The sequence below is a fragment of the Arachis stenosperma genome, chromosome 3 (assembly GCF_014773155.1).
Source record: "Arachis stenosperma cultivar V10309 chromosome 3, arast.V10309.gnm1.PFL2, whole genome shotgun sequence".
Taxonomy (NCBI): Eukaryota; Viridiplantae; Streptophyta; class Magnoliopsida; order Fabales; family Fabaceae; genus Arachis; species Arachis stenosperma.
This window is the reverse complement of record NC_080379.1, coordinates 9100711-9216930: the sequence shown is the minus strand read 5'-3', so window position 1 is coordinate 9216930 and position 116220 is coordinate 9100711. Positions and strand designations below refer to the sequence as shown.

At 35.0% G+C, this 116220-nt stretch overlaps 7 protein-coding genes across 7 annotated transcripts; 3 read left to right on the top strand and 4 right to left on the bottom strand.

Annotated features, from left to right (window-relative positions):
• Positions 1-19864: 19864 nt before the first annotated feature.
• LOC130965460 (uncharacterized) lies at positions 19865-21136 on the bottom strand. Its single transcript, XM_057890220.1, has 2 exons — positions 20651-21136; positions 19865-20545 (listed from the first exon to the last, which is right to left on the bottom strand). The coding sequence occupies exons 1-2, from the start codon at positions 21134-21136 to the stop codon at positions 19865-19867; spliced, it is 1167 nt and encodes a 388-aa protein (XP_057746203.1).
• A 10339-nt stretch (positions 21137-31475) lies between these two features.
• LOC130965459 (uncharacterized) lies at positions 31476-33587 on the top strand. The gene has a single exon (XM_057890219.1). It carries the CDS (start codon positions 31476-31478, stop codon positions 33585-33587), a length of 2112 nt encoding a protein of 703 aa, XP_057746202.1.
• An 18200-nt stretch (positions 33588-51787) lies between these two features.
• LOC130965940 (SCARECROW-LIKE protein 7-like) lies at positions 51788-54614 on the top strand. Its single transcript, XM_057890696.1, has one exon. It carries the CDS (start codon positions 52041-52043, stop codon positions 53946-53948), a length of 1908 nt encoding a protein of 635 aa, XP_057746679.1. The 5' UTR covers positions 51788-52040; the 3' UTR covers positions 53949-54614.
• Positions 54615-60551: 5937 nt separating this feature from the next.
• On the bottom strand, positions 60552-66480 carry LOC130970204 (D-xylose-proton symporter-like 2). Its single transcript, XM_057896200.1, has 14 exons — positions 66383-66480; positions 65661-65758; positions 64980-65058; positions 64553-64612; positions 64338-64404; positions 64137-64261; positions 63361-63462; positions 62873-63241; positions 62736-62783; positions 62586-62648; positions 61841-61921; positions 61512-61610; positions 61260-61397; positions 60552-60851 (listed from the first exon to the last, which is right to left on the bottom strand). The coding sequence occupies exons 1-14, from the start codon at positions 66425-66427 to the stop codon at positions 60720-60722; spliced, it is 1506 nt and encodes a 501-aa protein (XP_057752183.1). The 5' UTR covers positions 66428-66480; the 3' UTR covers positions 60552-60719.
• Positions 66481-89319: 22839 nt separating this feature from the next.
• Positions 89320-90564, bottom strand: LOC130965458 (uncharacterized). The gene has a single exon (XM_057890218.1). It carries the CDS (start codon positions 90562-90564, stop codon positions 89320-89322), a length of 1245 nt encoding a protein of 414 aa, XP_057746201.1.
• Positions 90565-92190: 1626 nt separating this feature from the next.
• Positions 92191-94721, top strand: LOC130968090 (chalcone synthase). The gene is made up of 3 exons (XM_057893173.1): positions 92191-92678; positions 92967-93287; positions 93881-94721. The coding sequence occupies exons 1-3, from the start codon at positions 92501-92503 to the stop codon at positions 94549-94551; spliced, it is 1170 nt and encodes a 389-aa protein (XP_057749156.1). The 5' UTR covers positions 92191-92500; the 3' UTR covers positions 94552-94721.
• Positions 94722-100276: 5555 nt separating this feature from the next.
• Positions 100277-101271, bottom strand: LOC130965457 (uncharacterized). The gene is made up of 2 exons (XM_057890217.1): positions 100963-101271; positions 100277-100915 (listed from the first exon to the last, which is right to left on the bottom strand). The coding sequence occupies exons 1-2, from the start codon at positions 101269-101271 to the stop codon at positions 100277-100279; spliced, it is 948 nt and encodes a 315-aa protein (XP_057746200.1).
• Positions 101272-116220: the final 14949 nt, after the last annotated feature.

Sequence of the window (116220 nt, the reverse complement as noted above, 5' to 3'; positions counted from 1 at the left end):
CGTAGTGATTTTGCTGCTTTAGTTGAGTTAGGTATTCTTCAAGTATAATTTATAAACTTTCAGAGGATTTTTAGGTTATTGAAGGGTGCAGTGCTTTTTGGATTCATGGCATTTGGTACTTTTTAAGTTTTAATTGATCGATAACAGAGATTGCCTTCATCAGAGTCTGCATTTTGGAAAATGATATACTGCTCTTTTATGCTGATGAGATTTATTTACTAAGTAAAAAATAAAAAAAAGCGGCCTGGTTCACAAGCATCCCGCGTTCACGCAGGGTCCCGAGAAGGGCTGCACCCAACGGGTGTAATTTATTTGCTAAGTACTATATTGCTAATTTGTTTCAATGATTTCTCAGAAATTCAATGGGTTCATGAGGATAGAATTACATTGTTCACCGCTGATGGACTGGTGCAAATTGGAGGCTCCATCACCCCTCGCCATGTTAGCTCTTCAGATGTATGATTTTATTATGCAATTTCATTAATTTTTTCTATAATAATTTATTTAGGTAAAAAAGGTGACCCTATCAGTGCCGTTTCGGTTCTGTTAACCATGCTTGTTGGTGTTGGGGTTTTAACTTTTTAGGATTTATCTTGGATTTATCTTGGCTTTAAAGAGAGAAGACCTAATACAAAATTTACAAAATCGCTTAGGAGTTATTTGATTTGGTTATGACTTATGAAAACACTTTGTTGTTGAATAGCTTAATATAAACTGGTTTTCTTTTGTGGTATAGGTAGTACCGAAGACTATTGGAAAAGATAGGATGCTACTCAAGTAATGGCTCAGGTTGAGGACTTGTGTTTTCTTCACTTTGCATCGATCTGTAGAATTTTTCTTCTACAAAATTCCTCAGCTAATTAAGAATATATAGTTATTTTGTTTACTGACATGATGGTGTTTGTGTTGTTGTAGTTAGTATGGGAAGGACTTGGACTCGGAGGAGGGACAGATGTCTGAAACTGGGGCAGGTAGAATGATAAAACCGATTGTGCTCTTTTGTGTCTAATGAATTTCCATATGAACTGCTTCTTTCCTTGTTTTGCAGCCTGGTTTATCAGGCTATTTCAATAGCAAATAATGCATGCTGGGCTATTGGAGAACTTGCAGTTAAGGTATGTTAATGTTATGTGCTACATTCTGATTAAATTTTGTAGAATTGTATTGTGGCTAGAATCTAATTGGCTTAGTCAGAGTTATGTGCATAATGTAGTTTTAAACTGTTAGTTTCAAAAGCCAATTAGGACAAATGGTTCTGCTCTTTGTGATTGCTATTTGACTGTTATCTTTTAATTTTCCACTTATATATTTTTGTCTTATGAAATTTTTTTGTCTAAAACAACACTTGTTGGCACAATTGACAATAAATGTATGAATTTAACTAAATTTAACTAAATGTACCCACCGTATATTCACCTGTTGGCACAATTGACAATAAATGTATAAATTTAACTAAATTTCATAAACAGAAAGTTTAACTTGTTTCTTAAAAATACTTATTTGTAAATGTTTTACTATTCTATTCTATTTGTGTTTTGAGGGAACTTTTTTAAGTTGGGATTGGGTTTTGGAGTGTGGACGGGAATTTCCAAAGGAGGAAAAGAAAAGGCTGAAAAAGCAAAACCTTAGCTTATGAGCATGTGAGGGAGAGGACGACTTTCTCACTTGATAACTCAAAACCGATCATATAATCTTAATCATGAATCACACAACATGGCACTTGGCAAAGAGATGCTCATTCACCACATGTGACACCTTTTCTTGTTTATTGCTTCTGTCCCACGAATGGTTTCTGATTCATTCAAATATGTATTACATAAGGATAACCAAGAAAAAAAAAGGGAATTTCACTTACCATGAAAAAAAAAGATAGAATTAAAGCTCAATCTATTAATTCTGGAAGAAAGCTCACTTGATTTAATGCTTGTTGCTTCTTTCCCTCAGATTATGTTATGCTAGTGTATAAGAGAGAATATTAATTTCTCAAAGTATGACAAATTAGTTGGCAATGCTTGACTTTTTTGCAGATGAATATCATGAGATTTCTGAGCACAAGGAATGTGTAGCAGCTGTAATTTTTGTGTGTAGAAGTAGAACCCACTACACTAGCCACTAATATCAGATTGCCAAGAAGCTCTAAAGAACAATCGTAATTAGGAATGTGCCTTAATAATACTATTATGAAAATCTCACTTCCTGTTATTAATTAGTCACAGGTACAGTATAGTACTTAATTACTTATTTCACATTTCCAATGGATATATATGTGTGTATATATATTAATGTAAAGTTGAGCGTACATATTAGGAGGTTAATAAAAAGAGTAGTAGGTTTGGTAAGCTTTCACTGCTATATCTTTATGCCTTTTAGGATGGTTGTGAATGCTATAAACAATGCTTGTAAGAGATATTGGCATTTGAGATTTGATGAGTTATAGGTTATTCTTTTATTGATGGGGTGATTCTTTTGTTGTTGCCTGTCAAAGTTGCTGCCTTTAGGCTTTATAAGTTAAAAAAGAATTCACTTGGTTGCTGGAATTGATTGCATATTTGAGTTATCTTCTGTGGTCACCACATTTTAAAGCAACAGCTCAAAGAAAAAAGCGACAACTTTAAAAGATGAACTTGGAGACATGAAGGCCAAACAGTAGCAACAAGAGGAAGAGATTCATGGATTGTGGAATATGGTTTAGTTATTAGAAAATACTTATGTAAGATATAATATTTTAGTTTTTCGTAGAGTATTAGTAGTAAATTTTAAGTGGTCTCTTGCTTATTTTGATATGACTATGTTTAATTTGGTGTGAGATGTATGAATATTCAAAATTAATTTTATTTTAATACTTTTGGTTCTTTATAAATATATTTTGTTTACAGATAATTTTTATTATTTAAATAAATTTAGTATAATTTTATATTTATATTTATTTTATTTTATTTAATTCATTTAATTAAAAATACAAAATTATATATGTAATTATATTATTAAATATTATATTGTACAAAAAATTATTGGAATATTAATTTTATATATATATAAAAAATTAAAAAAAATAATGAGGGACCTAAGGCTACACTTATATAAAGTAGCTATAAGTATACTATTTGTTATGTTTATAAAGTGATGCAGTAGCCTTGAAAAGTGTAGCCTATTCTTTTGAATTCTAGTAACCATTAGTGCTGAAAAGCGTAGCCTTTGGTCCTGGACATCATCACTTGAAAAGCATAGCCTATTTCCAAACGCCAAAAGCGTAGCCCTTGGTGCAGAAAAGCGTAGCCTTTGAGAATAGGCAACGGCTGAATAGGAATCACCCCAAAAAGCGTAGCCGTAGCCCAAAAAGCGTAGCCATAGCCTAAGGCATCATTTTTTTCACTTTTGGCTACACTTTTCAAGTGTACCTGAATGGGTATTTTTCTTGTAGTACCTTTTAATTTTTCAAGTTCAGATTTTAGAAATCTGTTTTCTTCAATGATGTCCAAAGCACATTCAGTTTCCTTCACTTTTTCTTTTAAAAATTCATTTTCAGCTCTTAACACATCTCTTTCAGATCTGCATTCATTGTATTTGTCAAGCAGTTTTGAGGTGTTTAAGGTAAGATCATCAATAATAGCATGCAAGTCCTCAATGGTCAAATCATAATAATTTACCTCATCAAGATTGTTGTTTCCAGCCATGAAGCAGTCTTTGTTGTCTCCTTCGGATTCTTCTTCTTCATTTGAGTCATTCTCGAGATCCTCCCAAGCTGCCATGAGTACTCTCTTCCTTTCCTTCTTTCCTTTGTCCTCCTTTTTGAGCTTTGGACAGTTTGACTTGAAGTGTCCAGCCTCCTTGCAATGATGACACGTTACCTTACTAAAGTCTATCTTGTGCTCCTTTGAACTTGAACCCTTGTATTTGCCCTTGTTCTTCATCATCCTTTTAAATCTCCTAGCAAAAAACAAAAGCTCGTCATCTGAAATACCATCACTAGACTCACTCTCTTTTGATTCCATTTGTGACTTGAGGGCTATTCCATTTTTCTTTGAGTCTGTGTTTGTGTGTGTGGCTTCATAGGGAAGGAGTTTTCCTCTCAGCTCATCGTAGGTTATGGGACTTATGTTGTTACTCTCGGTTAGGACAGTGGCAGTGTTTTTCCACTCTTTTGTGAGGCTTCTAAGGAGTTTTCTCACCAAGGTTTGTTCTGCATAGTTTGTACCCATAGCATCAAGGTTGTTGATTATGATTAAGAATCTCTCAAATGCTTCATCAATGCTTTCTCCATCCTTCATGCTAAACATCTCATACTCTTTTCTCAGCATATCAATCCTTGTTTCTTTGACTTGTTTAGTGCCTTCGTGTGTAACCTGGAGTTTTTCCTAGATTTCTTTGACTGTCTTGCATCTAGACACCTTCCGATACTCTTCAAAGCTGATAGCACAGTGAAAAAGGTTGATTGCTTTAGCATTCAGCTCTATCTTCTTCTTATCATCTTCATTCCATTCAGCTTCTTCTTTTGGAGTTACCACTCTATCAGCACTTATTTTTGTTGGGATCTTTGGACCATTTACAACGATCTTCCATATGTTGTAGTCAATGGATTGAATGAAAATCCTTATCCTTTCTTTCCAATAGGAGTAGTTCTTTCCGTTGAAGAAAGGTGGCCGGTTGTTTGACTGGCCTTCAGTGAGGGTGTAGGCAACTGTGGTTGTGCCTAAGTTGTTCGCCATTGGATCTTTGCTCCAAGCGGTTAAGCTTGATTCTTGAGACCTTAGCTCCTGATACCAATTGAAGGTTGTGGTAGGCTTAGAGAAAGGGGGGTTGAATCTATGCCTTCCTTTTTGTTACAGTTATTACCCTTTTTAAACAAACTTTCAATTCAGGTTCTGTTTGAACACAGCAGCGAAAATTTATGAGACAATTTATTTTTGTCTTATGAATATCAGAAAACAGAACTCAACAGAGAAGAAAAACTAACACCAGCATGAATCCTGGTTCGGTTGCCTTGTGCTATGCAACCTACATCCAGTCTCCTCCACAACTATGGAAGAATTTCACTATAGTTATCAGTATTACATACACCAATTTCACTCTCAAGTTCTAACCTAACTTGACATTGGCTATGCTAACACCTAACTATTCATTCTTAGTGCTAACCTAACTAAGAAAGGGATACCAAACTAGTACAAGATACAAGACACTTAATTAACCTAAAGAAATCAAAAAATAACTCTAGGCTTTTTCTTCAAATGTTTCACTCAGCCTTTTTCCACTCATGGCTTTTACTTGAGTTTTCTCACAATGCCTTTTCTCACAAAAATTACAGAAAGATAAACATAGAAAAGTACATTACAATCAGTAAAACATGAAGGAGATTGACTTCATCAGCAGCCTCTTTGCTATGTGCATAACTAGATTCACAAACCTCAGATACAGTTCTTCAGTATTGGCCGAATGCTTCTTTGAAAGTAAGCATTATCCAAGTAGAGGAACTTCAGAACACTATTCTCACACTCTGGTTTTCTCTCCTTGGTTCTGAATGAGCAAGAAGTCTTCTTTTATTTTCCTTGCATGTTGCTGGGATCTTCTCCCAAGGTCAACACCTTGAGCCTTAAGTTTCACCAACCACAGATTCACTTTTTCTCAATAATCCTCAGAATAGAAACTCTCCTTCTGACTTCCTCATCTTGGCCGAAAGCCATAAAATAGCAACCATAAAAATCCTCCAAAGGTCAACTTAATCTGAGCCCTTGAAAACCAACTTGGTCCCCAAGTCTTGTTTAAGACCGTAGATACACAGCAGGGAAGAACAGAAATCCTCTTTCCCATGTATCCCATTTCAGATAGAGCAGAGAGTTGGGAAGAAGAGATGTAACCGAGTTGCATGTATGAGGAAAAGATTTACCTATAGCCTAAGCTTGATTTGGTTTGGATTTGTTGAGATGACTTCTGCCTTTCAAGCTTAATTTCTCTTTCTTGCTTCTTCGGTGACTATCTTGGTGAAGAAGCTCTTTCTCTCTTTCTCTTTCTTACTTTTCTAAAACTAATTTGACTTGGTCAGAGAGAGATGAATGTTGCTTTTGGTTAAGCAAAAGAGAGGGATTTGCATTTCTAAAATCATATCGAGCTTGGATCGGGTATTGGTATGCTTGGTCCGATTTAATTTCTTAGGCTTCTTTCTTTGCTTTTGCTTGGGCTCTTAATTTTGCTTTCAGCCCAATATTCTTACTGATTGCTTTTTATTCCATTTGGGCTATTAACATTTGGCCTACAACAATAAACAATTAGTTAATATGTAGATATAAATAATCAACACTTAATTATTTATTTTGCCCAAAAATAATGTTTGTCATCACTAATTAATTTAGTTAATTTCTTAACTCAACAAAACCCCCTTAGTACGCTTAGTTGAATTAATTATGTATATACTGAGCATTTTGTTGTATTTATATAAAAGGTATTTAGGATGTCTGAAGCAATATGTTCGTAATAGGGCACAACCAGTAGGCTCAATTGCAGAAGGCTATTTATCCGAGGAAATCATGACTTTCTGTTCTAGATATTTAGATAATATTAAGACTATAATCAACCGACCAAGGCGAGTTGATGATGAGCCCGTTGATGTTAGACAGAATTCAGGAAAAACTATGTTCCCAGCTATTGGAAGGACATTAAGGGTTGTTTCGCATTTCGAACTCACTCTAATGGAAAAACGTCAAGCACATCGTCATGTGCTAGTCAACTGCGATGTCGTGGTTCCTTTTGTTGAGTAAGTATACATATGTATTTTTAAAACACCAATATAACTCTTTTCTCCCAGTGACTAGTTGAACTAATTTTCTTTTTTCACATCAAGTACATTTAGGAAATAGACAAAGCGAAGCTTACGGGCTCAAACAAGGTCACAATCTAAGATAGACAGCGTTGTGCATGCGAAATTTTCTCGGTGGTTCAAGCATGAGGTTGATAGAACATTAACCTGACTAATGTGTTTTTAGCCTAGGATTCATACTTTATGAAATCTAATTTTAACAATAAAAGATGAATGTTATGTTGTTCTAGATTTCAATGGAAAGTACACTTCATTAGAAAGAAATGAAGTTGCTTGCGTGCGGTCCCATGATTCAGGCAAGACGTTTTGGGGCGTATAACATTAACGGGTACAAGTTTAGAACTATCACAAAGGAAGACGGGCTGAAAATCTAAAATAGTGGAGTATATATATCATCTAATACAAGAAGTTATGCAAGCATGCGTGATAATAAAGTCGCTGTTGGCAGTGTTCCGTATTACGAAAAAATTGTGGACATAATTGAGTTGAATTATAGCTGTCATTTCACAGTGGTATTGTTCAAATGTGTTTGGGCTTATACCACTACTAGTAGAGGCATCAAACAAGACCATTTGGGACTTACCAGTGTTAATTTCTCTCATCCGATACACACTGGTGATCGAGAAGAAGATGAACCGTACATATTGGCCTCAGAAGCTCAACTTGTATACTATATGGATGATGAAGTAGCTAATGAATGGAGTGTTGTGGTTCATGTGAAACCACGAGATTTGTATGACATATGAGAAGAGAATGAAGAAGCTGAAGTTGGTTTTTCTCCATAGCCATGGTTGAACATGTCAGCGGAATGTGACATTGGAGACTTACAATTGACAAGAGAGGATGATATAAAAGACCCCACAGAAAATGCTTCAGAGAATATCGATGATGTTGCGTAATGCTTATATGAAGAATTTTAACATAATTTAAAAAGGATCTTTGTGTCATGAACTAGTTAAACAAATTCAACGTTGTACGTTATTTTCTTTGGTTACAAAAAACTTTGTGTATTTTTTATTTGTAGTTAAGTATTCATTGTATTGTGAATTTTCATGAATAAAAGCAGATTTTCCATTTATTTGAACGATTTTTTCGTGCAAAGTTAGTTTACGTTAAATATATAATGCTACGTCAGTTGTTGTTTTTCTTAGTGTTGCAATTTTGATAATCTTGATATCTATTATTCAATATCAATTTCAGTGGTGTTACGTTTTTTAAACATTAATGAACATTACATGAGGGTGGAACAGGACAAAGGAAAACTGAGGACTTTTCGTCATCCTCTGCAAGCACAACATACGCTACAGAGCTTCTATCTAAGAAATTTGCCCAAACTACCAACAAGAGAGATGGTAATTGTCGAAAATTTTTGTTTAATTTTTAAATTGTCTTAGTGTGTTGTCGTCCGTTTTTTTTTTCTAAGTCAGTATCTAATGACTTTGGAGTTATCAGTTTCTTCTAGGTATACTTATTTTGTTGTATGCATGTTGATATTTTCAGTATTACCTGAATATTCTGGAGAATTAGTCCCTGACAGTCTAGATGGGGAAGAGTGTGATTCAGAAGACAATTTAGATGATATATCCTCTATTCGAATTGACAGATCCATGCAGTTTGATCTCAATAAGGTTTTGGAAGAAGACAATGAAACTTTAAAAGACCAACAAAGAGAAGATGATATGCATGTTAAGAAAAGATGCTTTGATCTGAACAAAAAGCCATGGTATGGAGATAAAATATCAAATCCTGTAAAACGTGAAGCCCATAGATTATTGATTGAGTATTTTTCGCCAGGTCAATACGATGTTGAAGAGAAATTTTAATCTTTTATTATAAGAGTTACGTTGATTCCTTAATTTAATGATTTGGGTCGCAATTTTACATGTTTATCTACTTTTAGAGTTTCTTAATTTAGGTATAGTAAGGCATAACTTCAAAGATGAGTAACTTTGATTTATGCTCGTTATAACTTTATTTTAACTTTATAAATTCAGAGCATGACTTTATTTCTTCTTTTACATTTATATTTGAATGCAAATTTAAATGCCAATAAATTAATTAAACAAGGAAATCTTATTCGTGAATTTGTTCACATGAGTTAACATATATAGTTTATTTTACTTGTGAATTTTTTTTATGTAAAACGAATCTAGAAAAAGTGTTACGAGTTTAAGTAACAATGATTTGAATATATGTAGTTTAAAATAGTAGTGTTTACTTAACTAGATTATACCCAGATGGTTATTAGTAAAGAAAACATTGTAATATGTGGTAATACGCATCCGCCGCAAAATGTTAAACAATAATTCACTCGACGGTACATTTAGCGGCAGTTCTAGAGAAACCGTCGCTAAATGCACGGTTGATTGCACCCCCAATCCCTAACCACTGCTATATGTGCCGGAGATGGTCATTTTGCGACGATTTTATAAAACCGCCGCAAAATTTCTGCTGCTATATGCCGGAATTTGTGTAGTGTCAATGGAGCTCACAACACCGTATCCAATCTTAGAAAAATCATTAAATGTGTTTTATCGAATGTTTAGAGTGGTTTTATAAAATTATTTATGATTAAAATTGAATATTTTAAGAATAGTAATTTATTCTTAAGATCATACTTAGTTATAACAAAAAGTGTTCTTGAGACAATTTTTTTTCCAAAATTTAAAGTATAAATATATTCTAATTCCTAGGACATATATTAGCAATTAGCAAACAATCTCCAAATATGAAGTGTTCATATATGCACCGACTTTCTTCACAAACTTTTGTGTGCTCTTAAGAGCTGAGTTTTTTATTTAATTTATTGGCTTATAGATTGCTTTTACCTTTTAATGACATTATAGCATGAAAATTCTTTTTGCGTTTTTTTAAGCAGTATTATATTGATCCACTAGATATCTTTTACAACCTTTTTCTTTGTTCCCTTCGGTTTGTTGTGCAGTTTCTTCGATTAATTCTTTATTGCTAAAAGTTGTTTTTTTTATAAGGGTTAGCTACGACCAGCTCCTTGACGAGGGAATAATCCAAATTAAGTAAATCATTGTTCTCTTCTCTCTTTCATCCTACATTATATTATTATTAAATAATAATTCTAACTAGGCAATCCCCATAATAACAACTTAACCAAACAACTAATATATATCTATTTAAAAATATTATTTATATACTAAAATTAATTATTAATATATTTTTGTATAAATATATATAATTTAAAAATTTATTTTTAATATATTTTTATATTTTAACATATATTTTATACTAATAATAAATTTTAGTAGTTAATTTTAATATATATATATATATAATATAATTGATATCTATTTGTAATAAAAAAAAGTGTAATTAAATACAACAATCTAATTGTCTCTGGCTATAAATACATCAACCCAAATAAACTACTTGTTTTGTAGTTATTATTTAGGGTTAGTTGTCAAATTAGTATTGTTCGTTTTGAGTTCAAGATTTAGCGGCATGCATTTGGTTTTTTTCACTTTGTTTATCGTCTAATGTCCCTTTCTTTTGGGGCAGCTAGCTTATGCGATGCTTATTTTTATGAATGCCACATGTATCATAGAAAGAGAAGGGACCGAGACAGAGAAAAGAAAGAAAAGAAAGAGGAGTGGTTGTGCTTTATGTGTGCTTATTAGTTTTTTTTTTTAAACAAAAACCTCAACAAAGTAAGGTAGAGTATTTAAAAAAAATCTAAAATTACAGTATAAATACTAAAAAAAAAATTATAGTTATCTTCAGCATTACCATCAACAACTAGATACAATAAAGTCAATCCATTCTTTGTAATTTTTAATTGACTTGGTAATAATTTCCGCAACGCCTGTTTCTTGATTTCTGAAAATCTTGACATTCATTTCCAACTACGTATTCCAAATGATAACAAAAAAGCCAATCAACTATATGTTACATTCGTCTTTTTTTACAAAAGTTCATGTCCAACTCTCAAAATATTGCTTAATGATTATTGAAATAGACAAAAATTTATTATAAACGTATAACCAAGTATACCATACGTGCCACGTAAACTCATAGCCAATGAATAAGTGTGCTTATTAGTTATTACAACTTGTAAACCGTCACATTAAGTTGGGGTTAATTTTTTTTAATATAAAAAAATATTTGTATTTTGTTGAAAATAGAATTATTTGGCATAATTATAGGTGAGTGAATTTTGAAAGTAAAGAGTCAACATGTAAAGTACGCATTAGACACGTGCCAATATTTTGGCAGCATAAAAAATACGTGTTAGATACGTGCAGCAACATATCCCCTGTGTGTTATATCGACATTTTTTGCGTATTCATAAAAATATAATACAATTCAATTATCAATATTCAACTAAATATTATTATCTTTATCTCCATATTAAAAATAATTTTTATTAAATTGGCAATTGAAAGAGTATATATATATCAACCCTAAATCTCAAATATTTGGATTTAATTCTTAACCTTGTCTCTTTTGGGTTTATTCCTGATTAGAAAAAATGAAGACAAGAATATATAATGATAAAAGAACGAGTTTAATGTCTTAATAATGTAAAATGTTTTACTTTAATTACATTCATTTTTTAAAAGATTATTCATATAATTAATGTAAAAATAATTATTTTTATTGGTATGACATTACGATATTGAATATAAATATAAAATTATTTTATACTAATAATATATCAAAATTAAATTCTAATAGAACATATAATTTAATGTACATGTATATGACTAAAATAGTAAAATGAATATATAAATAAGAATAATTAACCATAAAAAAATCCAGAAAGATTTTAGTATCAACAAAAATGACTTTTACTTAAAATATAAACAATAAAAAAAATATAAACAATATAATATGTTTACCAAAGTGTTTATATCTTTTGGAGGCTAATTTCTTTGTTGTTTATTTTTTCTGAGTTCTAAATTTTTTTGGAGTCCTTTATTCTCTTTATAATTAACCCTATAAGTAATACATCTTAATTATTGTAGGCTGTTCAACTGTTCACTGAGCAGGAACTACGTTTTCTTGTGCATATTCATTACTTATTTTTGTTTATATTTAGTGTATACAAAACTATTCACTAACAAATATGTTCTCTCAAATATTAAGAGAAATGTTATTTTAACATTTTTAATTACTTAAGTTGTTTTTACTGTTTAGTTATAAAATGAAAAGTAAAATTGTTTTTTACTTAAAAAAAATTCTCTTAAGAACCCTAAAAAATTATTAAATTTGTCAAAATAGCATTACTTAATATTAAAGAAGATAAATGATTTTCTCAAATATTATAGAGAATTCACTAACATATATTATAGCTATCAATTATCAAATTAAAGATACTCTGTATATGAAAGTGATCACTACTGAATCTCTGTCACTGCCACAATTCAATATCATAGATAGTACAGAGAAAGATAAGTATTAATTAATTTCTTTCCCTTGTTAATAATTCAAATTTATTTTTCTCATGATGCATGAGTAGTAGCAAGCACAAAGTCAAACATTCTTTGATTATGTTTCATTATTTTGGTGTATAATGTATGAGTCTGTTATTCTATATATAGTGGTATATAAGACAGATCACATGAAATTGAAGGCAAAAAAACAAATAAGAGGGAAAGTATTTCATTCAATATTTGAATATTAAAAAGGGAGTTATTAGAATTTTGAAAGAAATTAAACTTGTAATGAGTATCTCATGGAATAATGTCAAAAATCACAGTACCTTCCACCATCGTATATACAACAATATAATGTCTTTCTCCTCCTCAAAGTCCAACTTATAAACAAATAATGTCTCCTACTTGTTTCCACTATTGTGTGCAATTATAATATTTTTTCAACAAACTACTTCATTGCAAGTTTGACCAAAGCTTAGCTTGTATTTATTAATCTTATACAACGAGAAACCATTTAGCTGTACATTTAACTGTTTTTAGGTCCACTGCTCTGTGTGTCTCTGTATATATTATTAGTTTTTTTTTGTAATATTTCTATTCATATCCTATCCCAAAAATATATAGCCAAAATTAATAAAGATAAAAGACCTACTCCAAAAAAAAAATGGCCTCTTTTACTTGTCTAAATAAGTAATTATCTCTCTAAATATTATTTCATATTATCTCTACCTCATCAAAAAAGCAAATCTCAATAAATTCTTAAAATAAAAGAACGGTTATCCACTAATAAAGGTAGTATTACTCCAAAATATGGTTATTTATTTTATTATAAATACACTGATACTTCTCAAGTATATTCAAGTTCCAATCTATTAAAAAATCTGTTCAAAATCCTTGTTAAATTATATATTGGAGTCTCTTGTAGATACCACCCCCACCTCTTCACGAGGAACTCGGACAGCAGCACCTCAACACCAACACAAATTGAACGTTGCCTCAAAAAAAATCTAAACCTCACGTTTAAGCCCAAATCACTGTTTTAGATAACCCTCAAAACAATCTTCATCTAATAAATTAACGACTAATCCATCATTCTAGAAGTTAAGTCTCATATACGTAAAAAGAGACAATGGCCTCCCCCTAATTTAAAATTTTTATCTAGAAAGTTCATTAGTTTATAATTTAACCCCCTCCTAATTTTATTTTATTTTCTCTTTTTAACTTATAATTTTTATATTGGTCTCTTCCAATTTAAAATTTTAGTTTTGTTTTTTATCATTATTAAAAATATAATTATTCATGTTATTCTTTTATCAATTTAAACTTTTAAAATAATACTTAACTTATTATTTAAATTTGATACTTACTTAAACAAACAAATACAAATTAATTAATTAAAACATAGAACGTCGTTTTCCTTTGTCATTTCTTGTGCGCTTCCTCTAATTTGTACAAAGGCATCAAATACATGGTGTTTAGTGCATGCACATGATATGATATATGATATAGATACAGAGATCGATAAAATAGAAAAGGGGAAATTTTGAACCAAAATTACACACTTGTATATATAGTTTGTCTATCTTTTTATTTACATCTTATTATCTCAATTACCATAAGCCATCATTATTATACAAATCAAATAAGCCAATAATGGGTCCTTAAACTAATTAGAGTGGAACAGAAATTTTCTCATTCTCTACCTAGCTGCCTCTAATGAATATTTTTCATTTTTTTTTGGATTATATCCATTAAATTTAACGTGTATGTCCTACATATATATCATGATCCTATTGATGACCCTCTAACACAAAACTTTCTAGCATTTAAGATGTAGGGACTAGCTAGGGAGGTTATTAATTTATTAAACTTGTGTTACAAAAAACACAAATCTTGTCCCATCTTCAATAATTGATCTTGCAAAGTTTTGAAAGTGATATTGATGTCCACATCTAGCTATATACACATCCTTGGCTTCATATCGCTGAAATTATTGATTTGTATCATATACTAAAAATTTATATTTGTACTATTTTTTCTGACACACCTCTTTCATACGTAATTTTTTTTATGATATAAATAAATAAATATTTTATCTTTTTTTATTTTTTTATTAATCACTTTTAATATTAAAAATAAAAATATACCAAAAAAAGTGTATACGTAGTTACGTACAAAAATGGTGCATATAACATTACTCATTATATCCTTATTCTTTTCTTATTTAGTCATCTATCTATATCATCTGAATTTCTATTTATCCGTTCCCGTAATTTAAAAAAAAACAAAACAAAACTTAACTATGATCAATATTCAGATATGATACATTTATTAATTAAGCATAGCATTGTTAAAAAAATATTTAATTTTTTAATTTGTTTGTAGACTATACGTATATTAATTATTATCATAAATTAAATTATTTTAAATTAAATAATTTATATAATGATGATCTTATATATTATTATAAATGTTAAATTGAATAAGTCATAATTATTTTTTATTTAGAATTAAATGGAAATATATAAAATCAGATACTATCTTTTGAATTCTAGATATTATTTTTATTTGAATTTTAGGATTTAGTGAGTGTCATACTTAAATATATAGTTTAATGACTTCAAGTTTCGGTCTCCAACTTATACCGAAACCGCTTTCATAATTCTTTTCCATCTTAAGAGTTGCAATACAGAATATTTTAGTTGAAGAAGACTGAAGAAGATGGAGATAATTCTTCTATTAATTTCTATAAATAAAAATACACTTTCATATTGTAACATATATTTTTTATGATTTAATATGGATGATTTGAATATAAAACAATTCATTCTAACAACAATATGGAATTAAATACAAAATAAAAATTCTTCTAAGTCATTCTAAGATCAAACTATTTCAAATATGTAAAATTATTCATGTATATATTGTCAATCACACTTCTCTAGTTATATTATTGTTGAGATCACACATTAACAAAATAAGTTGTGAAATGTTATTTGTACATTAAAATTAGTCATTAAAATTAGTTACTAATATATTTGTGTATAAATATATATGTGGTTTAATTTATTTTCAATATATATTTGTATTTTAACATGTATTTTATACTGATGACTGATTTTAATGACTGATTTTGGTGTAGACATACCATAACTAAATAAATAATAACTAGAATTCTAATTTTTGATTTAAAATAAAGGGTCACGATGAACGGCATGAAGTGAGGATCAGACATCTTTCTCCAATCCCTTCATGTTTATTCAAGGGGAGATTCATATGATTCGATTTCGTGTTTTCGTCTCCATGACAAATAAATTTTGTGGATATTCACTTCCATAGACTTCTTTTATAATTTTTAACAAGATATATACTAGCATAAATAAAAACAGATGATGATTAAATCAAGAATAATTAAACAAATAAATAAGATTGAAAGTGAGTCAAGCTAGCTCATGAGCCAGCTCAAGTTTAATTTGTTAATAGTTCGGTAAGCTGAACTTATGAGCTGGTGAGTCGAGCTTGAGCCTAGAATTAAGCTCATAATAAATTAAATGACCCGAACTTAAGATTGGATAAGCTCAGTTCATTACCTCGTAAGCTAGTTCGATTATATATATAATATTAAAAATATAGATTAAATGTATATAAGATATTCGTATTAATAATTTAATATATATATATATATATATATATATATATATATATATATAATAGTAATATATCATTTTACATATATATTAATGTTCTTAATTATTTAAAATTTTATAGTCATTTTTTATATATAATTTTGATGTAGGACATAAATAAAAAATCTATAATTAATAGATAGACAATATATAAAATTTATCTTTTTTAATATATATAAGTTATAATTTATTGATATAGAATTGTAAATTATATTTCTATTACTTGAGTCAGCTCGTGAGCTCGACTCAGATTGTGAGTTTTCGTTGAGTCGAGTTTGAGTTTACAATATAAACTCGATTGTTAATGAGTCGAGTTCTGAGCCAAGCTTAATTTTCATGAGTCGAGCTTGAGCTTGGTTTAGCTCGACTCAACTCGGCTCACTTCTAGTCCTACAAACAAGGATATTTTAAAAATGGATGAATAAAAAGTTTGAAAAAAATACTAACAATAACTTAACTTTAACCTAATTAATTAAGTGGCCTTCCCCCAAAAATTCATTTTGATAAATGATAATAATATTTCAATCTGTTCGTTCGTCGGCTTCCGAACAGGTCGGGTGAACAGAAGATGCGAAGGTGGATAGATGAGGATGTCTTAGTCCTGGTCGCACTGATTGTGGGTCTGCCGAGCTAACGAGCACTTGGGCTGGTGAACGGACGAGGGGGGGTGCCACCTGCAAAGACACTCCGACGCTCAAGTCAGTAATGTGCAGGCGGGCAGAATAATGGGGTGAGAGAATGTGACGTACCTCGGGGGAAGAGCCAATCTTCCCCTTATATACATGTCAGTAGTGGGCCCCTCATGGGACAGGCCCATATTCCCAAGGACGCTGCCCTGCAGCCGTGTGTGAGCTGTACAGGACGCGTGTCCGGGTCGGTTGGGGGGCGCGTGTCCGGGTCGGGTATTGCTCGGGTCGGGTCGGCCCGTGTTGATTTTGGGCCGGGCCATAACAGTGCCCCCACGCGCCAATGGTAGTCGTGAGAGCTACCAACGGCGTGTCGTCTCGCATCTCGTCTGGTCGGCCGCTCGTGGAAAGGATGTGCCCCCTACGCGCGTCTCTTGGTTGTTCAAACAACCGTTTCTTCGCTTCGTTTCCTGTGCCGAGCATTGAATGCTCATAATGGGGTAAAAACCCCGTTTGAAAAGACCATTTTGCCCCCAGGCGTTTCGCGCTCTGGAGGCAGTTTTTAAACGAGTGGTTTTGATACTTCTGCACTTTACGCACTTTTTTCGCACTCCCTATTCTCCCTTCTTCCTCCTTATTGCAAGGCTCTGCTGTGGTGCCTCCGTTCGTGTTTCTTGCATTTTCCCAGATTCAACTTCATCTTCCTTTCGTCAATTCAGGTAACTTTTGGATCATCCCCTTTTTATGCATTATTTCTGTATGCTTGTTGTTTGGTTCTTTGAAGTTATCGTGTAGCCTCTTAGTTGCGAGTAGACGTGTTAGGGGGAAAAGTACCATTCCAGGGTAGGTTTTTTCTCGCTCTTTTAGCCATTTTAGTCTTGTTTGGCCTTAGTCGGGAAATCGTGAGGGTGGTGTGTGTGTTCGGCTTGAGCAACCGATCTCTTAGACTAACTGGATGGTACCCCCATGTAGGTATGGCTCGCACGGTTTCCCGGGCATCCGTTAACCCCGCGGCGTACGACCAATATGCTTGGGTCGTCTCTGATATAAGGGATTCACCCAACCAAATGGGCGAAGAGGAGCTCACCGAGTTCCGACAAGCCGGGTATTTGTGCGGCGGGACTGACGAGGAGGCCAACTACGACGTCTTCGTCCCGGCTCCTCACGAGCGTTTGTACGAAATCAACTTCCAACCCCGCCAGGTCGCCGACTGGATTTGGTTCTATAAAGCCATGTTCACTCAGGTCGGGGTCCGCATTCCGTTCTCCGCCTTTCAGATGGCACTCTTAAACCGAATCTCCGTGTCACCGTCGCAGTTGCATCCGAACAGTTGGGCTTCTATCCGCTGTTTCGAGATGGTCTGTGAATATCTCGAACTGCCGGTGTCCGTGGACGTTTTTCTCTTTTTCTTCACCCTTACAAACCCTACCAAGGAGGGAAAACATAGAAAAGGGTTCATGTCCTTCCGAGCTGCCCAGGGTCGGAAGATCTTCGGTTTGTTTGAAGATTCCTATCATGGGTTTAAGGACAAGTATTTTAAGGTCCGCCCTGCCAAAGGTCGTCACCCCTTTTGGTTGTCTTTGGAGGGGGTACGGCTCATCCCGACTTATTGGAGCTTCGGGGCAGGGTCCAATAGTTTTATTAAGGTAAATTATAAAAGCATGTCGGCAGTAGATAAGCAGATTGCCGAGGTGCTAAACGCAGTTTTTGGGAAGAACCCGGTAAATCCCCATCTCCTCATGGGTGACAGGGAGTCCGGCCGTAATTATATTTGTGAGGAGCTTTTCTCTTTGCCCTTTGTCTTTTTTCCTTTTATTGATATTGTGTGGCGACTAACCAACCTTCTTTGTTTTCCTGCAGTGGATATGTCTGCGTCGGTGACGGGCCTTGCCGACTTGTTTCAGACTTTCCTTGGCGGCGGTGATAATGAAAAGGAAAATGACCAATCTGCCGCTGATACGTCCGCAGCTCCCCCAGAGGACAAAACTTCTTCAGGGCAAGAGGCCGTTGTTGGGGGGACCGGGACCTCGACTCAGGCCGCCCAGGTCGAGATCGGGAAAACGGTTCATGACTCTCCCCCTCGCGAAGTGGTAGGCCGAGGAGGTTCGACGTCTGCTCCTGACGATGACGTGGAGGTGGTCGTCCCCACCCCTAAAAGGAAGAGGACGGCGTCTTCTAGTCCCGAGGGGGTCCTCACCGTCATGGAGAGGAATTTTGATGCTAGTAACTTTATAGATACCCAACTCATTCCTGGCACTGAGGAATACTTCCATGAGTCTTCCCTTGCTGGGCAGGCGAGGTGGATGTACCGAACTCTTCTGCGGGGCGCCGTGATAGCCCGGAAAGCCGAGTTTGAGCTATCCGGGATGGAGTCTCTCCGTCGGAAGTTGGACTCCGCTGGGAAGGCCAACAATGAATTGAAAAGTGAAGTGGAAACTCTCCGGGAGCAGTTGACTCAAACTTCGGAGAAGTTGGATGCCGCCGAGAAGAAAACCACCACCGCTGAGCAGAAAGCTACCTCCGCCGAACAAAAGTTAACAGCTGCCGAGAAGAAACAGAAAGAGTCGGACGCGACGATTGAACGTCTGGTCGAGCGTGAGATGGCTCTGGAGAAACAGGTCGGCGAGGCGCAGAAGCGTACGGCCGAGATCGAGAAGGAGAAGCAGGTCGTGGAGGCCGAACTGGCAACATGGAAGGCCAAGTACAAAGACGTCGTCAAACAGGGTAAAGGCGCGATTTTGGGCACCGAGGAAGCCCTGAAGGCTCAAATTAAAATTGTTGCCCCTGAGTTCGACACGTCGGCAATTGGCGTTTTTAAGATTATTAAGGATGGCCAGGTTGTTGATGTTCCGAAGAAATGAACTCTTTGTTTCATCGTTTTTGTTTAGCCGTTTTGTTTTGGCTTGTAGACAGTTGTTTTTAGCCGTTATGGCTTACGAACAGTTTAATCTTAGCCGTTTTAATTTTGGCTTGTGAATAATGACTCTTTGGTCGCTTGCTCGTGTTGTCACAATGAAATTTTTCTTACTTGTCCGATTGTTATCGTTTTTAGTAACCGCTTTTGGTTTATAGTTGTTGATATCGGCGGCCCGTGGGCTCTCGTGTAGTTGCTCGTTACAACGGTAGTTGATGACCTCCTGGGGTGATCAGTCCCGGGTTAGGTGTCGTTGCTAGTCACGACAAGATGATTTATCTGAAAAACGGAGGTAAAATAGAATGGAGAATTTGCACAAGTGTATCTTATTCGGTATCCACATAAAAGACTTGAAAGTTACTATGAAGTTCAAATGACAAATTAACTACTTAGCTAGATTAGCCGGCAGGTCGCTCCGTCCTCTAGGAGTAGAATCTTCTAAGGTTGTCCGCGTTCCATGTTCTCGGGACCTCCTTGCCATCGAGCCTTTCTAACTTAAAGGCCCCTTTTCCCATCACCTCTTTGACTCTGTAAGGACCTTCCCAGTTTGCCGCTAGCTTGCCCTCTCCGGGGGTCGGTGGGCCGATATCATTTCGCCTTAGGACGAGGTCGTCAGGCTCAAATTCCCTCTTGAGCACTTTGGTGTTGTATCGCAGAGCTATTCTTTGTTTTAGCGCTGTTTCCGTCAAATGGGCCCTCTCTCGGGTTTCATCTATCAGGTCCTTTTCTACAGTTTCCTCTACTCCTTTCAAAAGCAATCGCGGGCTTGGTTCACCGATCTCCACGGGTATTACTGCATCCACCCCGTACGTTAGTCGGAAAGGGGTTTCCTTGGTGGAGGATTGCTCGGTTGTTCGATAAGACCAGAGGACCGATGCCAGCTCGTCGGCCCAAGCACCCTTTTTGTTGTCCAACCTCTTCTTCAGCCCTGAAAGGATAACCTTGTTGGCGGACTCCACTTGTCCGTTCGTCCGAGGGTGTTCTACCGAAGAGAACCTTTGCCTTATACCTAGGCCGTTGAGAAATTCTGTGAACTTTTTGTCAGCAAATTGTGTGCCGTTGTCCGAGATGACGACTTCTGGTATCCCGAACCGTGTTATCACCTGCCTCCACATGAATTTTCTGCAATTGGCTGAGGATATGCTAGCCAATGGTTCGGCTTCTATCCATTTGGTATAGTAATCAATTGCCACTATGAGATATTTGACCTGCCCAGGGCCGACAGGGAAGGGCCCTAAGAGGTCGATTCCCCACTGAGCGAATGGCCAGGAGGTCGTCAGCAAGCTCAACTCGTTTGCCGGTGCCTTGGCAAAGTTGGCGTTCTGTTGGCACTTTATGCACTTTTTGACAAACTCTTTGGAATCTGCCATCATCGACGGCCAGTAGTACCCAGCTCGGATCAACTTCCTTGCTAGGGCTTTTCCTCCGATGTGGTGCCCACAGCAGCCCTCGTGGACTTCCCTGAGGACGTAGTCCGTTTGATCGGGGTGTAGGCACTTCAATAGGGGCTGGCTGAGCCCTTTTCTGAACAACTGTCCTTGGATGACGGCGTATTTGGCCGCTTCTCTCCTTAATTTCACCGCATCCTTTCCGTCACCAGGGACTTGGCCGTGTTCTAGGTAGTTGGTGATGGGGTCTAGCCATGAAGAACTTAGGGTTGTTATGTGTAGTGCAATTGCAGGTTCCCTCGTCATGCCTTGGATGAGAGACCGGTTTCCCTCCCCTGGCTTCGTGCTGGCTAATTTTGATAGGAGGTCTGCTCGTGTGTTCCTTTCTCTGGGTACATGCTGGACCGTGACCTCGTCGAACTTTTGGCTCAAGCTTTTGACCTTTTCCAAGTACTTCTGCAACAAGGGGTCCTTGGCTTGATAGCTGCCGTTTACTTGGGAAGTGACGACTTGGGAATCGCTGCATACTTCCAGCCTTTTTGCGCCGACCTCTGTTGCTAGGGTCAAGCCTCCTATGAGGGCTTCGTATTCTCCTTGGTTGTTCGAGATGGGAAACTCGAATCTGACCGATTGTTCGTATACGACCCCGTTTGGACTTTCTAGGATGATCCCGGCTCCTCCGAAGGTCTGGTTGGAGGCTCCGTCCACATGGAGCTTCCACCGTGTACCCATGTCTTCGCCTGGGTCTCCTGTTACTTCAACCAAAAAATCCGCCATCGCCTGCGCCTTGATGGCTTGCCGGGGCTCGTACCGTATGTCATATTGAGAGAGTTCGATGGACCAAGTCATCATTCTTCCCGCCAGGTCGGGTTTTTGGAGAACTTGTCGGATCCCTTGGTCCGTTCTGACGACCACTTGGTGACTCTGGAAGTACTGTTTTAACCTTCTCGAGGAGGTTAGGAGTGCTAAGGCTAGCTTTTCCAACTTGCTATATCTTAACTCTGCTCCTTGTAGGGCCCTGCTTATGAAGTAGACTGGTTGTTGGGTCCTCCCGTCCTCCCGCACTAGTACTGCGGCCAGGGCTTCGCTTGTTATAGCGAGGTATAGGTACAGTGGTTCCCCGTCCCTTGGCTTCCCGAGAACGGGAGGTGCCGCTAGGATTTCCTTGAAGTGTTGAAAGGCTTCTTCGCACGCGGGTGTCCACTCAAACGCCATCCCTTTCTTCATGAGGTTGAAGAATGGCAGGGCATTTGTCGCCGAGGCCCCGAGAAACCGGGAAAGTGATGTCAATTGCCCTGCCAACCTCTGGACGTCCTTGACACAGCCCGGGCTCTTCATCTGAAGTATTGCCTGGCATTTCTCCGGGTTGGCTTCTACCCCTCTCTGAGTTATCATAAATCCCAGGAACTTGCCGGCTTCCATGGCGAAGGCGCACTTGAGGGGGTTCAGCCTCATACCATGTTGACGGAGGGACGCAAACACACTTGCCAGGTCGTTTAGGAGGTCGTCAGGTCGTGTTGTTTTTGCCAGGATGTCGTCCACGTAAACTTCGACCGTTTTCCCTATGAGGTCGTGGAATATCCTGTTCATCAGCCTTTGATATGTCGCCCCTGCATTTTTCAAGCCAAACAGCATTACCTTGTAGCAGAAAGTTCCTCCTGGCGTTATGAACGCCGTTTTGTCTTCGTCTGGTCGGCGCATCGGTATCTGATTGTAACCGGAGTAGGCGTCCATGAAACTCAGATACCGGTACCCCGCCGCAGCGTCGACGAGTGCATCTATATTGGGGAGGGGGAAGCAATCTTTGGGGCATGCTTTGTTAAGGTCCGAGTAGTCCACGCACATTCTCCACCTGCCATTGTGCTTTTTCACCAGCACCACGTTTGAGAGCCACGTCGTGTAATCCACTTCTCGTATAAAGCCTGCTTCTAGGAGGCCGGCCGTTTGCTTGGCTACCTCCTCTGCCCTTTCCGCCGACATTTTTCTTCTCCGTTGAGCAACTGGGCGGGCTTCTGGCTTGACGGCTAGGTGATGAGAGATGATTTGTGGATCTATGCCCGGCATGTCGGCTGGTGTCCATGCGAACAAGTCCCTGTTGGCCCTTATCATTTCAATCAAAGGCTCCTTTAGCTCATGTGGGAGGTTCTTGTTAACGAATGTGAACTTTTCCCCTTTGTCACCGATGCTAAATTTCTCCAGGTCCCCTTCTGGTTCCGGCCTCGGCTTGTCCTCTACTCTGGCATCAAGGTCGGCTAGGAATACGCCGGATGCTTCTTTGGACTTCTTTCTGAGGGAAAGGCTGGCGTTGTCACAAGCGACCGCCGTCTCGAGGTCTCCTCTTATGGTCCCTATGGATCCATCATCGGTGACAAACTTCATAACCAGCAGCTTGGTATTGATTATAGCTTCAAAATCATTGATTGTTTTCCTTCCCAAGATGATGTTGTAGGCCGTGGAATCTCGGAGGATTACGAACTCGGCCATCGCCGACCTTCGGCCTTGCACCTGTCCCACCGAGATTGGTAGGGAAATGACCCCGTCTGGTTTGATGAAGTGGTCGCCTAACCCGATAACCCCGTGCTGGTGAGTCGTCAGGTCGGCGTCTTTTAGCCCCAGTGCGTCGAACACGTTGCGGAACATGATGTTTGAATCAGCCCCTGTGTCGACGAGGATCCGTTTGACGAGGCCGGTTCCCACTCTGGCCGTTATGACCATGGGAGGGTTTTCCGGGGCGTCGCTAAACCATTGGTCTTCTGGGCCAAAAGAAATGGACGGAGGTTTTTTGGTACTCTGCATCGGTGGAGAAGAGATCGCCAGAACCTTGGCGTCTTTCTTGTGTGCCGATCGGGACTTTGGTGCAGTGTTCTTTGCCGTTACCACGTTTATTACAGTGAGGCCGTGGTCTCTGTCTTCGGGCTCTTGTCGCCGCTTGGCCGGGCGTGTCTTGCCTTCCTCGTCTTGATCACGATAACGCCTTCTCGGCTCCCTGATGAGATGGGAGAACGCTGCCAACTTTCCTTCTCTTATCGCTTGTTCTAATGCATCCTTCAGGTCGAAACAGTCCTGTGTTTGATGGCCATATCCCTTATGGTAATCGCAATAAAGGTTCTTGTTTCCACCCGTGCGGTCCTTGAGTGGTCGGGGCTTCGGAAGAATTCCCTTTTCAGCTATTTGTTGATAGACTTCCACGATGGGGAGGGCGAGTGGAGTGTAGTTAGTAAACTTCCCGACTCGAGGGAACGGCCTAGGTGCTTTGTTTGACGCCTCCTCCCTGGCCTTCTCTTTCGCTCTCTCCCCGTCGCCACCGAACTGACGAGCCTGGCCGTAACCGGACTGCCGCTTATTGGCAGCCACGACTCGGCTGACTTCCTCATCGTTAATGTACTCTTTGGCCACCGTTTGGATTTCATGCATCGTCCAAACCGGCTTCGTGGTAAGATGTTTTCGGAAGTTCTCGTTGAGGAGGCCGTTCGTCAGGCAGAGACTGGCCACCGAGTCGGTTAAGCCGTCGATTTCCAAGCATTCGTCGTTGAACCGATCTAAGTACCTCCTGGTCGGCTCTCCTTGTCTTTGGGTTACCCCGAGAAGGTTGATAGGATGCTTGGCCTTTGCTATTCTCGTTGTAAATTGAGCCAGGAATGCGCGGCTGATGTCTGAGAAATTGTAGATGGAGCCTTGAGGGAGGCCGTTAAACCATCTGATCGCTGGTCCTGCTAGGGTCACCGGGAAGGTGCGGCATCTTACTTCGTCGCCTACTCCCTCTAGATTCATCCTGGCCTCAAAGGCCGTGAGGTGTTCTAGAGGGTCTTGAGTTCCGTCGTACCTCATGTCCGTTGGCTTGTCGAAGTGTTTCGGCAACCGGACCTCGAGGATAGATCGGTGGAACGGGGTGGCGCCCATTATCACGGGTTGTCGTGTTCTTCCGTCTTCGCGACCTCTTGTCGCTCGATGGGTTGGTCCGCCGCGGGAGTAAATGATCGTGTCATTTCGTCTCCTCACTATGGGTGACTCCTCCCGCGAGCTCTCCACTTCCGTCCGTAGGCGGCTTCGGTAAGAGTCTTCCTCCTCGCTCCCGGGAGACGGGGTATAGCTCGGATCGGTAGAGCGTCCATCCCGCTCCCGGTCGGCAAGCTGCCGCTCCAGGTTCTGGACTCGGTGGCGTAGCTCTTGCATTATTATGGCGCTATCGCCGCCCGTTCCCCCGAATGGTCGTGTCCTCGTGCGTCGATGGGGGGACCTTCGCCGCCCCCCTTGCGACGCGACGGAGGCTGCCCCCTCTGCTCCGACAGCTCGGCCTTGGTCGCCGGGACCCAGTGCAACTTCCATTTAGACTTCCCACAGACGGCGCCAATGTTCGTTCGTCGGCTTCCGAACAGGTCGGGTGAACAGAAGATGCGAAGGTGGATAGATGAGGATGTCTTAGTCCTGGTCGCACTGATTGTGGGTCTGCCGAGCTAACGAGCACTTGGGCTGGTGAACGGACGAGGGGGGGTGCCACCTGCAAAGACACTCCGACGCTCAAGTCAGTAATGTGCAGGCGGGCAGAATAATGGGGTGAGAGAATGTGACGTACCTCGGGGGAAGAGCCAATCTTCCCCTTATATACATGTCAGTAGTGGGCCCCTCATGGGACAGGCCCATATTCCCAAGGACGCTGCCCTGCAGCCGTGTGTGAGCTGTACAGGACGCGTGTCCGGGTCGGTTGGGGGGCGCGTGTCCGGGTCGGGTATTGCTCGGGTCGGGTCGGCCCGTGTTGATTTTGGGCCGGGCCATAACACAATCCATGTTAACTAATATATAATTAACCACATTTAGTTGGAAAGACATGCTTTTCTCTCCCCCTCTCTCTCTCCCAAAAAAAAAATCATAATGCATGTATCCCCTCATTATTGAATCTCGTTCTTCTGTATACCTTCTTTAAAGAGAAAGTGTAATTTTTCACAAATCAAGAGAAACTGAATTGAAGTACGTTGAGAGGGACAAAGATAATGAAAACAGAAAGATAGGTCTGCCATGAAAAGGAGACAACCTTCTCACTTTTGCTTTCCAATTAATTAAAAAAAAAAACATTTTTTTTACATAACAATGTTGATAAATTTCACTGCTCTTTTCAATAATTGATGATTCACTTGCATACAAATACATTCCCATTTGATAAGTGTAGACAAAAAGGAAAAGAAGGAAGCCCCATAAAATGGGCATTATCTAAATGGCCACAAAAGTGTAACCGACGCAATACACGCAACACCAAATAATTTAGCCACACATGTCTTCATAATGTGACTTATGTGCCGGCTTAGCTTTATTCATGTGCTGCCAATTTTTTTCAACAACTAAGCTAAGACCAACTTGTCAATTTTTCTCCACATCCATCATTTCCTTAATTAATTGTTACCATTGTTAATTCAAAATACAAAATGTGTTTTAGATTTATTTTTTATTGATTACTTATTCAAACCCATAAAGAAGATTGTCCGACTGTGATCGACACTTCGTATACAGTTTGCTACACACCATTAGTTTTTTTTTTTTAAGTTAAAAATAAGACTTGAACTTGCAATCTCTAAGACTATGTTTATTTCTGAGAACAGAATAGGACAAGGCATTGATAATAGGATAGGACAAGACACTGATAGACAGAAACACAAAATTTTGTGTTCTTGTATTCTGTTTGGTGATAAACTAGAACAAGTTATGAAAATCTAATTTATTCTCATTTTTTTCATTCAAAAAATTTGAGATGAAAAATATAATAATAAAAAATATAATTATGAAAAATTAACAAGAATAATGAAAGAAAAAATGAAAAATAAGTTGTGTCCCTTGTTAGTGTCTTCGTGTTTTTCCTGTCAGGATGGACACAAAATACACTAATTCAGTGTCTCTCGACACATTGTCTCTGTCCATGTCTTCTCTATCAAACATGATTTTGTGTCTCAATATTTATGTCTCAGTGTTCTGTCTCTAAAAACAAACACAGCCTAAATGAATATGAAAAAATTATGTAATTTGAATTATAATTCATTGGTTACATACACAATTAATTGTTATTATCAATAATATCAACAATATATACTCAGAGTATATTTAGTTGGCTGATTTTAAGAAGATACAAGTTAAGCTAAGTAATTATAACACAATTTTGTTAAAAAAAAAAACTAAGATAAAATGTAAATGGGGTTAGAATTAATTGATGAATGGAATTGGAAAAAAAAAGAACTCTTTTTATGTTAAAATATAAAGCTTATTTATTTATGTTTTTTGACCGAAATAAAAAAACCACTTTTAACATGAAGGAAAGTTCTGACTATTAAAAAAGGGAAAAAAATTAAATTAAAGGACATTAAAGGGTGGATAATTAAGGTTAATTTTGGTGGGCCTCTTAGGTTTAAAGATAAGCAAAGTATGTATGGTTGGCTTTGATTTCCTGTCTAATCATCCCACCATTGACTCAGACAGTGACGTTTAATTTTGTCTTCTCTTGTATTTTTGCTGGATTGATTATTAATTCAATAATGCTAAAAATTGTAAAATTTAAAATTTCAATCAATATTCAATTATATATAATAAAATAATTTTTTATAATTACATACTCTTAAAAAAAACAAATTTTTTGTTATAAAAAAATGAATTGATTTAATTGATTTATGACATATTTTACCGAACATGTTCGATAATTAGTTTTCAATTAGTCTAATTGAATCAATTCAATTCGATTTTGAAAAGAAAAAATTATAAGAAACTAATCACGTATCAGTCAACTTGAACAACTTTTTTAAAAAATAAAATTTGAACCAGAGTTAGTGCAATAAAATTAAGATTAACGCAATGTAACCCTCTACTATCATCGCGTAACCGCTTCCTCAAAGTCAAGCACTGTCTTCTCGCATTGCCGGTATCCTAAGCGCTCGTCATACAACTACTGCGTCGTCCACCGTAACAATTCTGTGCGCAGCGCAAGGCTAAACCACATCCAATCCTCATCGCCGCAACACGTGGCTCTCCATGCAATGTCTCCTCATGCGGCGCGTTCAGTCCCTGCGCATCGATCGAGCTCTACTTGCCACGAGTTCTCTCTGTTTGAGTTGGTCATCGATCTCACTGGACCGCGCGACCGTTCTCCCTGCATCATTTTTTCATTGTCACGACGTGCAATTCTCCATGTAACATGTGTTGCAGTGCAATCGGACCCTCCACATGGAGCTCCTATTGCCAAGGACTCTATAGACAAGGTAATGCCTTTTGTATGCATTCCTGTTTTTTTTTTTTTTCTTTAACTATTTTTTTAGATGTTTTTTTTAGTAAATTGATATTTCATTTACAGGATTTTAGATATTTTTTTCGAATAAATGGATGTTTCTTTTTATGTGGCTTAATGAATATTTATTTCCTAGATTTTGGAAAGTTTCTTTCTTGGATTTTGGGGGAAGAACGCGGCGGCACGCAACAGAGGCATTCGACATGAATTGCATACGAGCACACGATATCGCAAGAAGAAGAGAAAGAAAAAGAGGAAGAGAAAAAAGAATAGAATAAACGTGCATAACACAAATACTAAGGGCACATTTTTTGAAATGTAAAATTTTTTTAAAATTCAAAAGATTAGCTCAAGTTAAATGGTGTCTTCATTAATTACCTAACAAAATTATTTTAAAAAATATATTTTTTGTGATCTATTTTAATCATCATTTATCGTTTTTTATTCAAAACATAAATCCAAACTCTAAAGTATAAATAATATCTATCGACTATTTTAATCACTAATTCCGTATCTATTTTAATCACTATTCTCCAAACTTTATATATAAGTTTTCTTTCTTTTTCTTAAACAAAGAGACAAAAAAAATCCATATAACATACACCTCTCTCCCCCTCACTACTACAACAAATAAGCTTTTGCCGCCGGACAACTAATTGAACTTGTCACAAAAAGAATTTGCAATATTATCATTTAGTGACGATTTTGCATCTTTTTTTGTGACGACCATAAACATAAAGTGTCATTTATTTTATTGTTTATAGTGGCAACTTATAAGATAGATGTGAGTAAAAATTAATTTTTTTTGTCTTTTTGGCTGACACATTTTACAATATTATTGGTGACAAAATAACCATTACAATAAATAGATATTTTATTATGACTAACTAAATCGCTGTCGAAGTTGCCATGAATGTGTAATGTGTATGTGTCAAAAATTCAAAATATATCATAAACAAAAAAAACTTACATTTTTCGTCAAATGCCTCATTAAATTTGTAGTCATTTTGTGATTATTCTAACTGTTCCAAAAAAGTTAAATATTGTAATAACTAGAAAACTAAAATATTTAAACGAATTTAAAATTAAAATCGCAAAATAGGTAAATATATAAATAAAATTAAGAATTTTGAGAGTATAAAGAGTATGAATATCTTAACTAATGTCTAAAGAACTAATGTCATCATCACAAGTTCACAACACCGTTTCATGGTTAGATAAATTATTCATTTTATTTCGGTGACATTGTGTGTTCTATTCAGAATTAGGTTAAATTATTTTAGTATTGGTGATTATTTTTATAAAGATATTTTTATATAAAAATAATATTATAAATTATTAAAAAATTTATATATTTAATTTAATATATTTGACTAAACTATTTAACTGATAGCCAGTAACACTGCCTTTATACGAAGACATTTTTCCCTTCGTAAAAATAGTTACTTTAATATAAAATTCAACAAAAGAGTTATATATGCACGTTAATATTAATAATTAATAGTAATAATAATATGATGTGTAAAGGAAAGTTGACTACAATAAGATGAGGTGTGATCAGTGAGAGTCATTAGTGGAGATTACAATGGCAATCAAATCAATCGATGTTGTTACGTTGAATGAACGTGGGTGATGATGATGCCATGACCATCACCTATGAGCGATGGTGCACTCCACAACCATATTTATTTAATTATTTATTATTATGGGTGAAATTCAAGTGCATTCGACTTCACATAAAATTGATAGTTGAGAGCCGTTAGATGAAAATTTAGTCAAATTAATCAAATTATATAACGATTCTCAGTTATCCACTTCACGTAAAGTCGACTCCACCTAAATTTTTACCATTTTTAATATGATCTACTTATCTGAAATATAAATTCGATTAACTTCTTACTTATGTTGCTTATATGCTTATATAGTTTTCTTTTTTTCCCACAATATCTTGCACAAAGATTAATTCATCGTAAATTTGAGTTCTATTTAATTAACGAATTGTGTATACAAAATATAATTTAAATCTCTAATATTTGTTTAAATGGATTAGTGAAGAAAAAAACTAGTTTGCTTATATAGTTATTAACCGTCAAAAGATCGTGCATCGCAGCTTTCAATTCCAACGCAGACATTTGCATTTCCGTTGGTCCAACTTTGCAGTTGAGACCCGGCCTTCATTGGGCCCCACCCACTTTCCTAATACCAACTCAAAGCCCAGTTTTCTTCGGGCCCACTAACCGCCCCAAAAAGTATTCCTTCTATCCTTCCTTGCCCTTTTTACTATTTTTATTATCCTAACACCATCATTTATAATTAAATAAAAATAGAATTAAAATTTAGCCTATACGTGTTTTAAACTTTTAAGAGATATATGAAAATTATTATTAATGATTTTTTTTATAGTTTTTTAGTAAGTATATAACAAATATATTATAAATTTAAATTTAAGGTAAATCTAAAGAATTATTGTTAAAAAAATTTCTAATTAATATTTAATTATTTAGAGAAATATTAGAGATTAGACTTTTAGTAAAAAAATAGTATTATTTTAAATAAAATAAATATAAAATAAAAATTTGGTTGCTTAATACTTTTTTTAAAAGTACCTTTTAAATATCAGAAAGCATAAATATTTAAGTTTTATATTTTAATATTAAATGTCACCAAAAACTATTAAAATTTTAAATTTTTAAATATTGTTTCAAAATATTCATTACCAAAATCTTTATTGTAATTACGAATTCATAGCGGTACAGGTTGGATCCAATTGAACGAATTAATCCTTCTTTTGATGTTTAACAATATTGAAATAAAAAATGAAAAAAACTCTTAAAAACATGCTAGCTCACTTATTTATTCTAGTCTTTTAACTAGTGTAGGTTCAAAATAATTTAGAATTAATTATTGAATTTTTCTCATAAATTAGTGATACGACCGTTATACATCGGTTACGAGTTATAGCTCGGAAAACGTCTTGGTAACCGACAAATTATTTGAGCCGAGTTTATGGCAATAACTGGCCTTATGATCGGCTACGTCCGTTACGCCTTAAACAGCAGGTCAAGGAATATGACTGTTATGATATTCCGATTATAAAAAGCAATCAAGGAGAATCGGTAAAGGTAGACCTTTCTTGACTAAACAATTCTTAAGAGTGATTCTAAAAAACTAACTTGAGCGTCGGAGTACTTTTGCAGGTACTCCCCCCCCCCTTGTTCCTTTGGCTCTGCTGGCTGGTGGTGGAATATTACAACTCGAGGATAAGCTCGGCCTCCCACTGCTCGGGAACGATCTATAGTTCGGCTATAATCAGGCAAGAACATTTGGCGCCCACCGTGGGGCCCGAAGCTTGAAGTCCCTTTCTCTCAGGCCCCAAATACCTCGACAATGGCTGACGCACCTCCTCCCACCCCATCTGAGCTCCTTCGTATGGTGACTGAGCTTCAGCAGGCAAATCAGCGCATGGCTGAGGCCAACGAGCACATGAGAAACGAGAATCAACGGATGCAACAACATATCGAGCAATTAATCAACGCCCGCATTGAACATGGTAACGATCATAATGAGCGGAATAATGACGAGGAACACCGCACACACGTTTCGGAGACACCTCAGGATGAGGAAGGCGGCGGTCCGCATGACAGCGAAAAAAGAGCCGAAACCGATAGGGACGAGCTTGATAATTCCACAGGACCATTTACGGCGGACATCATGAATTTCCAGCTACCTAGGCAGTTCACCCTACCAACAACGCTAACTCCTTATGATGGATTGGGAGACCCAAAACAACACATTAAGAAATTTCGATCAATTATGATTGTTAACGGTGCATCTGATCCTATTCTATGCCATTGTTTTCCTTCTTTTTTAGATGGTCCTGCACTTGACTGGTTTTGCTCTTTGCCTGCAGATTCTATTTCCCGATTTCAAGAACTGGCAAAGCAATTTGAGGATCACTTTGCAGCGTCCGCTATTTACCTACATGACTCAGACTACTTGACAACTGTTAAACAAGGCCCTCAAGAAAGCCTGAAGGACTACATCACACGTTTTACGAAGATAGCCATGAGGATCCCCGACCTTCATCCTGAGGTCCACCTACATGCCATCAAGAGTGGGCTCCGCCCAGGAAAATTCCAGGAAGCTATCGCGGTCGCTAAACCTAGAACCCTGGCCGAGTTCTGTGAGAAGGCCAAAGGACAGATAGACATCGAAGAACTCCGTCAAGCTCGGAAGTCAGAAAAGTCGGCAACCACCAAAGACGACGAGAGGCCCCGAGAAAGTAGAAAGAACTTCAAGCCAGTACCCCGATACGAGTCATACACACAGTTCAACACCAAACGAGACGACATTATCAAGGAGATATTAAACTCCAAGCTGATCAAACCTCCACGGAAAGCCGGGAGTTATCCAGAACCAAAAAATGTTGATAAATCCAAGTATTGTACGTTCCATCAGAAGTTCGGTCATACAACCAATGAATGCGTGATCGCTAAAGATCTCCTCGAACGTTTAGCGAGGCAGGGACACCTTGACAAATTCATTGCAGGTCACATGCAAAAGAGATCCACTTCTGCCGCGGAACCATCCTCGGTAGCAATTCCATCAAAAGACAAGGAGAAAGTTCCCGCTCAACCCCGGGGCGTGATTAATTGCATCTCCGGAGGCTATGCGGGAGGAGGACACACAAGCTCGGCACGAAAACGCACATACAGAGCCATGCTCGCCCTGGCGGATACGACCAACAATCCTCAGTTGACACAAAAAGCACCTGAGATAACGTTTTCTCCAACCGATTACCATGCTCATGACACGAATCTTGATGACCCTGTCGTCATCTCCATCCAGCTGGGCGATTTAATAGTTCGGAAAGTACTGCTGGACCCAGGCAGCAGCGCCGACGTTTTATTTTTTACTACATTTGAAAAAATAAAATTAAGTACTAACATTCTACAACCGTCTGTAGGAGACTTGGTCGGCTTCTCAGGGGAGCGAGTCCCAGTCATGGGTTCAGTATGGTTACAAACCACGTTGGGTGAACAACCTGCATCTAGAACACATGATATTCAATACTTGGTGGTTGACAGTTTCAGCCCTTACAACCTTATTTTAGGGCGACCCTTTTTAAACAGGTTTGCCGCAATTGTATTTACTGTCCATCTTTGTATCAAGTTTCCTCTGCAGGATGATATAATTGCCATCGTCCATGGCGACCTACAAGATGCTCGGCACTGTTACAACACTAGTTTAAAGCCCATCAAGAGAAATAGCGACAGACGTGTAAACTCCATAGGCGCAGAACAGCCAATGCTTACCGAGCTGGATCTTCGAGCCGACCTTCAAGATCGCCCTCTACCAAATGAAGAGCTGATAAAGCTTACCTTGACAGATGATCCAACCAAATTCACCTTTATTGGCGCATCCATGCAGGGCGAAGAGAAAGACAAACTAATCAACTTCCTACGACGGAATGCCGACCTATTTGCCTGGACGTCATGAGATATGCCAGGAATTAACCCTTCTGTTATCACGCATAAGCTCGCCATTAATCCGGCAGCCCGACCAGTAGCCCAGAAAAAAAGAAACCTCGGCACAGAAAAAAGACTGGCATCCATGGACGAGGCTAAAAAGCTAATAGATGCAAACTTCATACGAGAAATCAGATTCACGACTTGGCTAGCCAACATCGTAATGGTAAAAAAGCATAACGGTAAATGGCGTATGTGTGTTGATTTCACTGACTTAAACAAAGCATGTCCAAAGGACGCGTATCCTTTACCTTCAATTGATACTTTAGTAGATAACTCTTGTGGTTATGGTACATTGAGTTTCATGGATGCATATTCTGGTTACAACCAGATCTTTATGCATCCATCAGACCAAGATAAAACCGCTTTTATTACTGAATATGGTAACTATTGCTATAACGTCATGCCCTTTGGCTTAAAGAATGCAGGAGCAACATACCAACGGCTGATGAATAAAGTCTTCAACCAACAGATCGGCAGAAACCTTGAGGTGTACGTTGATGACATGGTCGCCAAGACAAAAATCGGAGAGAGCCATGTCGACGATCTTACTGAGATATTCGGTCAAATTCGAGTTTACAACATGAGACTTAATCCAGAAAAATGTGCCTTTGGTGTCCAAGGTGGAAAATTCCTCGGATTTATTCTGACCAACCGAGGAATCGAGGCCAACCCGGAGAAATGTCAGGCGATTCTAGATATGAGCAGTCCAACAAACATAAAGGAAGTGCAGAGACTGACAGGACGACTAGCAGCGCTGTCCAGATTCTTGCCATGTTTAGCATCCAAATCGGCGAGCTTTTTCCACTGCTTACGAAAAAACACAGCTTTTCACTGGGATGAAAACTGTGAATTGGCATTTCAAAGCTTAAAACAATTCCTTTCTAAACCACCTGTTTTACAAAAGCCCAAAGTCGGTGAGCCCTTATATTTGTATTTATCTATCACTGATATATCAGTTAGTGCTGTCCTTGTTGCAGAAAACAATAAGACTCAACAGCCAGTCTACTTTGTGAGCAAATCACTCCAGAACGCCGAGCTTCGTTACCCGAAGTTAGAAAAACTGGCTTACGCTCTCGTTTTTTCAGCAAGAAGGCTTCGTCCCTATTTTCAGAGTCACACGATCAATGTTAGGACGTCTCAGCCATTACGCCAAATACTCGCCAGACCCGAGCTTGCCGGACGATTGATCAAATGGTCCATCGAACTCTCGGAGTTCGATATCCACTACCAACCTAGGTCGTCCATAAAGTCACAGTATTTAGCTGACTTTGTTGCTGAATTTACAGGACCTACCCAAAATGACGATTCCGAGAAATGGGTGCTATTCGTTGATGGAGCATCAAACCCACAAGGAGCAGGTGCAGGGATACTTCTGGAAAACCCTGAGGGAGTTATATTTGAACATTCTCTTCGATTTTCCTTCAAAGCCAGTAACAATCAGGCCGAATACGAAGCCCTCATTGCAGGGCTCAGGTTAGCAATTGAATTACAAGTCACTAACTTACACATTTATTGTGACTCTTTGTTAGTCGTTCAGCAAGTAAACCAGCATTTTCAGACAAAAGATCCTATTTTACTAAAATATCTTGAAATTGTTACTAAACTGATTACTCGTTTTTCCAAAATCGAAATTACCCACATAGAAAGAGATCAGAATCACAGGGCAGATATACTATCTAAGTTAGCTACTAGTCAGTCACATAATGCTTCACTTTTGCAGTCAACTTTACAGGAGCCGAGCATAAATATGATCGGCAACCTTCAATCCGAGGATTCTTGGCAAAAGCCATACATCCAATATCTCAAAAATGCTAAACTTCCGCTAGAAATAAAAGACATTAAAAAGTTTAAACGACAAGCATCATTTTTTACATTGTTGAATGACGAATTATACAGGCGAGGCTACTCTCGACCATTATTAAAATGCTTAGACAGATCCGAGGCCGAAATAGCCCTAGCCGAAGTTCACGAGGGCATCTTTGGAATACACTCAGGCGCCAGAAGCTTAGCCCGCAAAATTCTCCGTGCAGGTTTTTACTGGCCGACCATATGAGAAGACAGCCAGAAAAAAGTCCGAGCTTGTGAACACTGCCAAAAGCACGCCCCGGTATTTAATATTCCAGCCGAAGAGCTACACCAGTCAACGGTAAGCTGGCCATTTCATAAATGGGGAATTGATATCCTCGGACCTTTCCCCACGGCACCCAGACAGGTAAAATTTTTAGTTGTGGCAATCGATTACTTTTCCAAATGGATTGAAGCTCAACCTCTAGCCAGAATTACATCGGTACAAATGATATCATTTGTTTGGCAACACATAATCTGTAGATTCGGTATACCTCAACATATTGTGACTGATAATGGTCGCCAGTTCATAGACCATAATTTTCAGACTTTTTTGCAGAATTTAAAAGTTAAACAACACTTTTCTTCAGTCGAGCATCCTCAATCCAATGGTTTAGCAGAAGCTGCCAACAAGGTCCTCCTCCAAGCTCTAAGGAAGAAGCTCGACAACGCTAAAGGCCTTTGGGCCGAGCTTGTTCCGGAGATCTTATGGGGATACAATACTTCGGTACATTCAACCACAAAGGAAACACCATTTCGTTTGGTGTATGGTTCAGAGGCAATGATTCCGGTTGAGATATCACAAAGCTCCTTGAGAACACAACATGAAGCACATGATGAAGCACGCCGGGCCGAGCTTGACCTGATCGAGGAAGTCCGCGCTATAGCCACAATTCGGCAAAAAGCTTTGCAACAACGAATAGCTCAACGTCATAACAAGAATGTCAGACCACGATCATTTCACCAAGGCGATTTGGTATTACGAAAAACTGAAACAGCCCGCAAGCCACCTTCCCACGGCAAGCTCGTTGCAACATGGGACGGACCTTATAGAGTACGTCAAGTGATCGGTAAAGGTGCCTATCAACTAGAGGACCTAGATGGAACAACACTTCCTAGCACTTGGAATGTTACCTCATCGAAGAAATACTACAGCTAACAAGGTGCAGCACGCTAGTACTCTTTTTCCTAACTTGAGATTTTTCCATATATGGTTTTGCTCAAGAAGGTTTTAACGAGGCTAGCTTACCTATCTCAATTGTAAAGGTACTGCACTAAATAAAATTTGTTTTATCATATCTATATATAATTCTACATATTTTGTATTCATTGTCTCTCATTACGATCCGGCAATATACACATCTATATATCATCGGTCAAGCCTTAAGTCGCATTGATAACTCATGCGCAAACCGCCGCTGATAGAACCTCAATCAGCATGTCAAATTAATCAGACCCTCAGACGGGAACACATAAAATTAGGATTAACCACATCCTAATCCAACAGATATATCAGATAACAAAATAAGCAACGCCAAAAACATAATGGCCAAAACAACCATACGTCAATCATCAAACAAAAAAATAGTTCTTACAGAAATAACATCATTCCACTTTAAAACAAACAAAAGGATAACCCAAAATACAGCCTAATACTTTAGTCAGCCAAATTATCGTCACCTTCTTCAGCTTCATCTTCATCGTCAACTAACTCGCCATTCCGAACTACTTTACTCGGATCCATGGCAGTAAAATCGCTGCCAGGAAACAAAAACTTAGCCTGAATTACCGCACATTCAAAACCTTCTGCAAAAGCATCTAGGACATCAGTCTGCCGACTAGATTCCATTTGCTTCAATTTCATCGTAACCTCGATGATTTGTTCACTCATAGTACTCAATTCACCCTTCTTCTTCTCTAAAGCCTCAGAAACACTTTGATGCTCTTCCTTCTCGACCTTCAATTTCTCTTTCACAGCAGCTAACTCCTTCTCAAGCTCGGCGAGCATATTCTCTTTCATCTCAAGCTGACCCTTTAACTCCGTGCTCTCAGATGCACATTGTAACATTTTTCTATGTCTCTTTTCCTGGCTCCGACCAATGCTGGCCAGCCGAAAACCCAGAACCTGCATTATTGCAAAACCAATTAATTGCTTAAAATATATATATATATATATATATATATATATATATATATATATATAACATATAATCTTACAACACAGCAAACCTGCATGAATTGGTCTATTCCAAGATCTCCTACTTCATCAATACGAGTAACATCAGAAGCAGACTGCACAACTTCATCCGCCACCACATTAAAAGGAAAATTCTTGTCCCACAGTGACGAACCATCACCCTCTTCCTCAAACGAGTGGAGCTTCTCTTGCTTCACGATAAAATTTGCCAAATCGTCAAGCTCAACCATTTTCTTCCCCTCCTCCAAATTTTCGGACTTTCTCTTCTTAAACACAATACCCTTCTTTCTCGGAATCTGTTGATTCACCTCAACCTCCCCTTCCACTTTCTCCAGGTTAGAGGAGGAACCTTCAAAGTTTTTTAACTTAAAACGAGCCCTCATACTCGACGCTGAAACCCCAGGATATTTACCACCTGAAAACAACAAAACAAACTCTTAGCAATCAGAGTTTAACACAGAAGATATACTCAAGAAACCCTTACCCAAATATTCAACTACCGAAGCCTTATTTTCCTCCCAAGGCAACAAGTTAGAGACTGATATCAACCCACCCAGATCAACCATCTCCATTAAAAAACTGATAATACATTCATTCCGCGGCGAAATTAGTTCGGGACCCAAGATGTGATTAGGATGACAACACCAGAAAAGAGAAAACTGTTCGCCGAGATTTTCGTCCAAATAAAAAGGGAATTCCTTCTCCACCGATCTCACTTTAAAAAACATCTCTTTAAAGTCTTTGAAAGAGGATTTATATAATTTAAAAACAGAAAATCCGGGTGTACTGTTCAAATTTACCCAGACACCTTTCCAAACACCTTTTGCTTGGAAAAGTGAGAAAAAAAGCTCTACCTCAGGTTCAATACCCAGGAACTCCATTAATACCTCAAAACACTTTATAAAAGCCCATCCGTTAGGATGAACCTGGGACGGAGCACAGTTCATCTGTTTCAATATATTACATTCAAACTTTGAAAACGGTAATTTCACAAACAACTCCTCAAGGATACAACTATACAAATAAAAACTTTCAAAATCCTTTTCTCTGTGATAAACCCTATCCACACGGTTACACGGAATCAGTTCGATGTGAAAACCGGGCCTCGTTACTTTCCCTAAAGATATTGCTTTAACGCTTTCTTCATCAAAAAACAAAGAGGCCCTTATTTTCACATCCTCACCAACCCAACCATATGATCCATCGTCTTCTACCTTAGGCAGTGGCTTTACTTTCGAATCACCCATTTTACTTATCAGACGGAGAAAAGCAGAAATGAAGAGAAGAGAGAGAGAGCAGAACTTCTAACCTCTTTTGCTCATAGTTTAAAACCACCTTCAGAAGACAAAGAGACTAAAGCCCTCGAACCTTCACACGAAAGTACCTAAGCGTCACTCTCTAAGCCACTCGTTTCAGAAACCGTTTTTCAATTCCAAAGTTTTAATCTTGACCCTTCATTTAAAACCACATTCAATGGTATAAATTACACCTTGGAACTCACACCTGCATTGAAGGGACAGGTATCATCATTAACTGTCCCAGTAACTTTTCCTATACTGTAATAAATACACCCCACTCGATAAGTCAAGTTGAACTGGGGGCTCCTTACGCCGAGCTATAACTCGGTCAAAATCTAATTTCAAAGCTCAACCTGCCTCATCTAAATCCAGGCCAAGCTTGGGGGCTGTGATACGACCGTTATACATCGGTTACGAGTTATAGCTCGGAAAACGTCTTGGTAACCGACAAATTATTTGAGCCGAGTTTATGGCAATAACTGGCCTTATGATCGGCTACGTCCGTTACGCCTTAAACAGCAGGTCAAGGAATATGACTGTTATGATATTCCGATTATAAAAAGCAATCAAGGAGAATCAGTAAAGGTAGACCTTTCTTGACTAAACAATTCTTAAGAGTGATTCTAAAAAACTAACTTGACCGTCGGAGTACTTTTGCAGGTACTCCCCCCCCCCCCCCCCTTGTTCCTTTGGCTCTGCTGGCTGGTGGTGGAATATTACAACTCGAGGATAAGCTCGGCCTCCCACTGCTCGGGAACGATCTATAGTTCGGCTATAATCAGGCAAGAACAATTAGTATTATCTAGTTTTTGTACTCTGTCAATAAGAACATTTTGTTAGGGTACTTTAACTAGAAAAAAAAAATATAAAAAAAGTTAAAAGGTTAGAATTTAAACATATTTATTAAAAACAATCTTCTGATTTTGATGACTTCACTATCGGCTGATTTGTTTAGATATAGATGTAATGTGGCGGTTTGCCTTGTCATGGATAGGATGGGTGTTCTTTTTAAAAAAAAAATAATAATAAAAAATTGTCACTAACAAATTGGATTCTCAATGTTTTTGGTTATAAAATTTCAATGTAAATTTTGAAGGTCCGAATTCTTGAGATGTAATTTTAAATTTTCGGATATATAAAATGGAAAATTGATGTAATTTTTTATTTTACTGTAAAATAAATTGAAAAGTTTGATTCACATATTTAAAAAATTAAGAATTAAAATAAAAAATTTAAGAATCAAATTTATATATTTAAAATAAAAAATAATAAATCTAAAGATCAAATTTATAATACACCAAAAATAATAAGACTGTAAAACATTATTGAAAAAACAATATCAAAATTAAAAATATCCACCAACATCTTGATCTCATCGTAACTTTAAACTACAGGACACATTTTTTTTCCTTTAATCTAAAATTGTGTGCTAAAAAAATCAATAACGATTAACGAGGTCACTCCATAGTCCATACTAGCAGCTAAGAAAAGATAAAATAATAAATAGATTTCGTGGTGTTTCTTATTTGAAGCAAGCAAAGCAAAAAGTAACGTAAGCAAAGGGGTGAGTAGTACTGTAGTGTAGCACTAGAAGTTATTATAGACTGACACGTGTACAGTATTGTGGCAGGTGGATCCGATCATCTTAACATGTCCCTCGGTTCAATAAGAAATAAGCAACACAAAAGTGCAAAATTTGGATAATGCACTTGTTTTTAGAACAAAAATATCCTTAAATAAATCATCTCTTAAAATGATCAGTTTTTTTATTTTAATATAATTATCGGTAGTGTGATTCATAGTTCCGAGAGCCGAATTTATAATCAATCCGATCATATGATTAGGTTATTGGATTACCGTAAATCATTGATTCATTTAGTTAATTCAATCATAATTAAAAAATATAAAATTATATAAATAAAATTAAAATAATGTGTTAAAATTTAAAATGTAAATTTTTATAAATATAATAATAATAATAATAATCAAATATTAATTTATATAAATATAGATAACGTTCTTGCTGAGTTTGGCCGGTGTATAGCTCGTCCGTCGATGAATGTCTTCAAGCTTCTCGTCGAGATGAGTTATACGTCGGTAAGGAGAGAACAAGGGGGTGGGTACCTGCAAAAGACACTCCGACGCTCAAGTCAGTAAGTGTTTAAGAGGTATATAATAATTCTATGAATATAGAATGTAAGACATGAAATGAAAGTTATCATGTGTTATATTGTGTTTATAATAATTCTATGAATATAGAATGTATTATTGAGATTAGATATAGAAGGTTCTTTTTATAGGCATAAAATTGATGTTATGACCGTTTGGTCATTAAGATAGAAATTATGGTCATTAAGTCGGTAATGAAGGTGTCAGTTACAAACAAAAGAATGAATGATAGTTAACGCCGAGTTATAACTCATAATGCATAATAAAGACTGAGCTATAAGGTGACGGATCACAGCCCCCAAGCTTTGTCCGTCGATCATATGACCCAGGCTAAGCTTAGAAAATAAAATGAGTTATAACTCGGTTAAAAGATGAGTGAATAATGATGTGGTGAGCCCCCAAGCTTAGTCGGGTTATTATGTCGGCACTTATTCAAAAAATAATTGAATGACAAGAGTCATTCAATCAAGATAGTTGTGTGGGGGATACTTTTCCGCTAGAACAATTTTAGCATTTGATTGTATATGAACTGAAAAGTTCAGAGATAGATATCCATTGACGGAATCGATTGTATGATCCGAGGATATAATGGTTAATTGTCTTGGGAATTTTTTCGACCCACAACAATTTATTGATAAATTTCTCTCTCAAAGCAATTATTTGTTGAATATTTACAATTTACAGTGAAGGTCTGACATGAATAACATAAATTGAGAAAATGAATAGGTATAAAGTCGTAACATATATTGAGTAATATATATTGTAAAAGTAAAATAGTTCAAAGTAAAAAAAAATATACCTTAAAGTTGATAATTATAGAAAAGAAGACGACATATATGAATGTCATACATGCCATATGTGAATATCTGAATTTTGTTTTGTAGGACACGCTTTAATTTGATAATAAAGCAGTAAGATAACAGTTATTGATGAATTATATATTTAGTATAATGTATGACGAGGGATATTCCTCGTGTAACAATAGTAAATTGCCTGTTTAAATTTCTACATTAAACAAATAGTAACATAAAATTAGTGTAACAGTTATATACAATTGATATATAATTAATTTTTGATGGAATCTAATTTTAATATTTAAACTCATAATTACTGTCATTTAATTGTATAAATGAAATCATTAAGCAGTAAGAATATAATACATAAGAAATAAAAATGCAATTGACATGGTTGTTTTGAATAAAATATATAATTTTACTTGTGTAAATAGAGAACTTTGAAAAAAAATAAGCAAATTTGATAAGTGAATTTGTGCTCGGATTGATTGAAAATCGAGTTCGTTTCGGGTTGATTGAAAGCCGAGTTTATTCTCGGATTGGTTCATTAATCGATTATGAGATGTGAAATATTATGATACGTAAAAATGAAGCAATTTGAATGTATAAAGTAAATACTTTATAAAAAGTTACGATAGATTAAAATTTGATAACAGGTATTAAAAATCTTAAACAAGATTGTTGAGATTGGTTCAAAAATTTGAATGTAAATCAAGTTTTATGAACCCAAGGGGAGTGGGAATTATTTTACTCGTCCCCACAGACGGCGCCAATTGTTCTTGCTGAGTTTGGCCGGTGTATAGCTCGTCCGTCGATGAATGTCTTCAAGTTTCTCGTCGGGATGAGTTATACGTCGGCAAGGAGAGAACAAGGGGGTGGGTACCTGCAAAAGACACTCCGACGCTCAAGTCAGTAAGTGTTTAAGAGGTATATAATAATTCTATGAATATAGAATGTAAGACATGAAATGAAAGTTATCATGTGTTATATTGTGTTTATAATAATTCTATGAATATAGAATGTATTCTTTATAATAATTCTATGAATATAGAATGTATTATTGAGATTAGATATAGAAGGTTCTTTTTATAGGCATAAAATTGATGTTATGACCGTTTGGTCATTAAGATAGAAATGATGGTCATTAAGTCGGTAATGAAGGTGTCAGTTACAAACAAAAGAATGAATGATAGTTAACGCCGAGTTATAACTCATAATGCATAATAAAGACTGAGTTATAAGGTGACGGATCAGATAATATATTAATTTTTAGTATAAAATATTATTTGAAGAAAGAATAAATAGATTTTTGAGTTTTTATTTCGTGGATATTTAACTTCCTCATGAATGAAAAATATAAAATGATTTTTGACCTCTTAAAACGTCATATAAATTGGTTCTTTCATTTAATTTGTTTTTTAATGTCAAACAGAAAAGTCTGATGTGACATCTATGTGGTGATAACGGAGTGATGTATCCGTTACATGGTAGGATGAGATGCTAACATTTATTTGGATGACAATTGGGTCCCTCTGCTCTGCTCTCAAAACGATGGGAGGTGTCCTAATTCTCCAAATTAGTCCCAGACACCATCGCACTTGTATAGTTAGGAGTTTGTTGCGTCTAGGGCGTTTATGGCCAATGAAGGAGATTCTCCGAACACCCAATGAGTCTGATTGTCGTCTCACATTCGGTGCGTGGAGGTTGGAAACGAGAAGGACGGCATTGCTCCGATGTGTAGGTGTGGCATGTATGCTGTACTGTATAAGTCCAGGACGCCAACTAACCTCAGCCGGTTGTTTCTTGGGTGCCCCTTCTTCAAGGTAACATGGTTTTATGAAACTTGATGCTGGTTCATGTGTTTAGCTGAATTTTGATCTTGTTGTTGATGTTGTAGTTGAAAAATCCATCCCACTGCAAGTTCTTTGTCTGACTTGATGATCATGTTGCAAAAATTAGGGTTACAAAGAAGTTAATTACTAACAACGAAGTTGACGACCTGGAGCAGTACTTGTGCAAGAATAAATTAGATAAGAGGCTGGTTAAGTTAGAGAAGAAGCTTGCTTGTCTAGAGAGGGAAAAAAAATTTAATCCGTGGGTTATTGTTGTATGTTTGGTAGTAATTTGTGATGCTATTGTTGTTATTAGGTGTTATTAGATGTTGAGTATCGCTCTTGTGAGAAATAATGACATAATGTAGTTATGTTTATCCTTTGATGAATGATAATATGTTGTTGCTGTAACATCATGTCTTTAAATGGCTATATATAATATCATGTTGATGGTTCGGGTATGTAAAATTCATTAAACTAGTTGGATCATTAAATATTGAACTATAAGATAAGTTTGAAGGATTATAATCCTAACAAAATATGATAAGCAGTCTCATAACAAGTCACAACCTGAGCATTATAATTTTGCCAAAAAGATACTAGGACACATAAAAAATGAAAATAAGTTTGTCCAATTTTTTACATCAGCTACGACTGACTTCCTAAGATAACAACATCATTTCTTGGAATTATTGACTCCTGGGGTGGAGATGAACCGAAATATTCTTATAGTTTCAGTGCTTGCTGCAGTCAGAGCCTCATCAGATGGTCTTTCAGTTGCTTCTGCACTTGGTTGTTGTGATCCTGTAACATGTTGTTTGTCATCATCCTTCCTTCTAATTGGTTGTTTTGGTCGCAAGGTTCTGTTGGATGGCCTTGTTGGAACTCTGCTGGAGGTTTGAATGAAACCTGGCCTTGCCTTGCAGGGATTGCAAAAATAGGCACTTACGCAGCTTTTGGAACAACTTGTTGTTGGAGCACATCTGGAGTTGTGGTAGCTGCAGAATGGTTCTGGTTGGTTGGAATAGATGAATTATGCTCTTCACCCTGAAATGAAGAAAGACAGTAAAGTCATCAAACAAATTAAAAAAATACAAATAGACCCTTTAACACTTTTAAAATGGACAATTAAATCCTTCAACATTTTATCGGGAGGACAAAAAGATCTTTTGTCCAGTCAAGTACCTCTGCCTCAGGTGCTAATTGTGACAGTGGTCGAACCACAAGAAAAAGGTTGTCATGGGTCTTCTTCTTTGGTTTCCTGGTCTTAAGTTTTCAATTTGGGTTGGATGGCGCACCCTTGCAAATCTTATAGTTGTGTCCTGTTTGACCACACTTGCTGTAGGTCACATAGAAACTCATCTTCAATTTTTCACCTTCAATAACAGTTTTTGCTGGGTCTTTCTGTCTATTATGGACCTTTGGACGACCGATTGACCTCTTGATGACAAGTGCAACAGGGCTTGTCTAATCAGTCCGTGTCCAGAACTCTTCACTAGTAACAGACTGGATGAAGTGCTCGTAAGTCTTCTTCAGAGATTCCATGCATAACCATGGATGCACATAATCTTCCATGTTGTCATGCCTTTTTTTTTATTTCTGCAACCGCATGACAGCACGACATCCCTTTTTAAAAAAAATCTAACAAATTGGTAACATGCATGCAAGTAAGGATAACAATTAGACAAATGCAATTTCAAGTAATAATAATACCAGCAGGGGGCAAAGACAACAAAATTCAAGTCCATCGGAGGAAACGTCTCAACTTGAACATGCAAATAGACTAACTCACCGGTGGGTGTCCTTGAAAAATTACCCCATGATGGAACACGAGAACACCGAATACATCAACCATCTGCAAAATTTTTCAATCCACAACACAACATAAAACCAAATCTTATTATCAAAATCTCCAAAACCTCTCTAAACAATACCTGACAAATGACTAACCCTACAACTAATTACCTACGACAACCACTGATAGTCCCTATCAGTCTCATCCTACGACATTGATGACAAATAACGGGTATAAGCAGAACAAATTTGAACAACAATGTACTTACCACTCTCCACGACAGACGCAGGTATAACCACAAAGCTTCAATGGAACTGCTTCACAGAACAGCAACGACGACAACACGGAGACAAAGTGTTGTATTTTTTTGAGAGAAAAGGTTAGTCCTAGAACTTTTTGTAATTGTTTGTGACTGATATGGACAGCAATAACATATCTCATGAGAACCATTGCAAAACGTTTTTCGAAACGACGTCGTCTTAGTGCCCAAGGACCACAACATCCCATTACTTTCTCCAGTCGACCACGTCAACCCTGTTCACACCATCCTGAAGACGCATATCCATTGCTACGCCATATAAGCGCCAGGTAATCTGAATTCGTAACGTGTTGCAAAGCAGATTGAACGAAAGGACCAATTTGTACGGCGTTTTGAGAGGTCAGGGATCATTTTGTATTTTTCATTCTTGAGGGAGTTAAATGTCCATGAAATAAAAGCTCAGGGACCTATTTGTTCTTTACCCATATTTTTTGATTTAAATGAACAAGAGTGAGCGAAAGATAACACAATCAGTAACATAATATATCCATGTCAGTTATTTTTCTTAATTTTTAACAATTTATTTACAATGCTCCAAAATAGGATTATTTTTCCCTCTATTGTTATAAATTTTTTCAATTGTAACTTTGAGAGTTGAAGTTGCTTGTTTTTGAGATGGTGGTGTTTTTAACCGTGTTTGAGATGAAGACATTTTTAAAATTCTAGTAAAAAAATAAAAGATTTACAGTAACAAAATATTTAGTTTAAATGATTTTTTAAACAATACAATAACAAATTCAACTCAATTTAATGATGTTATTTAGCAATAAAATTCAACTCAATGATATTATCCATTCAATTTACCACAATAAATTCAACTCATTCATAATTTTTAATAATAAATTCAACTATGATAGAAAAGTCGAGGGCTTTGCCGCGGGAGGAGGGGTTTAATCCGATTAGAGTATGGGGTGGGGGCTGGAACAACGCATTTTGGGTTTAAAAAATAAATTTGATTCGGTCGAGTTATACAATTCAACTAAGGTATTGGATTTGCTAAAAATCGACCGAGTCAAATTAGCTTTTATCGGGTTTAATATTTGTGCAGTTCAACGAGTAATTTGATCTAGTCAGATCGAGTTAGATTTGATAAGTGTAGTCTATAAAAAAAAAATAATGCAAATATATGGATTTTTCAGATATAATAATATTTGAAATTCGTTCTAACGTTTATACTTTTAGTAGATTTGGAATTCGTTCTAACGTTTAGACAAAGTGTTATATTTTAAATCGTGGTAGTGTTTAAATAAATTGAGAATATTTATATAGAGAAATATTTATATAGAGAAAATTGCCCGAGGACAAATGAATAATATTGATAGTGATTTATTTTATTGCTGTAAATTTTCCTCAATTCATCGTCATCAAAAAGATATTTAACCAATTAAAGCTGAAGGTCACCAAAAAAAAAAAACAATTAAAGCTGAAGATATTTTAACGGTGTAAATTAAAACTTGAATTCAAAGTATGGGTTAAGTTTAGCTCTAAAACTTGTGTCTAATAACATTGTTCTGAGCTCCTCTAGGATAGTTTGAAATTATTTTTTGACTAAGTAAGTAACAAATTAAAATTTTTCTACACGGAAATCAATAAAAGTTAGAACATGCTCAAAATTCGCTCAAATGATCGAATATATATATATATATATATATATATATATATATGATAAATTTATTATCTTTAAAATAATATGTAAATTACTTTTTTTAATATGTTATATTTTAATGGGTGTTTATTTATTTTAAATTTTTAGTAGAATTTATTGAATGATTAATTTATCTAATAAAATAAAAAATAAAAAATTAATTTTGGATCATTAAAATTTGTTGAAAATTTAACACAATATTTAAAAAATAATATTATATATTACTCTTTTATTTTTTACACAAAATCTCTGATTTTAACAAAAATTAAATAAAAATTCACACTTTCATAAAAAATAATTATAAACTAGTTACATTAAATTTTAAAAAATAAGATCTAAAGTGTTTTAATTTCTTTCTTTTTTTTCATATAATTCGAAACCAAATTGTATAGAATAAATTTCAAAATTTAAAATCTATTTGACACGATAAAATTTTTAAATTAAAAATTTTTACGATGATACTAATTTGTGTTTTTATTTTTAATTTGTCACATTAATATTTTAGTTTAGAGTTTAGTTAATATAAGAAAATTTTTAAATTAATATTTTATTAAATATATAACAAATATATTAAAATAAATATCAAATTAGAATGTGACACATCAAAGAGAATAATTTACATGTTACTTTAAAAAAGGTAAAATAACATTCATATATATATATATATATATTAATTATACTGTATGAAAATTTATATAATTTTTTTTATTAGAATAATAAATAAATTTTTGAATATTTATACTTCAAGACAAATTAATTTTTAAAAAGAAATATCAATGAGATATTTTATAATAATAGACATAAAAAGATTAAATTTAAACTAAAATATTCTATCTTAATTATAAAAATTAATTGAAAAATAATATATTCATATTTAATATTATAAAAAATTTTATTAATTTTTTTAAGGATTAATTTATCTAAAGCTTAAATTCTTACAAATTTGTTTATCATTTTACTCTAATTTACCCTATGGTTTGACCGTAAGTCTGTGTCAGCTAACCACTTGCTCTGTATTGCATGTGGACCACTACAGTTGAGTCGGAATCGGTTCAGCTAATAAGATTGGGACTCACGTGAGTGCTCACGTGAACATTCAAATATGCTTCTAGTGATTGCTTTTTTCCTTTGCCTATTTTTTCTTGTATCCTGTTTCGGTAAAAAGTATTTTTAATAAAAAATAAAGTTTTTTATAATAAAAAATAAAAATATTATGTAAAATGCACATTTTCATCAAATTGATTACAATTTTTATATTTTTTTAATCAATTTTTACTCTTTATTAAAACATTCCTCATTATCTTTCTTTCAAAATATTTTAGGTCAAATACTTTATTTTTTAATATTTTTTATTTTTTATTAATTTTGAAGTATTCTATTTAATATATAATCTCTCTTTTATTTTAAAGGAGATTAATTTATTCAATATTTTATTTTAAATTTCATTATCTTAATAAAATTTATTTGTCTATTTTGTACATTAAAACTTTGATTAAAAGAGAATGAAATAACTAATTTATTTAATGAAAATAAAGTTGAAAATAATAAAAATTTATCGAAAAAAAATTTGTTAAAAAACACATTTGAGTGACTACTCTCAACTCTTGCGTGACCTTAAAATGGACCGTAGTATTATTACTATTGATAGTATCGTGTTATCAGAATAATAAAAGTTATGGCTCATGAGAAATAGACTAACATTTTTTCCAAGGAAAAAATTCCAATACATATTTAATAAATTATCAAAAATACACTCAAATAATTTTATTGTTGATAAAAAATATACTTAAATTTTGTTATCAACAAAAATATCTTTAAATAATTTGTGACTAAAATATTTAATATTAAATATGTATTTTTCAAAAATAATTTACAAATTAAATTTTGATACGATTTTTTACGGGTATAATTAAAAAAATGAGATATTTTTATTTTTAAAATGTAGTGATTTTTCGTTAAATATATATTTTTATGAATTTTTTTGTCAACAACTAACAATCCTTTTAAAAAATTACAAAAAAATATATACTTAACGAAAAATCACCAATTTTTAACAACAATAACATCTTATTTTTCTAATCATTGTTTGCAAAAAATACATAAAAATTTAATTTTTTAAATATTTTTAAAAATATAAATTTAATATTAAATATTTTTATCACGTTTTTAAATTATTTAAAAGTATTTTTATCGATAATAAAATTTAGTCATATTTTTTTCAATAACAAAATTATTTAAATGCATTTTTAGTAGTTTATTCTATTTAATATATTATGCAAGTTTTATATATAGGTCAAGTTACTGCCTTTAGAAAATGCAATTTAATTTTATTAGCAAAAATACTCATAGAAAGATAAGAATGGAGCTTGTTTGTTTGGGATAGAAAATACAATTTAATTTTATTAGCAAAAATACTCATAGAAAGATAAGAATGGAGCTTATTTGTTTAGGAAGTCGTCTACTTTTATACAGTATTTGAGGGATTAATGATTAGATTTCTGGCAAAATAAATACCCTAGTATAAACAAAAAAAGTAAGAATATTATTTAATTACATTTTATTTATTATTTTATATTCTGTTAAATGTAATTCTCACTTAGACAGAAGTGGATTTTTAAAATTTTTTTAATTGTTTGATAAAGTATAATTTTTAATTATTTAATGATTTTTTACTTTTTTTTTTAAATTTTATTTAAAAAATGTAAAATAAAATATTATATTTTATTAAACAATTAAAATAAAATTGAGATGAATATCAACCAATGAAAGTGTGGAGGTGTAAGGATTAGGAGTACACTGTAGTATTGTCATCTCATTTTATATCACTTATGCATAACAAACATTTTTATTAAAATCTTAAACCAAAACGACAAATTTTAATTCAAATTAAAATATTAAGACCCTGCCGAAACGAGTAGAGCTCTGCCTCTCGTTTGCATAGGGCTGCAAGTCAATTCATAAGCTACTTTGAATTCAAGTTATTAATAATTTGATAATTTGATAGGTTGAATTACTGAGTTAGCGAGTCAAATTTAAATTTAAAATTGTTTTCATAAATTAAATGAATCCATCTTAGATAAATTTAATTTATTAGTAGATTATATAATATATATATATATATATATATAATATAATATTAAAAAAAGATTAAATATATATAAGATATATATATTAATAGTTTAATATATATATATAAAATAATAATATATAATTATATATATATATTAATATTTTTAATTATTTAAAATTTTATAATTATTTTTTATATATAATTTTAAGATAGAATATAAATACAAAATTTATAATTAATAAATAAATAATATATAAAATTAATTTTTTAATATTTTTTAATATATAAGTTATAATTTATTGATATAGAATTATAAATTATGTTTCTATTATTTGACTTAGGTCGTGAGTTCGAGTTAATTCGTGAGTTTTCGTTGAGTTAAGTTTGAGTTTATAAAATAAATTCGATTACTAATGAAGCCAGCTTAATTTTTGTGAATCGAACTTAAGTTTTGTCTAATTCGACTTGACTCGACTCATTTCCAGCCCTAGTTACATAGCATGACTCTTTAAAAAGTAATTAACAAATTATATTTGTAAATATCTTAATAAAAAAGAAATCGTGACGTAGCAAGATAATTAAATTAAATATATTATAAGGTGGATTTCATTATACAATTCTACAATTTCACAAGAAAGGGTAACCGTAAGTTTTTGACATGGGGAAACGGCAGTAAATAAGTATCACAATGAAAACTAACATGGACATATTTTGGATCTATTTGGACAGAAAATATACTTAAAATACAATTTAAATTCGTTGATAATGCTTACAAAAGAATAATTATATTTTTTTTGTGTATAATTTTTTAATATTTTTATAATATAAATTTTTGTTATTAATAATCACTTTTAAACTAAAAAAAATCTACGCAATAAATATAAATTTAATTTTAATACATTAATAGTATCGAATAACTTTACGTATGTGTTAAATTACATATTAGCATATTATTAAAATTGTTAAAAAAATAATAATTAATTTTTTGTATGTTCATAATATTTTTATAAAAAAACATATAAAACAGTGAATGTGGGGAAAAAAAAAATAATGGAAGAGGGTGTTTGGAAATTCGGAGTGGGACCAAGGGGGATGGTGTCTACTGTCTTTAGGAAAACCTTTAATCAAGTTGTCGTTTTAGGTTTGTGTTTGGTTTCTTCTTCTTAGCCTCCAAAGTCACTCACTCCTCACTCTTTCTTCAACGGCTCAATCACAAACAAAACCCCCTCTTCTTCTCTTCGCCCTTTTCACAAACACTATATCTGCATTCTCTAATTTATACAGCGTCATTCACACAAACACCTTATATAATATATTCTCATACCATCTTCTTCTTCCTCTACTCCACTCTACTCTACTCCTTCTATTATTACTACAAACTTCACACACTATTCACTATTCTCCTTTCTTGAATGTGATTCATTCAGAAACATTTCATCAAACACCTTATATCCATCATGGCGTACATGTGTGCAGACAGTGGAAACCTCATGGCCATTGCACAGCAAGTCATCAAGCAGAAGCAGCAACAAGAGCAACAACAACACAACCACCATAGCCATAACCACCACCACCACCACCAACAGCAGCAGCAGCAGCAGAACCAACAACACTTACTGGGTATTAATCCTCTTTCTCTTCATCCATGGAACAATACACCTCCTTTGGGGTTCCCTCTCACACCAACCAATGATTTTCCCGACCCGTTCCAAGTTGGGTCAGGACCCGACAACCCGGATCCAGCTTTTCACTTCCCTCCTCCATTGGAGCCTCATTCCTCTTCTTCCTTCAGGTTCTCTGATTTCGCCGCCGCCACTTTTGATTCCGATGAGTGGATGGACACACTCATGGCAACCGCCGCGGGAGATTCGACGGACACGTCAACGATCCCAGCGGCGGCGGCGGCGTGGCACAACGGTAATTCCGATTTCGGACTTTACGGTTCTAGCCCGTTTACTACTTGTCCGACCCGTTTGTCACCGACTTCGGATCTCAACAGAGTGATATTCTCGTCGGAACCTCACACCGCCGCCGTGACAACAACCGCAGCAGCCACCGGTGTATCTCTCCAACAGGCTCAGCTGCCGGCCACGTGGGCAACCCCGCCGCCACTGCCTCCGCCAACCGCCGTCAAAGAGGCTCCGAAAATGGCACCGTCTTCTCCGCCGGCACCACCGCAGGCTCCGGTCACAGTCCAAGGCGGCTTTTCGAGCTTGCCGGAGCCTGATTCGTCGCACCCGCTTCTGAAAGCGCTAACAGAGTGCGCTCTGTTATCGGAAACGGAACCGGATCAAGCTTCAGAGTCGCTGAGCCAGTTGAGAAAATCGGTGTCCCAAAACGGAAACCCAATCCAAAGAGTTTCCTTTTACTTCGCCGAAGCTTTGACCCGAAAATTAACCTATGAGAGGGAGAAAGATAAGAACTTGGCAATGGTGGAAGCTGCTTCTACTGCCACTACCTCTGAGGAGCTAACACTGTGTTACAAGGCTTTGAATGATGCATGCCCTTATTCAAAGTTTGCACATTTAACTGCAAACCAAGCTATTCTTGAAGCCACTGAAGGAACTTCAAGGATTCACATTGTTGATTTTGGGATTGTTCAAGGGATTCAGTGGGCTGCACTTTTGCAAGCATTTGCTACACGCTCTTCTGGGAAGCCTGAGAGCATAAGGATCTCAGGGATACCGGCTATGGCTCTTGGAACTTCCCCTGCTGCTTCACTTAGTGCCACTGGAAATCGTTTATCCGAGTTTGCGAAGCTTCTTGAGTTGAACTTTGAGTTTAGGCCTATTCTAATCCCTATTCACGAGCTTAATGAGAGTAGCTTCTGTGTTGATCCAAATGAGGCCTTGGCTGTGAACTTCATGCTTCAGTTGTACAATCTTCTTGATGAGACCCCAGATGCTGTTGAGGCTGCACTTCGTTTGGCTAAGTCATTGAGGCCTAAGATTGTGACTCTTGGTGAGTATGAAGCTAGTTTGACCCGTGGTGGATTCATGAAAAGGTTCAAGAATGCTTTGAGATATTACTCATCTGTGTTTGAGTCTCTTGAGCCAAACATGGCACCTGATTCCCCTGAGAGGATGCAGGTGGAGCGGCATCTATTTGGCCGCAGAATTTCCGGTGTCGTTGGGTTGCCAGGGACTGTGAGGGAAAGAATGGAGGATAAGGAGCAGTGGAGGGTTCTCATGGAAAGTTGTGGTTTTGAATCAGTTAGTCTCAGCCATTATGCAATTAGTCAAGCTAAGATCCTTCTGTGGAATTACAGTTACAGTTCTCTTTATTCATTGGTTGAGTCTAAACCTGAGTTTTTGTCCCTGGCTTGGAAAGATGTTCCTCTCTTGACTGTTTCTTCATGGCGTTAATGGTGTTATATTGGGGATTTTGAAATGGAAAAATGGGGTTTCCACCTGGTCCTTTTTCTCTGGTGTGGAACAACTAATTTGTCTATATATGCACATTGATGATCATGCTAGGCGCTTCAATTGAACTTTTGGTTGGTGGAGTTAACTCAGATTTGATAATATGATATGTTATGGCACTGCAATGCAAGGCTTCTGGGAAGGATTACCAATCATGCTGTATTTTAAGCCATTCTGATTTTATTAGTTCCACACCTTGCTCCCTTCTTTTTTCACTTTGTGTCCTTTTTTCTTTGTGTAGCATTTTGATTTGGCAGTGTTATTACTTACTAGGTTGAAGAATTGACTGGACAATTAGTGTGATCAAGGGAATGGGAAGGAAGGAAGAAAGAAACGAACAAACATTTCTTTCCCATTGCTTGCCTTGTGACAATGTAAATTTGATTTTGTTGTTATGGATTTAAGTTCGTCTAAATAGAAAAAGGTTTTTCTTTTTATCATAGGAGTTATAGCTTTAGTGTTTTTTTATCAGTTTTTTCTGCTAGTTGCAAAGGTGCAAAACTTGGGTCTCATTTTTAGTAATTTACCTTGTGTATGCAAAATTGGTTCATTCTTCATTCAATGTATAATACATTCTTGAGTTCAATTTCCTGCATAGCGGTTAATGATCTATATCAGCCAGCGTCTTCCCCAGTGATTTTGATTATTGATGAAAAGCTGGTTAATGATCTATATCAGCCAGCGTCTTCCCCTGTGATTTTGATTATTGATGAAAAGCTGTGTTTGCTGATGTTGCATGAAAATTGTGTGCTGTCAATAAACTTAGTTTGTGCTGCCTTTTAGAGAAGCAATTCTTTGTACTCATTTCCCTAAACAAACAACCCTTTTTCACCATTGGATTGGATGAAGGGTCTATCCAATGGTAAAGGGTGTGTATGTGGACACATATCTTCCAATTATTAACACACACAGTTGGAACTTTGAAGCAATTGATTACTTAAACAGTATGCAGTAGGAAGAAGCATTTTTCTTTCCTGATTTGGAGCTGCTATTATTAACCTGCACGCCAATCTTAATAAAGTTTGTTTCTTTTTGGTTTATGTAAGTTTTGCTTAGCTTTCATTCTTGCAAGTGGTGCTGGTCTTTCTCTCAAATCTATGGGGCCACATTAATAGCTTTGTTGTCTGTCTCTTTCATGCTGCAATCAAAGTTCCATGTCTTCCTGCACAACAGAGATGGGAGAGAGTTGAAATCAACCTATTTAGAGGCTTCATAAAACAATTGGCTTGAGCATGACATGGAAGACTTGGCACTGCTGTTCCTGTTTCTGAGTGAGTGATTGTGACCATTCAAGGTTGTGACTTGTGAATAGGACCTTCTCTAATTGGACCTGATTTATTCAAAAAATAAAAAAAAGGTCCCATAAATGTAGACTACACACTTTGTGAGGTTGGGTTTGTGTCCTACTTCCCCACTTTAAATGGTAGTTCATAACTCATCAAGTACCATCCCCTAATCTTAGAATAGCATTACCCCACTTGACAGAAATGAAACCCAAGTGCTTCTAATATTAGATTACTCATGTATTTATGTGCATCATCCATTTTTTTAGTTTATTTGCTTAATTTCCATTGGAGCTTTTCTATAAAATTTTGTTAATGAACAGCTAATTAGATTGAAAAAGTTGGGGAATTGCTAAATCGGCACAAGGAGAACATTACTTTAAATTGGGACCATTCATTGTGGTTAATTGAATTCTTTTTTCTGCAACTTTTTTGACTTTTTGATGCAGAAGAAGGAAGATATTGGAGATTAGCAAATTCAATCAGTTCCAGCTCAGCTTGGTTTGCCATAGGGTTGGTTGTTTGCTTCTCTTGTGTATTTACACAAGTTAACTATTGTCAAAATCAATATTGATCCAAAAGCACCTCCAAAACTTTTTAGGTTTCTCCTCCCTGTTGGTGTCCCTTATGAGTTATGATCATAAAAGCAATGGTTATTTATGCAAATGAAGCGCTTCTAGTTCTAGAGGCTAAGCTGTAGTGACTGAATTTTCTAGTAAAAATGCATCTAGTAGCCCCAACCTAGAACATGGTTTCTAGTTTGTATTTCTATACTTGTAATTGACCTTATCAATATTATCATTATCACAACTATGATTTACCTTGGTAACATTTCTGTACATGATTCAAGAAAAATGGAAAATGGTATCAGTAAGTAGTAAGGCCTAAGCCAAAACTTGTTATCAAACAGCTTTAGTTACCATTACCAACATAATGTCTCTACTATCCTTGCCTCTTTTACATAGGCTAAATTATGGTTCTTTGGAAGCTAATGATTTTAGAACAAAAAATGTTATTTATACATTTGGTTTGGCATCTCATTTTTAGATATTTAATTTGTTTAGTAGAATTGATTTGATTGCAATTTCTATTATTCTTATTTATTTCATCTTTTCTATATTGTGGTAAGGAGTGTTCTAAATTCTAAAATAATTTCAAAAGAAGAGACCACAATTTTGGAGAAATGGTTAATTAATGCGATGACAAGGGAGTGGACCCATGAAGTTTTTAGCTCCTTGACTTCTTCATAGTTCATATAGTGTTGTGAATATCAAAATAAATTATACTAGTGTGAAAGTGGAAATTTAAGAGAAGTAGCAATAATAGATCAATATTTCTCTCATATTTGATTCAACCATTATTCTCTTATCTTTGAGTTTGAGGAGCTTATCCGTAATAATTTGAGCTGTCTTGCACTCTTATAATATTAACTTAATAATTATTTCTCTAACTAATATATAAAATGGGTTTTATTTTGTTTCATCCTTGTTCATTTTCATGCAATTTGTCAATGCTATTTCTCATCCTTGTGTTATACTCTGTATGGTGACAAAATTATCTTGTGTTCATAGTTGAAATATATAGCTTTCTCAATCATGAATTTTTAAGATTCTGACACTAATGTAAAAATATACAGATAAAAAACAAAAATCAATATTTTTATATTTTTATCTTTATCATAATTAAATTAATTTTTATATTTATATCCATAATTAAAATTAAAATTATCTATACTTAAAAACATTGGTGAGTGAATGAAGTAGTGGGAGTCATTTTCGGTTGTTGATGTTGTGTCATTTGTGTATTATGCATAATGCATTAGGGTCATCTTATGGTTTTGCCTTTTCTCGATGTCCAATGCATTGCTCTGTTTCTTCTTATACACACAAATGATGCAATAGAGTTAATAATTAAAATAAATTTTAAAAATTATTTGTGCGTTATTTAATTTTTAAAAGATTACATATTTTAAATTAATTTTAAAAAAATAGAAGGTAGATTGTTCATTTTGTAAGATAATAAGGCTAATTTTTTTTTATGAGGTTGACATGTGAGTTATGCTGACTTATGGAGTATTGGAGGAATATACATTGTTGTGACAGCGTTCAATTTTTTGTTGTAGTGAGAAAAAATCGGATCGTTTGATTTCATTACAGAGAGAGGGACACAAATTGGATAGAGCAAAATTTCGTGGGTACTAAAATCGGAATCAGGGTTTTCTAGAAGCATCGAAGCCAACTGGAGCCCAGCCGCATGCGTGTCACGTGGAGCCAGTACACAAATCGAATTCAAGGTTTTCTGTACTGTCTATATTCGGTCCGTTCGATTACAGTACTTTCAATTGAACGGTCCGATTTGACTTGCATAGTCCTCATACCCTGGTGAAACACTATATACCTCCATAATCCTATTATACACCAACCCTCTCTCCATATTAAAATTAAAAAGTTCAAATAATAACATGTGACAAATTATTTTATGATATTTTCTTTGGGTGACTAAATTATTTGATGATATGAGTCGGGAATTTTTTTAAATAAAATAAAATAATTTTTTATTTTTCAAAATAAATTAAAACATCTTTATATACAATTTTATTTTTGGCGATATGCATGCAAATCGTCTAAAATCCAGGTAATCTGTACCCCCGTCTAAAAAAAATTGAATATTATATAAAGATATTTTTATTTATTTTCAAAATTTTCTACGAGTCATTATCCAATTTCCAAAAAATAAATTTAATTAATTATTATATTTTTTAAAAATAAATATGAGATATTTGATAATTATTTTAATCATATTAATCCTTTGGACAGAACTCACAGATATATATGAAAAAGCAATAGTGAGTGTGTCATATATATGAACATTCATTTCCAATGTTTGACGTGTTCTTGTAGACCCTTTCCTTTTCCAGGTATCAATAGTTTACTTAGAAGTAGAACTTGTGATTTATGAGCAAACACAAGAATGAATGACTAATCATGCGTGTTATTAACCAAGTCACCAGCACATGATGCATTTCCTTTTCACTTATATAGAAAAATTATAATAAACGTGTTAAATTTTCAATGAAAATAAATGCATTAATTTTTGTTTTTTTGAATAACAATATTCTCTTTCTATATTAATGATATTTCTCTTAATCTAAATTATTTAAAAATAAAATGTTAAAATTCAAATATAACAAAATTATATTTTTTTAAGGCAAAAATTCAGCTACAGTTAACTTCATGTGAAATTATTAGTTTTAAATCGTTAGATGATAATTTAATCAAAGAAGCTCAGTAAAAATAACAGGAGGAATTGCTGAGATACCAGTAAGTGAGGCTTATTTAGGTCGTATTAAAAGAATTTATGATTAGCTTTTTCGAAAATTTCCAAATGAATAATTTCAATGAAATCTTTCAATTTTTTATTTTACTATGTTCAACTCTATATATTCCATTACATTACTACTTGATTTAAAGGGTTCTCGACAATTCTATATTTTCTTTATTCTTTCTAACTTAGCTGTAGTTAACTTCATGTAAAGTTACTAGTTTAAAATCGTTAAATGATAATTTAGTCAAATATATTAAATTATTTAATTACTTTCAATTATTAATTTACTTTAATTTAATGAATAATAAATAATATATAATTTGATGTTATGAATACTATAATAGAATTTAATTTTAATATAAAATAATTTTATATATATAATTATAAAATAATGTATAAAAAATAATTATTTTTAATATTGAAACTGTGTAAAAGAGTTTAGCATCAAAATTAAATCCACGATAATATCATGTGAAATTTTATTAGTTTAGTCCAAAAATAATAAGAATAATTTTTTATTTTTTATAGTATCTTTTAATTTAGCAAGTCAAGAACTAATTTGCTATAATATTAAATATTATTTAACAATTTGTTATTCATTAATAAATTACTCTATATACAAAATAAAATTTAAACTCATAATATTTACTTAAACAAATTAATAAATTAATTACTAGACAAATGACCTAACTTGTTTCCATTCCTAATGAATAATGATAAGTAACGAAGTAATTGGATTTTGGTAGTTGATAGGAACTAGGAAGCATTTATTTACTTATCATGAAATGAAAGAATTGAATATGGGATGATGATGATGACGACGACGAGGGAGACAATAAAGGGAATATAGGGTTATAGGGATAGGGAGGTAGAGTTGCTTAGTTACCTACAAAGGTGTTAGGGTTTGTAGACTCAAATGATTGACTGAAGCTACCATCTGAAGAATTCTGAGGTCTGAGCAATGCCAATAATAATTCATTCATTCATTCATTCTAACATTATCTGTCACACGTCGTGTGCTTCTGTCTCTTATTACTGCGTTACATTTACATTATTATTACTTTACGTGTTTCCAATTTCTATACGTTACGTAACGTAACGCTTCTTTCCGTGACACACTCTACTTTTTATAGACCATGATCCTTACGATTACTTATCTTTATGTAACATTATTTGTTCAAAATTATTATATAATTATTTAATAATTTTCAACAATTATTTTTATACAAAAATTACCAGAAATTACATCATCACGTGAGTAATAATTTTTTTTACCATTTACCAACTCTGAAACTCATGATGTCATGATTACTATATTGGTGTCACTCTCACTTTCACACACACTCCATTATTATTGATGCATCCTGCACGGCTGCACCCTTCTGCTGTAAAATCTTACTCCTTCTATTTCCCTTTCAGAAATAAATCTTTTTAAAAATTTGTACAAAATAACACTAGTTATGCCACAATTTTAAATGATAAATTACCTAACATTTTCGATATCTATTAAAATCTTATAATATAAGTAATGGAACCTACTCAAAACAGGTGGATCTTATAGATCTATATTAGAATTCGTTGATTATTTTGTTATTTCAATATTTTTTTATGAATTAAATGTAACAATTAAGAAATTAGAAGAAAAGTATTTGACGTAAATTCCTTTTTAAATGTTTATCCACATTCAATAATATGCTAAAAAACACTCTTTTTTGTACTTAACTAGTTAACATAACACTATCATATGAAGAGTAGTTGTTTGATTGTTTCATATTTTGAGGGAAAAAAAACAATGTTAATAGAAGATAAGCACAAATTTTAACAAGATAAGCACTAGTATATAATTAAAAAAAATGCATATTTTATTTATAAATATTATAATATTACTCATGCCCTTCCTTTTTGAGACAAGAGAAGCTGGGAATCCAAATTAAAGTGATTAATATAATAGGTAATACATTCATCCATAATAATTAACTCAACATACATCATTGCAAATTGTTTACATCTACATGATAAGTTTCATTAACAAAACATTGATTTGAAGAGAATTTGCAGTAGTAGTACAAGTACAACTAGATATGAAGAAGTTACAAGGTGATTCTGATTATAGACATTTGGCCTCAATCTCCTCAAGGGTAAGTCCCTTGGTTTCAGGTACAATGAAGTATATGAATACAAGAGATCCCACTGCTATTGCACAAAATATGTAAAACAAAATTCCTGCTCCCAGTAATTCCTGCAGGGAGGGAAAAAAAAGAAGTCAGACATGCAATTTCAATTAATGATGTGTTTTGGTTGAGTTGTGTCCATGTGACTTCAAGGTTACGGATTCAAGCTGTAGAATTAGCTATTGATGTAATTATGAGATTAGACTGTCTATAATACACTCTTTGGCTGCGGCCCTTCCCCGGACCAGGCTGCCCTTTTATGATGTGCAAGATTAGATCTCTGTAAAATATGGTAATCATCTGATTGCACCGTCATCGGTTAATTTACTTTCGCTTTCTGGTACATCCTTCTATAATCGAAGGATTATAGAAGGATGTATCAGAAAGTGATCGAATTAAGGGAATGGAGGGAGTAGTATGTTTTTGTGGTCTCCAAAATCTTGTTGAAAAATAAAGGGATTGAAGATGTTAATCACCTTCAGTGGGGAGAAAGCAAATGTCACAAGAGCATTTGCGCCGAAGTTAACAAGTACAGCGATACTTAGTCCGCGACCTCTTAAGCGCAAGGGGAAAACTTCTGATATCATTAGCCAACCAATTGGACCAAACGAAATCTGGACGAAAAAACAAGATGATGGTAAATCAAAATGGTATAAGCATGATCAAATAGATAAGCACTATATGAAGAAGAATGATATTCCTTAATGAACAAGAGGATGTCTATTCACCTGATAACAGCCAACATATAACAGCAGACCAATTACAGCAACGACTGCAGCATCATCTAAGAAAATGTAATATGAACCCAGAAGGAATAAAGATACTGCCTGCAACACAAGTTAACATATATGATGAGTTCATGAAATTTGAACATGGTTCATGGTCGGAAATCTGGTATCATGATCATATCTTTTTTATAGTTTGCTAAGTTGATGTTGAGTTATGCAAACAGGAGAGCTTAGCACATTCATCCCTCTCTCAATACAACATACAAGTAAGAGTCTTTTTATTGGTATATTGATACCGAAACTAAAGTCTGAGATAAGAAGGAACTGACCATCCCTGAAACTCCTCCCAGTAGTAAAGGTCTTCTTCCAACTTTATCGACAACGGCGACAGCAGTTCCGGTCATAATCAACTAGAACACAAACATAACAAATAAGTCGCACAGAACGTATTAAACTGACTGGATAGGAGAAGATGCTCATAAATTTGACAAGAAAACAAAAGGGAAACCAAGAGCAGTGAAAACAAGGACAAGGACAATGGGAACAAGTTGTAACATGATTTTTCTTTGTTTTCCCTTTTCTCTTGTTGAAAATGTGTCGCATTGCATTGTATAGATGGGAAAATGAGAAGAGTTTGTTTCTTAGCAACAATTGATTCCAAAAGAGTATGAACTGCTTTTGAATAGACAAACATGGCTCTTTCATTTGACAAAATGCAATCAATTGAAAAAGAAAATACTGAAGGGAGTGCCAATCAAAAGTCTACAATTCTAATATTTTAAAACTTCAAATCTAAAAAAAAATTCTCTCCCGTTTTAACAAAAGAAGCAACATTAAGACACAAACTTATGGATACAGCATGAAGATACAGTTAGCTCATTGCACAGTAACAGAGCAAGAGAAGAGTTACAGAAAAATGAGAATTGACAAAGCTTGAACAATAACTTCATACCCAATCCAGCAATTTTGCATTTTTTAGAAAACATTCACCCACATCTTACTAATAAAACTGACAAAAAGTTTCCTTGCTAACTAAGTTGTTCAGGTATTGCAACATAAGGGGAAAAAATCTACCTTGAAAAAACCAAGGAGAATAGAGACTCGGGTCGCATCAGATGCAGCGGAGAATCCTGCACTCTACATATTGGATTGGGTTACAATTTCATCAAACTTCCACTAGTGACAGGTAATAAATAGATCATATGAATTTGTGTTATATAATACCTGAAGGATTGATCCAGCATAGTAAAGCACACTTGGTTGTCCTGTGATCTGTCACAAATTTCAGTCTACATTGTGAATACAATGAAAATCTGGGAACTGTGATTATTTTTACTATTTTATTTGAGCAGTTGCTATACCTGTTGAAACAAGACCAATCCTGCACCAATGGTAAGGGCTTTCAAGCATTTTCCTCTGAACATTTCTCCAAAAGTAACCTCTTTTTCTTCACCCACATAAGCAAGCTCAGCCAGAATTTCATCCACTTGCCGATGAGCTGAGTCATCAACAGCTTGACCTCGAAGACGGCACAGACAATGAATTGCGGTGCTTTTCAAATTCTCTCCATCCCCTTTCCCCTGTATAGCACATAAAAGTAGCCACCTAGGAGAAGCTGGGAGCCAACACATTCCAATTCCCATGATTACTGCCAAAGGACTACTAACTCCATACATATACCGCCACCCAGCTACCGTGTCTACCAGAAGGCTACCGATTCCATAACCTGCCTGCACAAATGATATTTGACCATTTTCTATATTACCAACTACATATAGAAAGGTTTTTGATAGATTATTATTACTCAGGAAGCCATAATAGTAGGAGTATTGAAAGTTCTACAACTTACCACCATCCCAAGTACTATAAAGAACTCTTTCAGAGAAATCAGTAGTCCACGTATTGATGACGGGGCCGTCTCAGCAATGTACATTGGAGCAGCATGCATTGCCTAGAAAAGATAACCGTCTATTCTTTAGATAACAAACTCTTTAACTAAGAGTGCCATTAACATGCAAAATAACCATTTTCCCACTTTTATCTCTTCCTTGCAACTAGACTCACATATATGAAGTCTAAGGACCAATATAAGTGGAGGTAAGTATATGAATGCCCTAATAATAAATTCCACCAGCGAAATTTAATGATTCAAACCAAATCTTTTTTTTCAAAAAAAAAAGGTTTAATACATTCCTATAGAATATTAGACTTGAATTATGATAGAATAAGATATATGACTGAATATGTTTAGTGTACTATCACGATTTCGCTTGAAAATGTAGAAGTGTACTTATTCCTATTGCAGTATATATAGAGTGCTCAATGCTAAAAGGCTTCTATCCTAAAGCAAGTATTGAAGCTAAGTTCTAAGCAATGTGTCTCATAGATATAGTTTCTCCGAGATTATATTCTTCCAACGAATTCAATAAATTATATTCTCTACCCATTTGGTCATACACCCTTCTAAGGCATTAGGTGCTGGTGCAGGCCCAATGATCATTTACTTTTGTATATGACAATAGTAAATCCTACACCTCAAATTGCCTAGATGGTTTTTCTACCCTGATAAAGCAGAAATTAATAGAAATAAACTTAGATGTATCAGTTTGGTAAAAAAGAACATACCAATCCAATTCCTATACCATAAATAAATCTCCCTATCACCAATATAGGAAGATTTGGAGCTAGTGCTGTCACGAGTGCTCCGACAAGATATAACAATGCCGCTGAAACCAGCTCCCTTCTTCTACCTAAAATTGAAGTTTGTCATAAACTTCCCCAGGAAAGGGGATATATAAAATGATAACCAGTTAGAGCGATAATTACCTAGGAAGTCAGCAACATTGAAGGCCAACACAGAACCAATTAAGGCACCATATAATGATCCACTAGTCTGCAAAAGACATCAAAATCAAATACCTAATGTTATGTTCAAGATAAATAATAATAAAAATGTACCAAAAACAAGGATCAAATTATAATTATAATAGAAACAAACTGTAGCCATAACCTAAGAAAGAACAAATTTAATTCAAACTTACAACAAGACCAATTTCAATGGAGGACAAGTTGTACCAAGATACTCCACTTAGTGTTGGCGACTGCAAACAAAAGAAAGTATAAGAATGAAACAACCCATCGAAATTGTTAAGTCTAACAGTACGATTAGTCAAAGCAACCGGGAAAAAAAAGGTGTCGGCATAGAAGCATATGATTCGGAGGTTTTTCTTTGGTACATTAATTCCTGTAAATTATAGTGGAAGTAAAAATGCATCATACTTTAATAAACAGAAGGACTTTGTATAAACCAGTTCTATCGAACAACAAAAATGGCTAGGCTGTTGTCTCATCAGCAAGCAGACTTCACAATGGATTCTTTGTCTCACCATAGAAGTCTTCCTTCAACATTGATCCATTGCAGACAAGGAAAGATAGAACTATATAAATAGTAGAAATATAAAGGTGTACCTCAATGGAAATTGTTGCACACGATGTAGAGCCTATGTCATAGCCATACAGCAGCCCACCAAGAGCTGGGAAGAAAAACCTGAGAATTTTAAAATACTTCTTGGTAAGACTACAGACAGAGCCCTTATTCTTTCTCTTCTTTTGTTTCTAAGTAGCTAAACGGACATAAAAAAGTTTTAACAGAAAGAGTATTTAATAAAATTTACATTTAATCAACCTTATAGCATGCAATGAAGGGTTATTTATAGCCATGTAAATAAAATCTCATGGTAACATTTGGTATTTCAACAGCTATCAAATGGAACATAATATTTATGTGTTCTGTTATGATTCCAAAATTAGAATGTCAATTGCTGCTACCAGTTTCATCCTCACTGAATCAATCTAGTTTTCAGAGAAACAGTGATGAACCAAATCTGAATTCTCTTTACCTACAACATAGGATTGTACATCTAGTTGTGATTTAAACGAAACAGATGTCGTATGCATTGGCAATTCTCTAAACTTCACGATTAACACATTCTTCATCCCAGTAAACAAGATCATTGGATAGATAGTGCAAGCTGAAAGCTCCTATATGTGGCTATTTATAGTATGTTTTAGACAAAATCACAGATGCATGATAGATTTCCATTGCAAACCATAAACACGGAAAGCGTCGAAACGAAATGTAATACTCACGGGAAAATCGCAGCAGATACAGAATACTTTTCAGAATCATGGGACACATTAAGAAGAGGCTCCCTTGCACTCCCAATCTCACCATGTGGCTTTCTCTCCTAAGTAAAAGACCAATGCATTTCATAAGTTATAAAAGCAAAATTAACCACAATAGGCCATAGACATCAACAAATAGGTCTTATATGATTGTGTAAAATGTGTTGTTTTATTAAAAGCATTCAGCTTATTCAGTTATTCTTTATTCAATCTTCTTCTTCTTTTCCTTTTTTTTATTTCTATTTTTTACCAAAGACAACCAAATAACTAAGAGCAAAAAGCACACAATGATCTCATTTTTTCATAAAACAAATAATTGCTAGGCACCAAACAATAAAAAAATGGAAAAAATTGATGTCTCTTATTTCTATGAAGACCAGAGAAGCCAACCGGTGAATCAATTAGCAAAATCGGAAATAGAAATCCAGTCTAGGCAACCAAAAAGGATTTCAAGTTCATTATGACTGCAACAAGTTCAAATTTTTTCCCATACCCATTGACCTCATGGTTGTTCTCATCCAAGTTGCTCTACTTTTTTTTTTTTCCAAAAAAGAAAAAAAGCTTATGAATTTCAAATTTCCCACTCATCCAATACATTCTGTAAGAAACCAAAAGAAAACTTAAACATAGCAGATGACATAATCCAAAAGAAAAAGGAGAATGAAGAAAGTGGAAAGGGATAGAACCTTTGGGAAAGAGGAGAGAGTAGGTTGTTCAGGGTCCGACGCCATTGGTTTCAAGTTTGAAGTCCTGTTCGAGAGACTGTGTCTGAAGGTTGGTAGAAAATTTAAGCATATATATATATATATATATATATATATATATATATATATATATATATATATATATATATATATAAGTTATTTTAATAACATTTAAACAATATTATTAAAACTAAAGCCATATTTTATATAAAAAATATTCTTTATACACAAAATATTTTTAATATTTATCTAAAAATATAATTGTTATTAATTAATTATGTATTTAAATTATTTTTTAATTAATAACAGAAATGCGTATTAAATTGTTAAAAATTATTAATATTAAAATAATATTTATTATAAAGATTGTAGAGATAGGGAAATTGTATTGTATATATTAACGATAAAAATTAAAATGAAAAAAATAGGAAAAAAATGTCACAAAAATTTAACAATAACAATGGCCTTAAATTAATTTAATTGAATTTAATTACTACCATGTCTTAGTTATGTAATATTATTGTTATTTTTTTTTATACAAGTATGTGATGGTAACAAAAGTTAAATGTAATTTTATATTTTTTAAATAAAATATTACCTTCAAATAAAAAGCAATTTAAAAAGTTCACTTGAAATTCTTATTTTTAGTTTTTTTATTGTATTTTTTAATCTGGCATGTTAAGGATTAATTCGCTGCGTCAAGGATTAATTTGCCGTAATAGAATTATTGCATGGACAATGTAAAATTTGAATTTCGATACTTAAATAAATTAGTAAACTAATTACTAAATCAACCTAATTTTATTATTATTTTTAGGTTATTCTAATCGACTAATAACATAAATATTTTATACCATTATTTAATTCAATTCAATCTTTTTAACAATATCTCTTTTTTTTATGTGATCTCTTAGGTTTAATTACTTTATTGGTTCCTATAATTTTACAAAATTTTTAATTTGGTCTTTATTCTTTTTTTTTAATTAAGTCCTTGCATCAATTTTTTTTTTTAAATTGAGTTTTTACATTTTTTTTAATTGAGTCTCTATATTTTTTTTTTAGTTAAGTCTCTATACAATTAAGTCAATTACTACCAAAATGAATCTAATTAAAAAAATTGGTACAAAAACTCAATTAAAAACAAAAAATATAAAAACGTAATTAAAAATTTCGTAAAACTATAGATACCAACTGACTTCTTTCAAATATTCTTTCATCAATTTTTAATTAAAGACTAAAATTTTTTTTTTTATTGTATCCTCCAACTCAATAGGTCAAGGATTAAAATAAGATTAGCAAATAAGTATGGATTTAATATAAGTTTCACAAAGTTGGATAGGGAAGCGCATGATGAACATGGAACACGAGAAAAAGGCTTCAAGTTAATTTTGTTTTTCAATGCAGTATTTATCTGACAAAAAATGAAGTGTAAGGTTTTTTTATTAAAAAAAATGATAAAGTATTCTTATATTAAAAATCTGTCTTAAATTAAAACAGCTTAGTTTAAAAGAGCTTCGTCTTTTTTAATAAAAATTCAAACCAACAAATCCAAATGAAATCGAAATCAAAGCTTATATTCGCATTAATAACCTGTGTAATTTTTATTGTTCTATTTTCCTCATTCATCTTTGAGTAAAAAATACTTGAAAATTCGAATTGCTTAATGTTCACAATCTTAAGTTAATTATATCTGATAAGTTTCCAAACAATAATTATTTAGCATATCATCGTCAATACATATTATTTAACAACTCATTATGACTCTCTTTACCATCCACGGAAAACATGTCACAATACAAAAGGAGTTGGTGGCAAATATATTAGGATAATTCACATGTATAAAATAAATTCAGCTCAAAATTATATTAATGTTTTAAACTGAATTAAATTATATGCATGTTTTGTTTACAATTTTATGTAATCGAATCTAATTTGATATATTATGTATGAAACTAATAATTAATTAAGGGCATTCTTATTAAATTTTAGGGACTGGAGAACATTTTTACTCAAACTAATTAGCTTTTTGTGGTCCTTTTTATATAAAATAAAAATGGAATGATTTATAATTTTGTTAGTAATGGAAAATGAGCATGTGTTATACTCAATTATGGATTAATGGTATGCTTTTTATTAATATAAAGATTTATTTTTTAATTCTAAATTATAATAAAAAACTCAAATTTACTTGGCATGAAATCGAACTTCTAATTTATGATAAAATGAATTCAAATTTAGAAAAAAATAAAATTGAGTCTCCAATTTGTACAGAATAATTTTTTTATTTTAAAGGACAAATAAATTGGTGGATAAATTTTGTAAAAAAATTTTAAAAAATATTTTAAAAGCTCAAATCTGATGATAAGTTTTGTAAAAAAATTTTAAAAAATTAAAAAAATCAAAATTTGATGGTCCGATTTGTAATCCTCTAAATCTAACTTTCCGATTTATTTATCATTATTTTTCACACCCAACTCCAATATCGATAAGAAACATTATTCCATCTCTAATATAAAAATTAAAAAGCGTCATATGAATATGTATGACATTATGCTCAATATAATTAATTATTATAATTTGTACAAACACAAAAGTATGCATAGTTTATATTAAGTATGTGTTCAGATGTCATTATTTCTATGTTAGTATTTTGTCAACAGTTTTTACAAAAAATAAAAGCACAATTTTTTTTTAATATTGTTATTATCTGCATTGGTCTTACTTTAAAAACTCTGTTTTAATATTGTTAGTAGATTATTATTGTTGTAAAAATTATTTTTTTGCACAAATGTGTATTAAGTAAAAATAGATCAATAGATAGATAAAAAGAGTTGAGATGAGATAACAGAATAGAGAAATTGAAGAAGCAGAAAGAGATAATAAGAAGAAAAAATAAAATAAAATTCTTGACATAAAAATATTATGATGTAATTTAATTTGAGGAGGAGAATAAGAGAACATAAACAATTGAAAGAACAAAAGAAGAAAAAAGTTGGGGTAAAAAAAATAACTGTGTGTTTAATATGAAGAAATTAGAATTTGATTGTTATGATTTAGAAGAGAAATTAATGAATCGGGATTTATTTGAGGAAAAAATACGAAGAAATATGATATATAGAGAATACAATTATAATAAATAAGAAAATAAGTAAATAAATTAGAAATAAATAAATTTAAAATATGTGATTAGGTTAAGAGAAAAAATAATGCGTGAAAAAATGAAATATCATTATTACAAAAAATATAAAAGTTACATTTAGTATATTAGTATGAAAGAATTTTAAATATTAAAAAAAAGTGTATCAATAATTTTAATCGTTGATTATAATTATATATATTTTATAATTAAGATTAATAACTAAAATTATTGAAACATCAGTATTTATAAAATATTTGAAAATTTTTATTTTCTATTAATATAAGTAGGTAGATAAATACATAGATAGATTATTGGTTATATTGTTTTTCTTTTCTTTTTTTTTTCATGGAGAAAAAAAAGTGATGGGCTACAATTGAAACAGCAAAATGGGCATGGGTGTGCATTTCTGGTTCACTTCCTCGTTGGTGTCTGTATCCTTCCACTTCTTTCTTCTTCAATGTGATTTTATAATCGAGGAGTGTTAGGAAATCAGCAACTTTTGTAATTTGTAGTCATTAAATAGTCATTAATAATATTTTTAATAATATAAAATTTTATTCAATAGTATAAAATTATTCACTTTTTTTTTTGCTAATTACATACTGACTAAAATTTAATAAAATTGCTAGTCCTAAACTTTTCTTTTCTAACTACAATCCATTATTTCTTTCCGTACGAATAATGAAGATGCCATCATTTTATCAATAAAATATATAACATCATCATTCAACCAACGATCTTTGTAACCTTACCTAACATACAATGCAAATTTTCTTTAAATTATGTATATTTATATATTGTTATTGTTGAATACCCACGTGAGCACGTGGATACCAATTAATGTTAATAACACTATTAATTAGTATTCAGTAACATATCACATAGGTGGATGGATCTAAACAATGTGACTCAACTGGTAATCATGATTAAATGGCATAATAACTTAATAAGTATAATGTTTTTTTTTTTGTGTTCAACTGTCTTTTATAAAAAAAAAATTAGGATGTGTTTAGATACATTTAAATACTATCACATGTTAACATGTTTAATATTTTCTTAACATGTATTTTTAAAATAAATTTAGAAATAATATATATTATTAATTATTAAAAAATAAATATTTTAAATACCTTATATAATTTAAAAAATACATTATAAATAATTAAGAATTAATTTTTTTTTACAAAAAATAAAGAGACTCAAATTTGCGACCTCTAAATGAGTATGCAAAGATTATGCCATTTGAGCTATAACTCATTGGCGAATTAATTTATATTTTAATATCAATAAAATATCAAAATATCATTATAATTTATCTAAAAAATATTTTCTATTTTATATATATCCCATGTTCTGGTGTATTATAAAAATTTTAAATTTATGTGTCTGCGTATTTCGTATTCGTATCAATGTTTGTACATCATAATATTTTTTATATGAACAGAGATTGCTTGACTTACAGTCAAGGAAGCTATTATTATATATAGACTCCAACTAAGCAAACCAAAATAATACACATTTAAGCAATACATACAAATACACATAATGTATGCATGTCTTATGCCTAATGAGCTTATCTGTCGATTATACAGCCAACCAGACATGTCTTGGTAGCTAACCATAGACAGAACACCAAATACGGAGCAAGTGGAACAACGTCGCAACTCTTGCATCTTACCCGCGTACTTGGAACATGGGACAACTTCACCCTACCTTTTATCCAGGTGGTGTTACAGTTCTCTGAAGGATTACCATGTGTTCATAACACGCAGTGAAAGAAAAGAAAGTAATTCTAAAGATCTATTTTATGCTTCAATTTTATTCCAATAATGTAATAGATCAGATCTAAATACCTTTAAATGCTTTAGTAAAAATCACTTTCTCCTTCGATAATATGAAGGCGTTGTGCGTATCCATACCGAGAGCAACCTTTGCTATCAACTCCATGACCAATAGACATTTGATCTAAATTGAGAAACTTCTTGCAACTCTTTGTACGCCATAAAATTCTTCTCCAAGAATCAGAGTCACATAAGTTTATGTGTGTAGAGGTAAAGGAATAAAACCCTTGTGTTTTATTCTCATCTCCATCACATTTTTCTACTCTTGGCATACATATATATAGTATAAGATTTGTTATTGACTTTAAATTTGAATCTCAATTCAAATTTAAATCATATATTAAAATTCTAAATCTGAATTCTTTAAACTTATGAATCATATCATAACTCAATTTGAAACAGAATCAATTAGGATCTCGTCCAAATTTATAATTCAAATTTAGAAATAAAATAACTAATTATTCCCAAATCTCATTTAATATTCTCAATTATCATACTATTATTATATTCTTGGTGCTAGTAAAGAATATAATAATATTCAATTTTGAATTAATATAATTATTTATTTAATCAAATCAAAATAATAATTAAATAAATCTACAACAAGGATTAGAACACTCGTTAGTGTGTGACCACATAGGTTCAATACTAAGTGGGTAGTAAATTAGTCATACTAAATTTATTAATCAAGGTTGGAGTCTAGCAGCACTCCTCAATGACCCGATAATATGAAGTAATATATTTTTACTAAGAACCTTAGAAGAACAAAGTATAATTCCTTCCATCTTTCCAACTCTTGGTTAACCCTTAGAGTATGGTTTAATTGTCAAACTCTAACTTGTTACCATTATTATAATAAACTATGAATGACTTAAGAAACTCATTTCTTTATTCATTCAATCCCCTTGACCAAGGTTTTATTCATCTCGGTCATTATAATCATAGAGTTCAAACTCTTTACCAAGAATTGACGGATTCTTTATTGACTAATCATTAATTCTACAAGTATTTAAATCATACCCAATATCCATTCAACTAGCACCTTATGGTATTAGCTGTCCGGAATCAAAGTATAATAAATGCATTGTTAATTACTATGATAGTCGTAGGTCAAAGGAAACTCTATTACTATATTCATCTTGAGAATATCCTATTGACAAATATGTGGTAATTATAACCATTAGGAATTCTCAGAGTAAGTCAGTTCAATGGTCATATCTCTATATGCACCATCTATATATATAATTTAATAAATGAGATCTATTAATTTTCATCCAATGAAGACCATTATATATATATATATATATATATATATATATATATATATATATATTTTGATCTTTTCAGATTATTAATGTCCTTTTTAACAATCCTATGACCAAGAATAATTTAGATTAAATTATAAAATATTTATCTCTCAATATTATTATCACTATCACAATGATAAATCTCTAAATTCAATCAAGGACCTTATTATATTAACATTTTAATATAATAACATAACAAATTATTTGACACATAATTGATAGGATTGTGGTCATATTATTTATTCCCAACAATCTCCCACTTGTACGAGAGCCAATCATGATAGATTGGATCTTAGGCATACTATATCACAATAATCTCCCACTTGCACTAGAGCCAATCAATCATGTGTATAATTTTTCAATGCACATGTGTGTTACTCTTTTGACCTTAAACACCTTTGCTCTTGAGAATGTTTGCTTAACCTTTTGTAAAATACACCTAGTACATAATAAATATCACATCTTCTCAAAATATGAAATTTTCCACTACAATGATGCATAATTTTATTTTAAGGACAATCCTTATTAAACATGATTATTAAAAATCTAAGTAACCATTAGATCTATCTTTATAGAATTGTATCATTATACAAATAGCCTATTTTTTCAAAAAGTTAGTTTGACAATCAAACCTTTTATACTTTCAGGAGAAAGTATATCCTTTATTGAGTGGTATATAATTCTAATAAAAGTAATTATACTCCCACTCTTTCTTTAAGATGGAATCTATTTTCTAAAAAGGAGTTTAACCTCTTATCATTGACACTTTGTCATAAGAAGAGTGATAAAAATAATCTCATTATTTCTTTAGGATAACAAATAAATCTCATTTATTGGACCGAATATCAATTCTATTGTTGTGCAATTTCTTAACACATATAAGATATCTCCAAACTCTAATGTTCTTGAGTTTCAGCTTATGTCTTTTCAATATCTCATATGGGTAAAAAAATTGATTTAGTGAGAAATTTATTAATTTAGCAACATTTCTAAAATGTAGTCCAAATATTTAACAAACAATAATACTCAATTAAATCAAATTTCATGTTTCTTAAACATGATGAAATACATAGAGTACTAGTATTTATGCATGGAGTGAATCTCATTCTCTATTTAATAGAATGTCAATTAGATAATTAGAGATTTTACTTTAAGCTCTTATAATAAAAATACTCAATATCTTTATTATTGGTCAAAATAACCCTTAAGAGCAATTTTGATTCACATCCTCAATACTCATATTAAATTTTTCTAAAAAAACCACAAACATTAATCATATTAAGGCCAATTATAAAATTATTTGTAACAAAATAAATCTCCAAAAATACTTGCAAGAACAATTCTCGCTTAAGCCATTTGGCTAATGGCATTCCAACTTCTAAAGTTGTTTAATTTAAAATATATTACCCAATACTTTCAATAGTTTAAATAAAATCTTTGATAGTCATACTATCTTATTTTGGGTACCATACATCTTCTCAAGATATTCAGTAATAAATAGTGGATATATGCTCTTGAAATTAGAATTCATAGTTGTCAAAACAACCTATATTATAGTAAAATAACACTTTAGATACTTCATAAGTACTGACTATTTGATCACCAATTTTATTGGATAATATTATTTCAATAGGATTATCATCTCAATGATAACTTTTTGAAAAAAAAAATAATTCTAAATTGTAGCCCATATATTACTTTCAAGTATGCCATACAAAAGGTAGACATATTTAAAAATTTTAAATATGAAAGTAAATTAAGAAATCTATATTTTTGGAAAAATTATTTAGAATCGGGAATGAGTATCTTAGTTGTCAAGTTGTTACTCATACATGTTCCAAATAAATATGATTAAATTGTATCACATATAATTATAATCCCAAATAATTACATGATTGTCAGACAATTATTTAACTGAATTATATTTTATACCCCTATGTTGTCTAGGTTCAAGTATAAAATTAATTCTCCTTATATATTATCATATGCATAAATAAATTTTATCTTTGAGTACAAGTCTCCTGGTTGTCAAGTTGTTCCTTGTAAACAAGAGATAAAATTATTTTTGACAAACACCTAAATTTTAAGATTTATCTAAATTGTTAGAGAATTTCTATCAATATTCATTGATTAAATTTTATACTCCCAGATTGTCTAGGCAAAATATAAAATTAAATTTCTAATACATCAAATGTATGTACTGATTATTATCTTGAAAACAAAACTTATGGTTGTCAGACCGCTCTTTATAATCAAAAACATTAGAAAAACTAATTTTTAAAATTATAGTGTTCAAAACACATCAATTAAATCAAAATTTGATTTTTCATGTACTAACGTTTAGCCTTAAAAAATTATTAAATCAAATTTGACCTTTATATATACACTTATATATATAAGAAACAAACAAAGGATATTTTGCATCTTATTATTTTTATTGTGATCAAAATCACAATAAAATTTAATAAATAAATAAAATCAAACAAAATATTTGATTATAAATGTAACTTTTATATTAAAAAATAATAATTTAATCATAATTGAATAATTAAAATAAATTAACGATTAATTTATTAGAAAACTATCTCAATAGATATAAATACATCACATGCTTAAAAAATAAATTGAATTAATTTTATTAATTCACAAACTTTAAGAAAATAGGAATAAAGATTTAAACACAAAAAGCCAAAGCTTTAATACCACTGAAGGATTACCATGTGTTCATAACACGCAGCGGAAGAAAAGAAAGTAATCCTAAAATATATTTTGTGCTTAAATTTTATTCCAATAATGTAATAGATCAGATCTAAATACTTTTAAACGCTTTAGTAAAAATCACTTTCTCCTTCGATGGTTTGAAGGCGTTACGCCTGTCAACTCATTGACCAATGGACATCTGATATAAATTGAGAAACCTCTTGCAACTCTTTGCACGCCGTAAAATTTTTCTCTAAGAATCAGGCTCACATACGTTTATGTGTGTAGAGGTAAAGGAATAAAACCCTTGTATTTTATTCTCATCTCCGTCACATTCCTCTACTCTTGGCATATATATATATAATATGAGATTTGTTACTGACTTTAAATTTGAATCTCAATTCAAATTTAAATCATATCTTAAAATTCTAAATCTGAATCCTTCAAACTTATGAATCATATCATAACTCAATTTGAAACAGAATCAATTAGGATCTCATCCAAATTTAGAATTCAAATTTAAAAATATAATAACTAGTTATTCTCAAATCTCATTTATTATTCTCAATTATCATACTATTATTATATTCTTGGTGCTAACAAAGAATATAATAATATTCCATTTTGAATTAATATAATTATTTATTTGATCAAATCAAAATAATAATTAAATAATTCTACAACAAATATTAGAACACTCATTTGTGTGTGACCCATCGGTTCAATACTAAGTCGGTAGTAAATTAGTCATACTAAAATTACTAATCAAGGTTGGCGTCTAGCAACACTCCTCAATGACCCGATAGTATGAAGTAATATATTTTTACTAAGAACCAAGAACAAAGTATAATTCCTTCCATCTTTCCAGCTTTTGATTAAACCTTAGATTATGGTTTAATTGTCAAACTCTAACTTGTTACCATTATTATAATGAACTGTGAATGACTTAAAAAACTCATTTCTTTATTCATTCAATCCCCTGGCCAAGGTTTTATTCATCTCGGTCATTATAATCATAGAGCTCAAACTCTTTACCAAGAATTGACGGATTCCTTATTGACTAATCATTAATTCTACAAGTATTTAAATCATACCCAATATCCATTCAACTAGCACCCTATAGTATTAGCTGTCCGGAATCAAGGTATAATAAATACATTGTTAATTACTATGACAGTCGCAGGTTAAAGGAAACTCTATTACTATATTCATCTTGAGAATATCCTATTAAGAAATATACGGTAATTAGGGGTGGAAATAGGCCAGGCCAGGCGAGACTTTGCTCTTAACAGGCCTGGCCTGTCATACAGTTGATTGGCCTGAGCCTGGCCTACAGCCTGTTATAGGCTCTTTATAAAGTATTAGGCCTGACCTGTTATTCAGCCTGGCCTGACCTGAAGCCTGTTAAAAGGCCTGATAATTTTTTTTACAAAAATAAAAATATTATTTAAAATTTATTTTTTAATAAAAATAGTTATATGTAATATGTCATATATTTAATATTTATAAAAAATTTTAAACTTTTAACATATATTTTATTTATATATTTAATTATATTTTAACAGACCCAGACAGGCCTGACAGGCCTATAAGGCTAATTAGTAAGCCTGGGCCTGGCTTATTAATGTATTAAGGCTTTTAAAAGAGTCTGGGCCTGTGCCTATTTTATAACAGGCCAGGCCAGGCCAAACACAGGCCAGGCTGCAGGCCCCTGACAGGCCGCCTGGCCTTTTTTCACCCCTAGCGGTAATTATAACCATTAGGAATTCTCAAAGTAAGTCAGTTCAATGGTTATATCTATATATATCTCTATATGCACCATCTATATATATAATTTAATAAATGAGATCTATTAATCTTCATCCAATGAAGACCATTATATATATATATATATATATATATATATATATATATATATATATATATATATATATATGATCTTTTCGGATTATTAATGTCCTTTTTAATAATCCTATGATCAAGAACAATTTAGATTAAATTATAAAAGATTTATCTCTCAATATTATGATCACTATCACAATGATAAATCTCTAAATTTAATCAAGGATCTTATTATATTAATATTTTAATATAATAACATAACAAATTATTTGACACATAATTGATTGGATTGTGGTCATACTATTTATTCCCAACATTCTCCACCCGTAGCAAGCGGTGACGGAACTCAACCATTGCACCTTACCCGGAGTCTCGAACTCTTATCCGAGCAAGTATATCGTCTAAAATTTGGACTTTGCCACCCTTTAAGGATCCCAAACACCAAACCAAATACCTCTCAATCATTCAAATCATTCGTAGTATCAAATTATTTCAAAATCAAATCAATTCCAATATTAAATCTTTTTTTTTCAAAACCAACCAACTCTAACATCAAATCGTTTATAAATTCAAACCACACATTTCTCTATCAGTCCATTCAATTCAATTTTACAAACCTACCATCAACCCTCAACACATCAACCGTCATCATTAATTTATACTCATCTGAATAATAATCCAACTCATACAAATTCATTCATCCTTTATACAGACATCATATATCATATACACAATTCATCAATAATTCATTCAATTTATTCCTATCTTAAGGTCTTCTAGTCTAAATTTTCACGTGACATTAAATATTAACTACGAGAAACCAAAATTATACCTTGGCCGATTCCTCTCTAAGTTCGGAACACCTCAAAAACCTCTCATTTCACAAGCTCCAAGCCTCCAAACGTCAATTCCTCAAGCCTAATTACCCGAATTTCGTTCCAAACTGCCTAATTGAACTCCAAATCAACCATAATACAATCTATTTCACACAATATCACTATAATTATTATAGAGTTCACTAATTTAATGATTCACAAAGGTTTAACAGTTTCTTTCCTTACCCAAGGATCAATTGGACAAAACCCAATGATTATCCGCTGCTAGAGTTCACGTAAACCATCAAAATCATTTAATTTTTCAATACCCAAACTCTAAAATCACGAAATTGAGGAGCAGGGGCAGAACTAGATGAAATATTAGAGGGAGTCCAAAAATATTTATACAATAAAATAAGACTAAAATAAAATTTTAAAAGGGGACTAAACTGAAATTTACATATAATTTATATGAAAAATTAAAATTAGGGGGCCATTGCCCCTCCTTTCTTATTATGTGGCTCTACCATTGTTGAGGAGAGAAAGAATTGGACGAGAAATGCTAATTTTTTACCGAGCAATGCTAGGGAACCAAAAGGGTATTAGCCAAAAATCAGTCAAATACCTTTGGGTGAATCCAAAATTTCTACGAGTTAATATATATGGATGTTTCTTCTGCTAAGTATCGGAATGTTTCTTTTTCATACTAAATGGATGTTCTTTTATATATTTTTCGAATTTTTTTGTATTGCAAATGTGAATGTTTCTATTTCTTTAAAAATTTCATATTTTTTTTAATTTTATAGATATTTAATTATTTTTGCTAAAATATAATTAGATGTTTCTTTTGTTAAGTATTATGATGTTTTTTTTCTTACTAAATGAATGTTTTTTTATATTTCTGTAATTGTTCAATTTTAGCTAAGATCAAGTGTGTAGTTTACAGTCTCTTCAATCATCAAAACGGCACCTAAATATCCACCAAATTATAGGAGAACGAAATGCGCATTCCCCCTACTCATCATCAAAAAGATCTGAGAAAAATCAACACCCTTCATGAACCACAAGAAATCCGACACGTTGAACTTCCCGCTCAGCTCCACCGTGTCCTCCTCCACCTTTCTCAGCGCCTCCGCTTCTCCTCCCCTTTCAGAACAACTCTTCTGCCTCATCGTCATCATCGATATCACGTTGTTGGTCAGCATCATGAGTTCTGACCCAATATCCACGGCCTCACCGGCCAACTCTTTCTTCGCCAAATCGCTAAGGAACCTCTTCCTCTCTTGCTGCCTCACGTGGAGGAGCTGGTGGAGCATTTTGCTGCCCAGGAGCTCCAACATGCACACCTTCTTCATGAACTTCCAATAGGATCCGTACGGGGTGAACACGAAGTCCTTGAATCCATAGGATAGGCTCTCCGCGGCTACGGTTTGTGTGTTGGAGGGGTCGAAGAAGGAGATTTCGTGGATTTTGAGGAACTCTCTGGCGGCTTCAGCGGTGGAAGCTATGACGCAAGGCAGAGAGGGTTAAGAGAGAGAGAGAGAGAGAGAGAGGGGTCTGTGTGATTGTTAGAGGTAGGTAGGTTAATGTGAGAGAGGAGAGAAAAGTTTTTATAGGTTTTAATTAGGTTTACCTAATCAATTTTAAATTTTTAAATTTTGAATTTAAAAAATTTAAAATTAATTAATTATTAATATAAATTAATGTGATTTTGTTTAATTTTTGGCTGGTAAGCTTTTGGTTTCATATACTTTTCTTTTTTTTACCACTTTGTTCAGATAGAATTGAAGAAAATTTTGAAACGAATACGTGATCGCTGACAGCTTGTCAATTGAAACTCTAGATTGAAAATTATGGATAATTGAAAATCGAAAGGGAGGATTAAGATTCTTTGCGTTTCCACCTTATTCAACGTGATTCCATCAAGTGTTTGAGGAAGAAGGCTGAGTTATACATTATATGTTGGACCATAGATCTGATTTAGACCTGGTATAATTAATTCAATTCGTTAGCCTAATTTTATATTAAAATCTTTAAAATTAATGTCAACTCATATTTTGATTATTTTTATATTATTAAATTATAAAATTTAATTTTTTATTTTTTTAAATAATAATTAATTTATTATTTAATTATTTATTAATTTCGCAGATTTTACGTATATAATCTTTTAAAGTTTAGAAACATTGTGATAATAACGTGTGATTTCTCAATCAAAGAAGTATACCATTATTCCCAAATTATATCATCTGAGTTTTTCTTCTCCTAGTTAAACCAATTGCTATATGCGAGATATTTATTCTTCTAAAATATTATAATTACATTATTTGCATGTCTTTATGCCTGAATAAAGTGTTAGATTTGGAAAAAGTTATAGAATTATCCTTAATATTAATCGAAGTAGTCTCAAGAGATTATTTAATATACTTTAAAATTGATTTATATGAAAAATAAATAAATCAAAAGTTTGATATTTAATCGATACTGGATGAAATATCTCTTTTCAAACCAAGCATACAACAATATTCATTGATAGCTATCAACGAATATTATAGGAATAATTAATGTGTATAGCAACTTGGATAACTATTATTATAAGAATTTGATTTTAATGTATTTTTACATATATATTCAATTACGTAATACTATATTAATAAAAATAACTACTTTTTATATTAATTACATAAATAATTATTTAAAACAACCAATATGAATATATAACTGTGTAAAATATTTTATATTATTAATATATTAAAATTTAACTCTTATTATAAATTGATAAATTTTAAAGTTATATATTTTAGCTAGTGTATTTCTAAAATTATTCCATATTACGCCTATTTACAATAAATTGTACATGTGAATTAATCTTTCATGTATCTATTATTCGCCATGCCAATGGCACACAAATTTATTAATAAAAAACTTTTGAGACATGTCCAAACATCAATCCAAACTTATTTTATTTTATTTTTAGTATAAGTTAACTAAGTTAATTTTTTTTATATTTAATTTTAAAATTCAAAAAATTAAAATAGTAAAAGATTATTTTTTATTTTATTTTATAATAGACTTATTTTTCAATTAATTAGTTAGAATTAGCTTCATTCTTAATTAATTTTCTAACAGAATTTTTTTTAATTATTGCTAAAATAAATTAAATAATATTAAAGATATATTTAGTTTACATTTTTATTTTTTATTTTTATTTTAGTATTTTTTATTTTTATATTTTATAAATTTGTCTTTTATAAAATTAAAAAAAAACACAAATTAAACGGAGTCTAAAATCTCCATCCACGTGTCTGTATGATTATGGAGTCTCTAGGCTTTGGTCAATTCTTTATTGTTGTCCACCCTAATAAGAAACTAGTCAAACATTCCTCTGATTGGGTTTGAAAATTTAGCGTCATGGGCCAACTATAACGCCAACATAAATGTCCAACAACATCAAACAAAACGGCCGAGTTTGACTTAGCAATTTTCCACAATGGAATCATTTGTAAAGCCATATAACTTTATTATTTTACAAGCTTTAATTTATTTATTTATTTATTTTTCTTTTTTTATGTCTGCAGAAAAATATATAACCTTATTTAGACCCATTAATTCTCGTATCCTTTACAAGTAAGTTTGATAAATAATTTAATTAAGAAATTTTAAAAAAGATTAAAATAAAAATTTATATTAAAAATAATTTATAAATAAATTATTTTATATTTGATTTTTTTAATCACAGAAATATTTACTTTAAAAGAAGAATAATAATAAATTACTTTTAAAAGAGAAGAAATTATTTTTTTAATTTTTTCATAAATATTTTAAATAATTTTTTAAAAAATTACAAGTTAATTTTAAAAATTATACTAAACATTAATACTATAATTTTTTATTATTTAAAAGTAAAAAAAAAATCTAGACTTTCCTAAACGAAACCTTAAGAGCAGTTAAAGAGAAAAAAAAAGAGTTTAAGCATCTTTCCCAAATATAAATTTAGGACTTTCTTTATCGAAGTTCTTTATTCACTTTCGGTTTGTCATCCAAACAAAAGTCTCGTAATCTCGTTGGTTATTTTATATAAGTTTGATTAAGTGATAAATAAATTTTTCTTTACATTAATGATCTCGAGTTGAGTAATTGGATGGGGGAAAGATTAATAATGTAAAGTATTTCCCTTTCCACGTACATACATTTGAATGTTATAATCTAATTTTACTATTTTTTTTAGAGGTTATACATTGGTAGAAAAGTTTCAAAGTTTCACTATACCAAGTGAGACTTATAAAACGGAAAAAGAAAACTATAATTTAGAGTTTAAAGGAGGAAAAAAATAACAAGAAAAAGAAGTGTATATGTTCTTGCCTGGTTACTTCGAGGTATAGCTCGTCCTCTGGTAAGGTCGGTGGACTCCTAGAGTGGACCGAGGTATACGTCGGCAGCAGATGAACGGCGAGAGTGGGTACCTGCAAAAGCACTCCGACGCTCAAGTTAGTATCAAATGGATAGTAGTTCTTAACTTAGAAAAGTGACGTACCTCCTTTTGGTCTTTCGTCTGCTTTATATTAACGGGAAAGGTCGGCCGTTTTCCTTGAGGTGTAACGTCTAGGAAGAGGATAAATTGTGAATCCGACGTTATTGATTTAGGGCCATTCATGGCCATTATGAAATCGTCGGTTATGATCGGGTCTCAAGTGTAACTGAGCTATAATGTGTAACCGATGTTTACTGGTCATATCACAGCCCCCAAGTTTGACCTGACTTTTAAAGAGATAGGTTGAGCTTTTATAATGAGTGAGTAATAGTTCGGTACACTATGCCCCCAGGTCAACATAACTCTCTTTAAAGTTAATGGTAGGTAACTGAAGAGTTTAGCTATTGTAATTATTACCCAAGTCTCGATAGGTGTAAAACCTTTAATTATTGTTTTATTATTTTTTCTAGATAGGTGCGAGTTCCAAAGCTTAGTTTCAACCGTTGGTAGTGTACCTGATTTAATGGTTTTGATTTTTATCATAAATTGAGGAGGCTTTAAGTAACTGAACGGTTTAGCATTTTGGCTCTTGTTATTACTTTGGAAGTTTTTAGTTTCAGAAGCTTTTAAACACCATGAGCACCAAAGGTTAGTAGCAATATCCCTGCTTTTCGTTTTAATCCCTTCTTCCCTTTTTCTGAGTTCATCAGAAACCATGAGTGAAAAGAAAGGAAAATCGTTGCCTAAGCTTGATAATGGCGAGTCGTATGACTGGGTTGATGATGATGTGAAAATAAGGGCTTCTTTGTTTCTGGATAGGGATAGTGTTAGTGAGGTTAATGCAGCTAGCCTAGTGAAATCTGGTTTTCGTTTGGAATTACTTCCATGCAACCGCTCAGATCGGGTTTTTCATAGGAGAAAGGATTTTGAAAGCTTTTTTATGTATAGTTGCGTGTTAGAGGAATTGAGGGTTCGACTCCCCTTTAGCCAGCTCGAATGTGATATTCTGAAACAATTGAACTGTGCTCCCTCACAAATTCATCCTAATGGTTGGGCCTTCATAAGGTGTTTTCAGATTTTGATGGAATTCCTGGAGATTGAACCAGATTTGGAACTTTTCTTTTCATTATTTCAGGCAAAAGGGGTATGGAAGGGACTGTGGGTAAACTTGAACAGCACACCTGGCTTTTCTATTTTCAAATTGTACAAATCTTCCTTCAAAAATTTTAAAGAAATGTTTCTGAAAGTTAAGTCGGTGGATGAGGATTTTCCTTTTTATATGGACGAAAATCTTGGAGAAAAATTTCCCTTGTACTGGTGTTGTCAACCTCAACACATTTTGGGTCCCGAAACAATATCTGAACGAAACGAGTGTATTATATCCTTTCTGATTGAAATGGTATCCAAGGGGGGATTGATATCTGTGTCGGAGTTGCTTCCTTGGGAGGATAATAAGTCGGCTGTAGTAGATTACCTTGGTGAGGTCATCAGGGTATGGTTTTGTTTTGGTTTTCATTAAATTAAATGTTTATTATTCTGACAACGTTATTGCTATTTCTGTGGCAGGTGAAAAGTTTCCTGGAGTTACCGCTTCGACTCTTAGGGCTCGATTTAAGTCCAAGAATTTTGAAGGTTCCTCCTCGAATGCGGAAAAAATGGATGTTGGGGGAGAAGTTGACCAGCCCCTCCCAAGAAAGAAAGGGATTGTTTTTAAGAAAAGGAAGACAGAGGTGACTGCAACTGCAGGAGATCAGGGCAAGGAATGTGTTATTCAACTTGATGACTTGTCTAGTTTTATTGCAAAACAGGAGAAGCTTCATGTTTTCGACAACAATGGAGATGGGTCATCTCTTTGGGACCGAGGTTTTCCATTCAACGTCATTGCAGACGAAGTTGTGCAAAGTGTTTCTGATATAGCTCGGGTGGAAGAGGTCGGGGATGTCGGGGTTGATCAGTTTCTTCAGGTAGACTTATTCTAACTACTTATTCTGGTTAAATATTTATGTTGTAAGCTTTTTAATAGTTGAATATTTAAATCTCAGGTGTTGGGCTTTCGATTGGCTTGTATTGGCCGTAGCTAGGAAAAAAGGCATAAGAAAATGGTTACTGAGGCTGAACAGGTCGGCGCCCTAAAGGAGCAACTATCGGCTAAGGAATTAGCCTTAACAGAATTGCAGAAAAGTTTTGCTAATTTGGAAAAGGAATTAAAGGTTGAAAAAGAGAGTCGTGAGAATGATGCTGAACTGTTAAAAAAGAAGAATAGTGATGTTGAAGACATGAACAAGCGAGTTATTGAGCTTACCGCACAGATGAAGGAATTCGAAGCAAGTAGAGAAGGTGACATTCTTGATGCTTTTGCTGAAGGGTTTGATCGTGTTGTGACACAGGCAAAGTTTCTAGTGCCTGATGCCGATTTTGTGGACATGGATCCGAGTAAAGTAGTTCGAGATGTCCATCTTGTAGATGACGAAGAAGTGATTGAAGAAGGTGGTGATAACTTAGTTAAGTAGCGGATCTGTGTAGTATTTTAGCGGTTTTTCTTTTGTTTTGGAGAACCAATGTTCATGACTGTTTATTTTGTGTTGGCGATCTGTGTAATTAGGTTTTGGATGATCCTAATTACTTTGTCTGATACCCGTTAGGGGGGCTGGGATTGTATTTTGATGATGTGTTGGTCTGTAAAAGGAGTAATTTGATAACAAACTCCCCGTGATATTTAATCATAATATAAATTCGGTTAAACAGAACTTGCTAAAAGTGTTTATAGATGCATTTAAACTTTGGTCAAAGCAGTACCTTACAATCTTAACTCGGGTAGGCTGGCCTCGTTAAAACCTCCTTGAGCAAAACCCCTTTGGGAAAAATCTCAAGTGAGGAAAAAGAGTACCAGCACTCTGCTTTGTTTTAACTGAAGTATTGCTTTAAAGAACTGACATTCCATGAATTTGGGATCTTAGTGCCGTCAAGTTGCTCTAGCCTGTAAGCTCATCTTCCGAGGATTTCTAGTATGCGATAAGGGCCGTCCCATGTCGCGGCAAACTTCCCATGGGTAGATGGTCGGCGAGCGTCTTCAGTTTTTCTTAACACCAGATCGCCAATGTCGAAGGATCTTGGTAGCACCTTTTTTGCATATCGCCGGCCAAGTTGTTGCTGTAAAGCTCGGTGTCGGAGAGCTGTTGTACTTCGAATTTCTTCTACTAAATCTAACTCGGCTTGTCGAGCTTGATCATGATTTTCTACCTGTGTCCTCAATGACTGTTGTGAAATTTCCAAAGGTATCATTGCTTCAGACCCATATACCAAACGGAATGGTGTTTCTTTAGTCGACGTTTGTACCGTAGTGTTGTATGACCATAATATTTCTGGAACCAGCTCGGCCCAGAGTCCCTTAGCTTTGTCGAGCTTCTTTCTCAAGGCGTGTAAGAAAACTTTGTTGGCAGCCTCAGCCAAGCCATTAGATTGCGGGTGTTCCACTGATGAGAAGTGTTGGTTTATCTTTAGGTTCTGCAAGAAGAGTTTAAAGTTATGGTCGGTAAACTGCCGACCATTGTCAGTGATAATATGTTTCAGAATTCCATATCGGCATATGATATATTTCCAAACAAAAGATATCATCTGGGAGGATGTTATTCTTGCTAAGGGTTGTGCTTCGATCCATTTGCTGAAATAATCAATAGCTACCACCAAATACTTCATTTGCCTGGGTGCAGTGGGGAAGGGGCCGAGGATGTCAATCCCCCATTGATTGAATGGCCAACTTATTACTGACTGATGAAGTTGTTCGGCCGGAATGTTGATGGACGGTCCATGCTTTTGACATTTGTCACAAGTTTTGACTTTTTTCCTGCTATCCTCCCATATGGTCGGCCAGTAAAAACCAGCTCGGAGTATTTTCTGTGCCAGGCTTCTTGCTCCCGAGTGTATGCCACATATTCCTTCATGAGCCTCGGTCAACACAATATCAGCTTCTTTCCTGTCTAAGCATTTCAGAAGTGGTCGGGAAAATTCCCGCCTATATAGAACGTTATTGATTAATGTGAAAAAAGAGGCTTGTTGCCGGAATCCTTTCTTATCTGAAACTTCATCCGGAACAGAACCGTATTTTAAGTACTGCATATAAGGTATCTGCCAATTATCCTTACATAAAGTGTTTAAAATGCTCAGAGCGTGTATGCTCGGCTTATCTAAAGTTGATTGGAGTAGTGTCGCTGTGTGTGCTTGTGTAGTAGCTAACTTTGATAGGATGTCAGCCCTATTGTTCTGTTCCCTAGGAATGTGGTGAATTTCTATCTTTGAGAAACTGTTTTTCAAGTTTTGAATAATGTCCAAGTATTTTGATAAAATTTGATCTTTAGTCTGAAAAACCTTATTCACTTGTTGAACCACTAATAGGGAGTCACAATAAACTTTTAAGCTGGCGATTTGTAAATCAATTGCTAACCTGAGCCCAGCGATGAGGGCCTCGTACTCGGCCTGGTTATTGCTTGCTTTGAAGGAGAACCAGAGAGAGTGTTCGAAGATTATACCTTCAGGACTTTCTAACAATATCCCTGCTCCTGAACCTTGGGGGTTTGAAGCTCCATCAACAAACAAGTGCCAGTCCGAGTTTTCTTCTTCCTGCAATGGTTGGGTAAGTTCGGCTACAAAATCAGCTAAGTATTGAGATCTGACGGATCCTCTCGATTGATATTGAATATCAAATTCTGAAAGCTCAATGGCCCATTTGATAAGTCGGCCTGCTAATTCTGGTTTTGAAAGAATCTGCCGAAGAGGTTGTTCGATTCTGACGACGATGGTGTGCCCCTGAAAGTATGGTCTGAGTCGTCTTGAGGAGAAGACTAAGGCTAATGCCAGTTTTTCCAACCTTGGGTAACGAAGCTTGGCACCTTGGAGGGACTTACTTACAAAATAAATCGGCTGGTGACTTTTCTCTGTATCTGTTAAAAGGACAGAACTAATTGCCACATCAGTAATAGACAAGTATATAGATAATGGCTCATTGGGTTTTGGTTTTTGTAAAACAGGCGGTTTGGAAAGAAATTGTTTTAAACTTTGGAATGCAGCTTCACAGCTCTCAGTCCATTCAAAATGTTTTGTGTTCCTCTTTAAGCATTGGAAAAAATGATGGGATTTTGTTGCCAAACAGGGTAGGAATCTTGATAAAGCTGCGAGTCGGCCTGTTAGCCGTTGGACCTCCTTCAGTGTTGTAGGACTTTTCATATCAATTATCGCCCGACATTTATCGGGGTTTGCTTCTATTCCTCGGCTGGTAAGTATGAATCCGAGGAATTTGCCTCCGCGAACACCGAAAGCACATTTTTCAGGGTTTAGCCTCATATTATATCGTCGGATTTGCGCGAAGATCTCCGTTAGGTCGTTGATGTGAGACTTTCCAACCATTGTCTTGGCGACCATATCGTCGACGTACACTTCTATGTTCCGACCAATTTGGTTCTGGAAGACCTTATTCATTAAACGCTGATACGTCGCTCCTGCATTCTTTAAACCAAAAGGCATAACATTATAGCAATGATTTCCATATTCAGTTATAAAAGCGGTTTTCTCTTGATCGGATGGATGCATAAGAATTTGGTTATAACCAGAATATGCGTCCATAAAACTTAAGGAACCAAAACCACAGGAGTTGTCTACCAAATTGTCAATGCAAGGTAAAGGATAAGCATCTTTAGGGCATGCTTTGTTTAAATCAGTGAAATCGACGCACATGCGCCACTTACCGTTATTCTTTTTTACCATGACCACATTAGCGAGCCAAGTTGTGAACCTGATTTCACAGATAAAATTGGCGGCAATGAGCTTTTTAACCTCGGCAAGGCATGCAAGGCGCTTCTCTGTCCCGAGGTTTCTTTTCCTATGTGAGACTGAGCGATCCCCTGAATTGATTGCTAACTTATGTGTGATAACGGAGGGATGTATTCCGGGCATATCTGCAGGGGTCCAAGCAAATAAATCGGCGTTTTCACGCAGAAATGTTACGAGTGCTTCTCTTTCCTCGCCATTTGTTGACGTTCCAACAAAGGTGAATTTCATGGGATCATCCGTTAGGAGAACCTTTGTTAAGTCCTCGTTTGGCATAGGTCGATCTTCAAAATCGGCTCTTGGATCTATTTCTGCCAACCTCGGCTGGTCAGGCTGTATGGAGTTGACCTGTGCTATGTTGCTCCTTTTGATAGGTTTCAGACTTGTGTTGTAGCATTGCCGAGCTTCATGGAGGTCTCCGTGGATGGTTACTACTAAATTATCCTACACAGGAAACTTCACGCAAAGATGAACTATAGATACAATTGCCGCAAATCGATTTAAAAATGGTCTACCTAGTATAAGATTATAAGGACTAAAACAGTCGACAACAAGATACTGAATGTCTTGTGTCTTAAATAATGGTTGCTCACCGAGTGTGGTTTGTAACCACACAGAACCGAGAACGGGGACGCGCTCTCCGGAAAATCCGACCAAATCTCCATGGTATGGTTGCAAAATGTTGTTACTCAGCTTCATTTTCTCAAATGTGGTAAAGAATAACACGTATGCGCTACTTCCGGGGTCGAGGAGTACTTTGCGGACTATTAGGTCTCCTAACTGAACAGAAATTACCACTGGATCGTCATAATTCACATCTGTGTGATTAAAGTCGGTTGAACGGAAAATCATTTCTGGGAAATCGCGGATTGGCTGAGGAATTTTAGGGGCATCTGTAACTGCCAACATGGCTCTATAGGTTCTTTTTCGAGCCGAGCTTGTATGTCCGCCTCCTGCATATCCCCCTGAAATACAATTGATGATTCATCTTGGTTGGGTGGGTGCCTTGTCCTTTTCTTTTGATGAGGGGCTTGCTGTTGAGGGGTCGGAGGCCGAGGTTACAGTCTTCTGCATGCGTCCTGCGATAAACTTATCGAGGTGACCTTGTCTTGCGAGACGTTCCAGGAGGTCTTTGGCGATCACACATTCATCAGTTGTGTGACCGTGCTTTTGATGAAAAGTACAGAATTTGGATTTATCAACAGTTTTGGACTCTGGGTAGGTGCCGGCTTTACGAGGGGGTTTGATTAATTTGGAGTTAAGTATTTCTTTGATAATGTCATCCCTCTTTGCGTTAAAGACCGTGTATGACTCATATCGGGGGACGGGCTTGAAGGTTTTCTTATTATCCCGGGATTTATCGTCGTCCTTGACAGCGGCTGACTTTTCAGTTTTGCGGGCTTGCCGAAGCTCTTCAACATCTATCTGTCCCTTGGCCTTTTCACGAAATTCGGCCAAAGTTTTCGGGTTGCTCACAGCTATTGTCTCCTGAAATTTGCCCGGACGAAGGCCGCTCTTAATTGCATGGAGATAGACTTCAGGATGAAGGTCGAGGATCCTCATGGCGACCTTTGTGAAACGAGTAATATAGTCCTTCAGGCTCTCTTGTGGGCCCTGTTTGATGGTCGTCAGGTAGTCAGAGTCGTGCAGGTATATGGCGGATGCTGCAAAGTGATCTTCGAACTGCTTCGCCAATTCCTGAAAACGCGATATTGAATCTGCAGGCAAAGAGCAAAACCAGTCAAGTGCAGGACCATCTAAAAAGGATGGAAAACAACGGCATAAAATAGGGTCAGATGCACCGTTAACAATCATAATAGATCGGAATTTTTTAATATGTTGTTTTGGATCTCCTAATCCATCGTATGGGGTCAGAGTTGTTGGCAGGGTGAACTGTCTGGGAAGTTGGAAATTCATGATATCGGCCGTAAACGGCCCGGCGGAATTGTCGCGCTCTTCTTCCTCAGCCTCTGGTTGGGCGTCTTCTGTTTGGTGGGCCTCCTCTTCTTCCCCTTGGGGTGTTTCCGAAACATGGGTTGGCATTGACCGACGTTCATGATTTTTCTCTCGGTTATGATGATCATTGTTGTGCTCCAGCCGAGCACTAACTAATTGCGCAATTTGTTCTTGCATTCTTCGATTTTCCTCCGCCATTTGTTGATTTGCTTGTTGAAGCTCGGTCACCATCCGCAGGAGCTCAGATGGGGTAGGGGGAGGAGCGTCAGCCATGGGCGTATTTTAAGGATGTTTTGGGACCTTTGTGAATGGTATTTCCAAGTTATTCGGCCCCACGGTGGGTGCCAAATGTTCTTGCCTGGTTACTCCAAGGTATAGCTCGTCCTCTGGTAAGGTCGGCGGACTCCTAGAGTGGACCGAGGTATACGTCGGCAGCAGATGAACGACGAGGGTGGGTACCTGCAAAGGCACTCCGTCACTCAAGTTAGTATCAAATGGATAGTAATTCTTAACTTAGAAAAGTGACGTACCTCCTTTTGGTCTTTCGTCTGCTTTATATTAACGGAAAAGGTCGGCCGTTTTCCTTGAGGTGTAACGTCTAGGAAGAGGATAAATTGTGAATCCGACGTTATTGATTTAGGGCCATTCATGGCCATTATGAAATCGTCGGTTATGATCGAGTCTCAAGTGTAACCGAGCTATAATGTGTAACCGATGTTTACTGGTCATATCAGTATATATAAAAAAACAAATGAATTGAATGCTTCACACATCTTGCACATAAAGAAAAATCAACATATATATCGGTGCCATAGCTGACCATTCAACTTATGCTTAGTAATTTACATTAAATTAAAATTAAAATATCTGAAAATGTTAATAGCGACAATTTTAAGAAGGACGGCACTACAACTTTGGCACTTGGCACAAAGCACTCACCTCATATTTCCATAGCCGCCAAGTTTAAATTATCACTTAGTTAATGAATTAACTTCCGTTTGTGTTAAAAATATACTAATTATTAATAATAAGTAAATATTTGATTTCATGTTGAAATTTAATTTAAATAATTAATTAGAGTTGAACAAGCCAAGCCACTCATCTTGCATGCATGCCATAATAACAACGTAATGCCACAAGGATACTTATCGGCACATAAGACGTGTGTGTCTATGTATTAACCCATATAATATATCTCTATATAAATATTGGTACCTAATTAAGGAAACAAAAATAATTACCTAAATTCATTAACATAATATATAAAAGAATAGTATATAAATCGAGAGAATTACTACAATATATGTGTACTCCTATAAATATTTATTTTGTGGTTGAAAATTTTTCAGGTATATTAGTATTTTTATTTTATGATCTTTTTTAATTTAAAAAAATAAATATTAATTTATTGTAGATTTAATAGATTTTATTAAGAATTTATAATTAATCAATGAATTATTGTATACATAAAGTAAAATTTAAATTTCAAACTGTCAATATCTATAAACAAATAAGTTAGTTTATTATTTTTATTGTATGATATTTTTAGTTTGACAAAATAAATATTAATTTATTATAGATTTAAATTTTATTAAGAGTTCATCGTTAATCAGTCCATTATTGTATATATAAAGTAAAATTCGAATTTCATCGACATTTATAAACAAATGAGTTAGCTAATCTAGACCAATCAAAATTAGTTACTAATTAATTTTGTTAGTTGTCAGTGGCATAGAAGATATCAATATCAATATATATATATATAAGTAGTAGTATAGGGACTAATAATCCCATAAGCAACATGTATGGGAATTTTTCCACAGCTTATAGAATTCCACGCATAATTGCAAATCATGCAAAAAATAGACATGCATGTTATTATTAGCCAATGGTTAATAATAAGAGAAGAGTGGATAAGTAGAAAGTTGTACAAACGTACAAAGTCATGCGGACACACTTGTCACCAAACTTAATGGGGTTGGAAATCACAAGGGCTACCTCTCTGTATTGGTCAAAGCATGTGATCTTCAGCTACCCTCCACTCTTCCATCTGAATTATTAGGAAGCATTTATTCACCTTCCTAGCCATCTAACTTAGAATAATATAACCTTCATCTTACATATATATAAAACCCCCCTAAGGCTACCAAGTTTCTATAACAACTCACTTACTCACTCATCACTAAGTTTTAGAGAAGGCAAAGGAAACATGGTGAGTGTAAGTGAGATCCGTAAGGCTCAAAGGGCTGAAGGACCTGCCACTATTATGGCCATTGGCACTGCTACCCCTGCAAATTGTGTTGATCAGAGTACTTACCCTGATTACTACTTTAGAGTCACAAAAAGTGAACATATGACTGAACTCAAAGAAAAATTTCAACGCATGTGTAAGTACTGTATATATATAATTATATGAGTTGGTATAATCTTATAATCACATTCGTTTTTTTAGATTACTATTCACGCCATCAATAATAAAAATAACAGTTATTTTTGATGATATGATGTTATGTGATTAGATAAATATTACACTGTCAATGCATCAAAATTAAATTCATAATTACATATAACATTTTTTTATTAAATAATTTTCAGAGAAACAACCTATATATCGTGGAATAATTAATATATAGGTTATGATGTGGTTTTTGTGTTAACAAATTAAAATTGTTCAGGTGACAAGTCAATGATCAAGAAAAGGTACATGTATTTGACTGAGGAGATACTAAAAGAGAATCCAAACATGTGTGCATACATGGCACCATCAATTGATGCAAGGCAAGACATGGTGGTGGTGGAGGTACCAAAGCTAGGGAAAGAGGCAGCAACAAAGGCCATAAAAGAGTGGGGGCAACCAAAATCGAAGATCACACACTTGATATTTTGTACCACCAGTGGTGTTGACATGCCCGGTGCCGATTACCAACTCACCAAACTGTTGGGCCTTCGCCCTTATGTCAAGCGTTACATGATGTACCAACAAGGCTGCTTTGCAGGTTACAACTTTATTTAATTACAAAACCCGCATTTAATTTACATTCATCTTTGCAGTCTTGTTCATCAGAAAATTACAAAAAATATAAATTTTGCCAAATGTTACATGTTTAAAATTCGGTAAAAATTTACGTGTGGTTATTTTTATGTAAAATTGATGATAATTAAATTTGTTAGATAATAATTTAATTAAATATGTAAAATCATCTAAAAATTAAAATTTTATTTTATTGACTGATTTTTTTTTTCTAAATTTACCCCGTATAGATAACTTTTTGACACCGATAGTTTTGGCATAAAGATGCACAAAAAATGTGTTCCATGGATGTGGTTGCTTAATTTTAATTTCAAACATGTAAAGAAAAAAAACAGTAAATTTGCAGATTCTAAAACTTTATCTAAACACTTTCTAAAAGTTTTTTCTTATATTATTGACTACAGAAATGCGCATCACAGATGACTAATATAATATAAAATTATGATATCATGTTATGATATTATTTTTTTTAAAACTTTATCTAATAAAAAGAAGTAATATAAATGATTATATCTATAACATAACTATAACTCTATTACATCTTTAATTTCTCTACAGGTGGTACGGTGCTTCGTTTGGCAAAAGATTTGGCTGAGAACAACAAAGGTGCACGTGTGTTAGTTGTTTGTTCTGAAATAACCGCCGTAACATTCCGTGGTCCAAGTGACACACACCTAGACAGCCTTGTTGGTCAAGCACTCTTCGGAGACGGCGCAGCCGCCCTCATCGTTGGTTCGGATCCACTCCCGGAAATTGAGAAGCCTATATTTGAACTCATTTGGACAGCTCAAACCATTGCCCCCGACAGCGAAGGCGCCATCGACGGCCACCTTCGCGAAGTGGGTCTAACTTTTCATCTTCTTAAGGATGTGCCTGGAATTGTGTCAAAGAACATTGACAAGGCATTGGCTGAGGCCTTCAACCCTTTGGAAATCCATGATTATAACTCGATATTTTGGATTGCGCATCCGGGTGGACCGGCAATTTTGGACCAGGTTGAAGCTAAGGTGCAATTGAAACCTGAGAAGATGAGAGCCACTAGACATGTTCTTAGTGAATATGGTAACATGTCAAGTGCGTGTGTTTTGTTCATCTTGGATGAGATGAGAAGGAATTCAGCTCAAGAAGGATTTAAAACCACTGGTGAAGGACTCGAATGGGGTGTTTTGTTTGGATTTGGTCCTGGTCTCACTATTGAAACTGTTGTTCTTCGCAGTGTGCCTATTTAATTTCATCAGATTATGATGAATATGGTATTATCTATCATATTTTGCTTTATTATTATTAATGTGTTTTTGGTTCATTAATTTTGTTTGTTTATGTTCCAAATCAAGTTGTAATATGGCTAATTAATGGCCTTGTAATAATCTCTTAGTTGATGGCATTGCTTAATATATTATCTATCATTTTATGTTTCTTGGGTTTACGTTCAATATCAAGTTACTAATTACATGGCATTGATCGGTATATTCATTTCTGTTGATTGCAGTGAGACTTTGTCTTCTCTGAATATTAAAAATAATAAAAAAAATTATTATATTAAACATCTGGCTAAGTTGTTCTATTTTAACTTCATAATTATTAGGTAAAGTATATACATCAAGAGCTGATTCTTGATGCCATTCTATAAAAAGAATTATAAATAAATAATAAATTTCTTGGAGTTTAAAGCAATTTGCAATATTTACGTGATTTTAACAAACCAAAACAGTATTTAGGTTAGGTGAATACTACTGCCTTTTATGGGCAACATGATTTAAATGTTTCTAACTAACAGCCCTAAATTGCAAAAGACGATCTTTAGTTCTTTACAAGTGATGTGGTGGATTTAAATCTCGTTGGTTACTTGGTTAGATAAAAGGTCGTGTTTTGAAAGTGTTTATCGGTTATTAATAAATTTTATTAACCTGAAAGAAAGTAAAAGAATGAAACTACGGAAGAAAAAAGAAATAAATATAGAGATCGTTTTAAAGAACTCTTTTGTTTCATTGATAACTGTCTATTTGATGTGAATCTTCTAATTTACCACTAAATATAAAGTCTTTAGGGCAAAAAATTATCGTTTCTGTCATATTTACTAAACCCAAAACAGAAAGGTTCGATAATAAAAAAAAATATTAGTAAAAAACACATCAGTAAAAAATATTCAAAATTTGTCTAATTTCATATTTATTAATTATTATAATAATTAATAAATGTTAAATAAATTAAGTTTTGATTTTTTTTATTTTCTTAGCTTTATCAAATCCAAAATATTCTTTTTAAATATTTCCACATATAAATCAGTTATACAAATAAATTTATACAAGTCTTTTTAACTTAATTCATCTCACGTGCCACTATTTAATCACCGTTCTAATCAATGCACAAATATATAACTATCTTTTTAGAAAGGATTTCGTTTCTATTTTTGAATTTTCTCAACATTTTTTATCTACGTTCTCTTCCATCTCTGCGTTCTCTACGTTTCTCTTCGTTCATTCTCTGCATTATCTTTTTTCGTTTTTTGCGATTTTCTTCGTTCTTTACGTTTTTTAAATCAAGTTCTGAAATCAGTTTTGAACAGTTATCTCATTGTTGAAGATAATGAATAATTCAAGTTCAAATTGTTAATTGAACCAGAGTGAAGTGGATTATTATTTTGAATCTAATCAAGTGGATGAAGTGTATGGTTCGATTCTAGTTAATGTTTTCGTTATTAGTAATTTATGATTTTGTAGGCAAATAATGGTTTTTGTTTGTGAAAATTGTTATTCATCGTTGATGGTTTGAATTGAATGTAATGTAAGAGTTTTGCATTGAAAAAAATATTTTTGTGCATTTGTAGCAAATTTCAATGTAAAACTAAGATATTTATATGTATTGTTAAGAATTTTCGATGTACTTGTACTGATAAGTTCTGCATAATTTTAAAATCCTTCTTCTTCATCCTCCTCTTTATCTTCTGCTACTTCTTCTTCTTCTTCTTTTTTTATTCATCTTTTCCTTCTTGTTTTACCTTCTCAAATTTCTTCTTGTTTTACTCTCTTAACAAAAATAAAAACAAAAAATTCAAACAAAGAAGAAAAAGAAATATATAATACTACAAATTAAAATTACTTGTATCCTTACATTCATTCAACAAAAAGAAAGTAAGAAATAAGGAAAAAAAGAAGAAGAAAACAAACGCAGCATTAAAGAAAATATTTTTTGTTTATTTGCAGTAAATTTCAATGTAAAACTAAGATATTTATGTGTAGTATTAAGAATTTTCAGTGTATTTGTACTGATAAATTTTGTATAATTCAAAACTCTTTCTCTTTCTCCTCCTCATCTTGTACTGCTGCTTCTTCTTTTTTTCATCATCATCACCATCTTCTTTTTTTATTCATCTTTTCCTTCTTATTTTACTTTCTCAAATTTCTTCTTATTTTACTCTCTTAATAAGAATAAAAACAAAAAAATCAAATAAAGAAGAAGAAAAAGAAACACATAGTGCTGCAAATTTATTTGGGCCGGAAGATGATAAACTTACATTCATTCAAGTAAAAAAAGAAAGAAATTAAAAAAGAAGAAGAAGAAGAAAATGCAGCATTAAAGGAAAATAATTTTGTGTATTTGCAATAAATTTCGATGTAAAACTAAGATATTTATGTGTATTGTTAAGAATTTTTAGTATATTTGTACTGATAAGTTCTGCATAATTTAAAACTCTTCCTCTTCCTCCTTCTCCTCATCTTTTGCTGCTTCTTCATCTTCATCTTCTTATTTCATTTTCTCACATGATTCTTTTCGAATTCAATTTTGAAACTTCCTTCACTTTTCGCGACGATTTTAAGACATTTTGGTTCTTATTTGAATTTTAAATGTTGTGGTTTTGATTGATGGAGAAGAACCATTTGTCATAATAGTTTTTGCGTTATTCTTAAAAAATCGTGTATTTACACCAATCTAAATTTAGAGTTTTCTTTCTTGAATTTAGGCCAAATTGTATGAACTTATATGCCAAAAAAATTTGTATATGTAATAAATCTATATCCTTTTATATACATCTTTTTTAATATAAAATCTCTTTTAAAACACAATTGGTTACTTTAATGATAATATATTTATATAAAGATAATATTATATATCGTTAGATGATTCAATTAAATATTTTAAATTATTTAATAATTCAGATCGTAATATTATTTTTATATAAAAATATTATTATTAAAATATTTATCTAAAACAAATTAGCAGACGTTGTGATGAGAAATATAAATTTTTTTTTATACGTAAAAAAATTTATTATCACGTATAAAAAAAAATTTAAAGATCAGTATAATTTATTATTTTTAATTTTTAATTTTTTAATTTAATAATTTAATAATATATTTTTAGTTCATATTTTTAAATATTAGTGACTAACTAATGATAAAAAATAATAAATTTTATTAACTTTTTAATATTTTTTTAAAAAAAATCATGTTCCTCATCCGTCTAACGATATTCTTTTTTGTCATCAACTACGTACCTAGATTGCCTGTAAATCTGTAATTGCTAGAATTATATATATATAGTGGAAAAATACTGGTGGATCTGATTTGACAGTCGAAAGAAAAATGTTAGAGTAGGGCCAATATTTTTAGTGGGCAAAAATAAAGAATTATCTAGCATTTTGACAAAAAAAAATATTGCTCATCTAGTATTTTTTTTTTTCTATCGAAAAATATTTGAACGGTGAGTACACCTGAAGATACATGGGAGTTAGTAACAACAAAGAGAGTTATATATAGGGCAAAAAATACATTTAAGTCAAGGGAGGTCAAAAATTACGTGAATAAGCCAAACCAAAAATAACATCACAAATCAGCTAAAGCACATTTCTATGTAATTCGAACTAACTTGATTCGAACTACCCTAACATATAATTCGAACCAACTTAATTTGAATTATGGAGCAACACATATGGAACATAATTCGAACCAATGCGGTTCGAACTAGCAGGAGCATAATTCGAACTTAATGGGTTCGAATTACACTGAAGAAAGACTCACCAAGTAATTCGAACTAGGCTGGTTCGAATTACTCACAATTCATTCCAAACACTAATTTCTGTTACTAGCATACTTTCTGCGTCATGTCTTAATTTAACTCGTAGAGTTTGTTATTCCGGTGTGCATTCAGCATACATTTCGTTTAAAATTCCGGAAACAAAACGTATTCATTAATTAAGATCCCATTCACAGTACATCGCACTAACATTAACAAATTCTATCACTTACCAACTACAAGTAAGAAAACCGATAATAGTAGAATCTAAACGCGAAATTGAAATAACAAAAGTACCAAAGCTAGCAATACACCTAATCTTGTCCCCGTGTGTGCTCTGCTCCTCCGAGCTGTGGGCAACTCCGACGTGTGTGGCCGGGCTGTCGACAAAGCCCACATCTCTTTGGCCGGTTCGGGTCTGCCTCGTCCATATTGGTCCGTATCCGAGTGGACCTCGGACGACTCTCTCTCGCACGCCTCTTATTTGGGTCTGGGATGACAGTCGGCCCGTCATATGGTGGCCAGAAACCCTTCGGAATGGGAGGTGTGAAACCCATCCGATACACACTGAAGACCGAACTAAAACGATACACTTGGTGGACGTAAGGCTCCGATGTAAGCCGTGAGTAGGCACAGCGTGCCAGTGCGTGGGGACACGGGAAATAAAGTGCCTGGAAGTATCCGCAGTCACATGTCTGAGATGCAAGCGAGACTCTGTAGCTACCCAGTGTGAAAGAACCAGTCGGAGTTATCTTTGCGACGGTGAACTCAGAGTTATCCCTGTCGTACAAAGTCACCGTGAAGCACCTAGCCGTCTTCAAGTTGGCCTTTATACACTTCACCAAGTGCTGACTAAATTGTTGTCTGGTTCCCTGCTGCGCCTCAGCCTCTCTTCCTTTGCGAACAAATAATTCGACCAATCTTCCGTATGTTTCCTTCACTAGCGAGCACACAGGAAGGTTCTGACACCCTTGAGGATTGAGTTTACACACTTAGAGATATTCATCGTCATGTGTCCAAATCTATGTCCCTCATCACAATGCTGTGTCTACAATGAATACTCAATCCGGTTCGCCCAGTCACACATCGCCGAGTCTTCAGACCTCAGAATATCAAACCAGTAATGGAAGTCGACCTCGGTCTTAGCGTACGCCGCATTCACAAGTAGCCTCCTTGCGTCTTTGCCCTTGAAGGTTAGGGCGAAATTTCCCGCTACATGTCAAATGCAGAATGCCCGGTATGCAGACGGAGGTAACCATCCTCTGTCAAGAGCCTCAAGCGCGGCCTTGATGCCGTTATGCATGTCTGATATAACCAGCAGACTCGGCTACAGTGTCACATGCTCACGCAGGTGGGAGAGAAAGAAGGACCACGACTCAGCATTCTCACCCTCGACTAATGCGAATGCCACAGGGAGTATGTTGGAGTTCCCATCCTGTGCAATCGCGACAAGCAACGTTCCCCATACTTGCCATAGAGATGGGTGCCGTCAATACTAACTAGGGGCTTGCATTGACGAAATGCCTCGATACACGGTGGAAACGTCCAGAATAGTCTGTGAAAATAAGCTTGAGACTCGTCCAGCTGTGCACCGACACGAACAGGACTCGTCCTAAGGACTGCAACAGTAGCAGGCATCGTCAACTGGACTCCTAACACCCACCTTGGGAGCTCGTTGTACGACTCATCCCTGTCACCATAGATCGGGGCAACAGCCTTCTACTTGGCCAATCAGACCCTACTGACGTCGGCCTAAACCCAAAGTGTGCGGCGTGGCATTAGGAGCACCTTGATACTGACGGATGCATCAGCCCTAACCATTGGCATAATGAATGCCGATATCACATGGTAATCCAAACTCCTGTGGTCGCTGGAGATGGAGGTGACGAGACACGTTTGTGATCCGTTGTACCATTTGACCTCCCAAAGGCCCTTGCGCTGTCAGAGACTCAGGCGAATCAACCATGTGCACCCATTCCCGAACTCATAACACTTTCCCACATACCGGCGATAGTCAGACTCCACGACCTTGTACTGTACCCCTCGACAGATGCTGTAAGTCTTCACACTTAACAGGGCCTCTTCTTTATCATGAAATTGCTGACCAACCTGAAACTTTGTCATACATGCAGACCCTTCACCATCTCTAGCGCCAAATCCAGCCGGCTGCCCATAAACCTCCTCCTGCCTCATGGCATCCAAGTCCAAAGAGAAAAAATGTGGAGGGTACTGCTGTGTGCCAGAGCTAGAACCACCGCCCGCCCTAGCAGGCTCACTTGCTCCGACATCATCGCCACTGTCATCAGTAATCATATCCAGCTCGACATCATCATCCTTTGGATCATCCAACAATCCATCTCCAACCCCAGCCGGTGCAGCACACTGTAAAGAGGTCCGCGAAAATTCCCTTGTTCCGACCTCGTCGCCTAAACTGCCGTTAAGATCAACAGCGAACGAAGGGAAGGCGACAGGTTGGACGGGTGGCTCATACGCAAGGACAGAGGAAGAAGCAATGGCATGTCTGGAGCTAGAACCGGCTACCGTGGCTAAAGTGGTGGTATTCCGGTTCGAATTCCCGAGCTGGATACCACGTCAACCAACTTTGTCAACAGTTCTGGTGTCCTCACCTCTGAAAACTGCCGGCGACAATGAAACATGACCTGCAAGTCCTCATCACTCCCGATCGTGAAACAATCATACTCTACGGTTTCCTGAAGCACTGTGATTGGAATGCGATAGAAAAATTTCTTAACCCGTTTCACACCTTCGAGACCAAGTTTCAACAGTACAGAGCTAACAAGGTCCTCATACCCCGTCGTAGGCCTGACGATCATACAGAGAAGATCCTTATCAGTGAACTTCACACTGGAACGAGTTTTCCTCTTAATGAATCCTCTGTGGGGAACCAACACTACGAAACTCTCCTCACTAGCCATCTTACCCCCTCTAAAGAGAGAAACTCACGTTCACAACATATATATACAGGTCTGGTCCTCACTAATTCGAACCAACTGTTAGATTTTGGTTGAATTAGTCCCACATTGCTTAGTATAGCAAATGGAGTGGGTGGCCTAGGCTATAAATATGAGGCTAAGTTCTTCATTTTTTTTGCACCAGTCGAAAACACTTAAAGCTTGTATCTGACTTTTCTTTTCATCTATACCTTTTGATTAGAGAGTGTTGTGAGGTGTAGTTAAATATTTGCTTTGAAAGTGTGGGTGTACTGGGGTGCCGGTGTGAGAGAGAAAGAAGTCTATGTGTTGTAACAATTTTCACATAATGATATTCTCTGGTTGTCATTTGGCAACGGCCGTGGTTTTTTCTCCAGTAATTGGAGTTTCCACGTTAAATTCTTGTGTTGTGATTGTGTCCATTTTATTTCTCTGTGAAATGTATTTTCTCAAGGGAGAATGGTGAATTATTCCCAACACCAGCCTGGTTCGAATTAGTATTTTGTAATTCGAACCTACTTGGTTTGAATTACTTTGGGAAGCTTCCACCTATATAATTTGAACACATCTAGTTCGAATTATGTATGTTTTAAGTTCGAACCAAACTGGTTCGAATTAGTGTAAATTTTGCTAAGTAATTCGAGCTGATTCAGTTCGAATAATATACAAATGCAATTCGAACTAAGCTGGTTCGAATTGCATAAAGAAGTGCTTTGGTTGATTGATGAAGCAATTTTAAACTTGGCGGATTCACGTAATTTCTGACTTCCCTTGGCTTATTTATATTTTTTGCCCTTATATATATACAAGTTAGTTATTATGTGATCAAAATAAAAATACAAGTTGCAGTAATATATTGAGTAAATTATATTTTTTGTCATTAAAATTATTTGTAAAAATTTTAAAAATATTTTTAAATTTTATTTTATCTTAAAAAATTTTAATTTTGATAAAATATAATAGTTAATTTTTCATCATTAAAATTATTTATAAAAATTTTAAAAATATTTTTAAATTTTTTTATCTTAAAATTTTTAATTTAGATAAAATATATTAGTTAATTTTTTAAAAATTTAGAATTAATTTAGTAAAAACTCCATAAAAATAATTATAATACAAATAAGTGAGTCATATTTATCAAATATTATTATTTGATTGATCCTAATCTTCTTAAAAATTTTGTTGATAAGAATATAACTGATATAAATTGAAAAGTATTGAGACAAAATTAAAATAAAATAATTTTAAAAATATTTTTAAAAATTTTACTAAATTTTAAAGATAAAAATTATAGTTTTACTCTTGTAACATGTCATATATATCATATATCGGAATGGAAAAGGTAATATTTATTAGAAAAAAATGACAAATAGGTTCTGACCATTTTTTTTATGGACATTTTCGTCTCTAAGGATTAGAAAATATATTCATGTTTTTGACCCATCTAAAATATGGACAAATTTACCCTTTCGTTGAAGTGATTCCGTTTGACCCGACGGAAAAATCTGATGTGGCTCCATGGCATTGACCTGGTCGTTACAGGAGTACACGTGGCATGTAACTTTTGAAAATATGACATATTAGTCCCCCCGCACCAAAACAATGCCGTTTCAATTGGAGCCCAATGTTCCAAATTCAACACTTGGTTCATATTCAAATATAGTACTTCAGGTTCATCAACACTTCTCCTTTCATTCTTATTACTCTCTCGATTCTCACTTTCTTGCTCCATGACAACTACGACGTCGCTTCGGTTCCGCAATTTTAAATCACGAGATGAGGACAAGTTGTTTGTCAACTCCAAAACCACGACGGTGGCGGCGCCGCGTATGGAATCTTCCGGTTGTGGGAGGAGGTTGGCTCTGCAAATTGGACACATGATGTGAGACTCGAGCCACTCGTCGACACACTCATGGTGGAACACGTGGTCTCATTTGGGAATCAAACGCAGAGTTTCGGTGTCTTCAAACTCATTGAAGCACACTGCGCATTCGAGTGCTCCTTTTCCAATCTTGTGGATTTTACGACTGAGTACTCTAAGGTTGGGAACGAGTCGATGACAGCATGATCAAGACCTCGGTGATCGCGACAGGATCTTCCAGCAACGACAAGGTGGCGGGTATTAGCGGAAAGAGAGCTGGATTTTCCTCCATTGAATTTGAATTTGGAACCTCGCCGGCGTCAACAGCGTTAGGTTCGGTAAAACCTGGTTCGGAGTTAGTTAATTAGGATTGAGGTTGGGGTTTGGTTGGGATTCGGAAGGGGAAGTAATGCTGTTGTCGGGGCGGAATGTGCAGGGGACGCGGGAGCGGAGGTGCGTGAGGTGGGGATGGGATGAGGTGAGGGAGTGAAAAGAGAGGAATGTGTTGCGGCGGAAGCGCGTGAGGTGGGGATCGGATGAGGTGAGAGAATGGAAAGAGAGGAATGTGTTGTCGCGAAGTGAAGGATATGAAGATGAGAATGGGAATGCGAGAGAAGGTTTAGAGAGAAGAAAAGCTTGAAACGTGGCCATTTGGGACTGTGTTAGAGTTTGTGAATTATCAGTGAATGTGTCTCTTCCCATTTATTATTATCTATGTGCGTTGTGAGAGAGAAAAAGAATATTGGATGAAGAAGAATAAGGAGGAAGAGAGGAAGAAGTAACCTTATTGGTAGAACTGCTTCATTTTGGTGCGGGGGATTAATATGTTATGTTTTCAAAAGCTACATGTCACGTGTGCTCGGTCAGGTTAGCACCACGGGAGTCGTGTCAAATTTTTCTGTCGGATCAAACAGAAATACTTCAATAAAAGAATAAATTTGTTTACATTTTAAAAGAGTAAGAGATATGATGTATTTTCTAATTTTTGGAGACGAAAATGTCTAAAAAAAATCAGAGATCTATTTATCATTTTTTCTATTTATTATGGTGAATGTGGTTAAAGTGCAGTGAAAAAGATTATTCATTTGACCATGTTTCATTGATTTTTTAGATTATGGAAAAGGAGTATGTGAGGATCGGAATATGGTTGTGGTATTGTGGGAAGAAAGTGGTCTTGATTGATGGGTGGTGGCTGCGATGATTCAGACTGTGACAACTTGCAACAAATTGAAGAAAGCTATTGCAATGGAAGAGAAAGGGAAAGGGGAGGGAGACTTATGTTATGTGTGATGAATGTTTTATTTATGTCTTAATTATTAAATAATATTTCAATTCAGTCTCCACAAAATTTTTAATCAAATATTTAATTTTTAATAAAAATTAATAATTAAATAATTTTTTAACTTTTTATTTTACTATATAAATTGATTTTCACATTAAATTTTATTAAAAAGTTTGACAAATTAATTTTTATTGTTATTTAATATAGAATAATAGTCCTACTAAGACACTATAAATATTTGATTATTACTATAATTTTTTTGCCATTACTACTATGCTGAAGTCTTTTAATCTCAATAGATGATAAAATGTGTTGAGCACAAGTTTTATGGACGTATGTTGACGTTGAAAATACACGCACAGACAAAAACTGTTTATGACAGTGTTTGCAAAGAAAAGTTTAATTGAGGAGTTGAAAATTGGGATAATTACGTATATCTAATGTGATATTAATAATGCTTATGCGTTTGGATTGTTTTTTTTTTTTTTTTGGTGATGGTCATTATTTATGATTTTGTGTCGCTCACATATTCTATTTTTTATGTGATATTAACAATATGTATGTCTAATGTAATATTACAGTATGTTTAATGTGGTTAGATTTTTTTATGAAATCTATTTTTGGTTGTTTAATATTATTTAGTTCATGTTAATAAAAAAATTATATTTTTATATTTTTTGTTGAGTATTTAATTTATGACGTTAATAATAATAATTAAAGCTTGATATATTTAATTTTGAATATTACATTGTTATTGTCCATGCTAATAATGATATTTTTTATTTTTAGATTTTAATTTTTCATGTTAATAAAGAATTAAATTATATTCAGAAATTAAAATATTATTATCTAGTATGCTTTATATTTTTTTGGTATTAAATATGCTATTATAAGTAAAGTAAAATTATATTCAGGAATTATAAAGGAAAAATAATTTTTGTTAGTATTTTATAATTTGATGATTTTGATATTTTATTTTTTAGAAAAAATTTGAAAACCTCGGTAAATACAAAGTAATTAATGAATCATTAAAAATTTTAAAGAATAGTAAATTTATGAGAAAATAAAACTAAAAAAGTATATATTAAATTTAAAAATAAGAATAATTTATATTAATAAATTGATTGGATACTAAAATTACACAGATATCTTGAATAGAAATTGGTTTTATATATATTCTAAATAGATTTATATAAATCGACTCAGACAAACTCGATTTTTAGGTATTTACATATAAATCGAATTTCGATTTATTATATACAAAATATACATAATAAATCAAATACGTACATAATAAATAAGTATAAATTAAAATAAAAAATTTATTATTAATTTTTTCTTTTAATTTATACATTAAAAATTTGTAATGTATTTGTTCATACCCTGGCCCAATGTTAAGGGCCCAGGTCCAATCGAAAGGCCTGATCCAATAGATTAAGCCTAACAAAGCACCCACCTCCATTCAAGAGGTCGGTGTCAACCCCGACTTGGTACGAAGAAGTAGGTTGTGAGATTAGCTGGCAGATAAATACTCATTCAAATGAGTAACCGCCCCTAAAATCTCTCTAACCACTTCCTAAAGCCATATCTTAACCTCCCTAAGATAGTGGGACGGTTATTATCCTAAAGATACGGCACTACTCCAACGGTGGTTATTGGCTCACCACTATAAGTACACTGACACACCTCAGGTATTCCTAAGTCCAATACTCTCTAAGACCTGCTTACACCCTTGCTAACTTAGGCATCGGAGTGTCTTTGCAGGTACCACCCCCCATTCACACGCGAGCACAAGTCGGGCGGAGCCTCCCGAGTTGCGGACCTACCTGGAGTCCTCCTCCATCACTCACTTGGGCCGCCGAACGCCATCCATTGGACTAATCTCCGGTTACCTACCGTAACATTGGCGCCGTTGCCGGGGACCCGAGAGATCATCCCTTGATGGCGGATAGATTCCATGAAGAAGTCCGTGCGGAAACAGATTCCGAAGAAGAGAATCTGAACGCGGGCAATAACAATGAAGACCTGGCCCAGCACCAGGAAGATAATGACCAACATAGAGAAGGTACCTCAGGAATGAAAAATCCGAAGGTAAATTCCTCAGATGGTCGCGAATCAGAAAAGGGTGGACCATCCCACGTAACTGAATTGATGGGACTAGTCCATAGCCGCCTGGAGCAATTGGAACAAGAGCGGGAGAGGCAAAAGGAAACCGAAAGGTACCTTAAGGAAGAGATGGAACGGCGAAAAGAGTTAGAAAGAAAACTCTTACAGCTAGAATCCTCCCTCAAGAACTCCCGCGATGAAGGAGAAGATCAACTCCCGGGCGGAGAAGATCCTTTCAGCGAGGACATAATGAGGGCAAAAGTTCCAAGGAACTTCAAAAGCCCTGATATGGACCTCTACGATGGGACTACGGATCCGAAGCATCATCTTAGCAACTTCAAAAGCCGGATGTATCTAGCTGATGCCTCCGACGCTACGAGATGCAAGGCTTTCCCGACCACTTTATCGAAAGCAGCGATGAAGTGGTTCGATAGCCTCCCCCCGAGATCCATTACTAGTTTTGAAGACCTCTCAAGGAAATTCTTGATGAGGTTCTCAATCCAGAAGGATAAAGTAAAACATGCACCGAGCCTCCTGGGAGTAAAACAGGAGGTCGGAGAGTCTTTACGAGCCTATATGGAAAGGTTTAATAGGGCATGTTTAGAAATCCAAGACCTGCCCACGGAGGCAGTAATAATGGGGTTAGTCAACGGACTTAGAGAAGGCCCCTTCTCACAGTCCATATCCAAAAGACACCCCGTTTCTCTGAGTGATGTACAAGAAAGGGCTGAAAAGTACATCAACATGGAAGAGAATGCCAAATTAAGAGACCTGAGTTCACGACCTGGACCTACCTCCTCCTCTAGGGAAAGGGAAAGGGAAGTCAGGAAGAAAGAAGAACCCGGTCTCGAAAGGCCCAGAAAGTATCACTCTTATACTCCTCTAAAGACTTCTATAGTGGATGTATACAGAGAGATCTGCAACACTGAAAGGTTGCCACCCCCACGACCTATTAAAAATAAAAAAGGGGGAAGTCGCAGCGAATATTGCGAGTACCATAAGATATATGGTCACTCCACCAACGACTGTTACGACCTCAAAAATGTGATAGAAAAGCTGGCTAGAGAAGGTCGGCTTGATAGATATCTCATGGAGAGGTCGGACACCCATGGAAAGAGAAAGCGAGACGACATGGACAGGAGAGATCCTCCACCACAGACCCCTGAGAGACACATCCACATGATCTCAGGAGGATTTGCGGGAGGTGGAGTCACCAAATCTTCTCGCAAAAGACATCTGAAGAGAGTCTATCAGGTCGGGGATGAGACACCCGACCTCCCCACTATCTCATTTACAAAAGAAGATGGGCAAGGGATAGTACCCGGGCATGATGATCCCGTGGTGATAACTATGATCCTAGCTAATGCCCATCTCCACAGAACCCTAGTAGATCAAGGAAGCTCGGCGGACATCCTATTCAAGCCCGCCTTCGACAAACTAGGGTTAGACGAGAAAGAGCTGAGAGCCTACCCCGACACCCTATATGGGTTAGGGGATACGCCAATAAAGCCGCTAGGTTTCTTACCCCTTCACACAACTTTCGGAAAAGGGGAAAAATCGAGAACTCTAAGCATAGACTTCATAGTCATCGATGAAGGGTCAGCCTACAATGCCCTAATTGGCAGGACTACCCTTAATCGTCTTGGAGCAGTGGTATCAACTCCTCACCTCTGCATGAAATTCCCAACTCCAGGAGGAATAGCCACGGTGAGGGGAGATCAAAAATTGGCAAGGAAGTGCTATAACGAAAGCCTAAATCTGAGAGGAAAGGGCAAAGAAGTCCACACCATAGAGTTAGGTGGGACAAGAACCAGAGAAGAGCTACGACCTCAGCCGGGAGGAAAAACCGAAGAGATACAAGTCGGTGAGGAGGAAGGAAAGAATACCTACATAGGAGCCAACCTAGGGGAAACCCTGAAACAAAGGTTGAGTGAACTCCTAAGAGCTAATTCCGACCTCTTCGCCTGGAAAGCCTCCGACATGCCTGGGATTGATCCCGAGCTCATGTCCCATAGGCTCTCGGTTTACCCAGGGTCCCGACCTGTACAGCAAAGAAGACGCAAACTCGGCCCAGAGAGGGCCTCCATAGTAGAAGAACAAGTACAGGCGCTCCTGGAAGCCGGCTTTATCAGAGAGGTCAAATACCCAACATGGCTAGCAAATGTGGTGCTAGTCAAAAAGCAAAATGGTAAGTGGAGAATGTGCGTCGACTACACCGACTTGAATAAGGCCTGTCCTAAGGACCCTTATCCTCTACCGAGTATTGACACCCTAGTAGACTCCAGCTCAGGGTACCAATACTTATCATTCATGGACGCCTACTCGGGATATAACCAAATCCCGATGCATGAACCCGACCAAGAGAAAACATCGTTCATCACACCAAAAGCCAACTATTGTTACGTGGTCATGCCATTCGGACTAAAGAATGCAGGAGCCACGTACCAAAAGCTGATGAACAAAGTGTTTTCCCCCCATCTAGGGAGCTTAATGGAGGTGTACGTCGACGACATGTTAGTAAAAACCAAGCAAGAAGTCGACCTCTTAACCGACCTCTCACAAGTCTTCGATACTATAAGGTTGCATGGGATGAGACTAAATCCCGCAAAATGCGCCTTCGCAGTAGAAGCAGGAAAATTTCTAGGGTTCATGCTAACACAAAGAGGGATTGAGGCCAATCCCGACAAGTGCAGAGCCATCCTAGAAATGAAAAGTCCGAATTGTTTGAGAGAGGTTCAACAGCTCAACGGCCGACTTGCAGCCCTCTCCAGGTTTTTGGCAGGCTCAGCACTAAAATCCCTTCCATTATTCTCCCTATTAAGGAAGGGATGCCAGTTTGAATGGACTCCGGAATGTGAGGAGGCGTTCCAAGAGTTCAAAAAATTCTTGAGCCAACCTCCCATATTGACCCGACCAATACCGGGAAAAGACCTCGTCCTATACCTATCCGTCGCAAACAGGGCTGTCTCATCAGCCCTGATCACAGAAGACGAGGTCGGTCAACACCCGGTCTACTTTACCAGTAAGGTTCTACAAGGCCCTGAGCTAAGGTATCGCAAACTAGAGAAGTTTGCTTATTCCTTAGTGATAGCCTCACGAAGGCTACGACCTTACTTTCAGGCTCATACAATAAGAGTCCGTACAAACCAACCCATGAAGCAAATCCTCCAAAAGACGGATGTTGCAGGGAGAATGGTTCAATGGGCGATAGAGCTCTCCGAGTTCGATGTGAAATATGAAACTCGGACAGCAATCAAAGCCCAGTGCCTCGCCGACTTCATTGCAGAATGTGCAGGAGAACAAGAGGAAAAACCGACTACATGGGAACTCTATGTAGACGGATCCTCCAACAAAACAGGGAGCGGCGCAGGCATAATATTGGTAGATGGAAAAGGAACCCAGATAGAGGTCTCCTTAAAGTTTGAATTTCCGGCTTCAAACAATCAGGCAGAATATGAAGCCTTGATTGCCGGACTAAAGTTAGCAGAAGAAGTTGGCGCTACAAAGGTGATGATCTATAGCGACTCACAAGTGGTGACTTCCCAAATAAGTGGGGAATATCAGGCAAAGGACCCCAATATGAAGAAATACTTGGAAAAAATCTTGGAACACCTTGGGCACTTTGCGGAAACCGAGATCAAGCACATAACTCGGGATCTAAATAGCAGAGCTGACGCCCTGTCCAAGTTAGCAAGTACCAAACCCGGAGGGAACAACAGAAGCCTGATTCAAGAGACCCTACAAGAGCCCTCGGTATCAAAAGCAGAAGATGAACGAGAGGTTCTTGAGGTACTCGGCCTAAACCTCGGATGGATGAACCCCTTAGTCGAATACCTAAAATTCGACATCCTCCCCAAAGAGGAGAAAGAGGCTAAAAAGATCCGAAGGGAAGCACAACATTATACTTTGGTGAGAAATGTCCTTTACAGAAGAGGAATATCAACACCATTGTTGAAGTGCGTACCGACCTCAAGGACCACCGAGGTGATGGAAGAAGTACACAATGGGATCTGCGGAAATCATCTCGGAGCAAGGTCGCTAGCCAGAAAAGTAATCCGAGCAGGATTCTATTGGCCGACCTTGCAGAAAGATGCTACCGACTTTGTGAAAAAATGCCAGCCATGCCAGATGCATGCAAATTTCCACGTAGCCCCACCAGAAGAGCTCATTAGTATAACTTCCCCCTGGCCCTTTGCAAAATGGGGGATGGATCTGTTAGGTCCTTTTCCCCAAGCACCAGGGCAAGTCAAATACTTAATCGTGGGAATAGATTACTTCACAAAGTGGATAGAAGCAGAACCATTAGCCACTATCACTGCTCAAAGAAGTCGCAGGTTCCTCTACAAAAACATCATCACAAGGTATGGAATACCTTATTCCATCACCACAGATAATGGAACCCAATTCACCGACGCCACCTTCAGAAACCTGGTAGCCAGCATGAAAATCAAGCATCAATTCACCTCGGTAGAACACCCACAAGCCAATGGGCAAGCCGAGGCAGCTAACAAGGTCATACTGGCAGGTTTGAAGAAAAGATTACAGGAAGCAAAGGGAGCTTGGGCCGAAGAGCTCCCTCAAGTACTGTGGGCTTATAGGACAACTCCCCAATCCGCCACAGGAGAAACACCTTTTCGACTAGTGTACGGCGTAGAAGCCATGATTCCTATAGAAATCAGTGAGCAAAGCCCAAGGGTAATTCTCCATGATGAGGTCGGAAATGTACAGGGGCACAAAGAGGAGCTCGACTTGCTCCCCGAAGTCCGAGAGAACGCCCAGATAAGAGAAGCAGCATTAAAGCAAAGAATGGCTACCAGATACAACAAAAAAGTCATTCGAAGAACATTTGCTATAGACGACTTGGTCCTAATCAGAAACGACATTGGAGTCAACAAGTCGGGGGAAGGAAAGCTCGCCGCCAATTGGAAAGGGCCATACAAAATCAAAGAAGTGTTAGGGAAAGGTTATTATAAAATAACCGACCTGGATGGCACTGAGTTACCAAGGTCGTGGCATGCTTGTAATATGAAAAGGTACTACAGCTAGAAGCGAACTCTACTCCCTGATGTACTCTTTTCCCAGCTTCATAATTTTTTCCCAAAAAAGGGTTTTTTCTGGAGAGGGGTTTTTAACGAGGCATCATAGTAGAGGCTAAGGGAAAATATGCTGTCAGAACCCTTAGTAGCAAAAAGTACATTCTCGATTAATAAAGATCTTTTTCATTTCATAATATCTCTTATAATATCCTCCTTTATTTCTCTAAGTCTTTCTACGAAACGCGTCGACTTAAGCTCGACAAAACGTGAAAATCCCATGAACCGACCTAGATGGTCGTCAGGATAAAACGACGAGGTACAAGTCGGCGTAAAGAGGTTATACAAGTCGGTCGTGAAAGCTCGGGAACCAACCCGACTCATAAGTCGGAAAGAGATCCCGAGTAGAAAAACTTGGAAAAACTTTGATCCAAAGATCGGAGTATAACACCAAGTAGAAGAAAAACGCATCGCAAAAATAACCTAAGTCATAAAAACTCACTAAAGCAAAAGTCGAGTATAAAGGATAACAAAAGGGATATGACAACCTGAAAAGTTTAAAGCTTGCATACAAGCCTTTCCACGAAAGAGGCTCGAAAAAATAATGCAAGCTAACAGAAGGTTTTTCAAAAAGATCAAACATATTTCAAAATAGGAAAGCATGTGCACGCGCAAAGTAACTTAAACCCTTATCCAAAAAAGGGCACCTACTTCGATCACGAAAACCCTTATCCAAAAAGGGCATTTATTTTGTTTAAAACCCTTATCCAAAAAAGGGCAGCAAAAAGAATATTTTGTTTACGGCCTTGAAAGGCCAGAAGCAAATTGTTCACAACTACCGGCAAATAAACAGAAGTTTAAAAAAGGGGGGACCCACAGGCCGGGCCCCCATATAGCCATAAAATTAAAGAAGTTATTTTTTGGAGTCACCACCACCATGAGGAACAACACCAGGGCTGGAAGGAGGAGCTAAAGAGGAAGTCGGAGCAGGAGTGGAAGAACTCGGAGCATCTTTGGAATGAGGAGGAGACTCTATAATCCTCTGCCCCCGAGTCTTTAGGTCTGACTCTGAAAGGACCTCGGGAACAGGAGGATCAACAATGGCGCCATCAATCACCACTTTGTCAGGATGTAATGGAGAAAGATCCAAGTCGGGGGCTATAACCCTGACCTGCTCTAGGAAAATTCTCCAAGACTCCTCGGCGCCATCGGCGATAGAGTCCTCCAAGTCAGCATAAGCAGTCCGAGAGTTCAGCAAATCCTTCTTCACCTCCACCATATCTTTAAATAGGCTTTGGTAACTCTCCTGGGCTGCCTTCCTTAAATTTACCTCCATAGTACATTGGGCTCGCAGCTCGCTCTCCTTCTTCCGGAGGTCGTCTCTCTCCTTCCTCAACTTATCCCTCTCCTCCTTTAACTCCTTCTGATGTTTTTCAAACATAAGAAGCCTCTCCTCCAGCTCCTCGACCTTTGGGGAAGTACCCAAGGAGCTGAGGGGAGTCTTCTCAAACATGTCCAGAAGTTTGCCACAAACTCCCGCCGCCCTAAAACTTTCTTCGGCCAGAGTGGCAAGGTGCTTCCGAACAGAAACATCATCCATATTAATAAGTGGATAGATGTTCTTTCGGACGAAGGCAAGAGCCTCCGCCCTAACACCACCTTCCCAAGAAGGGCCAGACTCTGAAGTCTTGCGCTTCTTAGTCTCTGGCTCGGAGAACGGTTGGGCAGAAGGGAGTGGTCGAGTCAAACTTGAGGAGGAGGAAATAACAACAGGTTGAGAGGGAGTACCCACGTTCCTAGGAAGAGGAGGAGGAGGAGGAGGAGAGACGACCGCCTTACCACCGGACCTAGCCCGGGACTTCGCCTTGGCCTCCTGTACCCGCTGGTAGGACTCTTGGGCATTTTTCTTTGCCATATCTACAAAAGTAACAACCAAGTTACAAGTCGGGAAAATGAAAGTCGGAAAAATGCAAATCGGTAAAATACAAGTCGGTAAAAAATGCATGCACTACCTATTTGAGACTGAACAAAAGTCGGTGTTCCCTGAAGAATTTTCCTGGTATCCAAATATGGGGACCTCCCCCACGCTTCTCGGAAAAACCCTACAATGGCCGCCTCCACCTCGTCTAGGTTATCTAGACCAATTTTTTCACAAGGGGTGGCCGGCAGCCAATAAAGGGGAAAGCGGGGGGAGGAATGCTCGTCCAGAAAAAAGGGGTGGTGACCCTCTACAGCTTGAACCTTGAAGAAGAAGTTTTTGAAGTCGTGGAAGGATTCATCAAAAAGGGTGAAAATCCTCCGACCTTGAATGGCTCGGAAGGATACCCATTGTTGCTTATTATTTAGCCCACTAAAGGGCTTAGTCATATGGAAAAGATAAAAGAAGATTCTCAAGGAAGTCGGGAAGTCCAGAGCGTGGCTTATAAACTGGTAGATCTTCAAAAAACCCCAGGAATTGGGATGGAGTTGAGTAGGGGCAACCTTACAGTGGTGCAGAACGGATATCTCAAAATCCGAGAAAGGAAGAAAAACACCCAAACGGGTGATCATACATTCATACATGAAGAAAAAATGAGGGGCCGCCTCATTAGCCCTCCCAAAACAGACCCGGTCTTCAAGACCCGGGATTATCAGTTCATATTTGGGCTCGTCCTCGTCCGAAGTACAGAGCCTATGATGAGTACGAAGGTGGGTGATGAACTCAGCGTCAAACAACGGTTCCTCCCCAAGGACCGTATCGTCAACCCACTGAGAAAGAATGTCTACAGAGGCCATTTTTTAAAAGAAGAAAGTGGCAGAAAACCTACAAAAAGGAAAAAGAAAAAGAAAATCAAAAAACACGGCCACTAAAGAAGAGAGATTCGAAACCAGAATCTACGGGTCAACCTACCTACTCGCAAAACATGCAAACATAAAGCATGGCATGAATAAAACAAAACTAACCTTTATCCGAAAATGGAGGTTGGTGAAGAACAGAAGTCTTCGAATGCAAGAATACAGCACGAACAGGATAAGGAGAAGTTTGAAAGATTGCAGAAACGGAGAATGGAAAGAGAGGGAAAGTATTTATAAATAGGCTAAGGGGCATGATGGTAAAAATGAGGCAGTCATTAATGCGACTGCACCGTTACCAAAGTCCTCAATCCCTAAATGATCCCTCAACGGACACGACGCTTGAACTGACGTAACTGTCAGAAATCAAAAGTCGCGAAAATCACGTCGGTTCTCACCATCCGTATTCTTTCAAACAAGTCGACTACGAACCCGAGTTGAATACTTGAACCCAAACTTTAAAGAAAATTTGGGCTCAAGTAGGGGCACTGTTCATACCCTGGCCCAATGTTAAGGGCCCAGGTCCAATCGAAAGGCCTGATCCAATAGATTAAGCCTAACAAAGCACCCACCTCCATTCAAGAGGTCGGTGTCAACCCCGACTTGGTACGAAGAAGTCGGTTGTGAGATTAGCTGGCAGATAAATACTCATTCAAATGAGTAACCGCCCCTAAAATCTCTCTAACCACTTCCTAAAGCCATATCTTAACCTCCCTAAGATAGTGGGACGGTTATTATCCTAAAGATACGGCACTACTCCAACGGTGGTTATTGGCTCACCACTATAAGTACACTGACACACCTCAGGTATTCCTAAGTCCAATACTCTCTAAGACCTGCTTACACCCTTGCTAACTTAGGCATCGGAGTGTCTTTGCAGGTACCACCCCCCATTCACACGCGAGCACAAGTCGGGCGGAGCCTCCCGAGTTGCGGACCTACCTGGAGTCCTCCTCCATCACTCACTTGGGCCGCCGAACGCCATCCATTGGACTAATCTCCGGTTACCTACCGTAACAGTATTTATTAAAATAAAATTTGTATTTAGGGTTTATAAATAAAATCGTAGTTGTCTTTATTTATATATATATATAAGATTATTATTATTATTATTATTATTATTATTATTATTATTATTATTCTCTTAGACTTTATATTGTTATTGTTTATTATTACTATAATAACATTTCATAGCCCAATTTGATTTTTATGTTCAAAAGAGTATGTTTTTATCCAGACACGCAGATAGTAATACCCAAAAAGAAAAAAAAAAAGATTATCTCCCTTAATCATCAATTAATTTTTCAATTATGTATTAATTTATTCTGCAAATATCACTAACTATTTTTTTCCAATTGATAGACGATTGTCATCCATCTATTGTGCATCAGCCGTTATCTCCGATTGTGGCTATAGGTGAACCACGCATCAACAGTTCTTTCTTGTCACTTCATTTTAACATGTATTGGAAAAAATTACTTTCAGCATCAGAACATTACTCTAATTTTTTAGGTAATGCAACGGTTCAAACTGTCTTTACACTCAATAATGGTATTTTTGTGTTTAAAAAAAAACATCATTTTAAACATCATTCTAAAAATTATGGTATTTTTTAAAAGCATCATAATTTTTATTGTTAAACCAGTTGTTTAAAATGTTATTATATCTAGATCAAACGATATTTTTGGTTGGTTAATGATTGTTACAAAATCACTATCTTTTTTAGAGTTAGAGTAATATTTTTTTATTATTTAAAATCATAGTCAGACATAATGGTTAAAAATTGTTATTTTTATCGAATTAAAATAATATTTTTTTTG

Bases quoted from the DNA above. Each gene is read 5' to 3' on its own strand.
- LOC130965457 (XM_057890217.1), bottom strand. From the start codon at position 101,271: ATGGCTAGTGAGGAGAGTTTCGTAGTGTTGGTTCCCCACAGAGGATTC. The intron at 100,916-100,962 runs GTGAGGACACCA...CGTGGTATCCAG, and splicing joins GTCGCCGGCAGTTTTCAGAG to CTCGGGAATTCGAACCGGAA.
- LOC130968090 (XM_057893173.1), top strand. From the start codon at position 92,501: ATGGTGAGTGTAAGTGAGATCCGTAAGGCTCAAAGGGCTGAAGGACCT. The intron at 92,679-92,966 runs GTAAGTACTGTA...AAAATTGTTCAG, and splicing joins AGAAAAATTTCAACGCATGT to GTGACAAGTCAATGATCAAG. The intron at 93,288-93,880 runs GTTACAACTTTA...ATTTCTCTACAG, and splicing joins CCAACAAGGCTGCTTTGCAG to GTGGTACGGTGCTTCGTTTG.
- LOC130970204 (XM_057896200.1), bottom strand. From the start codon at position 66,427: ATGGCGTCGGACCCTGAACAACCTACTCTCTCCTCTTTCCCAAAG. The intron at 64,405-64,552 runs GTAAGTTTGAAT...TGTCTTTTGCAG, and splicing joins CCATTGAAATTGGTCTTGTT to ACTAGTGGATCATTATATGG. The intron at 61,611-61,840 runs GTCAGTTCCTTC...CTTGTGTTGCAG, and splicing joins TGGGAGGAGTTTCAGGGATG to GCAGTATCTTTATTCCTTCT.
- LOC130965458 (XM_057890218.1), bottom strand. From the start codon at position 90,564: ATGGCTGACGCTCCTCCCCCTACCCCATCTGAGCTCCTGCGGATGGTG.
- LOC130965940 (XM_057890696.1), top strand. From the start codon at position 52,041: ATGGCGTACATGTGTGCAGACAGTGGAAACCTCATGGCCATTGCACAG.
- LOC130965460 (XM_057890220.1), bottom strand. From the start codon at position 21,136: ATGACGAGGGAACCTGCAATTGCACTACACATAACAACCCTAAGTTCT. The intron at 20,546-20,650 runs GTCAAATATCTC...ATGTGGAGGCAG, and splicing joins TCCCTGTCGGCCCTGGGCAG to GTGATAACACGGTTCGGGAT.
- LOC130965459 (XM_057890219.1), top strand. From the start codon at position 31,476: ATGGCTGACGCACCTCCTCCCACCCCATCTGAGCTCCTTCGTATGGTG.